At 27.2% G+C, this 144179-nt stretch overlaps 5 protein-coding genes and 1 long non-coding RNA gene across 10 annotated transcripts; 4 read left to right on the top strand and 2 right to left on the bottom strand.

Annotated features, from left to right (window-relative positions):
• Window positions 1-4473: 4473 nt before the first annotated feature.
• Window positions 4474-10438, bottom strand: LOC135929935 (replication protein A 32 kDa subunit-like). Its single transcript, XM_065466686.1, has 7 exons — window positions 10389-10438; window positions 10279-10346; window positions 10137-10241; window positions 9957-10073; window positions 9580-9906; window positions 9387-9481; window positions 4474-4627 (listed from the first exon to the last, which is right to left on the bottom strand). Exons 1-7 carry the CDS (start codon window positions 10402-10404, stop codon window positions 4543-4545), a joined length of 813 nt encoding a protein of 270 aa, XP_065322758.1. The 5' UTR covers window positions 10405-10438; the 3' UTR covers window positions 4474-4542.
• A 3481-nt stretch (window positions 10439-13919) lies between these two features.
• Window positions 13920-33303, top strand: LOC135930528 (folylpolyglutamate synthase, mitochondrial-like). Of its 2 annotated transcripts, XM_065467327.1 has the most exons (17): window positions 13921-14089; window positions 14147-14278; window positions 21784-21902; window positions 22659-22773; window positions 23167-23244; window positions 24784-24845; window positions 25880-25982; window positions 26442-26519; window positions 28227-28365; window positions 28743-28895; window positions 29201-29272; window positions 29595-29692; window positions 30117-30169; window positions 30333-30405; window positions 30477-30540; window positions 31100-31256; window positions 32656-33302. In XM_065467327.1, exons 1-17 carry the CDS (start codon window positions 14000-14002, stop codon window positions 32933-32935), a joined length of 1866 nt encoding a protein of 621 aa, XP_065323399.1. In that variant the 5' UTR covers window positions 13921-13999; the 3' UTR covers window positions 32936-33302. The 2 variants fall into 2 exon arrangements, with proteins under 2 accessions (XP_065323400.1, XP_065323399.1); XM_065467328.1 differs by lacking the exon at window positions 28743-28895 and having other exon boundaries at window positions 13920-14089; window positions 32656-33303.
• Window positions 33304-36654: 3351 nt separating this feature from the next.
• Window positions 36655-41674, bottom strand: LOC135929554 (putative uncharacterized protein DDB_G0282133). Of its 2 annotated transcripts, none has more exons than XM_065466191.1 (3): window positions 41484-41674; window positions 39448-41395; window positions 36655-37177 (listed from the first exon to the last, which is right to left on the bottom strand). In XM_065466191.1, the coding sequence occupies exons 1-3, from the start codon at window positions 41613-41615 to the stop codon at window positions 37140-37142; spliced, it is 2118 nt and encodes a 705-aa protein (XP_065322263.1). In that variant the 5' UTR covers window positions 41616-41674; the 3' UTR covers window positions 36655-37139. The 2 variants fall into 2 exon arrangements, with proteins under 2 accessions (XP_065322263.1, XP_065322264.1); XM_065466192.1 differs by having other exon boundaries at window positions 36681-37177; window positions 39460-41395.
• A 41831-nt stretch (window positions 41675-83505) lies between these two features.
• On the top strand, window positions 83506-84229 carry LOC135929972 (uncharacterized). The gene is made up of 3 exons (XR_010572684.1): window positions 83506-83730; window positions 83779-83985; window positions 84182-84229. It is a non-coding gene; the product is annotated as an uncharacterized LOC135929972 (long non-coding RNA).
• A 7924-nt stretch (window positions 84230-92153) lies between these two features.
• On the top strand, window positions 92154-118756 carry LOC135929309 (fanconi-associated nuclease 1-like). Of its 3 annotated transcripts, none has more exons than XM_065465835.1 (10): window positions 92154-92516; window positions 92558-92768; window positions 99645-99842; window positions 102681-103530; window positions 104341-104490; window positions 105690-105897; window positions 109184-109435; window positions 109484-109900; window positions 117648-117850; window positions 118548-118756. In XM_065465835.1, the coding sequence occupies exons 1-10, from the start codon at window positions 92204-92206 to the stop codon at window positions 118683-118685; spliced, it is 2940 nt and encodes a 979-aa protein (XP_065321907.1). In that variant the 5' UTR covers window positions 92154-92203; the 3' UTR covers window positions 118686-118756. The 3 variants fall into 3 exon arrangements, with proteins under 3 accessions (XP_065321907.1, XP_065321908.1, XP_065321909.1); XM_065465836.1 differs by having other exon boundaries at window positions 117648-117800; window positions 118548-118707; XM_065465837.1 differs by lacking the exon at window positions 99645-99842.
• A 9032-nt stretch (window positions 118757-127788) lies between these two features.
• LOC135929269 (gamma-tubulin complex component 2-like) lies at window positions 127789-143969 on the top strand. The gene is made up of 7 exons (XM_065465774.1): window positions 127789-128327; window positions 128917-129242; window positions 131312-131547; window positions 134215-134453; window positions 138072-138151; window positions 141620-141750; window positions 143454-143969. Exons 1-7 carry the CDS (start codon window positions 127891-127893, stop codon window positions 143718-143720), a joined length of 1716 nt encoding a protein of 571 aa, XP_065321846.1. The 5' UTR covers window positions 127789-127890; the 3' UTR covers window positions 143721-143969.
• Window positions 143970-144179: the final 210 nt, after the last annotated feature.

Raw genomic sequence — 144179 nt, 5'->3', positions numbered from 1 at the left:
GTTAATAAATTTAAAATAGGTATAATATATTAATATAAAAGCGGGCTGAAGGCCCGCAAATTGAAGGGCATGGGGGCCAAGCCTCCCATAAATAGTTGAGCCCCCTGAGATTGTAAAGGCTAGCGGCGCCCCTTAAATAATGAAAGTAAAACAATACAAGACATTTGTAAAGATAATATGCTTTAATACAAAATATTTATTCATTAATTATAATATTAAATATCTCGATTGCGGATATAAAAAAAAATTTTGTTTAAAGAAATACAAGTGATAAAAAAGGTTAACATCAATTGACAATGGTTTTAAAAACTACACAAGGCAATATAATTCTTAGCAACCTACATTGACAATAGGTTATTAAACTAATATAAATTTGTGTTAACATTTTAGACAATGTTTTATATAATTGACTAATAAAGAAAAATTTATAGGCCTAACCAATTTAATAATTCTTGAAGAAGAGAATATAAACGAATAATCCAAATCATAAAACTATATGGAGGTTAAACCTAGATAAGTAAGTGGGATATTAAATTTCTAAAAGATTAACTTCCATTTTTAATAATATATAAACGACTAGACAGTTATTGCTCATCTAAATTATGCAATCAAATGCTCTCAGCAGCACGAGAAATAACAGAGCCACACAAATAGTTAAAGCCATGACACTCACGATGTAAACTCATATCTGAATTTTTTGTTATATAAATTGATAAAACAAAAACGCTAAAAATCTTTAAAAGAAATAATTATGCAAATATATTGAAGCCTTTAGGTTACACGGTATGGATGCCATATTAGATATGAATCATTTTATAACTAAAAAATAGGGGACAGAGTGATATAATGAAAGCAATTAAGATCTTATTTAATATTGTCGCACCACATCTAGTTTATACATTATATCTTAAAATAATAGTAGTTTGGAATAATATCAAAAATATACTAGGATTAAAAATTTAACTATAAAGTGTTTTACAAAGAAGGAAAAAATAGCTTTCCTAAAAACTCATAAAAAAGAAGGAAATAAAGATATCTAATAAGATTACATCCATTGTGGAATGAATAATATGTTTAATTAACAATATTTTTTTAAATAAATAGATGCCGTTAAAGAATTGAAATGCAAATTGTTACTTATATTTCTTATCAAAAGCATTTAGTAAAGTTTATTGAAATATTAACTGTAATATATTATATAACTATCAACAGCGTCTACATGACAGGATTTTCACTGGATGCAAACCCCCTTCAAAAACCTTTGCTTTATCATTATTCTCACCTATTTATTTATTGATAATCTTTTCAAAGAATTTATAAAGGATAACTTAAATTAATCTATCTCTACTACCAACTATCGATATTTTGTGAATATAAAGAATTCTTTTTTAGATAATAAATTCAATTAAAACCTACATTATTTACAATGAATTAATTATTATGGCATTATGAGCTTGCTGAAATATTTAAACCTTTTAAATTACATTTAAAAGGATAGTTTTTTGGAAAACAATGTGTATGATTGTTTGCAATATATAGATTTTATCGATGAATTGTATTATACTATAATAAAAGTATTAATTTTTACAGCAATAAATTTTGTCCTATTATATCTCAAAATATAATAGATAACCCTCCCCCCCCCCCAAAAAAAATAGGAATATTAAATTTATTAATTTTCAATTAAAAAATGATTATATTTATTTAATTATAGGGTTATAAAATAGTTTAAAAAAATAAAAATCAATTAATGTTCATTTGTTAATTCTAAATTGATATTTAGATATTATGAGGGATATTGATATTCCATTTTTAACACAGAATTTGATTGCAAGCTGACATAGTGAAAATATAATTTATATGTATTAATTTAATCATTAAAATAGAACTCATTTATTAAAAAATTAGATGGTGTTATTATCTTTTAAATATTAAAATCAAATATATAAATAATACTTAATAGAATTATTAAAAAAAAATCGTTAAGGGGATTATCAAAAAAATTTATTTTTAGTACAGGATGATATTAGGGAGCCATTAAAAATAAAAAATTTTTCGCTTCATGGGTCTATTCAAATTTTTCAGGGGGCAGTCTCTGCGCCCCCCTACCTTGTGACGTTACTGTAAAATATAATATATAGCTAAAAAATAGTTTTACAAAAGTATATTATTTATATAATACATTATTTTATAACTACAGATATATATCAATTACCAGAGCATGCTCTATTTTGCTATGAGTATATTGAACACTGAAGAAGGAACATTAGGGGTTGTATTGGGAATTCAAATAATTTCAAATACTTGTTGTAGAAGATAATAAAAGCTTTAATCTCTAAGTATATTTCCGTATTTCATTTTACAAAATTTGATTATCTATTATATTAAGTCAAAAATCTATTTTCTCCAAAATGGATATATTTTTATTAATGATATTCAAATGTATATATTACAAACTTTTAGGTCAACACTTTACATTTTTTTAAATTAAAAATAATTTGTTTCTAATATGTAATGTTGAATAAAATCAAATAGCATTACATGAGCAATATAGAAAAATAATTAACGACCAAAATAATTTAAGAAAAACATAAATATATTCCTAAAGGAACTTAAATTTAAAAATATTTAATTGTATGTTCTGTATAAGTAATAAAAATTCATTAAATTTTTTAAAAAAAACTAAAGGTTATAGGAGCAAACTGTTAGTTGTAGGAGTTGCAATTGGCGAGAACCAGCGTCTACATGAGCGGGAGGGGTAGGAACAGTTTGCATCCTATTTTTTTGAGGGGGTAGGCTGCTTTAATGGGGGTAGGATAAAAAATTTTGGGTTTATCTATTAAATTTTGAGATGAAATAAGACAAAATTTATTGCTGTAAATACTTTTATTATAGAATTATTATAATAGAATTCATCGACCAAATCTATATATTGCAAACAATCATACGCATTGTTTTCCAAGGCGGGAATTTTTTAGAGGGGTAGGCAAAGGTTTTTGAAGGGGGTTTGCATCCAATGAAAATCCTGTCATATAGACGCTAGCGAGAACATAAAATGAGGTTTTTATAATTTTTGATTTTATTAGTCTCTGCTAGAGTAAGTAGGTTGCTATTTATATTAATAAGGAAGGGGTTTAACCCTGTTTAAAAAAAAAATTTAATGCACTACAGAAATTTCGAGAAATAAACAATTATAAAAATAACATAGGCATATAATATATTTTCCTCTAGGGTGAAAAGCATTTAAAACAAATTTAATTTTGACTAGTGTTGTTATAAAGCCCGATTCGAGTCGATTTAAATAAACGGCCCGATTAAGATTATAACCAAAATCATTATGTGAGCCTAAAGATTTTGCACATAGCTAGCAGAAATGTGGACATCTATTTCCCAAATCTCGACGCTTACATAATATTATTTTGGTGTAATTCTTATCGGGCCTTTTTGAAAAATCGACCCAAATCGGGCATTTTAACAACGCTTGTGAAGGCTTTGATGCTGATTTCTGTAAGTTAGTCTAATAATGTGAAAGGTAACCGGGCCACGCCACTCTAATTTAAAGACACAAAAGATGCTAATAGTAGCCTATGACCTCCTATTTTTATTTAAAAAGGGCTCGTATAAAAATTTTGCAGTCACGCATCAAAGATTACCTTTTTAATTGTTTACTCTTATCTCCCAATTCACCCTCTAAAGATACAGGCCTTTACCTTTGTATGATGATACAATTCACCCAAGAATTCAAAATCGTTACCTTAAAATGATAATAGCATTCAAATTTTATACCTAAAGTTCTCTTAATTTTATAATATAGTAGATTTCAAGAATAATCCCCGATTAAAGCCTGGGCATAAGTGGGCAATAGGCAAACAAAGGAATTAGAAATGCCCTAAGAGGCCCTTCCAATCGACCTTTGGGAATGTTTTGCAACATTTATATATTTTTTATGTATATATTTCAATCAATTTATATAAACAAAATGATTACAAAAAAATACACTATTATTTTTATGAACAAAAAAAACTTATAAAATTCCAAATCTTATAATTGATGCAAAATCAAGTGAAAAAAAATGTATCTCTTATTTCAATTTTGTTTGAACTTAATAAAGATAATTAACTAAGTTATCAGTTTTCCTAATATATTCTAATAAATAGTAATTTCCTTCTCATATTTGTATTCTATCTGATTTCATCTTCTTATAATTTTTGTTTTATAAATATTTCAATTTATCGCTGGAAACCACTATCAACAAAATCAACCCTAGTTAAAATATTTGAATAGTAGATTGTCTAGTTAATAACTTTTTTTTACAAATAATGCAAATATTAAATTTTTTTTTATTAAATTAATTTTTAAATGGAAAAATTTGTTAATAATAAATGTTGAATCACATAGGACATTTACAGATAGGCTTATTTGCAAAAGTTGAATATAATGTAACTATATTTTTCATACATTCATCCTAGAATAAATAAAATCTATAAACTGACTAAATTCATGATCAATATAAATGATATATAAAGTAATAGATTATATAAATTAGAAGCTGTCAGTAGATTTGTAATGATCATCATCGATTGTACAAAATATGTGCCCTTCGTTGCTTAAAAATTCAACTTCTCTTCTATAGATAACAATAAAATCAAACAATATAAACATTGTACACATATAAGAAAATAATTTTGCATAAATAAATAATATAAACTTTTAAAAAAGCCAATAATTTATATATTAGGGTTGGCATAATTTAATCAGTTTGGCCATGGCCATGGCATAATTTAATCAAATTTATTTAAAACAATGATTTTTTTAACTAAAATTCAGGATATAAATCAATTTTAAATGTTGCAATTTAAATTATTTATTATTAAATAAAAAAAATTATTGGATCTTTTCAGTATGCTAATTTAATTTATTAAAAAGAGATTTACCAATTTATCTCTTGGTCAATCTTCCAAAGAAATAAAGCAATTAATAACGCTATTACCAGACCAAGTCTACAAGCAGCCTTTACTAAAAAATATATTACCAAACACTGGACTAACTAGCTTTCCAAAAAGATTGAACACTCCTCTAATTGCATATTCCCTCAATTAACTCCTTTTAAACTGAAATTAGGGGAACTTACCAATATTCCTTTTATCAAAAATCATAACAGGTATAAAAGTTTGATGTTATCCCCTTAAAACCTAGATATATATCTCTCATCTGAAGAACTACGAATATCAAGGGCTCCATCTAAACTTTGCTATTCAACACACATGTGTTCTTAGCAACACAGCAGTTGATGGTAAAGGATATCATTCCTTATATTGCAAATATTCTAAGGGCATGATTAGCAGGGCACTATTATCAGCTCACATTCCCTTCACTTTAGAACCAGTTGGACTAATATTTTTCACAATAAAAGACCAGACAGTATTACTCATACTTCTTTGTCAAAAAATCTCTGGTATGGTATTATAATGTAGGCATTTGGAATGCACAATATGCATCAATTGTGGCTACCAAATCATCTTAACACAACAAATATCAGCAAAGAAAAAATATTTTTTTACTCTAAATTTAAACGACCTTAAAAAACTTTGGCAAAAAACATGAGGTAAAAAATTAACAATCACCAGAAACAAAGAAAATTAATATCTCAAAAGAAAATTAATATCTTAAATAAACAATATCTTTAGATATGCAGATTCCATGTTAGGCACCATTTTCTAATTTTATCTTTTAAATAAATATTATATAAAAACTAAAATCAAAATTATTAAAGTCCAAATTTAAAGAAAATCTCCATAATTAATTCAATTTACTCATAAATATTGATTCAATATTTTTATATAAAAATTTTGGGCCAATTTGGATTCTTAAACACTCTATGATCCTCCCCTTAGAAAGATTGGGATATTATCCTCAATAACGGTCCCATCGCTTATCTAAAATCAGCCTTCACGATGATGATATCACAGTTTTTCACCACTTGAACCAATGATACAGTTATGAGTTTCTGGAAACCATACACTTCAACAAAGCCTATTTACTGCTTTCTACAGATGAGCTAAGATTTGCTATTGGATTATGGCTCAACTGAGAAATTGTTGTACCTTACCATGTAAACATAGTAAAATAAGTGTAGGCATTGCCCCATTGCCGATTTTGTCAAGACCTTTTGCCATAAGGCCATCATGGCACACCAAGTGTAACTACATAATTTTGTGTGCACTTTCTGCAAGCATTCCCTCTAGACTTGAATCAACCAGCATATTTAAAAAAAAATGGAAGTAGTGATGGAAAGTTTATAATTCATTGGTCAGGGGGTCAGCTACTGGTTTGTGATTTTGCCTACATTGAGTCAATGCTCTTGCCCACAGAAACCCAGAAAATCGCTAAATACATCTCCATTGAACCTATTAACTCATCGACTACTCCATTTTTAAGCCTTTCTGCAACAAAGCTCAAATCATTTTAAAAGAATTGGGGAGATGAATTTGTGAAAAAACTGATCAGTCTAAGAAATCACTTCTTTTATGAGAAAGGTTTGTTCCTGTATATTATTTGTTATCTTTCATGCCTATTATACCTTCCTTCTTTTCTTCTCCAGTTTCTTTTACTATTTTTTTAGACATCCTTTTTTAAATTCCTTAACCTTATGTTCTCTTAAATAATAATTTTATATTTATTGCCTATATTAATTTTGCGTTAGAAATATATTATATTTATTTATCAGAGACCTGCAGGCCCGGCCCTAAGCCCAGCCCGGGTACCAGGGTTGAGCCGTATTTTAAATTTTTAAAATATACCTGGGCCGGGTCAGGTCTGAAAATTTTTTTTAAAAAAAACTTGAGCCAGGCTGGGCCTGAAAAATTTTTCTTTTAAAATTTATACAACTTGAATTATTATATTCATCAATTAGATATGGTTATAATGATTATATATGGTTATGATTATAACGTTGGGTGAAAGTTAACACTAGCTAACACTCATAGTATCTATTACATAATATAATTAAAGTTTTCCTGCCATGGAATAAATACGCAAAGGAATAAATACGCAAAGGATTAAATACATTATTATATAATATATGTTATATTTTTTATTAATTAAAATATCAGTTTTATTTTTTTTTAAATACAATCAATATAGTATATTCTCAAAATATTATTTACACAAATTTTTTATAGTATCAATTTGTAATAATCTGTTTAGAATTTAAAAAAAAAATATGGTAGTGTTCTTAAACAGCTCGTTTTGGGCCGATTTTTAAAAACGGCTAACTCAGTTTTTTACCCAGAAAAATATTACGCAAGCTGAAAATTTAGTTCTAGAAGGAGCAAAGGTCTAGACATATAGTATCGAAATTTCAATGCTTAGTCAATATTTTTCTGGCGAAAATATTGAGTTAACCGAAACGTGGGGCTTACAGTGAAGAGGGGGATATTTTTCACCAGATGTTAAAACAAAATAAAAGGATGTTATTTTATTTTTATTTTAATGATACTTAAACATTAATCTATGTTAAAAAAATATTAAACAACTTTTTCAAAAAATGCCATACTTGAAGTTAAAACATATTTTTTCACATATCATTTACATAATTTAATATTTTTGTATATTTAATTTAATATTAATTAATTTTTAAATCTTTAAATATATAATGTTTAATATAGACTACTTACTTTATAATTTTAATAACTCTCCTTTACTCCCAAATACTTCTGTAAATTATTCTTTGCCAATCTCAGATGGGAATGATATGGAAAATTATCAATCACATTCTAGCATTTCTGCAATAATAATTCTTTAGCAACTATTAATGAAAATATAAATCATTCGGATCATATAATGGTATATTATTTCGAAATTCGTTAATGGAGATTATTAGTATGTTACCACCAGATGCCATCTTAGTTATGGATATTGCTTCTATACATAAAAGTCATCTAATTGATGCCTTTAAAGAGAGAATAGAGTATCTCCCCCCATATTAACCACAATTGAAATTTTTTTCGGGGTCTTCAAAAACAAATATAGGTCATTAATTCCCAGACAAGCACAAGGGAGCACATAATAACAAATATTAATCAAATTATGCATCAATTTATTTATAATCATATGCAACAATATTTGGAGCTGGGCTATTGTGGACTACCTATTGACTAAAGTAATCTAATTATATAATAAATTACGATTAACATTTTTTAATATTTTAATTAAATAGGTACTACTAAGCAAGCAATTTATGACTATGAACTACCATTAAATATTTCATATTTTATATAATCAATATTCATGTATTAATGTAATTACGAATTTATTATATAATGTTTATATGTAATATACGAATTGAATAAAATATTAAATTAAAGTTATGTCTCAAATATGATAAAATAAAGTGAGAGAAAAAAACTATTTTCAGAAATAAAAGATTTTGACTAAGATCTAATAACTAAGATGAATAATTTATCATTATTTTTAAAATTATTCTACATAAAATATCGTTAACTAAGTAAAAGAAAATATGTGATGACAAAACTTTACATTTTTTTATAAAAAAATTTTTCAAGTGTGACATTTAAAAAAGTTGTTTAATATTTTTTTAACATAGATTAATGTTTAAGTATGATTAAGATAAAAATATAATAATATCCTTTTATTTTGTTTTAACATCTGGTGAAAAATATCCCCCTCTTCACTGTAACAACATTAGCTAATATGCTTGCTTATGAAATGATAATATTCGCCAAAAAATATGATAAAATACCAAATATAGGTAAATTTTTTGTATATACCAGGTCGAATATAATTTTAAAAAATTCCAAGCCGGGCCTAAAATTTTTTAACCCGGGCCAAACCGGGCTGTAAAAAAATTTTTTGGAAAAAAAACTGGGCTGGGCCATGCAAATGTTTTCATGTTATTTTATATAGTATTATGTTTAATATGTTATATAATATTCTATTATAATAATATAAATTATATATAATATATACTTTATCATAATTTTAATCCATCATGTTAAAATATTTGAAAAGTTTATATAAAAATAGAATATTAGTTAAATTAAAATAAACATTGTTAATAAATAAAGTTAAAAATTCTGGAAATGTTTATAATTATATTAAATTTGTAAAAGTATTTTTTAATCCTCCAACAATAATTAAATTCATTTTGACAAAAAAAAGATGTTTAATGTATTAAAATAAATGTATAATTAACGTTTTCTTGGTTTATTTTTTCAGGACATATATTATAAAAATATTTTTATTATTTTATCAATTATGATTTGTAAAAAAATAAACAATATTTTTATAAAATACTCATAACTTTAGCCAACCCTATATGAAATTATTGTATATAAGATATTAATGTTAATTATATATAATTTAACTTTATTTGATCTATTGAAATGTTAGGCAGAGCTTTTTTAATCATCATTACAGTAATTCCTTCTTCTGTGTTACACTGTGATATGGTCTTTAAGATCTATAAATAAAATTTTTAAAGAATAATATTGTTAATATAATTTTTATAAAATAAAATTTTAAATTAGATAAAACAAATCACATAAAAACATTGAATACTTGTTGCGCTAATGGATTTAGACCAGAGTTATATCCCTGAGTAAATGAAGTATTAATCATGGAATCTTCAACATTGCTTTGATCAATACTATTATTTGAATTCATATTTTTATGTAGATTATTTGATAAATCCACCAATTTCATATGAGAATAAGTAACTTCTAATATGTGCATCGTTAATTCATTCATGTCAGTAATTGGTAAAATTTTATGAGCTAATATGCTTTTTTTGCTATTAAAACTTCTTATGCTCCCAATAACAGTTATATAAGAATTTTCAGGATAAATTTTAGTTTTTCTACTATCCTCAAATCCATTTTCATCATCCTAATAAAATAAATAACCTAAAATGTATATTGCTTCATATTATATAATACTTTTGAAGGATATGGCCATTGTTTTATATCAATATATGGTCCAGTCATGTCATCTAATTCATAAGTAATATTAGTAGGAGTTTCTTTGACTGATCGAATTAAACCAACTAATGTAATCTACAGTAAAATTTTAATTAGTTATTGCCAAATGAGAAATGAAATAAATCAATAAAACAAAACCTGATCATATTCCATATCTCCAATTATAAGAGTATCTCTCGTTGGATCAAGTAATAAAATGGAGGCTATTGTACATGGAAGGCGATTTTTGTTTTTAATTGTTGTCTATATATTATATATTGTCAAGAATTATTTAATTTACTTTAACGGATGTAGAGTTCGATCCTGTCATAAATCCTCCTCCACTCAAACCTGAATCGTTCATGTTTGCTATAACTGAATTAAGGGAATAATTAATTAGTTAATATATACATTGTTGGTTCCACATATATTTTGTTTTTGCGGGATTTTTGAATGAATGTTTTTTTATTTGAATTAAATAAACATGCGCTAAATCCCAACCATTATGAAGATATACACTAATAGCTATATTCCCTATTGTAATAAATTAATAAATGATTATTTATGTATATTGTATATTAAAAATAGAATCGAACATTCAAAAAAACAATAAATAAAATTTGATATCAAAAATAAATTGAAATATAAATCAGTGGTCGTATTGTTTATAATTAGTAGTTGGTATTACTACAAATGGCGACGATAAATGGAGAAAATAATTCCTTAAATGGAGATAATAATTCCTTAAGTGGAGAAAATAATTCCTTAAATGGAGATTCAAAAAAAATAGCGGATTTATCTACGATTAAATTTGATAAATTCGAGTTGGATACTTCTATTCACAGATATTTTTCTCAATGGGAAGCCAGTTTTCGGTTAAAAAACGTAAGCCCATCTGAATGTCAATATAAAGATATATTTTTAACATTTTTTGGCAATAAGAATATTGAGTTGGTGGACCGTTTTTGTTATCCTGATTCGATCGAAACTTTATCTTTTAAGGAAATTAAGTCAATATGTTTTAAACTATTTAAACCGACGTCAACAGCTTTTGCTTCTAGATTTGATTTCGTTAGATTACGGAGAACAACTGAAACCATAACTGAATTTGCAAATAAAATTAGAACAATTGGAAAGCGTTGTCATTATCTTAATGATATTGACGAGCGTTTACGTGATCAGTTTATGGTTGGCATGGAAATACCGGGATTGGAAAGAGATCTTAGAGCTCTATATCCCGACGGTCTTGATAGAGATAATAATGTACTGACTTCTCAATTTATTCTTGATCTGGCATTAGCTTCTGAGCGAGCAGATAAAGAAATGGCAAATAAAAATATGCCAGTTGTTAATAAGATAAATGTTAATAACAAAAGAAATGATAATGATAGTAATTATAAACATCCAATAAAAACGACGACTACAATTGATAAAGGCTATAATAAAGTCAAGTATAATAATACATTTGATAAAGAGAATAATAACTACAAATATAATAATGATAAAGATTATAATAAACTTAAATGTTATAAATGTGGTTTTATTCATAACCGAGAAGTGAGATGTCCAGCTACAAATGCGGCATGTAATAAATGTAAAAAAATTGGTCATTTTGCAGTTTGCTGTAAATCAAAGAATTTAAATTATATAAGAGTGTCATCAAGTGATTCTATTCATAATATTTGGAAGATTCAACAAAATCGAGAGAATCGAGCAAAACTAACTGCAGAGATAAATGGGTTAGATGTTGAATTTGATTTTGACACTGGTGCACAAGCGTCATTGATAGGAATTGATATATGGACAAGTATTGGGCGACCAAAAATTAGGCCAACCAGTCCATTGACTGCATATGGTGATCATCCGTTAGACGTCAAGGGCGAGACCCAAGTCAATGTTAGGATTGGATCACAGACAAGGACTCTACCAGTGGTAATAATGAATACAACTGGGGTGCCTCTTATCGGATTACCATGGATTATAGCATTCAATTTAGAAATGCCTCGTCAGGTTATGATTAAACAAGTACGCAATTTGGTCAACAATATTGAAAAAGAAAAATGTTGCATAACACTAGATCCTAGAATTCGAGATTTGATTAATAAACACCAAGAAATTTCGGAAGAGAATCAAGATTCTAAACATGCTTTGGATATTCGAAGTATTAATTTAGATGATATGCAATTGTCAGAAAATATTCTACGAAAAGAGTCGAAGCAAGATTTAATATTAAAAAAAGTAGCAATACATATTCAGCAAAGTTGGCGAAACTTTGATCGTCATAAAGATAAAGAAATAGTTAATTTTTATAATCGACGGGAAGAGCTTTCTGTCAATCGTGATATTATAGAATGGAATGGGAGATTGGTTATTCCTAATAAATTAAGAAATGCAGTGTTAGGAATGATTCACTGGGGACATCCTGGGGAAAATGTAATGAAATCTATTTTTAGATTGTATTGTTGGTGGCCCAGATGTGATGTTGATATAGAAAATTTTATCAAAATATGTTCTGGATGCCAGAAAAATAGACCATGGTTAGAAGTTGATCTAATGCAGAATACCTCTGCTGATGCTATGATAAAACGACTAAATAAATGGTTTGCTAGGTTTGGAATACCCAAGTACAGTGTGTCAGACAAAGGACCACAATTCTTATCAGGGGAATTTCGTAGGTATTGTGATTTAAATAACATACGTCATATACGTTCAGCACCCTATCATCCAAAAACTAACGGATTAGCTGAACGTACAGTACGAACTTTGAAAGGTCGGTATTATGCAACGAGAGATTCAATTAGCGATCCCGAAGAAGCTATGACACAGGTTTTAACAACCTACCGATTGGGAGAGCATAGTTCCACAGGCAGATCTCCTGCTAAAATTATGTTTGGGAGGCAATTGAAAACAAGTTTGGATTGGATCCGACCAAATGCCGAACACGAAATAGTAAGAGCTAATGATAAACAAAGCCTTCATCATGATTTACATTCAAAGGAAAGAGAATTTGAAATCTCACAACCTATATGGTTAAATAATGAAAATACCAATGGTTGGAGAGAGGGAGTAATTAAAGAAAGAATAGAACTTTATTCTTATATTGTTGAATCTTCCGGGAAAACATTACGGAAGCATGCAGATCAGTTAAGAAATCGTTTAGTTATCCCAAATCATGAAAGTTCTTTGGAAGTTACAGAAATGGTTGTGCCAGTGAATGAAGCAAATACAAACACAAATACAAATACCACATTACGTTGCTCATCAAGAACCCGTAAACCTACAAAGAGGTTTATTGAAGAAATCTAACTTTAAATTGTTTGAAGGAAATGTAATAAATTAATAAATGATTATTTATGTATATTGTATATTAAAAATAGAATCGAACATTCGAAAAAACAATAAATAAAATTTGATATCAAAAATAAATTGAAATATAAATCAGTGGTCGTATTGTTTATAATTAGTAGTTGGTATTACTACACCTATATTCAAAGAACTGAAGCATAATATTCACAATAAAATATAAGCATGACTTATAGAGCAAAAAATACCATTATTATTGTGTCATTCTCCATATTTGTATCATATCTTAAGTAATAAATATAATTAAATGGACAAACAATTTATTTATTTCTACATAAGCTAGACGTTATTTTATGGTGATATTAAGATAGGATTCTTATAAATATATAATAAATATTTGCCGAAAGAAGTAATTGTTCTTGATAAATATGCTATTTATAATTAAAGTAAAAAAAGTAACGAAAATATTAAAATTAAATTATTATAAAGTATTGATAAAATTTTTAAATTAGTATTAGGCCACTATAACCATTACTTATAATAGACAAGTAATACATAATTTAAGGTTTAGGAATGAATTAAACATTGGAAATGTAATAATTAAAAATAATAATTTTAGTTGATTTGTAGCACGAAATTCAAAATAATAATAAGGCAAGGCAGATCAAACTTGATCATCTCATACTTGATTTATTTTGTTTACGTTATGTCATTATTTTATGCAAAAAAGATGTGTAATAAATCTGAAGAATAAAGTATTCAAATTCTACGCCAGAAGTATGCACCACGGTTATTCTGGAGATTATGAAGTAAGATCATTATATTTACTCAAAGATAGATATTAAGTTTCATATATTCTTGCTTAGGAAGCTGTCAAATGTTTAAATGAATTGCAGACGAATAAAGATGTATTAAAGGAAATTAGAAGAAATTCTGATGCTTATGCTCTTTTCAATATACCCAAAGTGAAGCATTTTATCAAGCTATTAAATATTCAGGTACAGCAATTAACGTTGTATTATTTAGTTCTGAAACTTATTTTTAAAAGCTTGATATTCTCATTTATTTATAACAGATTACTCAAAAATATAATAAGCTAGATCTAAAAATGAGAATATTATGGCTTATTTATATATTGACTTATTTTTGTGAAGATTAATATTTTATAATTATTTTTTTTATATTTTATTTACATAATAATTAGATATGTTGCAATAGTTTTTGTTTTTTTGCTAATATCATTTTTTGTTTTACTTAGAATTAAGCTTAATAATTTTTAAAAAATATATATGCTTGAATTTTAATATATAATTATCTAGTCATTTTTGATTACCCATGGACCTGGCAATCACCACTAGTTTAATTAGCATTTCCATGTCAATGTCTACTGCTTTATTCCAACTTATCTTTGGGATTAGTTTCCTCCACTTCTATCAGGCAACATCTAGCATCCAAATTTCTTTTGCTTTGGACACAATAGAAGGGTTCATTGAAGATAATTAAGCATTTTACAATTAGTTGCCCTTCCTAGCTTGAAAATTTTTTTATTTTAGACCTGAACCTGGCTTAAGATTTTTCATTAAAAAATATAAATTAAACACATCTTTATAACCAATTATTTCTAATTAGCATTATATTTTGAAAAACAAGAAGAAACTTCATTTTCTAAATGTTTTTTAAATATTTGTCAAACCTATTCCTTGATTGGTATATAATTTTTTTTAGGTCTTTGGGCAAAGTTGTAAGTTTCTATCTCATTTTATAATAACCACAAAGATTGAACAATATCACTGCTTTAACCATTTTTATGTATAAATACAAAATCAAGTAAATAGTAGGAAACAGTGTTGAGTAATGTGATGAGATTAATTGTTACATAAATCAGCTGTAATTTTGCTTATGTATACTTATTTCACTGTGAAATTTTCATTTCTGCTATAAATATATCTTAAACTCAGCACATTTTTGTTTTTTTGTATGGTTAATAAAAGTGACACATTTAGTAAAAATTCATAAAAAATATTTTTACCACCAGAAACATTATAATTTGTCAAAATTAAATTTTTTTATTTGGACTGAGCAGAACTTTAAGAACATAAATTCCCCAAATAGACCATGTTTATTATTATGCCATTTTTTCTAGTCTACTATTAAATGACTAGTATTGTTAAATGACTCAATTTATAAAAAAGGTTGCTAAATAATATTAGCTTGGAGATTTTTCTCATAGATGGCAGAAAGATTTAGACTAGAGTTCTGCAACGGTGGGTTTTACCCAACCAGCACACCTACTTGTTTTAAAAAATTTTAAATCACCCACCCATATTTTTTTATTTTATTTACCTGCCAGCTTAATGTTTATAATTTATTTTAACAGTTGGTTTTGTTATTATTTTTATTTTAATGTATTTTTTAATTAAACTTATAAAATATGTAATATTACGAAATAAAAAAATGATTTATATATAGTGACTCTTATTACAATTTAGGATGTGTCCAAAGTCATAGTTTTATTTTTATATTAATTAATTTAAATTTATGAAATCAAATTCTTTCTTTCATTTATTATTTTTTAAAAGGATTTTTGGCTTTGGATGAACCCTCCAAAGCAGAATAAACTAAAGCAAATGAATATTAAAATTTTTAAAAAAAATACCCAGAGCAAAAACTGCTCAAATTAAAAAATCTGCAAAAGAATGAAGATTTTTAACAAAATATTTTGAGAATGCTCAAGCAGTTTTGATCAATTTTCCTGGAAATTCTAAATGCTTTTTGTAAAAAATTTTTTGCAATTTCCTTTGTTCCATTTAAAATTATTCTTAATTTTTGACATGAATAAATATATTTTTTAAATTTAATATAATAGTTATTTAATATATTTACCTCTATATAATACTGTTTATTCAAAACTAATTGATATACTTTTTTTAAATAGGGGGAAAAATCATAAAATTATTTGAGGTTTTTTTAAACGCAAAATTAAGGTTTGGCAATTAGCAAAACATTTAAAATAGATTATTTAATTAAACGCAAAGTGAAAACAGTTCAATTTATAGGAATTAAATATAATTATTTTTATTAATAGATAGATATCCCAAACATTTGAATAAATTTATTAGGGCTGTGCCGATCCTCATATTTTCTCCGATCCAATATTGGTTCAAAACCGATCCGATATTTATTTTGATTTTTTACTAACCCCCTTTGAACCAAATGTAATTAAAAAATCAAGATTTTTTATGCAAAAAATCGAATTATGAATTTAATTTTTTTATTTCTACAATAATTTTAATTACGGATATTGGTAGTATTAAATGAATTCCCCGTGAAATTAAAATTCCGCAGATAACGTATTTTATTATCTTTGTCTTTTGTAAAATATTTCCTTAATTCAGATGCCATATTTAAAAAAATCCTATTATTTAAAGTATAAATAATAAAATCAGCCTTATTATTTAAAAAGATTTAAAATAAATAAAATTTAATGGGTGTTTTGTTGCATTTCCATTGTTTAAAAAAATTATTTAGAAAATATTATTAATGTAAAATAAATATACATAAAATAATAAAAAAAAGAAAAGTAAAAAGATCGGATCGGTAGTATGTATAGGCCCGATCTAATATTTTTGGAAAACGCTAAATATCGGTGGCGATCCGATATTTAATACCGGCACAGCCCTAAAATTTATAAATAACCTTGCACTTAAATAATTATGAATATTTTTTAAAACACCAAATTTAATAAAAAAATTAACTATCAGTTATATCAGGCCAAGCCTATTCGCCAATTGCATCTCGACCAAAAAATATTAATTTGGGTACCTCTTGCTTTTAATCATAACACATTTAAGGTCATGGAATTTAATATTTATATGGCATAATATGCCTATATACATTTTGTGTTTGTTTACTTTATTTTAATTTTATAATTTATCCTTGATAATTTTAGTTATTCAAAATTACATAAAAAATTTTTTATTTAAATATTTTAAATATATATATGTAGACCTAATTAACTATCGCATGATTCACTTGAATTACAAATGGGTGCTATTTTTTAATATAAAACCTTAATTTATTTATTCATGGTTTTGAGCTGTAATTACTAATTAGTATAAATAAATATGATCAGTTTTTTGCCAAATTTTATTGGATTTTAAAAATGTACAGGCTCATGAAATATTTCCTTAAAGGATTTCTTTTTTAGATTTCCATTTTTGCTAAAAAAAAATATTAATAAATTTGACAAGCAATTATTTGCAATTCATATTTTTCCCGATGTATCATTTTTTAATATCAGATTAGTTCAACCATATTTTTAAAATATATCGACTATCTGTCGACATCATTTAAATTGACTTATCCAACATACCAAAAAATAGTGGATAAAAAAATTACTTTATGATCATCGAAATTTTTTGTGTAAATTTTTTTAATTATTCTTTATAAATTTTTACATAATTCACCTTTTCAGTGTAAATGAAACGCTCTATTATAGGATTATTTAAGCTATATGTAATAGGCCTTCTTTCAAGAGGGCCTACTTTGTTACGACTTGTCCCTCTAGGGAATGACGGGCGAATTTACTACCTTTATTATGTATAATTCATTTTATTTGGTATTTTTGGTTTTAATTCAATTCTCTATAAAATATAGATATTTTCCCTATAATGCCTTATTATAAAATAAATGGATCTTTTTTTAAAAACTATATTTATTACTTAGAATCAGAGTTAAGGAGCGGCGCTACAGGAGCGCCTTTACATTTTTTCAAAAACACCTGGAGCGCCCTCCTTTTTAAAATTGAGGAGCGGGAGCTAGCTTCTTTTAGGGCTGGAATAAAGGAGCGCCGCTCCACCGCTCCTCTAAATTTAATGTATAAATTAAATTATTTTTTAAATATTAATAATAATTGTTAATTAAAATTCAATAAAAATGAAATTTTATTTTAATTTATCCATTATTAAATGTTTAGCCGAGTTTTATATTGGTTTTTCATCTAATCATTTTAAATATTAAACATCAAGTTTTTCCTTTGTATATTGAAAATTTTTTGGAAAATTTTATAAGTCATATTAATATTCATTTTATAGATATATAATAAAAAATAGTTTTAGATATTATGGATTTAGAGATCATAGATGAAGAAATCGGATTTCCATTTCCATCATACAAAAAATATTTTAAACTTCTAAAAGATGTTGATCCAAATAATCAAACAAATTTAAGGGCAAAATGCCTTTTGTGTTTAAATAAAACTATTTAATTTTCAAAAGTGAGCAACTTTAATAAAAAAACATCTAAAAGTAAAAAAAACTTTCTTTTAAATACAAAATGATTTGGAAGATTTTTTTGGATTCCATGAAATTGATCATCAGGAATAATATTGGAAAAATATTTTTTAAATAATATTACCAAAATTAGTGATCTGCATCGGGCCCTAATTTTTTCAAGCCCGGCCCGAAATTTTTTTTATAAAGTTTAGCCCGGCCCGAACCCGAAATTTTTTAAAAAATTTTGCGGCCTGGCCCCAATTTATTTAAATATAGAAATTAATTCTTATAATTACTCAAAATAAAGGATATATGTTATATGGCGTCTTCTTTCTATAAATAAAATAACATATTTTTATTTTACATAAAAAATTCAACATAAAATTGATAAATTTAGTTATATTTTAAAAAAAAAATTTAAGCGGCCCAGCACGAATTTTCTTAAAAAATATTAGGCCCGAAGCCCGTACGGGCCGGGCTTACTTTTGCAGATCTCTAACCAAAATTACTATTTTTGATAATTTCCCTGTATTTAGTATTGCAAAAGAGATCTTAGGTTAGAGGGGTGGATGTTTGTTAGATTCTAATTTAGAAAATTTATTACTTTTAAAAGCTAATAATAGTATATAAATATTTTGATAGATTATTTAATATAAAAAAAGCTTTTTGATAAAAATAAATATGATTTTGTTTCGTTTACCTTCTAAAAAATGATAATCAAAGGAATGGCTATGGAGTGTCAATCCATTACTTGGAGCGGGAGCTAGCTACTTTTAAAAAGGAGCGTTAACAACTCTGCTTAGTATATTTGTTGAATACACTTATTCAAACAATTCGGTATATGGTTTGAATTCGATTTTGGGTCTAAAGGGCAAAATCTTTATTCTTTTTACATTTAAAAAATACTATTTCCAAAATTAATTTTAAATATATGTTGTTATGTATTAAAATATTTAGTTCTTATAATGTTAACCAGATGGTTTTTTTAAAAAATGGCCCTCATATTAGATTGAAATCTCGTATATAATATATTTTTATTAGTAACGATATTATATCCATCTTATGACATATGTTTTTTGCCATTTTTGGAAAAGAAACCCACATTAAGCCTTCCCCCATATTTGCTATATATCCAGTTAGCTTGCATAAGAAATTAATGGAAAAAGAAGGAAAAAAAACACTTAACCGACATTCGAATCGGGTATAATGTTGCGTAATCGGTAATTTTAGCTCACTGATTTTTAAAAAGGGCGGAAGCAAAATTTTAATCAAAATATTATTACCTAAGCCTCGAAATATCGGCAATAGAAGTCCAAACCTTTCTGCCATATATAGGCAAATAAAATAAGTTTGAGTAATTTACTTTTAAACCTTAAAAATTGGCCAAATCCAGCCGTTTAACAACACCAACTGAATGTAACTCGTTAGATGTTTTAAAATCATTTTCTTGTTGCAGATAATATAATAAAAAATAGTGAATTTTTTTTTAAACATTACAGAAAATAAATTGGATTTTAGTTACACTCATTAATTTATTATTACGAAATTATTTTAAAATAAAAAAAAATTATATTTACAATCATAAAATAAGCCAAAACATTAAAAAAATATCGGCAGATATTTTTTGAAACCGCCAAATATAGGTGCCCATTCGATCCGATGCTTAATATCTGATTTTTATTTCTGAACGATTAGATAACAGCAATTTTTAATAAATAATCTAAAACAAACCTGGTTTGTCCTGGTTTGTTTATTTACACATTAATAATTTTAACTTATTAAACTATGAGCCTATTTTTATACCTTCTGAGCTCACAATAAAATGGTTTTATAAAGTAATTTACTAACTGTTTTAAAGGTCTAAGCTATTTAAGTATAGTTTTTCTCAAAAATGAACATAAATAATGATAAGTTTTTAGGTATAATCATGATAGGAGGATACTAAAAAAATACATTAATTGACGGCTGTTACCTATCAGATATCACTTAATTTGTCATATTTGTCAGGTCACATGTATTTGAGTAAAACTCCTAATAATTCACCTCTATAAAACCATAATACACACTAACTGGCGGCGTTTTTTCGCCATACTACTAACCTCGTCCAAGAAATTGTATTCAGACGACTTTTTTTAGCAACATTAGACAGTCCTGATTTTCTAAGCTCTATAAAAAAATTTAAAAACATTTCAAAATTGGAAAGATTTAAGCTTGAATATCTTTCTAAGTGTTGAAAACATCTATGCTATCGGTACTTTTTTATTCTGACATAACCCTGTTTATTGATGCTCGTACAATTCTCGATTCCAAACATTTTTGCCGATTCTGATTCACTCTTAAAACCCAACTACAATGCCATCTACTACTACCTAAGAATCCATTTCCATTGCGTCATACCCACCCCTCTTCTAAATGTTAAAAAATGGGTTCGTTGAAAATTATAATTGGCTAGCTTATTTTTAAGCTTTAACCTTATTTAAAATTTAACTTTCGCTAAAGATTTTTCTCTTAATAAACCCATATTTTATAAAAATGTTTGAATTTTATACCTAATATAAAGAAAAAATTTGTTTTTACCACAATACAAAGGTCTCTCCCCCTTATTGAAATTGCCTATAAAAAATTGTAAAAAAAAGATAATTAAATGTTTTTACTCGAATTCTAAATTTGATCGACTTTCACTAAGGTGGAGAAATAGAAAAGGGGAACATAATTTTTTTTTTCAAATATTCGGTTATAAGACAAAAATACGAACCATAGTTGCATGATATAGTTGGAATATAAATATTAAAAAAAAACATATCCATGTCAGCTGATATCATGTTTGTTAAATTATCATATTCTTTCATTTTTAAAGTAAAAATCCGTTACCTTTTTTGAAATGTAACGAGTAACGCCGTTACTTTATATGTATACTCTGTTATTTTAAGAAAATTTTGCTATGAATACAATTTATTTTTTTCATATATTTTTTATATAAATTATAAATGACTCACAAAATCTTCTGAAATTTATAGGGAGGGTATTCTAAATATGCAGAAATACATTAACTCATATTTCAAATTTTAAAAATACGCTCAAAAGAATGACTTAGTTGTAAAAATAATACATTTATCGCTAACATATAATAAAATTTATTTTTACTAGAAAATATTTAAGGTTGTTGCTCGTTACAGTGAAAAATTATTTACCCTTTTAAGAAAGTGGTTTATATTTATATTTAATAATAGATGGAGGATATCGATGCTTTGCCGATAATACATGTTAGTGGGACCAAAGGCAAAGGGACCACCTGTGCTTTTACCGAGAGAATCTTGAGGAACCATGGATTCAAAACGGGGCTTTTTACGTAATTATTCTTGTATTACTTAAATTTTTATTAATATAATTTAATTGCCATATATTTACCAATTGTTCATACTTTTTATGATATATTGAATATTTTTATTTATTGTAAAATTCATTTTTAATCTGTTTAATCGCCAAAAAATGACGAAAATTAATCGAAATATGCAATTTCCTGTGGAATATGATCGATATATATTTTCTGATCAAAATATACAATATTTAAGTCCCACCCCGTGCCTTCCCAAGAAAAACTATTTTAGTTTCAGCCCTGCCACAGAATAAATATTTTATCGTTGATGTTATAGGTTCTAACATTGTTACACAAATAATGAATGGTAGAATACCGATGAAAGCTTTTTGCAGGGCATAGTTTAATATTTTTTCTGTCAAAATAAAATTTTCAAAACATGTGGATTAGTTTGATATGTAAAAAATATGAATGATTTGCCAAACAAAAAAATTGCTTTAATACATGCCATGATTTTCCAAACACCTCAGCACAGCAACGAATGTAGGCCTTATTACGTTTTATTGAAAAGTTGAACTTTTTAGAACATTTTGCAGAATGGAACACTAAGCCCGGATAAAATGTTGGGGGTTTGGTTCAATTCAAAGAAATCGATATTTAAACGTAAATTTATTCGGTTTAAAAAAATCTCCACTGAGCTCAAATTAGAATGTGAGAGATGAAGTAAATAAGGAAGATTTTATCCTATAAATTTAAAATTATTATCTATATAATTTTGAATTATCTTAGGTCTCCTCACATGCTCACTGTCTCCGAACGCATTAAAATAAATGGGCAGCCACTGAGCGCCGACAAATTTTGCACTTACTTTTGGCCCATATACGAACGCCTGAGGAACAGCGAGGTTATATCACACTCCTACATTGATAATTTGCATATTTCATCAAAATTTCTCTAAACAATTGGGATTCAAAATTAGAGGAAAAAAGGGTTCTCATTCACCTGATTTATTCCTTAATTCTAATATTATTCTGGGTTTTAACTTATTTTTATTTGTTGATAAGGGGATTTTAGACTATTGTTGATTTAAGTTTTTTTTTCAAATTAAGATATAATATTTTATATATTTCGATATTTTTTATTTTCGGATAAATCCTTAATATTAAAAAAATAGGAGAGCAAAATTAGTATGGTACGATAATAAAATAATATCACAATTTTTTACAAATGTGTTTTTAATGTTAGCAACCTATAACCAAATAGTTTTAAATCCAAAATTCTAATTTTTTAATCTAAGAATATCAATAATGGATTGGTGCCTTCTTTCTTCCAGTTCTTGACGTGTATGGCCTTTTCCGTTTTCATGCAAGAGAAAGTAAAAATGTATTATATAATATATTACCCCCCCCCCCCTAAAATGAAGCGAACAAAAAAACTATTCATTAAGTTCCCTAGGGAAGGGCAAAAAAATTTTAACCTCGGCAAATTTTCTAAATAAATTTGGCGATATTTTCAACAATTCTTTTAGTGATATATTAATTAGACCTTTATTAGAGCTTTCTATGAAATAATTAGTCTAAAATATATAGTCTGTTCAGGCTCAGATAAAAATAGGAGTTCATAGTTGATGCTTAATATCGGTTTGGTGCTCGCTTTTAAAAAACGGTTTGAACTCTTATAAACTTTCATTAGAAGCTTTTTTTATTTCATCAATAAATATATATAACATTTATTTTATTATTGCATATTATAAATAATATCTAATTTATAAATTATAACAAATAAATATGAATTATTAACTTCAATATTCAACATTATTTACTTAAAAAAATAGTACTTCTCTATATAGGGAAAGTATAAATTTTGTTCTTGAAAAACATCTCTCTATGCTAACTTAAGTAGCCAGCACTGCTAATATAGTATCAGACAATTTAAATTTATAAAATTCGTGGTATCGAATACTCTGGTTTTGCCAATAATCTAAGATATTTTATTTATATGAGGTTCCTTAGTAAATATAACTAAAATATCTTTTATTCTCTGATCTTTTAGATTTATGATCATGTTTATTCTTTAAATGTTTCTTCAAAAGTGTCGGTTTGATGACATCCTTTTTTTAAATTTCTTTGGATTGTGTTGTTATTTTATTAATTTTAGAGGATGATTTGACTCTCAATATTTACACCATTATGCCCTTTCATAATTCGCAATCTGTAGCTTTACATAATTTATATATTGGATTTAATTTATCCCTAGGCATTAATCAATGGTATAATATAATATACTAGATCATTAAAACTATACATCCATAGGAGTTGGCTTATCTCCATTTAGGATTTGTGTGCCCACTTTGCATTATCTATCATTATATTAATGTCATTTAATCGATTTACAAACCATTAAATGTCGCTACAGGTGACTCTTATAAATGTACACCTATAAATACATTTAATTCATGAATAACCAATACAAGTGTTTAATCACATCATTGTTATTAATGAGCTTTTAAAAAATCTATATATATTAAAGGGAAATTATTTAAAATCTTATAAAATAACAATATCAAAAATTTATAAAAATTGTGGCTAATACTTATCAATCAATATTGAATGATAATAATTTTTAAAACAATTGGAATGATTTTCTCAATACTGATAACAAATTTCACATGATTCGAAGTTCAACCTGGTATACAAACATATTTAGAGATTCAGTTCAGGCTCAAATGGAAAATGATTTTACGGTTCAGATTCAATAATAAATAACGGTTAAGGGTTCGGGCTCGAATAGAAAATGATTTCATGGTTGAGGTTTAATAATAAATACCGGTTTAAAGGTTCAGGCTCTGTTTGGATCCCCGTCAATCATTTTAACTTTTATTTTATATTTATTATCTATATCTAACAAATTACAGGTTGATGTGGCAATATTCGAAGTTGGTATTGGCGGTCAATATGATTCCACCAATATTGTCAGGTTTTTTTTCACTTTCGAAGTTATATATCATATTAATCCGAATATTTCTTATTTAACCTTTTCCTCGCATTATCAAACTTGACAAAAATTATATCGTGACATTTATATTAAACAAAATGATATGGGTTGGTTTACAGTTACATTCTTTTATTATCAAGGCTTTAATCCATTTACGTGGTTATCGATAAATAATATTCCGTTTTTAAATCCTAATTCCTCACCTTTTGTAAAAGATGTATACACCTTTTGTAAAAGGTGTATATATATATATATATGATTGAATTTATAATAATTTTGAAATACGGCCCTGGACCAGTTTGGAACAATTATGAAAAATTATACATTCCCTTCTGTGCACTTTATTGACCTCAATAAAAAAAAAGATGGCATATACGCATGACTTGCCTCATCCAGATTAAAAAAGTTTAATATTTTTTCGTAAAAATATATTTAATTTTATAACAGCCATTATTTACATAATAAAATGCACTAAATCAAAAAAAAATAGGAAACCCCAAATTATTGGATGCTGGACTGACTATGCAAATAGCACTACACCTATTTTTTTTGGATTTGTGCAATACAAAATTTTAAATTCAGTCGTTACCTTTTACAAAGATCAAAGCTATTAGGATTGAAAATCTGAACTATTTTATTAACTATATAAATTAGTATTCCACGTCACAAATTTGATTTAAAAGTCTCAATAATACAATAAAATAAATTTATATAATATAAATATATTCTTCAGTTGGTCATAGGTAATATCATCATAACTATCAGCTATTTTCATACTATTACTAATGTTTTTATATCTATATTTTATTCTATCTGTAATAATATGTGATCCTTGTGTAAATAAATATATATACATTTCCTGAAATCTTTATAATTAATTGTAAGAAAGGCTGAATGTGGGTAGTGTAGAGCTATAATATATACATAGTGATATTTTTTTTAAAATATGAGCCATTAATTGATTAGTTCTCTTAAAATAGAATATTAAACTAATTACTTATTTGTATAAATTTTAGAAAGCCGATTGTTTGTGGAATAACTTCTATTGGTATAGATCACGTTATAGTTTTGGGAGATACCCATTCGAAGATAGCATGGCACAAGGCTGGAATTATTAAAGTTTTTACATTTCTTTATATTTTAAATTTTGTTTTCGAACACCAGTTTTTTATATAATATAGTAAATAACATTATTTTTACATAGTTCTCTTTATTTGTTTATCTCTAATATGTGGCCTAATATATATTTAAACCAGCAGTGGATATATTCATTTTAGTTATGTAAAATTATTTATTTTGTAAATTGGTTTTCTATATTCCCTTTGAAATAAATTTGGATTAGATAAATTTATTATCAAAAGATTTTAATTTTTTTACCAGAAATATATGAAAAGTAATATTTATATTGTTGCTTAAAAATCTATATTCTTAAAAAAAATTATATTAAAGTTAATCATTTAAAAAATATTTGTACTGTATTATAATCTATTAATTTCAAAGGCAAAATAAAAGAGTATGTTTTTTACAAGACTTTATACTATTAACTTGGGTATAAATCTTATTATATTAATATATTAGCCGAAAGTTCCAGTTTTCACGGTTATGCAGCCTCCCGATGCTATGAAAGTCTTGATGCGAAGAGCTCACGATAACAGGGTTAATATAATATTTTAAATTTATATCATATTCCACATCAAGTTAATCTAAATATTTTCAAATAACTAACTATGACTAAGATAGAAATTTTTTTTATATTTTAGCTCTTTTTCTTCACCTTTGTGAAAAGATTAAGATAAAAAGTTTAAAAATGACTTAAAGAGATTGCAAAAAGTTATAAATAAAATAAATATTAAAAATAAAAGATATTAAAAATTTAAGAAGAATTGAAAATTATTTTAAAAAAGATTTTTCTTTTTTGATTGGGGCTTTTTCGCCCTTACTTTTTTTCATATCTGTAATTTATTTATGAGAGTTAGTTATCATTTTTTAGTATCAGCCACTGGTATTAATTGAAAGGATCGATCTGTATTGTCTAGTCTTTTAAATATTTCTAAAAAAATCGAAACGTTCACGTTTAATGTTCCCTTCAAAAAAAGAAGGAAACTTTATGAATAGATATTTTAAAAATTTTATTTAATATAAATAAATACCATATTTTTTTTAAGTAAATATATTAGACATAGTTTTAAGTGAATAAAAATATTATTTTATTTATTAAAAAAGTATTTATTTATTTTTTAATATATAAAATCTTTTATATATCATATAAAATATTTAAATTTATTATACTTTGAATTGTGTTCAATTATTAAAATATAAAATTTTTGGTAAAAACTTAATAATAATTAGAAAATTTCAAATAAATTCTAGAAGATATTAACTATTTTATATGGATGTATATAATATTTAGTGATTTTTACTTTGTGTATCTATTATAAATAATTTAATATGCCTATGAAATATAACAATCTCAATTATAAATCAGATATAAAATATATCCATTTATAAAAAAGAAAAAAGGTGGAAAATTATTACAACTGAATTCAATATATATTCAAAATATATAAGACTATTTTTTTCTTTTATTTTATTCGCTCTTAAAAATTTTGAGTAACAAGTTTTTTAAAAAAATAATAAAGAAATCTAAAAATATAATAATAATGAAAAATTACATCATTCACACTTTATATTTTTGATTTTTTCAAATAAGTATTAATTTTTACAAGAATATTGTTTTTTACAATAATACCAAAAACAATAAACAACACTAATAATAATAATAAACACTACATCTACTAATAATATTGCTACAACAAAAACGCAAATATTTATAATGATATTCTATAATGCTAAATATAATTCTACTTTCTAACTTGTCCTATTAGGACAGGATTACTTATTGTTATATAATATAAAATAATAAATATTACAAGCAAGTATCTCTTTATATCTCACACCAATCTATAGAATATAAATAATATTCGAATTACTATAGAACAGAAATAGTGGCTGGTTAAAAAAATTCAAATGTAATAAAGGAAACAGCTGATTAAAAAATAACCCCATTTTCTTAAAAAATTTAGATTAATATTTTTTATGTTCGAATGAATAAAAATAAAAAGATTTTTAAAATTAAAAGAACGCATTCGAATTAATCACATTTTTTCAAAAAAAATAAACTTCGTTCACGAACGTGTTCAAATAACGTGTTCGTTTACAACATTAGTATTGGCATATTTCCGTTATATTTTATGGGCTATATTTTGTATAAAGAATACGACCTTTCTAAACAATGATAATTTTTTTTTATTGCATCAGATGTTATATAACAAAAAAACATAAACCCTATAATAAAATTCAAAGAGTGAACTCAAGATCTGCCCTCCCTTACACAACTACGACCAATTTCCCGCCTCCGAAAAGATAAAGTTGCGTCTTAAAGGCGCAGTATATAGGATTAACGCTTCCTTGGCCATTCAATTGGCTCATACATTCTTACAAAGTAAAATGTTAGAGATCGATTATCACATATTCATTTTTTGAATATTCTTTTTGTAATTTTTTTATATCTATGAAATATATTTCTACCTACTCCATGATGCACAAAATTTGTTACCTTTACGTGGAACCAGGAATCTGAACCTTAACGAATGTCAGTTTGTTTAAGTTCATGTAAAATAAGGTTCGTGGGAATGTTATTTGTTTGGGTGTAGCCCTTTCATAAAAATTGATTGATAATAAAATAACCTTTAACACACTGATTCACCGACATTGTTAGATGTTTCAGATGACAAAATTTTTAGTAGTTCGATTTGGGTTCTAATAACTGTTTTTCGAATTGAATGCTTGTGTGAAACCCTTTTCCTTTTTAAAATGAAGAAATCGATAAAAAGAATGGCCTGCATTTATCCAATGGTTACCACGTCAATGGACTTAGGATTAGTAATGTGTCAGAATTTAACCATAACGAATTTCCCAATTACGAGCAAGAGGAAGCCGAAGCTAAAGCTAATGGAACTTATCATTCTGAAGGTAGTCTGAGTTATCTTAATGTGATTTTAGCTGAGATCATTGCTGTGACAACATTTTTCCCAATTTTTTTTTATTAAGTTATCTAAAATGCTATAAATTCGTGAATGGAGAATATAAATAAGAAGCATTTTATAAACTGAGAATATGATAGAGAGATTTTTATCCCAAAAATGAATTTCGGTTATAAATTAAGCCAGAGTTCTGATATATGGTTGCTATTTTTTATGCTTAAAATATTTAAAATTAAATGATCTCAAGTTTTATATGTTCATTTTTTTTTAAATATTAAAAAAATGATATTGAAGATGATAAGGTAGATGTAGATGATATTCCTGTCCTGGGACCTATCTTCCCCTTAAGTGCTGAATATAAATCCGGTATTTTTAAAATTATAAAATTTTTTTATCTTAAATGTTCCCTTATTAATTATTCTACTTCCTATTTTGTCTTAATTTTTATTATTAGACATGTTTTTTTCATATAAATTTTGAAAGAAGATACTTTCATATTTTTAGCCTAAAAATCACATTTCTATTCGGGGAAATTTTTCGAATTTTTAAAAAGAAAAAGAGCTTATACATAGTCTATATTTTAAATTCTACTTTTTGCCTTTATTTTTTTAAAATATTTTTATAGTATTTTCATTAATTCTATACCATTTTTTTTCGTAAACATCTAATAACAATATTACTTAATCAGCCCTTGAGGACTGCTATCTGGATGGTAGGAGTCAAATAATCAAACGTGGCAACACGCGATTTTATTTAGACGGTGCCCATACGTTAAGCAGTATTAAAGTAATAAAAAAACGCATTTATTTTGCGGAAGTTTGGATTGAATCCCTTTCCTTTTCATTACTTTAAAAGCAGAGTTTTGAAAAAAAAATTAAAATTTATATGCATGAAAAATATGAAAGATTTACTTATGTCAGATTTTTGAAGCTTTAGGTTAAATTTTATCTAAAATCTCTGTTTTTTGAAACAAAAAAAATCTCCAATAATTTTGCTCAAAAATTTTTTGAAGGTTTTTTTCGAACTCTGTTTAAAAGTATATTTAAATTTGCCAGTTTTATAATATTACTTTGTCACCCTTTTTAATACTTGAAATTAAACCCTTAATTAATTTGTATCTTGTATTTTTTTATACTTTTTTATCCTTCCTTGATTATTATTGGGTTTTCCACTCAATGTTAAATGCTAATTTTTATATTTTATTTTAAAGTATTCGTTGAAATGGTTCCAGAAAATGTCATCCACATTTAGCAAACATGATCGGTAATTATAAAATTATTTTATATTAAAAATGATAGTGATATTATTCGGGTTATAATATCATTTGATTGTTCATAAGATACATTTAGATCTTAATATCATAAACTACATTCTTTATTCTTGACTATTTTCTATAATTTTATAAAAATATTTTTATTGTTTTAAGTGATCCTGCCTTCGTTTTAGTATTCAATTGCACGGAAGATCGGGATGCAGCTGTTTTATTGAAACCTTTATTGGTATTTAAAAATCTTTTAGCGTAAACTATAATTATTTTTAAAAAAATATTTATTTTTTTCTTCCTGATCAGAATTTTCCTTTTACCAGAGTCGTATTTAGTCCGAGTATCGAGGACAATTCCCTTACTAAAAAAGGTTGTTTTTTTAAATTTATTTTTCGCTTTTTTAAAAAAATTTAATTTTTTCAATATTTAATCTTGAATATTAATTTTTGATCACAATAATGTTTCTTGAATATATTAAAAAATGTATTCTTTCGCATCTCCCATCTAAACACGCAAAGTCAATGCTGATAACTAGGGTTGTTTTAGAATATTAAAAGCTAACTCGCCAGTATCAATTTATATATTTTTTTCCCATGATTACCTTCATTTATCTTATTGGACATACTACTATTTTTTTAAAGTCTTAACTTCTTTTCCAAACATACATCCTGACATTTTCACCATTCCATAGTTTCCATGATTGTTCTAATCATTTTTCCTCTGTTGGCACACCAATTTAAAATGTTTCTAATTCCATGACTATCAAAAAGAAATGTAACATTTTTTCAAGCGATTTACTACATCCTACCTCATTCGCCACCTAACTCCTCATATTCTTCTTCATTCTCCTGCTCACCTGCTAATTTATTTATATTTCAAAATTATTAATTTTTTAAAAAATATATCGTGTATCCAAATTTCGACCTTAGAAACTCTTAACAGCATGTCGAGCTTCCAGGATCAGTTGGATATATGCGCCAACAACAAACGATTGTGGGTAGCGTTAGAGACCTTAGATTTTGATCGAAACCATAAAAAAAACCATGATATTTTGATGAATGGGTTTGGCGGGAAGCATATCAAGAAGTAAGATTTTTTTTACTCATCGTTACGAATAGAGCCCTAAACATTCGGATTGGTAAAATAAATATTCTCCATAAAAGGAAAACGGAACCATCAAAAGGGATAAATATATATTCCATATTAAATCAACTAAAAATTTAACCCAACTTTCAGATTTTTTTCAAAATAAACGATAGTGTTATTTGTAAACTTAGGGTATACTGGAATACTGGAATCTTATCATTTAAGGACACTTTTTTTGATTTTTTTAAAACCTTAATTTTTTTCTAGTACTTTAGCATGTGTAGTATATTAATACCTACCTGCAAGATTTCAGACAAAATTGTCCGAATGCTGGAATATTATTCTGATAATCGCATCCATAAAAAATTTTTAAAAAATTTTGCGTGCCCTGAACTCCAGATTAAATTTTACTTCCTAACTCCGCTTACTTGAAGTCTATTTAAAAAATTTAGAATATTCATCATTTATTTTCATACAAGTTAATTAAACTCAAAATTATTATAGCTTAAATGAATTTTAATATCGATTTTTTAAGAAATCTTTATTTACTTACTTAAAACAGAAAATGACAACAATTTTTTTTGAAAAGTTACCAACTATACTGCCTTATATTTATCTGAGACCTGCAGGCTTGAAACTTGACACATAATGGGCCGAAGAAATAATATGACTTTAAACCTAGACCTATAGATTTTAAAAAATTAAAAATTCAGGCTGAGTCAATAAAAATTTTTTTTAGCTATATCAAATGAATCAGTTAGAAAATCATGTAATAATGCGTTTAATATTCTATCACTGCTCTTGTTTTTACTTTCCCCTTTCCCATGAAATAATTTTCAAAAAGCAGCCAAAATATCTAAATTTCTAATAAACTGGGTTGGGCCAAAAAATTTCGGGCTTGACTTAAACTAACATTTTTCAAATCTGGGTAGTGTTGTTGAACCGCTCGATTTTTAAAAGTGGCTAACCCATTTTAACCAAAAAATATTAATCAAGCCTCGAGATTTTGTTTGTCCAAACCATTCTACCATCTATAAGAAAAATCTCCAGGCTTGCGTAATATTTTTAGCTAAAATATTTTGTTATGCATTTTAAAAAATTGAGCTGTTTAACAACATGGACTGGACTTAAAATGTTGACCTGTGCAGTTTTGATATTTTTACAAAATTTTGGATTGGGCTGAGGAGTCATATTATCGAAACCTTAGCTATTTAGATAAATTTTGTGGATATTAATATAAGAATAAATTAATCATTTTAAAAATTTTATTATAGATATATGGGGGACCATTTCCCTATCTATCTCTAATACATTTTTGTAATCATGATTAAAATTAAATTAGATTTTATTATATAATTTGAAAATATATTTAATAAATATTATATTTTTCTTTTTTCAGGTCTGAATCAAATGGATACCTGGATGATTCATCCAATTTTTATTCTTCCACTGACGAGGAAATGTCGGAATTTGACGATCTGATGAATAAAAAAACTGTCTTTAATCCTATGGATAAAATATATTCCCATACCAATGCTACACCTATCATAGTTGATTGTGTCAAAAAGGCTATGGAATCTATCCAAAACCCTTCAAAAGAAACCCACGTTTATGTCACGGGCAGTCTTTATCTCGTGGCAACATTCTTAAAGATTTTAAAAGATGAAACGAAAATTTGACTAACGGTTTTTAATTTTTAAAAAATTAATAAAATATTAACTTTTTAATTATGCCTTTTTTGGATAAATATTTTTTTAAAGCAATTGATAGGTAGGTAAATTTATTTATTATCTCTTCTATATTGTTTATAATATTTCTAATCGATATCCAATTAATGTAATCAAGTTAGGCTTACGATTCCTTACAGTATTAAATATTGTTAATATTATTTAAGACCAAATATATTGTAATTTTTTTTTAAATCGAATTTTAGTAAACCTTCAATATTAATTTTTACATGATATTATGTGTATTTTTAAATTTTTTTTAATAAAACTTTATTATTATAGTTATTAACTTTAAGATTAGGAACAAATTCAATTTCATATTATTTTATTATATCGCATGTATATTTTTATCTTATTGCAAATTTATAATTAAATTATGAAGAAAATTTTATGGATGAATTTATTAATAAAATTATATTTATTGTAGAGTTGCAACTAAGCCATGAAAAAAATATACTAATTTCTTTTTATTTATTTAACAAGACAAATTATCAATTGTGGGAATTTTCAAAAAAGATCACAGGCAATTGAAATTAATCTCCTGAAAGATTTTTTGTACATTAAAATTTAAAAAATATTTGGCATTAGGTAAAATTTGATTAAAAAAATCTTCACTGAAGATATAATTGTTGGAATTATGGATATCATTCATGTTTATTAAGCAAAAAATCGACAAACTTCTAAATCATCAGCGTTGATGTAATATTTACTATAAATCCAGTCTAAAGTACACAGGTAAAATAAACCAAATATTTATCTACTTTAAAAGCTGTTCAAACAAAACTAAACAAGCAAACTGCATTTTTTTACTTGATTTGACTAATCGAAAATTGATTAATAAAATAAATTTTGATTTAAATATGAGTAATTGAAATTTTTCGTAAAGAATATGAATCACCAAAAATTTATTTTAAAGGCCACTTAAAAAAATTTTGGCAATAGCATAAAAAAATAATTCGTTTTTTATATAACCTTAATTTTAGACAAAAATTATAATAAATGATATTTTTGATTTTAGGCCAAAGTAATAAATAATTAATTTAGACTTAATCATATCTGATATTATAAAACATATTTTCTTGAATTTGTCAAAAAAAGGGAAACTGAACCATGGAACAGGACTTTTTGTGCTCTTGTTCTATTCTGGTTTTGAGAAAGTTCCTAAAATAAATATCGCTGATAGAATTTTTAGTCGATTACCAACACGATATTGGCCAATATTTAAATGGCAAGAAATTATTCAATTTATATTTATTTTTTTATAAAAAGATATAAATGCATCAATAGCCATTTTATTTATGATTTATAAAAAAATAGGAGTACATAATTTATAGTACCTTCTTTTTTAATTTGAAGATGAATTATTTTATGCTTAATTTTTGGGTGCATAATTAATTTATGGGGTATTAATGAAAACTAAAAGTATTAGTGAATATCGATGCATCTATGGTTATATTTCTAACTAACTTTTTGTCCATGGCAAAAAAAATTGAAATATTAAATAACGAAAATAGAACAATAAGTGGTGGTGAATCAAGGTTATGGTTAAAAATATCTTAACTTACTTTGTGGATTTATAAGGACTCATTAAAAATTTAGGTGGAAAGATATTATATTAATGAATATTATTAAACAATCATATACATTATATGCCCTAATCCTAATTAGTGTTGTTAAACGGCAACTCAATATTGCATCCAGGAAAAAATATTACTCAAGCCTGAAGATTTTGCTCATAAATATCAAAATCTCGAGGCTTAGGCAATATTTTTCTGGCTAAAATATTGAGTTAGTCATTTTGAAAAATCGGCCCAACATGAGTCGTTTAACACTATTCCTAATAAATAAATATTTTAAAAATCTGGAAAGAAAATTCAATACATCCAGAATTATATATCTTATCTAGAATCTTCATGGCTATACCGGCGACACAAGTACAATAATTTTATAAAGATAACTATCTATTTTAGGTAAGGGTAGAACCTAAATTTTCATCTTTAAAATATTTAAGGTGGAAATCTCAAGTATGATATTTTAGAAGATATTATGATTGTGCGAGAATAAAACATATAAAATATAAATTATTTCATTTTTAATTTGTAAATTATGAATATGTATATATTGAAGTATAATAATAAATGAATATAAAAAAAATCTTATTTTGAGTCATTATTTTTATGTTTCCTGAACCCGAACCTGGGTCCTTTCAAATTTTATTCCTGTATCCAAACCCGGGCCATCTAAATGTAAGAAAAACAACATAAGTTATAAATGATTGCAGGGGAATAAAAAATCGCATAAATTTAGGGTTAGCAAAAATCATGACTATTTTATAAAAATTGATTCTATCTATTTTTATAAAATTAGAGTTTATATCTGTGAATTAATTTTAATATCAATCAACAAATAGAATAAATATAAATAGGGCAGAAATAATAATATTCCCTTTAATTCTGTATTAAAACGATTTTTATAGTTTATTATACAAAAAAATAACTTCACCAGAGTTTTCATTTTGATATTACAAGACAAGATGATTGTGATAAAAAAAATTCGCACCAAATAATTACTTTATATTTTCTATATAAGGATTGTAATAGTTAAAAAATTATTTATTTTTTTTAAAAAAAAACTGGTTTTTTGTTCTCCTGCTCATCCCTACATACATTCAAATGGGATTCTAGAAAATCTATCTTTGATTTAATTATCTTTAAATATGTTTATCATAATATAATCTAAATATAAAAAACATGGATTTCTCTTCTAATTTAACATTCGTCTGGTATTCGCTCTGGATTAATCCTAGCCTGCACAACCTATAGCTTCAGTAATATCTAACATTATCCATCTAATATACTAACTGTAGTGTAGTGTATAACTAGTTTCGGTAATATACTAAACCTATCCTTATTTGACCTAAACTTTTGCTCGAGTCCACGTCAAAAACTTTAGGAGATGTCTTGATTCATCTTATTTCTAAACAGTCGTCGGTTTAGCAGCCACGTATTTGCTTTGTACCGAAAAAATAAATATAATTAATTCTTTTCAAATAGGGTGTCTTTAATTCAAAATCGTTATATGAAAAGGTTCACAACGGGTTTTAAAAGTTTAAACCAAACTGATTTTATTTTACACGAAGCGAACCTGAACCGTTATTTTTAATTGAACTTAAGTATGAACTGAAGTGTTAGATTAGGGTGACTGATATTTTTTAAAATTTTTACACCATCATATTAGGACATCCAAATGTAAGTCTAGTTCCGGGTTACACGGTTAATTCAAATATATCTAGGTCCTATAAATAATTTTTTCATAAATCATTGGTATCGTTATTAAAAAGTAACTGACTTTCAAACTTTATTTGAAGTTTCACGAGAATAATTTGTCCTTTGCGTATAGGATTTGAACTTATATTCCATTCCATAATTCTTATAAGGAGAGCAATTTTTAAAAAAAACCTAAGAATAAGATCATGATCTTAGATTAATTTGAACAAAGTTTAACTCCAAATTTTTAAAAAAAACTTGCTGGACTGAACAAATCACGATTAAGGTTAGATAAGATTCAAGTTAAAATCAGAATTAGCAAATAAAATCAGCAAACACACAAAGTTTTAAAATAGTTGAGTGATTTATTTTTAAGGTCATAATGAGGAAATCAACATTAATTTATTAATAATTACTTCTATAAATAATAAATAAATATAATAATTTTGGTAATTTTTATGATTCAATTAGATATTAATAAGTATAACTATAAAATTTGTAACATAGGCAATAAAAGGACTAGAAAAATGTAATGATCTTTTAAAAAAATATATCTAAATTCTATTAATTAAAAATAAACTGTCGTTTGTACGTTAATATTAATATTAAAAATATAATTTTTTTTAAATATTTTTTCTGCTGTCATATATTTTAATTAAATATAATTTATAATAATGATAAAATATCATGTGAAATAATATTTGTAATAAATTATCCACAGGGTTATATTATTGTACCAAGTGTCAAGAGCGCCAAATTTAAATTAAATTATGTTATATAAAAAGCAATCTTTTTGAGAAAGAGAGAGATAGGAAATATTATGTAAAAAAGGTGGTATGCCCAGTTCTTAAAATAAAAACATTTAGAGGTAGATTATTTGTTGATTCGCTTCAATTTTCGGCGGATTCCGGAGGCGTATCGTAGTTATCTATGTATAAAGAATGTAATATAAAGCAAAACTTTAAATTATAAAAATTTATAATAAAAAAAATCGGAACGAGTTTGTTTAATAAAAAAAACTTCAACTTGGTTCTTTATAATTTAATTATTTTATTTAGCATGAATCAGTTTCCAATTTTTTAAATATTTTAGGGCTAAGTCCAAAGGAATATCTTCGTAAGCAATCATGTAATTTGGTCATAAAATATGATAATTGCTTTATGACAAATATGAAAGATTTTGATGATGGTCAGAATGAAGATTCTTGCGAAGATGATCTTATAAGTGGTTTTGAAAATAAAGATCATTGTTTAAATATTTTTAATAAATTCTCCCAATTAAAATTTTTATTTATTAAATATAATTACAACTTTCCCATCCTCTGTCTGTTGAACGTGTTTAGTTCTGGAAAACCTGAGTTGAGATTGCTCTCGTACCTGATCAAAATTTTGAAAAGCATTTTCCAAAATAAACAAATTATTACAAAAAGAATTTGATCTGTCTTGATGTTCAAACATTTATAGATTCAATTCAAGCTTTAAAGTCTTTATTAAACCCCTGGTATTTATATTAAGGCTTCATATCCGATGACATCTCTTCAATAAACATCATTCCTGACATTATTAATAATCCTAATTCCTTTCTTAAAATTGTCGGCTCACCAATTCTATTGTCCTAATCCTTTGTTTCAAATATATCCATCTGAGAACTTATTCATCTTGGTTCTATTTGTGGTGGCACTGCAATTATGACCTATTTTAAAAAAAGTTCTAATTTAGTAGAAATACAATCAATTTTAATTGAATTATCAGCCTATCAGGTGTTCTCTCTAATTAAATTTTTTTTAAGATATCCAAGATCATATATGCCATGAGATCAGCTTCAATCTTTCATTACAATCTTGTTCAAACATGAGTAGCATATCCTCACAATACTTGAGGCTATCATAAATATAAAATCTTCAGATAAATCGTATGCAAAAATTGTGGGTTGGTCATTCCCATCTCTCCTCTCTCTTGCTACTTTTATCTCCTCAAGATTAAGAAGTCAAATTAACATCTACTAGTTATGATCTTGACCTAGAAAGGGCTATTCAGGCTTGGATGAGCAATTGTCCACCTGGTATTAGCAGACCCACATCAACCCTTTAGAAAGCTTGGGATATTCTCCTAGTGTCTCACTATATTGTTTTCCTCTTACCGAGTGATTCATAGAACAATGTGCCAGCCAAGCTATTATAAATTCTAAGTCAGGCTCCAAATGGCTGTCAGCTATTTCAAGTAAAAATCTCAGCCTTCTCACTTATGAGGAACTTTGTATAGCGATTTTGCTTTGTCTCAGTTGCAAGATTTCGCTTCCTTCCAAATGTATTAATTGTCTTCCAAAGAATACTGTCCTAATGTTCAAATGACTTCCTCTCATAGTATGCAAACATCAATAAATCAACCTCAAAAGCTTCTAAAAGGGGTGTATCCAAAAATACTCTAGAGTCCTATTGATCATAGATGCAGAAAGTTTAGACCTCTATTTTACCAAATCTTGAAACTTGAATAATGTTATTATGGCTAAGATTTTAATTAATCGTTTTTAAAAATTGACTCGAATTGGGCTTTTTATTAACACAATATCAACCTAATACCTTGGTTTTCTGGTATTCTAGAGCTTGATTATACATGCATCAATTTTTTGGCACAATCCAACAGAAAAGCCTCAGCCAATAGTTCAGAAGAAACCTTGTAAAAAAATTAAAATTCAGATATAAAGTAATTTTTATCCTACTTGTCACAAATTGGTATTTTTGGTGAGAAATTTCTTAAATTTATCCTTTATTAGAGAGGAAACTAAGTCAAATAATTGATCATATGAAGCCTTCTATTTTGAACAAGCCATTACGATGGTTATTCATCAAGGTAATTGCATTGCTATTCATGGTTCCATATAGCAATGCAAATAAGCCGGTCTCACATTTATTAATACCTAATTTATTATTTTTTGGTAATTTATTTTTCTATTTTAATATATTATTTTTGTATAATTTTGTTTTTAATATCTATGGGGAATAAAAATAAAAAGAAAATCTATATATTTTTAGTATTTTTTTAAGTAAAGAGTTTGAGTAGCAAACAAGTAACATTCCTTTTTTCACAAGGTAGCGAGTAATGTTAGAGCAATTTTTTCAAATGTAACAAGTAATGTGTGTTTCTTATTAGTGTCATACAGCACTAATGGTGTAAAACGATAAACTTAACTAATAATTACCTTTATTTTTACCTTTTTCAAAAGTGGTATGATCAGTGTTCCTTTGGCCACTGGAATTATTTTTGCCCTTACTGCCTTTACCATCTGATGAATCTTTATCAGTCACCTGTTTAATGTCTTCATTGTCAGCTTGCCATGAATCCCCATTGGAATCAGAAATTTTAGTAGTTTCATCAATGCTCTTACTAGAAGTTGAATGTACCTTGCCTGCATTAATCTTGGATTCCAATAAATTAACGCAATCATTGACCCTATGTACAGCCTCACGTCTTAGGTTCCTTATATGTGTATCACCAGCAGAATCTATAGCATCTAATTTCAGGAGGCAACGAGTTAAGGCATCATCAAGATAAAGAAACTCTTTGCTTGTACGGCCTGCTTTAGTGGGAAAAAATTTAACAGCAGGTAGAAGTTCCTCGTCAAGTCTACTATTGATACGAGCTACTATGTCCTCAGGCCCTTCAATTTTTTTGGCAGGAGTTAAATCATGGCCTTCTGTGATGTCTTCTTCATTGAATTCGGATGCAGGTTCTAATTCACTTTCATTTTTTGTAGAAATGTTGTTATTTTGATCAACTTCTTTGTTTTGATTAATCATTTTACCAGTGGCTTTGTTATCAGTATCCTTATTGATTTTATTAATATGAGTGGAATTCAATGTAGCATTTGGCTTAGGTTGAATGTTTGTTTCTTTGTAGGATGAGGGCTGATTTTTTTCAGGTGGGGTCCAAGTATGGGTGGGAGTTTGTTTAGGGTCAAAAAAATTATGTGGAGTTCCAGTTCGTTTGAAACCGTCATTTTTGGCATCATCTATTTTGATATCTCTATAAATTCCTGTTTTATGTTTTCTTTGATTATGTCCTAAGGGTTGAGGCTCATCTTTATTCGAAAAATCTAATTTACCAAAACTTTTTGCACCTTTGTCCATCTGATCATTCCAAGCATCATCATTGTAATAGTCTTTTTGAACATTACTATTATAGCCTTCAAGAGAATCACAAGCATTCTTGTGATGCTTGATTGTATTGGTAGTTATGATAGGGATTTCCCTTACTTGTGATAGAGAAGGCTGCTTAAAAAAATCATCATAACCTTTATTACCTTTAGAGTTGGCATCATTTAATTTTATTTCTTTTGATTGTGGAGATATAGATATGTTTGGTGTATCATTATCCTTCATGTTAGAATGAGTCATACGTGGCTGACTACCTGCTCTTTTATTTAATTCTTTATGAGGATCTGGCAGCTTTTTATGAGGAGATGGAGATTTACTCTGAAATCTTTTATCCTGCTTATTTTTACTTGAATATCTTTTACGACTTCTAGGCCTATTACTATGGTTGTCAGGATGAGTATCATAAGTATTTTGATTATCTTGAGAATTATATGTAGTTTGGGTATGAGCCATATCCTTGGGTGATGATTTAACATGATTAAAATGATTTGGACCACTGGAAGTATTTTTTATTTCATTTTGTACATAATAATTTGGTTGCTTAAATTCAGTCATTTTTTTAGAAGAGCTAGGTTTATTAATGTTGGAAGGTAAGCATACTTCAATCGGGATTTCTATGTTTCCAAAATTATTATTTAATCTATTATTCTGATCATGTATATGATTGTCAAATTCATTTTTTAAATCATAATAATCTGAATTATTCCTAAATTGACTATTATAATCTGGATGATTTGCATATTTTGCATTATTGTCACCCAATCTTATTATGGGTATTTCTCTTGCACTATTCCAGTGATTAGTGTTGCTATTTATTTTGAATGCAGATCTATTGTTAAAATCACTCATCATGTCATTTTCCTTTGTATCATCCCATATACCTTCTCTGCTAGGGGAAGATGAATAAGATGCTGGTGAAGAAAATGATGGTAAAGGATCATCATTAAGTAATATTCTTTGGGCATTAGTAAAATTGTTAGGTTGCCTATTGATCTAATTTATATTATAAAATCATATAAGTATACATGCACATTATACATATTAATATAAAAAATTAATTATTGTATTAAAAAAACTTTACATTATCAAACTCTTCATCAAAATTAAAAGGTTGTGGCCATCCAGTATTGCTATCATGCCTCATGTTCCATCCAGGAAGACCAGTTGGAATGAAACGGCGATTAGTATTAAAATTTCCTGGATTATATGACATAAATAAAAAAAAAAATTATGGAGAAATTTCCCGATGACAAATATAAAATTAATAATCAACTAGGAGAACACATTTATAATAATATTTAGGAGTATACTATTATTTAACTAGATTGCAAATTTTGATAAATAAAAAATAAAATAAAGTTATAGTAAGTCTATATTCCAAATATAAAGGTTAATTTATTTCAGCACTTTAAAATATTTTCAATATAAATATTTACAATCTAATAAATATTGATTGGATTATCTATAAAGTTTTCAATATTAGAAAAAAATAGTATATGTATATATATTTAATTTATGTTCTCAATATGCATATGACAAAAAATTTGAATCATTCCCAATAATTAAGAATATTCAAAGTTACGAGTTTAATTTTATTTAATTTATTTAAAAATTTTACATCTGTTTTAAAACTAAAAATGTGCTTGTATAGCATGTTACAAACAAAAAATCAATATACAATTACATATTAATATAATAATTATAAAAAAATCAATTTTCACAATTTATAAAAAAAATCAATTTATATAAACACAAAAAAAAACAATTTAAAATATCAACATTCCACCCTTTAAAAAATGATATCCACTCAGGTTTTTCTTGCATGTGAATCTTATCGTGCACTCAACGTTTCTTGATAGTTATATTGTCATCATTAGTATATTTCATTAAAATTTGCTATTGAAAGTTTATTTTTAAGAAAAATATTTTATAATATATATATATATTTTTAGTCTTTATTTCATTATAAAATTATCGAATTTTTTGGGCAAAATTATATTCCTACTTGGTCTTTGACTAACAAGACTCTGTTCTTGTACTCCTAAATTTTGATCATCATTTCTTCTTAAACTTACAATAAAAGGTATTGCATTTTCAGTATTTGTTTTCAAATGTGTCGTTTCATCAAGAGGTGTGCTACTTTTAGACCTTTTTTTAATTTGGTCTAAATGTCTTCTAATAATTTTGTCTCCCGTATCCACTTCAAATATTAAATTCCCATTTTTACGTTTTGCCGTGCCTTTGTCACATATATTATCCTTGAAGGGTTTATACCAAACTTTGTCACCATTCATGATATTTCTATTTGACGATAAATTGCGATTAAATTCATTAACTTTATCTTCTTGTTGTTTAATTAAATCCCATCTGGTTCTTATGGTTCTGTTGAACATCACTTCGCTTGGTATCTTGTTGGTTGTCGCGTTTGGTATGTTGCGATAATTGAATAAAAACTTTTCCAAAGCTTAAGTCTATTTTATTATTACTTTCCATATTCCTTTTCATACATATTTTCATTGATCTTATCATTCGCTCACACTGACCATTGGACTGTTGGTGTTGAGGTTACTTTTAATAATTCTTTAATAGTAGAAGTTATATCTCTCATTCTTATAATGATAGAAAACTTGCTAAGTGCGTCAACACATACCAAGAAATTGCTACCTTAAAACTGTGCAAAGTCGATGTGCACGCGTTCGAATCGAACACCTTTACAGCTGTTTCCCATGGATTTTGTACATTGTGAGGAATGTCCGTACATTTATTACATGTATCACAGTTTCTCACCTCCTGATCTATTTTAGCGTTTAGACCAGGCCACCACAAGTAATCTCTCGCCAACAATTTCGTTTTCCCAGCACTAAGATGCTCTTTGTGTGATTCCTGTAATATCTCTTTTCTCATATTTTTCGGTATAATGATCTTATTCTCTTTAAAAAGACGATCTTTAATTAAGCTCAGTTCCATTTCCATATTTTTATATATTTTATTCTTTATCTGTTCATGATTCTTTATATTGTTAATTACCTCCATTAATTCGATAACAATACTAGTTTCTTAAACTATTCTTTTAAAATTTATTGGTAAGTCCCAAAATTTGTCATCAATTTTTTCATCTTCTATCTCTTGTACCATTTCTTCTGTGTTCATTTGGGGTAATCTTTACAAACAATCCGGTATTACATTTCGTTTCCCGGGTCTATGAATTATCATAAAGTCATAAGCTCCCATAGCCAAAATCCATTTTTGAAGTCGCATTGATATGGATTAAATATCCTTGAGTTCCTTCGTAAATATATAAACGAGTGGCTTGTGATCTGTGATTATTGTAAATCTCGTACCAATTAAATATTCTTGAAACTTTTTTACCGCGTATATAACAGATAAAGTTTCCTTCTCTATATTAGGGTAATTAAACTCTGATCTTAATAAAGCTCTTGACGCGAAAGCAATGGGGTTTTCTTTGCCATCACCTTTAATATGAAATAAGACTGCGCCTAGACCTTTCTTTGAAGCATCAGTTGCAATGCCTATTGGTAGATCCGGATTATAGAAATTTAACGTAGGCGGAGTACTTATCAGTTTTTTTAGGTCGTCGAAGTTTTCTTGATGTGTACTATCCCATAACCATTTGTCTTTATTAACCATTTTATATAAGGGATCAGCTATGTCTGCAAAATTATATAAAAATTTCCCATAATAGCTAAAAAAAAGTTGCCAATTCATCTTTTGTCTTCGGTTCCGGCATGTTAGAAATAGCTTTTATCTTATCTGAATTTAGATCTATACCTTTGTCGTCTATATCGTGCCTCAAGAACCGTAGTTTTTTTTTAAAAAATATACTTTTTGCAAAGTTAAGTGTAAGCTCATATTTCATTTTATCAAACACCTATTTTATGTTGTTTAAATAAGTTTCATCATCGTCCCCGGTAATCAGTAGATCATCGATATAAAATATTGCATCTTTCATGTCTCCTAAAATGTTATCCATAGTTTGTTGGAATATTGCCGACGAAGTTTTTAAACCAAACGGCAGTCTCATAAACCTATAATAGCCCTTATGTGTTGATATTGTAAGAAAATCTCTGGATTCTTTGCGTATAGGTATTTGGAGAAACGCGTTTTTAAAATCTATCTTGGTAAATTTCTTACCTTTAAATAATTTTGCGAACAAATTATTAATGCGTGGTATAGGGTACTTGAAATCTTGTAAAGCAGGGTTGATAGTATTTTTGAAGTCGGCACAGAGCCTAAGTGAGCCATCGCTCTTATAAACGGGAGTGAGAGAACTAGCCCATCTAACGTCTTCAACAGGCTCAATAATTTTATCGTTTATCCACTTTTGAAGTTCTTTTGTTATCAAATCAATTCTAGAATATGGTATACGCCTTGGCGGTATGATTTTCGGTGTGGCATCGTTTTATGTAATTTGACAAAGCTGCGAAGCATTGGTTTTTTGTTAAGTTTAAAATTGCATTGCTTAATTTTCTTGTATAGTATTATCATAATCATCCTCGACCTTATTCACAAATTTATCTAGTATATTCCCAAAAACTGTTATCCAGGTTATTCCTAACAGTGCAATCTTATCACTCTGGACACATAAGCAGTTAAGATTTGACTTTTGTCCTCAAATTTTGCCTTGACTTTGGTAGTTCCTAATACATTTATTGTGTTTCCATCATATCCAGTTAATTTAATATCTGATTTATTTAAGATTTTTACTCCAATCTTTTTCGCGATATGAATCGGTAGGATACTATACCTTGAGCCGGTGTCAATCTGCATTAAAATAGTCATGTCGTTCAAATATACTGTAACCTTATATGTATCGTAGCTGTGTAATTATTATCGATATCCATATTGCTTATGTCTAAATTGTATAAAATACATTCTTTTCTTTCTAGTTTGTCATTATCATCTTCTTTTATCTCTTCTATATTTACAGTGTTTACTTTATTTGTATATCGTGATTGATTATTATCATTGTTATGATATTTAGAATTGCATACTTGATTTCTTCCTTGATTTCCAACATTATGATCATCGTTATGTCTTTGAATAAATCTTGAATCGTTATAATGTCTGTTATATCTGTAATTATAATCATTATTAAACCTATAATTATTATAGTTATTGTATAACTAGCTCTATTATCAAATCTCGAAGAATTATTGTACGATCCTGGATAGTTTACTCTAACGTTGTTGTAATAATTCGCGTTATAATTCTGATATCTAGGGTTGTAATTATTTCCTTGATATCTATGGTTGTAATTATTTCCTTGATAATTATTTCTTTGAAAGTCATGGCCTCTTGTTGTCTATCGTTGTCTGTTATCGTAATTAGATTGTAAATTTTGTCGTTCGTCATGGTCTCCATATCTCACCAACTGTTTATTTTCTTCTGTTTTCCTGCCTCTATGCCTTTCTACATGTTTCATGGGTATCATCTTCTATTTTTTCGTTTAAAGAAATATTTTTAACTTTAGCAATTATATTTTCTTTCAATTCTAACTCTTCAAAATTATCTCTTAAAAGAACTTCTGCTAATGTAATGTTTTCTTTTAACGTAATTTTCTGCCTAATATTTTTGCTGATTGATGAAATTTTTACTTTTTCAATAACTCTACTATCACTTAGCAAACCAATTGATGTAACTTTCGTTTTTACCTTGTACAGCTGCATTAAATAATAATAAGTTGGAACTTGTAGATTTCCTCGGGTGTAATAACCTAAATTTTTCAATCAATATCGATGGATTGATGAAGTCGGTAGGTGAACATATTGATTTGAGCTTGATATATACCTCAACTGGTAGTCTTCTTGTAAAGGAACCTGTTCGATGTCCGAGATCTGAGTGTCCTTGAAGATGTCTTCGAATCTTCAAAAAAAGATCGCCATTGCCTGAGTATATTGGAAATTCAATATTTATATTAACATTATTAGTGGGAATCTGTTTATATTTATTTATTTATTTACGATTTCCTCGAATATGTAGCGGAACTGCCACCATAAAGTTTTCTAAAGATGAATGTTACGAGTTTAATTTTATTTAATTTATTTAAAAAATTTACATCTGTTTTAAAACTAAAAATGTAATGCTTATATAGCATGTTACAAACAAAAAATCAATTTACATATTAATTTAATAATTTATATAAAAAAATCAATTTTCACAATTTTAAAAAAAAATCAATTTATATAAACACAAAAAAAATTAGTATTAATCGGTCATATCAACAGTTTAATATAGAAACTCTTAGTAATTTTTACATATAAAATATTTAAGTATTTAATATAAATTTTCTTAAATCTTATATAATCAAATGATAAATTTGTAGAGCGCTAGTGAGAAATAAATATTGATAGAAATGAGATTCAATTATCAGGGGCGTCATTAACCTTTATAATCTTAAAGGACTCAATCAAAAAAAAATTATGGGGAACTTCGCTTCCCTCCCCTCCCCCCCCCATACCTTTTTTTAAAATATATTATACTTTTTTGATTAAAATTTGCAAACTCTGAACAATTAATTCTTAGCAACTTACATTGACGAAAGGTCATGAGTTACCATTTTAGACAATGTTTTATAAAGTGAAATAATAAATAAAAATTTTATAGGCCTTACCAAATCAATAATTTTTGAAGAAGAGAGTATAAACGACTAGTCCAAATCATAAAATTTATCTCTTAGATGTTATGTTTTATAGTCAAAACAATAGATTCTTTATTTTAAAATTGTTTCCTATATATATATTTTATAATTATGTCATTTAACTTCTACTAATATACTATTACATTGACCTCCATAAGAAACGTCTTTTTTAAATATATAACGTAACATTTTGAATATATACGATATTCAAATATAACATCTTCTTTCCCACCAAGTTAAGATCGTATATCAATCTTTTTATTACCAAGTTCAAGTTCATCTATTAATCTTTTTGTTGGCTTTCGTTCCCTTGTTGGATATCGCGTTTGCCTTCCTTTTTGGCTTGGTTCAATTGTTTCTACTGTTTTAGCTTCTCCAAACTTTATATTGTTATTTGTTATTATTGATTTGGTTTCATCTGGTTCTTCCCTTATTCGTAGTTGATTTGGGAGTTTTCGTACTATTTTATCTTTTTCTTCTACATTATACGAGAATTTTGCTTGGTTTATTATTTTTCCTTCATGCCATCCTTTTTCAAGTAGATTTTTTATCCAAACTAATTTGTTTTCCCCAAAATATCTATGCTGGCCTTTGTTTAACTGGCCGTGTTTTACTACAGAGGTTTCTAATTTTTTAGTAATTGAAGGTTTCACCCAGTCTAATAAAGTATTTAGTCTTCTCATAAATAGTTTGGCAGGTATTCGGCCCGTTGAGGAGCGTTCGGAATTTCTATATGTAACTAATACTTCATTTAGGCATTTCTCCCCATCATTTGTTTGTTCTCTATTAGCAAAATACCAATTTTTGATAGTTTGTATGCATCTTTAAACTAATCCGTTACTTCTCGGATGGTATGGTGTAGTTTTTATATGTTGTATATTCTTATTTTTGCACCATTTGTAAAATTCATTTGAAATAAATTGTGGCCCATTATCTGTGACAATTTGACGTAGAACACCATATCGTGCAAGCCATCTTTCTAATCTATTTATTAAATTTTTACTTGTGGTATCTTTGATTCTATCGATCTCTATCCATTTTGAATATGCATCGATTCCTAGCAGCCAATAAAATCCGTCTTGGTCCGGCAAAATCTAAATGTACCCTTTCCCAGGGTTGTGCTAGCGGATATACGGAAACTTCTGGTATATCTCTGCGATGTTTTTGACACCCAATACAGCGGTTGACTAATTTTTCGACATCTTTATCTAATTTTTCCCATCATATATAATGTCTCGTAATGGATTTCATTGATGTAATACCGGGATGACCTGTATGTAATATCTGTAAAACTCGTTTTTGTAGTGAATATGGAATTATTAATCGACCATTCCAAAATAGGATACCGTCATCATTTTCTATTTCCTCTATTCTTGTTTAAGCTTGTAATTCTGGTGCTTGATTTTGTATACTTGTACCATTTAATAATATTTTTACTCTTCTTAAAATTGGATCTTTCGCAGTTTCATCTCTAAGTTCTTTTTAGAGTTAATGTGTCATAAGTAATATTTCGTATATATTTCACTGTTTTATTTTCGCTTGTTATATCATTTTTCTCTATTGGGTTTAAGCATCTGCAATTATATTATTAGCGCCATTCTTGTACATTATATCCATATGCCGATAATCAACGAAATAATCTTTGGTTTGTTAAGGAGTTTAAATCTCTGTTATCACCATATATTTTTATTAAAGGTTTGTGGTCCGTTCGTATTTTAAATTTTCGTCCATACAAATAGTTATGAAATTTTTCTACACCGTTTACTATGGCTTTGGTTTCTTTATCGATTGTCGAATAATTCTTTTCAGCATCTTGTAAAGTTCTCGAGGTGTAAGCTATTGGGTATTCGTTACCATTATCATATTTTTGCATGAGTTCAGCTCCAAATCCTTGGTTAGATGCATCTGTTTCTAGTATTAACTCAAGATCCGGTTTATATAATTGTATGGTATTTTGCTCTGTTACTATTCCTTTTGCTTTTTCAATAATGCATCATCTTTTTTAGTCCAATTCCATTAACATTTTTACTAGTTTTATTATGTAATTCGGCTATGATTCCATGTAAGTTTGGTATGAACCGTGTATAATAGTTTAATATACCTAAAAATGATTTTATGTCATGTCTATCTTTTGGAGTTGGATATTTTTGTATTGCTATTATTTTATTTTTATCTGAGTGTATTCCATTATGATCTATTATGTATCCTAAATATGATACTTTTTCTTTCATAAAATTTATTTTGCTTGTTTTGACTTTTAATCCCGCATTTTGTAATTTTTTTGAGGACTTGTTTTATATTCTCTATATGTTCAGTATCATTTTTCCTTGTGATTATAACATCATCTAAATAAACTCCTGTATCTTATCGTCCATATATCGTTGAAATATTATTGGTGCTGTAGCTATACCAAAAGGTAATTGTAAATAGCGGTAGTATCCTGGTGTTACTATGTTAATAAATCTTGCGATTCATAGTCAATGCTCATTTGTAGATATGCATCTTTGAGATCTAATCTTGTATATTTATTTCCATTAGCGATTTTTGCGATTAATTCTTTAAACGTTGGTAGAATGTGGTAGTCATTTAATAGAAATTTATTTAATGTTACTTTGAAATCTCTACATAATCGTAGTTCACCTGAAGTTTTACGTACCACTACCATTGGAGTACACAAGGTTACTCTTATTGTTGATGGATCTATTTTCTTTATTATATTATTTTCTTCCAAACGTTTCAGTTCTTTCAATTTCAAATTTTAAATGCAACGGTACTCTTCTAGCTGGCAGTGCAATTGGTTTTGTATTTTCTTCCAATTGTAGTTTTACTGGTTCGACATTTTTTATTAATCCTAATTTATTATCAAACACCGTAGCAAATTCTTTATATAGTTTGTCAATATTCACGTTACCATTATCATTTTATTTATATCTATTGTTGATCATATTGATTTTTACATTTGTTAGTAACGCTAAGTCAAATTCTACAATCCACGGAAATCCAAATAGGGCTGCATCATTTGTTTGTGTGACTAATAACGGAAGCCATTTTATTTTATCATTTATTTGTACTTTTACATCAGCTTCCCTCATAATTTTTATTCTATTATTTCCATATGTAGATGGTGCTTTAGCCCTTCTCAGTTTTGTCCTTCCGATTTTATTCCATATTATATCATTAATAATGGTTACTGCCGATTATCATATTCCATTTTAATTTTTTGGTTGTTTATTAATACCTCAATTGTTGGATGTTGTCCATTTTTGTATATTTTCTTATTGAGACATCCGAATCGTCGTCTTTATGATTGTAATTTGTACCGTAAATCTTTTCTTTAGTTTTACAACATACGGCGAAATGGTTTGGTTTCCTACATTTGCTGCCCAATTTTCCGTTGGTGGGGCAATTTCTAATAGCATGAAACCGATTACAGAAATAGCATGGTTTTCTCAAATTACTATTATTATTTGTGTGGTAGTTATTATACCCTGGCACTAGTTCTCTTTTTACATATGCTTTATTATCCTTTTGATAGTACCGTTTATCATTATCATTATTATTATACTGCCGATTGTTTTTTTGATTTATCCGATTATTATTATCATTATGTTTATTCGTCTCTTTGATTTTATATACCATTTTAGCAGTATTATTTATTTCTAAGTCAGCCCGTTCCAACGCTAAAGCCAATTCTACATCTATGCTTAAGCTCAACGGTTGGTATTCGTCTTTAGTATCTGGATATCTTAAACGTAGTTCTTTATCTAGTTGTGACATCTTTAGTCCGGCGATTAATTGATCACGAATTCTTAGTTCTACGTTATCTTCAAATTCTCATCTTCGGGCTAGTTCCTTTATATTTTTTAAATAGCTCATTAGGATTCAGTAGGCCCGCGACTTAATCTAATGAAATCAATTCTTGTTGCCAAGATAGTTCTTTCATCTTTATACAGTTGTTTAGCAATTTTGTATATGTCAATCCATCCTACCTCCTCTATATTCCTAGGATAGAGTAATTTTTTGATATCTGTTATAATGTTTATTTCTCCATAAGCTATAAATAATTTTTTTAAAGAGGCGTCAGTTTGAGGAATATTTTTCACATTCAGTATATATTTTATATAATCAATGTAGTCTTCGATGGAACAATCTTATTTTTTGAAGTCCTCTAAAATTTTTTATCCATAATTTCTAAAATATATTTATTTTTAACAGAAAAAAATTTATAATTCTATATACTATTAAATTTAACCGAAGACCGAAAACCGCGCGACTTATATTTTTTTTTTTATTTCTTCGCCATTTTTTATAGTCAAAACAATAGATTCTTTATTTTTAAATTGTTTCCTATATATATATATATTTTATAATTATGTCATTTAACTTCTACTAATATGCAATTACATTGACCTTCACAAGATAATATTAAATGTAAGAAAGTTATAATAATATAATACATAAATAACGTCCTTTTAAAATAAATAACGTCTTTTTAAAATATATAACGTAACATTTTGAATATAAACGATATTCAAATATAACATTATGGAAGCTAGAAAAGTAATTTGTAATCGAGAAAATTATTTTGAGATATTAAATTTCTAAAAGATTATCTTCCAATTTTAATTGATATAAACGACAGTGGCGTCACTGAGGGGGAAGGAGGCGAAGTGGCTCGAGCCCCCTGAAAAATTTGAATAGCCCCCCTAAAGCAAGAAATTTTTTTGTAATGGAGTCTTAACCCCATGAACTATACCTAAAACGAATTATTTGTTATTCAATATTTGATTTGATTCGATTCGTATTTTACGAATACGAATAACACAATTATTCGAATCGAATTCGAATAAGGAAAATATATTATTCGTCGAATAATTTTTTATCAATTATTTCGAATAATTTTTTATCAATTATTTCGAATAATTTTTTATCAATTATTCGATCGAATTATTCGAGATTATTCGATTAAAATAATAATATTGAAAAATAATCATATTTTATTAGTAGGAATTATTTGCAATTATTCCTATTTAATAAAATTTCCTAGTGGAATAATGAAGAAACATTTTATATTTCAATAATTGTTAACGGCTGTTTTTATTTGAATAACGTCATAATATAAAATTAACTTTCGAAAATTGTTTTAGATGGACGAAGAAAGTATTTATTTTTATATGCAATTTATAACACTAATACAATTATAATAAACTAGTAGCCATCCCGTCAAGAATGACGGGCGAACCAGATATTTCTCCGTTATTTGATGATGGAGAAATAATAAATTTTACTTTTTGCAAAAACTTTTTGTTTAAAAAATTTGTTGTTGGTATATTTGTCTTCTACATGATATGAATATTATATTGATTTTACTACATTATATATAAAAATACTATATATATATATATATGCTTCTATATTATCTTACTAATAAAATTTGTTTGTCTTTTATCCATAGTTAAATTTTACAAAATAAATTTATTATTCTATCTTTTTTAATTTATGGTTAAATTTTCGAATTCAATCGAATCGAATAATCATTTTATTATTCGTACGAATACGAATAATAATTCGATTTAAACAAATATGAATTATTCGATTTAAACGAATACGAATAATTCCATTATTCAATTCGTATTTTTGTAGGTATACCTTGAACTAAAAATAAATTTTTTTGATTGCCCCATGAACGATTTCTTTTATAATTAAGTAATATATAGATTTAATTTTATTATTTAAAAATAAATAAGACTGTCTTAATATTTATTAAATGAATACTATTTTAAATATTAGATTAGATTAATACATATAAATTATATTTTCACTATGTCAGCTTGCAATCAAATTTTGTGTTAAAAACAGAATATCAATATCACTCACTAAATATTAATTTAGCATTAACAGTTGAAGTTTAATTGACTATTATTATTTAAGTTATTATATAACCCTAATTTAATAAATATAATCATTTATTAATTGTTAACTAAAAAATTTAATTTTGTAATTAGCCGAGTTCAAACTGACTAATCAACTGTATATTTATTTTTAAATTTTATTATCATGCCTATTCCAAAAATATTTTAAAGCTCAAATAAGTATAAGAGATTTCTTTATTAAAAGTAAGTAATTAGACATATAGTTTATAATGCTCTATTATATACAGTTGTTTATAAAATATTAGATAAAATGTCACTTTTATAGACGTATTTGACAGTTATATAATATATTACAGTTAATATTATAATGAATTCTATATAAATGCTTTTGATAATAAATATAGTAACAATTTATATTTAAGTATTTAACGCCATATATTTAGTTATAAATAATTTTAAAAATTAAATATTTTATTATTTATCCTACACAGGGGCATCGCTAGCCTTTACAATTTCAGGGGGCTCAACTAAAAAAATTTTATGGGCTGCGGGTATACCTTTTAAAAATTTGCTAACTCTGAATAATTATTCTGAATTTCATATTTTGTCATTTATTATATTATGCATACAAAATAAACTAGCATATAAATAATTAAAATATTATAAGACATTTCTAAAAATATTATTTTTTAATACAAAATCTATTTATTACAGTATAAAATATTTTCGATTGCTGCTGATATAAAAAAAATTTACGTCTAAAGAATTACAAGTGATAAAAAAGATTAATTAATTCATACATATGCCTCAATTGATAATGGTTTTTAAAAACTACATATTATAAAATTAGCAACTTACATTCACAAAAGGTCAAGAAACTAACACTCTGTTACCATTTTTAGACAATGTTTTATGGAATGGACTAATAAGGAAAAATTTATAGGCCTAACTAAATCAACAATTCTTGAAGAAGAGAATATAAACGATCAATCCAAATCATGAAACTATATGGTATGAGCTTCCTCTTAAATGATATGATGGAATATAGATAAGTAATTGAGAAAAAAATTGTGAGCTATTAAATTTCTAAAAGATATCTTCCATTTTTAATGATATATAAACAACTACACAGTTGACCATTATTGCCTATAAAAAATGCAATCATATGCTCTCAGCAGCTATAATAATAATCTTAAATTACATAGCCATACAAATAATATATGCTGGTTAATTTGCAGTCATAGCTATGACACTCACTATATTAACTTATATCAGAATTTATTATGCAAGATAAATTGATAAAACAAAAACACTAAAATTCTTTAGAAGAAATTATGCAAATGTAATGAAGTCTTAAGTTATTTACAAGGCAGGGATGCCATATTACAAATGAAACATTTTGTAACTATAAAATAAGAACCAGAGTGATATGATATGATAAAATAAATTAATTAAGATTTTATATATTATTGTCGCACCACCTTTAGTTAGTATAAAAATAGTAGTAGTTTGAAATAATATCAAAAATATACTAGTATTAAAAATTTAACTCAAAACTGTTTTACAAATAAGAAAAAAATAGTTTTCCTAAAATCACGTAAAAAAGAGAAATAAGTTATCTAATTTATTACATACTTTATAGGATAAATAATTAAATGTTAAATTTTAAAAATATTCCAAATAATTAGATGGCGTTAAATATTTGAAAGCAAATTATTACTTATTTATTATCAAAAGCATTTATTAGTAAAATTTATTAAAATATCAATTGTAATATATTATATAACTGTCAAATACATCTGTAAAAGTGGTATTTAACCTAATATTTTATAACCAATTTATATCTAATAGAGGATTATAAACTATATGTTTACTTACTTTTTAAAAATAAATCTCTTATACTTATTTGGATTTGGACCTTGAAAATAATTTTAAGAAAAGGCAAGGCATGGTAATTAAATTTAAATATCAATATTATAGTTGATTAGTGATTTTGAATTCGGCTTATTACAATATTAAATTTGTTAATTTTCAATTAATATTTATTTAATTAGGGTTATAAATTTAAATAATAAAAGTCAATAAAGCTTTAACTGTTAAGCTAAATTAATATTTAGTGAGTGATAAATATAATAAGTATTAATCTAATCTAATAATTAAAATAGTATTCATTTAAGAATAATTTAGATAGACTTATTAATTTTTAAATTATAAAATTAAATCTATATATTACTCAATAGAATTATAAAAGAAATCATTCAGTGGGCAATCAAAAAAATTTATTTTGTTCAAAGGGGATATTAAGGTGCCATTAAAAAAAAATGTTTGCTTCAGGGGGCTATTCAAAATTTTCAGGGGGCTCGAGCCCCTGCCGCTCTACCCCCTAGCGACGCCACTGATCCCTACAATAGATGTAATAAATTTGATATCTTTTCTTCTCTTTTTTTACGTGTTTTTAGGAAAGCTATTTTTTTTTCGAAAAATAGCGTTGAGTTATATTTTTATATATTTTTGATATTATTACAAACTACTATTATTTTAAGATATAATATACCAACTAGATGTGGCGTGACAATATATAAAATCTTAATTGTTTCATCATATCATTCTGGTCCTTTAGTTAGGAAATAATTCATTTCTAATATGGCATCCTTGCCGTGTAAATAACTCCAGGCTTCAATATATTTGCATAATTATTTTTTCCAAAGATTTTTAGTGTTTCTTTATCAATTTAACTAACATATTAAATTCTGATATTTGTTAACATCGTGAGTATCATGGCTATTACTGCAAATTAACCAGCATCTATTATTTGTGTTGCTATGTAATTTATTGGTTATTACTACAGCTGCTGAGAGCATATGATAACATAATTTAGATAAACAATAATGGTCAATGTGTAGTCGTTTATATATCATTTAAAATGGAAGATAATCTTTTAGAAATTTAATATCTCACAATAATTTTCTTGATTACTTATCTAGCTTTCATCATGTCATCTAAAAGGAAGCTCTAACCCAAATAGTTTTATTATTTAGATTGGTCGTTTATACTCTCTTCTCCAAGAATTGGGTATTTTGTTTAGGCCTATAAATTTTTCCTTATTAGTCCATCCTATAAAACAGTGTCTAAAATGGTAAGAGATAGTTTCATGACCTTTTGTCAATGTAAGTTGCTAAGAATTATATTGCTTTATATCGTTTAAAAAACAATTATCAATTGAGGCATTTGTATGAATTAATTGACCTTTTTTATCACTTGTAATTCTTTAGACGCATAATTTTTTTATATTAGCAATCGAAAATATTTTATACTGTAATAAATAGATTTTGTACTAAAAAATATTATTTTTAGAAATGTCTTGTATTGTTTTAATTATTTATATGCCAGTTTATGTTGTATGCATAATATAATAAATGACAAAATATGAAATTCAGAGTAATTGCGGTAAGACTAAATACTGTCTTGCTAAACTGTCTTGCTAAAAAGCAATTAATCATAATCAATCATAATTTGATGATATAATATCTTTTAAAAAAATTTTTCAAAAACATTTTTTTTATTTTAATAATTTAAAATTCTATTTTTACTTAATTTATTGGGAAAAAAATATATTTACTAGCTTATTACAACTTAAATTTTATTTTTCAATTACAAAATTTAACAAATTTATATCCATAAGAGGGCGTTAAATACATAAAATGAAAATATATTCTTAGGAAACCAGAATAAATATTGGATAGCGCTTTTTTTGTATTTGGGTGTAAATACATGTGAAAAACCTAAAAAAAAATTAATGAGTAGGTTTAGAATCGAAAAATAGTAGAAAGTTTGTAAGGAACATATTGCTGGCATTATTGATCAAAATCTCTTCATTTTTGGTTTCGTGTATATTTAGGTGTTAAACATTATCCTAAAAAATATTTTAAAATTATTATGATTTGACCGAATGGCGAGCTTAAAACCGACCACTTACTAAATATTCGATCTACCAAATTTGGTAGTAATATTATTTGGAAAATGTTCATTTTTGGCTTAGATATCTATATATACATGTAAATCATTATCCCAAAAAATATTTTAAAAATATCGTGATTTGACAGAAAACTGATTTGAAACCGGCCCAATGACTAAATACTGTCTTGCTGGCGTTATACATGGAAAATTCTTTATTTTAGGTTTATATGTGAACAATAACGTGGTAAGCATTATCCTAATTAATTTTTTAAAAATATTAAGATTTGACCGAATGGCGAGCTTAAAACCGACAACTTACTAAATATTCGATCTACCAAATTTGGTAGTAATATTATTTGGAAAATGTTCATTTTTGGTTTAGATATCTATTTATACGTGTAAATCATTATCCCAAAAATTATTTTAAAAATATCGTCATTTGACAGAAAACCGATTTGAAACCGGCCCAATGACTAAATACTGTCCTGCTGGCGTTATACATGGAAAATCTTTATTTTTGGTTTATATGTGAACAATAACGTGGTAAGCATTATCTTAATTAATTTTTTGAAAATATTAAGATTTGACCGAATGGCGAGCTTAAAACCGACCACTTACTTAATATTCGATCTACCAAATTTGGTAGTAATATTATTTGGAAAATGTTCATTTTTGGTTAATTTATCTATAAATACGTGCAAATCATTATCCTAAAAAATATTTTAAAAATATCGTGATTTGACCGATAACCGATTTGAAACCGAAATACAGCCTTGCTGGCGTTATACATGGAAAATTCTTCATTTTTGGTTTATACGTGAACAATAACGTGTTAAGCATCATGCTAATTAATTTTTTGAAAATATTATGATTTAACCGAATGGCGAGCTCAAAACCGACCACTTACTAAATATTCGATCTATCAAATTTGGTAGTAATATTATTTGGAAAATGTTCATTTTTATATAATTTATCTGTAAATACGTGCAAATTCTTATCCCAAAAATATTTTAATAATATCATGATTTGACCGATAACCGATTTGAAACCGAAATACAGCCTTGCTGGCGTTATACATGGAAAATTCTTCATTTTTGGTTTATACGTGAACAATAACGTGTTAAGCATCATGCTAATTAATTTTTTGAAAATATTATGATTTAACCGAATGGCGAGCTCAAAACCGACCACTTACTAAATATTCGATCTATCAAATTTGGTAGTAATATTATTTGGAAAATGTTCATTTTTGGTTATTTTATCTATAAATACGTGCAAATCATTATCCCAAAAAATATTTTAAAAATATCGTGCTTGCTGGCGTTATACATGGAAAATTCTTCATTTTTGGTTTATACCTGAAAAATAACGTGTTAAGCATCATCCTAATTAATTTTTTGAAAATATTATGATATTTAACCGAATTGCGAGCTCAAAACCGACCACTTACTAAATATTCGATCTATCAAATTTGGTAGTAATATTATTTGGAAAATGTTCAATTTTGCTTAATTTATCTGTAAATACGTGCAAATCATTATCCCAAAAAATATTAAAAAAATATCGTGATTTGACTAACCGATTTGAAACCGAAATACTGCGTTGCTGGCGTTCTCCATGGAAAATTCTTCATTTTGAGTTTAATAGTGAACAATAAGGTGTTAAGCATTATCCTAAATAAAATTTTGAAAATATTAAGATTTGACCGAATGGCGAGCTCAAAACCGAATTTGATTTTATAGATGTAAATTCATGCGATTCGTTAATAGATTTATTATCATAATTACTGCTGATATCATTATTTGAGGAAGAGTTTATATAATGTAAATTTGATTTTATAGGTATAAATTTAGGCGATTCGTTAATAGATTTTATATCATAATCATTAATTGGGGAAAATTTTATATTATTTAAATTTGATTTTATAGAAGTAAATTCATGCGATTCATTAATAGATTGATTATCATAATTACCGCTGATATCATTAATTGGGGAAGAGTTTATATAATGTAAATTCGATTTTTTAACATTATCCGTAATAGTTATAAAATCATGGGATTCATTAATAGATATAGTATCAAATGAACTATCAATATTAACTATTTTATCATGTGGGTTCAAATTAAGCTTTTGTAAATAAATAAAATGATTTATAGAAATATTTAAAATATTATCGGGTATACTAATGTCCACATTATGTTAATTTTTATATCAGAACATCTGCTAACATCCCGACCATATATATCAAGGGTATAAGGACTTGGGCTTAATAAATTAAATAATAAAGGAGGACGAAAAGATTTAATAGGCGTATTTAAAGCACCACTTAAAACAAAAATAATAATCATGCCCGACCAATCCCCTATTTTAAGTATGTTATTTAAAGTATGATTATAAGAATAAAATAAAATACGTTCTCTCATGGAAACTGGTACAATATAATTAACATTTTGTAAATCATAAAAGTCTCTATTGAGTATGACCTCGATTGCGGCTATAATACGTAAATAAATGTGGTAAGTTTCTTCACCGAAAATTGCTAATGACACAGCACGATATAGGCAATTTCCATCACCAATCGTTTTCCTTGGTGAAAATATTAATAATATAGTTTGTTTTTAAAAAAATATTCATTATTTTTTAAACAATTAAAAATGATTCAAATAAAAGTTTAATATAGTTCATATTATCTAATCAATATTCATATAAAAGCAGATTTTCCTTTTAAACGGCCTAGCCGAATTTTTTAAAAAAAAATACCAACCCGGGTAGAATTTTTATTTAACAAAATTTTTTGGTACGGCCATTGTCTTTTTTATATTTTAAAAAATTAAAATATGGCCTGCTACATATACCCGGGGCCAAGGTTAAAAGTCTCTGATTGTTTTTGTAATATATATATATTTATATTTACTTTAATAATATTGTTGGTTGAATTCTCTCTAATATATGCCTAGTAATTACATCAACATACCCGACTAGTCCATTTGAAGAATGATACATCATAGGCACAATATCTTCATTTTTTATCTCTTTAAGAATTTCGAGAGCCACCTCAGGAGATGGCTTCTATATTAATTTAATATAAAAAAAATTTAATATTTATAATTCTATAAAACTTACCGATTCATATAGGGCAGGAAATCAGGCATTTTGTCACAAAAAGAATAATTATAATTATATAATAATAATAAATTTTAACGGAAAATATTTAAAATTATTTATTTATTTGTTTTTTATTTTTTTATGCACATTAATTTTTATTTTATGCCAAATTATTTTTTTTAAAAATTATAATTTTGAATAAATTTTTAATTTTAATGAAATAAAAAAATAACAGGAACCCGAGAATTTTCGATGGAGGTGAGGGGAGGGATGATTTTTTATGGAAATTATATTTTTTGGAGATTAAAAATTTATTATAAATAAGATTATTAATATTTTCAAAAAATAATTTAGGATAATGATTAACACCTTATTGTTAACTTATAAACCAAAAATGAAGAATTCTACATGTAGAGCGCCAGCAACGCAGTAATTCGGTTTCAAATTAACCAAAAATGAACATTTTCCAAATAATATTACTGCCAAATTTGGTAGATCGAATATTTAGTAAGTGGTCGGTTTTGAGCTCGCCATTCGGTCAAATCATAATATTTTCAAAAAATTAATTAGGATAATGCTTAACAGGTTACGTATAAACCAAAAATGAAGAATTTTCTATGTATAACGCCAGCAAGGCTGTATTTCGGTTTCAAATCGGTTATCGGTCAAATCACGATATTTAATATTTTTTGGGATAATGATTTGCACGTATTTACAGATAAATTAACCAAAAATGAACATTTGCCAAATAATATTACTACCAAATTTGGTAGATCGAATATTTAGTAAGTGGTCAGTTTTGAGCTCGCCATCCGGTCAAATCATAATATTTTAAAAAAATTAATTAGGATAATGCTTAACACGTTATTGTTCACGTATAAACAAAAAATGAATAATTTTCTATGTATAACGCCAGCAAGGCAGTATTTCGGTTTCAAATTGGTTATCGGTCAAATAACGATATTTTTTAAATATTTTTTGGGATAATGATTTGCACGTATTTACAGATAAATTAACCAAAAATGAACATTTTCTAAATAATATTACTACCAAATTTGGCAGATCGAATATTTAGTAAGTGGTCAGTTTTGAGCTCGCCATTCGGTCAAATCATAATATTTTCAATAAATTAATGATAATGCTTAACATGTTATTGTTCACATATAAACCAAAAATAAAGAATTTTCCATGTATAACGCCAGCAAGACAGTATTTAGTCATTTGGCTGGTTTCAAATCGGTTTTCTGTCAAATGACAATATTTTAATGATTTACACGTATATATAGATATCTAAACCAAAAATGAACATTTTCCAAATAATATTAATACCAAATATGGTAGATCGAATATTTAGTAAGTGGTCAGTTTTGAGCTCGCCATTCGGTCAAATCATAATATTTTCAAAAAATTAATTAGGATAATGCTTAACACGTTATTGTTCACGTATAAACCAAAAATGAATAATTTTCTATGTATAACGCCAGCAAGGCAGTATTTCGGTTTCAAATTGGTTATCGGTCAAATAACGATATTTTTTAAATATTTTTTGGGATAATGATTTGCACGTATTTACAGATAAATTAACCAAAAATGAACATTTTCCAAATAATATTACTACCAAATTTGGTAGATCGAATATTTAGTAAGTGGTCAGTTTTGAGCTCGCCATTCGGTCAAATCATAATATTTTCAAAAAATTAATTAGGAAAATGCTTAACACGTTATTGTTCGCATATAAACCAAAAATAAAGAATTTTCCATGTATAACGCCAGCAAGACAGTATTTAGTCATTGGGCCGGTTTCAAATCGGTTTTCTGTCAAATGACGATATTTTTAAAATATTTTTTGCGATAATGATTTACACGTATATATAGATATCTAAACCAAAAATGAACATTTTCCAAATAATATTACTACCAAATTTGGTAGATCGAATATTTAGTAAGTGGTCAGTTTTGAGCTCGCCATTCGGTCAAATCATAATATTTTCAAAAAATTAATTAGGATAATGCTTAACAGGTTATTGTTCGCATATAAACCAAAAATAAAGAATTTTCCATGTATAACGCCAGCAAGACAGTATTTAGTCATTGGGCCGGTTTCAAATCGGTTTTCTGTCAAATGACGATATTTTTAAAATATTTTTTGCGATAATGATTTACACGTATATATAGATATCTACACCAAAAATGAACATTTTCCAAATAATATTAGTACCAAATATGCTAGATCAAATATTTAGTAAGTGGTCGGTTTTGAGCTCGCCCTTCGGTCAAATCATAATATTTTGAAAAAATTAATTAGGATAATGCTTAACACGTTATTGTTCGCATATAAACCGAAAATAAAGAATTTTCCATGTATAACGCCAGCAAGACAGTATTTAGTCATTGGGCCGGTTTCAAATCGGTTTTCTGTCAAATGACAATATTTTTAAAATATTTTTTGCGATAATGATTTACACGTATATATAGATATCTAAACCAAAAATGAACATTTTCCAAATAATATTAGTACCAAATATGCTAGATCAAATATTTAGTAAGTGGTCGGTTTTGAGCTCGCCCTTCGGTCAAATGATAATATTTTCAAAAAATTAATTAGGATAATGCTTAACACGTTATTGTTCACGTATAAACCAAAAATGAATAATTTTCTATGTATAACGCCAGCAAGGCAGTATTTCGGTTTCAAATTGGTTATCGGTCAAATAACGATATTTCTTAAATATTTTTTGGGATAATGATTTGCACGTATTTACAGATAAATTAACCAAAAATGAACATTTTCCAAATAATATTACTACCAAATTTGGTAGATCGAATATTTAGTAAGTGGTCAGTTTTGAGCTAGCCATTCGGTCAAATCATAATATTTTCAAAATATTAATTAGGATAATGCTTAACACGTTATTGTTCGCATATAAACCGAAAATAAAGAATTTTCCATGTATAACGCCAGCAAGACAGTATTTAGTCATTGGGCCGGTTTCAAATCGGTTTTCTGTCAAATGACGATATTTTTAAAATATTTTTTGCGATAATGATTTACACGTATATATAGATATCTAAACCAAAAATGAACATTTTCCAAATAATATTAGTACCAAATATGCTAGATCAAATATTTAGTAAGTGGTCGGTTTTGAGCTCGCCCTTCGGTCAAATCATAATATTTTGAAAAAATTAATTAGGATAATGCTTAACACGTTATTGTTCACGTATAAACCAAAAATGAATAATTTTCTATGTATAACGCCAGCAAGGCAGTATTTCGGTTTCAAATTGGTTATCGGTCAAATAACGATATTTTTTAAATATTTTTTCGGATAATGATTTGCACGTATTTACAGATAAATTAACCAAAAATGAACATTTTCCAAATAATATTACTACCAAATTTGGTAGATCGAATATTTAGTAAGTGGTCAGTTTTGAGCTCGCCATTAGGTCAAATCATAATATTTTCAAAAAATTAATTAGGATAATGCTTAACACGTTATTGTTCGCATATAAACCAAAAATAAAGAATTTTCCATGTATAACGCCAGCAAGACAGTATTTAGTCATTGGGCCGGTTTCAAATCGGTTTTCTGTCAAATGACGATATTTTTAAAATATTTTTTGCGATAATGATTTACACGTATATATAGATATCTAAACCAAAAATGAACATTTTCCAAATAATATTAGTACCAAATATGCTAGATCAAATATTTAGTAAGTGGTCGGTTTTGAGCTCGCCCTTCGGTCAAATCATAATATTTTGAAAAAATTAATTAGGATAATGCTTAACACGTTATTGTTCACGTATAAACCAAAAATGAATAATTTTCTATGTATAACGCCAGCAAGGCAGTATTTCGGTTTCAAATTGGTTATCGGTCAAATAACGATATTTTTTAAATATTTTTTCGGATAATGATTTGCACGTATTTACAGATAAATTAACCAAAAATGAACATTTTCCAAATAATATTACTACCAAATTTGGTAGATCGAATATTTAGTAAGTGGTCAGTTTTGAGCTCACCATTAGGTCAAATCATAATATTTTCAAAAAGTTAATTAGGATAATGCTTAACACGTTATTGTTCGCATATAAACCAAAAATAAAGAATTTTCCATGTATAACGCCAGCAAGACAGTATTTAGTCATTGGGCCGGTTTCAAATCGGTTTTCTGTCAAATGACGATATTTTTAAAAAATTTTTTGCGATAATGATTTACACGTATATATAGATATCTAAACCAAAAATGAACATTTTCCAAATAATATTACTACCAAATTTGGTAGATCGAATATTTAGTAAGTGGTCAGTTTTGAGCTCGCCATTCGGTCAAATCATAATATTTTCAAAAAATTAATTAGGATAATGCTTAACACGTTATTGTTCGCATATAAACCAAAAATAAAGAATTTTCTATGTATAACGCCAGCAAGACAGTATTTAGTCATTGGGCCGGTTTCAAATCGGTTTTCTGTCAAATGACGATATTTTTAAAATATTTTTTGCGATAATGATTTACACGTATATATAGATATCTAAACCAAAAATGAACATTTTCCAAATAATATTAGTACCAAATATGCTAGATCAAATATTTAGTAAGTGGTCGGTTTTGAGCTCGCCCTTCGGTCAAATCATAATATTTTGAAAAAATTAATTAGGATAATGCTTAACACGTTATTGTTCACGTATAAACCAAAAATGAATAATTTTCTATGTATAACGCCAGCAAGGCAGTATTTCGGTTTCAAATTGGTTATCGGTCAAATAACAATATTTTTTAAATATTTTTTGGGATAATGATTTGCACGTATTTACAGATAAATTAACCAAAAATGAACATTTTCCAAATAATATTACTACCAAATTTGGTAGATCGAATATTTTGTAAGTGGTCAGTTTTGAGCTAGCCATTCGGTCAAATCATAATATTTTCAAAAAATTAATTAGGATAATGCTTAACACGTTATTGTTCGCATATAAACCGAAAATAAAGAATTTTCCATGTATAACGCCAGCAAGACAGTATTTAGTCATTGGGCCGGTTTCAAATCGGTTTTCTGTCAAATGACGATATTTTTAAAAAATTTTTTGCGATAATGATTTACACGTATATATAGATATCTAAACCAAAAATGAACATTTTCCAAATAATATTACTACCAAATATGCTAGATCAAATATTTAGTAAGTGGTCGGTTTTGAGCTCGCCCTTCGGTCAAATCATAATATTTTGAAAAAATTAATTAGGATAATGCTTAACACGTTATTGTTCACGTATAAACCAAAAATGAATAATTTTCTATGCATAACGCCAGCAAGGCAGTATTTCGGTTTCAAATTGGTTATCGGTCAAATAACGATATTTTTTAAATATTTTTTGGGATAATGATTTGCACGTATTTACAGATAAATTAACCAAAAATGAACATTTTCCAAATAATATTACTACCAAATTTGGTAGATCGAATATTTAGTAAGTGGTCAGTTTTGAGCTAGCCATTCGGTCAAATCATAATATTTTCAAAAAATTAATTAGGATAATGCTTAACACGTTATTGTTCGCATATAAACCGAAAATAAAGAATTTTCCATGTATAACGCCAGCAAGACAGTATTTAGTCATTGGGCCGGTTTCAAATCGGTTTTCTGTCAAATGACGATATTTTTAAAATATTTTTTGGGATAATGTTTTACACGTATATATAGATATCTAAACCAAAAATGAACATTTTCCAAATAATATTACTACCAAATTTGGTATATCGAATATTTAGTAAGTGGTCGGTTTTAAGCTCGGCATTCGGTCAAATCATAATATTTTCAAAATATTTTTTAGGATAATGTTTAACACCTAAATATACACGAATAACCAAAAATGAAGAGGTTTTGATCAATAACGCCAGCAATATGTTCCTTACAAACTTTCTACTATTTTTCTATTTTAAACCTACTCATTAATTAAATCTCAAAGAAACCTTTATTTTTTAAAAATTTTTAGGTTTTTCACATGTATTTACACCCAAATACAAAAAAAGCGCTATCCAATATTTATTCTGGTTTCCTAAGAATATATTTTCATATTTATGTATCTAACGCCCTCTTATGGATATAAATATGTTAAAATTTGTAATTGAAAAATAAAATTTAAGTTGTAATAAGCTAGTAAATATATTTTTTTCCCAATAATATTAAGTAAAAATAGAATTTTAAATTATTTGATATTTAATATCAATTTTTTAATAAATTAAAAATTTATTAATGTAAAATAAAAATAATGTTTTTGAAAAAATTTTTTTAAAAGATATTATATCATCAAATTATGATTGATTATGATCAATTGCTTTTTAGCTAGACAGTTTAGCAAGACAGTATTTAGTCATACCCCATTCCTTTTCTTAGCTTTTACTTCTTAGGTTCAATTTCAGAGTTTAAAACTTTATACCACCTAACATTTTTACTCTTGTTACTCGATTTTATTTGCGCAACGTATGTCTTTTGATAATTTATTTGAATATTATATTAATATTATGTTTTTGTATCCTTTTAGCCTAGTATATATTATCAATACAAATTAAAATAAAATTACTTTTTATTTTACCTCTCCTTTTATTTCCCATGGGCGTTTAAATCAGGGGCTCTGCCTCTTGCGCGCACAGATAACTGCGGCCTGCCCAAAAAACGTGGGTGGTCCTCTTAATTATTTAGTTAATCCCCATCTTTTTATCCCAGTTGGGCTTTCATGAGAGAACCAAGCGTTGCTCTTCTTGTATATATCTGATGTATATATGACGTTTTAACAGGGATGTGAACCCGAACCCGGACCCTTTTTAAAGTGGAGGGTCCAAGGGTTCTAGGTGTCATAAAAATTTTTAAAAATAAAAATATTTTTTAAAAAATAATATAAATTTTTTTAAATTTTATTAACTTTTTTTGTGAAATCATTTATTTTATCTTCGCGTTTTTTTTTCAATTTTCTACCTGGACTTCCATTTTACTTAGATATTGATATCATTAGTGTAGGTAATAATATTTTATTATGTAAATTTTTTAAAAAGTATTTTATAGAAATACGTTGATTGTTTTTAAAGTGAATTGTGAAATAATGTTTTAATTAAATTGATAATACACAACACGTTGGTCCTCAATTTGATAATGCTAGAACGATTATTAAGCTTGAAAGATTTCTGTAATTATTTCATTAAAGGAGCATATGAAGTCATTTTGTTAAAAGATGATTAGTGCCAAATAAAGGACCTTACTAATGTATTAGTTCCTTTAAAAAATAACAATATTAAGAATACAATCAGAACAATTATGTTTATTTGATTTTGAGGCATATGGATTAGATGCCGATTAGATTTAGAATTCTACAATCCTTTTTATACGAAATATTAGAAAACATGAAAATTCGAGAGAAACAATATTTGCAAAATAGTGTTGTATACGCTTCTATATATTTAGACCCTCGATATCGAGTTTTATTAAGTATTGAGCAAAATCAAATGGCTAATGATCATTTTAAGGATTTATGGCATAAGCAAAACTCCATTATTTACAATATATTGGAGGCTACATTGGTTGTAGTGATAATAATGATCATGATAACAACATTGATGATATTAAAATTTTACTTTTAGATAGAGAAAAAAAAATCAAATTATCATCAGATAGAAAGGAGGATCAAAAATTTTAGGTAAGGGTAGAACATGTCTTTCTTTCTTTCTTTCTTTCTTTCTTTCTTTCTTTCTTTCTTTCTTTCTTTCTTTCTTTCTTTCTTTCTTTCTTTCTTTCTTTCTTTCTTTCTTTCTTTCTTTCTTCCTTTCTTTCTTTCTTTCTTTCTTTCTTTCTTTCTTTCTTTCTTTCTTTCTTTCTTTCTTTCTTTCTTTCTTTCTTTCTTTCTTTCTTTCTTTCTTTCTTTCTTTCTTTCTTTCTTTCTTTCTTTCTTTCTTTCTTTCTTTCTTTCTTTCTTTCTTTCTTTCTTTCTTTCTTTCTTTCTTTCTTTCTTTCTTTCTTTCTTTCTTTCTTTCTTTCTTATTGTCTACTTTACGTGGAAATCTCAAGGATGATAATTTAGAAGATATTATGATTGTGCGATTGAATAAAACATTTTAAATATAAATTATTTCATTTTAAAATTTTTAATTTGTAAATTATGAATATGTGTATATTGAAGTATAATAATAAATGAATGAAAAAAAATCTTATTTTTGAGTCATTATTTTTATGTTCCCTGAACCCGAACCTTGGACCCGGATCCTTTTCAAATTTTATTCCTGCACCCGAACTCGGCCTGGACCCTTTTTTTTTGTCGAAAGGTTCACATCACTGCGTTTTAAGGATAGTGCGCTTAATATCACGTATCACGTAATTATGGACGATGAGAAAAGATAAATATAATTTAAATTATTTTGAGAGGGTTCTTATTGCCAAGATTTGAATTAGCTTTAAGTTGAACGCTAGATATGTTGGTGTGGTGTGATTCACCTAGGGGTGCTTTCGGATGCAATTTGGAGAATTGATCAATTTAGACAATCGCTTTTGTATGATGATCAGCATGGATATTTTGGAATGTAGCAATATATCTAAGTTAGAATAATTTTGCTAGGTTAGAAATTTGTGTGGTAAAAATAGTAGGGTTAAATTAGATAAGGAATTTATGTTTTGATGAATTAATTAAATATTTTAATTCTTTAATTGCAGCGATTCAAATTTTTTTTTATTAATTTTAGCAATAAAATATAAGTGACCATACATAACTTTTTTCTTTCTACACTGAATGAATCAAATTAATTTACAATTGAACACTATGATAAAATTTTCAATTAATCATAAATTTGCCCAAAATTTATTATTAATATTTTTTTCATTTAAGAATAGCTACTATAGTGGTTAGACACTAATAAAATATTGACAAATTTTAGAATTAGTATTTCCAATTGTTGAGCACTTTAACAAAGATAATATAAAGATAACTACCAAAAAATTAATATTATATAATATTTTTTAAGGACGCGGTTGAAAGCGGGGGAAAATGGGGTTTGGCAACGAAGCTCCTAAAAAATTTAACCCCCCCCCCCCCCCATAGATAAATTTTAGAAACGCCATGACCATGATTAAAGCTAATCCTCATAATATAAACACTGAATTAGCCGGCGCGCCAAACCCTACAACTACCCTAGTTCCTTCTTATCCTTTCTTTCAAAGACCCTTGTATCTCTAATTTAACACTTTCAAATTAAAATTTTTTGATACAATTATAGCCTTTATCTTTGTATCAATCAATACTGTTTTTATTTTATATATTCAATTTAATAGAATTACAAATTACTAATTAATTAGATAAGTAATAATCTTAAAACAGTTATCACACAAAACTATTTTTGACTAACAAGTTTATATATAATATTAATTATATTTTTTCTAATGATACTTGTTTTTAATTTAGGGAAAAAAATCATATAATTCCAATATTCTTATAAATCTGTTTTTTTTGTCTTTTTTAATCTTAAATTTAAAAATCTTACTATAAATTTTCATTTTATAAGTTAACTAACATTACATTAAATTATTTTTATACTTTTATTTTATTTATGTGTTTTATATTAAATGGTTACATTGATTTAAAAATAATAGCAAGTTTTACATCTTAGATGTTAAATTATGATTTATTTTTTTTAAAAATCAAATTTAAAAAAACCGGAACGAATCGAAAAGAACCGTTATAAATTCTAAACTGGAACGACCGATATAAATTTCTTCAAAAAAATCGGATTGGAACAAAACCTTTATAAAATTTCGAAATAAAAACCGAACGAACTAACCCGCTATAACGGTTCGAAACCCTGTGATTTACTGAATCATATTTTTATTTTTTTAAAAAATACTTGCAAATTAATATAATATTGAAAAAAACATTTATTTTATAGAAGAATCACTAATTTTGGGCGTGACTAAAATACACATCCCCGGAAATTACTCATCTCCTCTTAAAAAGGCTCTAATTTAAAATAATAAATATATAATCATGTTTATCGTGGATTCAGAAAATGTTAATATTCATTCATAAGAAAAATTTTAAAAGGTGAAAATTTTTTTTGACCATACTAGGCCTCCCCTATTATAGAAGTTCAAATTTAATGAAATTAATATAGAATCGTGATACTGAGATGATTTAGAAAATATTTTCTTTTTTTTAATTTAGTAAAATATATATTAAAAAAACTTTTTTTGATGACTAAAATGCGCATCCTACCCATCCTAGATAATTATGTTTCTTTTTGATAAATTAGTGCAAAATCATGTTTAGCTCTTTAAAAGGAAAAAATCTGTTAAATAGCGTGATATAGGAAAAACACTTCCTTTTTTTTGGCAAAACTGTAAATCTTAGCTAATAACAAGTAAACAAAAATTAAAAATGTAAGTCTAACATATTAAGGTGATTTGGCAAATATTAGGTTAAAAAAATATGTTAGTAAATTTTAAAAATAAACTAATTTTTACACAATCTTTTATTGGTATAAAATAACAATAAATTGAATTATCATTAACATGTTAAGATTATCCAGGAAATGCGAAATAAAAGTTTTAATACGCAGGAATATTTTCGAAGAATCAATTTTTTTTTGACTACTAGTAATCTATGAGAAATATCTCCAGATATATAATTATTTTTTAAATGGAATTAGTCCGAGGCTTTTTCAACTTTTTCAACCAGTTTTTAAGTTTCAAAGTCTTTCTAAAATTAATTTGATTACATATTACCTGTAGGCGTGAAAACGGAGGAAAGGAGCAGATTCCATATTGAAATACCGAAAATAAATTTCTTATCAATCTTTCCTATAAGAATCTATATGCCATAATTAGTTATACAACAATATAAATATTTTATATTATTTGCCATAATCCCGAGAAGACAGTGTTGATTAAAAATACATATTTTTAATACTCATCCCCGGATAAATCAATATTCTTATGTATGATCATTTTAGTTTTTCAGATTTCCGCGTTTAGATAGATAATTATGGCTCCTGAGCCACCCTTATTCAATATGCAAAACATAATTCTACTTAAAAATATAATTAATATCAAGCGATATTTCGTATAGAATACTGGTTTAGTCAAAAAAAACTGATGCATCTAAAATTTAGTTTGTATTTTTTGGATAATGTTAACATTTTAATGATAATTCCTGTATTATCTTGTTGAGCTCAATCCGTTTTGATGTTACAGTCAAAACCGTTTAATTGTGAAATTGGGACCAAAATATTTAAAAATTTCGCAATTATCCGATTTGGCAATTATACGATTAAAAATCAATATTTAAAATCAGTTAGTGTTTTAAATTATCATCTATATATATTTTAAGAATATAGACCATCACACTTAGCTATAAATACAATTTTTAATTAATGTAATAACTTTATATTTAAATTTGAATAAGTTTCTAAATTATTATGAGGAAATATATAGTTATAAATATTATAAAATTTATATAACGCGATTAAAATTTTATAAAATATATTCTAATCATCATGTGAGATGAGGCTGCCAATGAAGCTGATGTAATTAGCCCTGTGAATTGCTATTGCGAGTCTTTGTCTTAAGAAGAAGCCTTCACGAGGTTCATCTGTTAGTTTGCGTATTAGCGATCCAAGTTCCTTGAAGAAAGAAAGAGCACGATTCCCAAAGGTAGTCAAGGTAGTGGATATGATGGGAATGAATAAGTGATCTTGGGATATCTCTGAATATTTTGCAATTTTTAGAAGCTGTTCTCCAGAATGTTAAGGGATTGATTGGAAGGAGCCAATGGATCAATACAAGAATAATCCCAGACCAAGAATTGACCTCGCTTCCAGGGAATTTGAGAGATCCCGTCAGGGCGTTTACCATCAGATTTGGAAAGACCAGAGGGTTCGAGAATAGAAGGAATTTGAGCGGATCTCAGAGCTCTAAGAATTATAGAATTGCAAATGTTATGTCTAACGATGCGGCCTTTACATGAACGACAATGTAGACTATGCCTTCCATTACTCAAAACAGCAGAACTGCAGCCGGCACAGATGTGGGGTTGGGTTACTAAGCAATTTAAACGGATGCCTATAGCATGAGTTAGCTCATTTTGGGTCAATTGTAATTGTAAGTTCGCGGATGGAATGGCTTCGAGAAACTCATGTCCAGAACCATTAAGCAGAGAGGAGAATAAGGGACGGTCCAATGATTGCATACTGGAAAGGAGAGATTCAACGCAGCTTGCAATAATGGGCTTATCCCAGTCCTTCTGCTTGTTCGTTTCTGGAATTGGGTGGTCGGCAATGAATCGAGATTTCCATTCAATGATGGCACTATCAAAGGAAGGATCAGAATTTAAGGAATTAGGATTGAATAAATTTTTGGTTAAAAGACAGCTCGATATAAAGGCAGTTAAGGCAAGATCGGAAGGGGATCTGATGCCTAGTCCTCCTATCTTGGTAGGAAGGGTGGCTTGTGTCCACGCTAATTCATGGAATTTTTAAGGATACTTTCAATTAGGACTTTAATCCTATTTTCATAAATGCCTAAGGAAGTGGGAAATTTAAAAATAGGGGTAGAGCGGAGCGCGTAAAGAATTTTTGGGATATTGAAGAAATTTTTTAGGAGAAAAAAGGCTTTATGAGAGGGGAGAAGGGAAAATAGGTCAGCCAACTCATTAAGGGTTTCGATTGTAGATTGTAGGAAGGATGATATGGCTGTGTGTCCACCAACGGGAGCACCTAAGTGAGATAATTCCTCCAGAGTAATCTGTTTGAAATTATGAAAATTGTTTTCTGATGAATTAATTGGAATGAATTCTGATTTTTCATGGTTGATTGATAGACCAATGAATAGCCCTGCATCCTTGATTATCATTACAGCTTTATTGATTTCGTCATTTGTACCACAAAGGATTCCATCATCGATGTACCATGCATGCAATGATAGCCTCTTTAATAGATTTAACAATTTCATTGATCCCTAAACAGAAAAATAAAGAACCTAGAGGATCTCCCTGTTGTATGCCCTCAATCGAAGGAATTTTATAGGTATCAAATTGTAGAGTGGAAGGCTGTTGATAGCATGAATAAAAGAATTTAGTGTAACCAGGAAAGAGAATACTCTATGAGCTCAGAAAGGAATTCCGAGAAAGAGTGTTATAAGCATTGTTGAAGTCGATTTTGACTAAAGATTCGTTGGTTGGCTGGGTTTCTAAGTGTATTCTCGTTAGATGAACAACAGCTTCACAGCCGCCAGGTATACCAACACCAAGTTGGAAAGGACTTAATATATTTAAAGCTTCATGCTTTATTCGAGAGGAAATCATTTTAGCTACTAAACGACGAAAGGTCGAGCCAATTGCAATCGGTCTTAAATCATTATTGGGTTTTTGAAGGACTATTAGCCTGGCACCGAAAAGAATAGGGGAAACAAAGGTTGGCACATCACCTTTTAAGATTTTGTTGCAAAAGTTTGTAATTTTGGAAAGAATTGAAGTTTGAGAACATATTGAGGGGGAAGTAATGTCCTGGAGAAATATAGGACGGATTCCATCAAGGCCATATGCTGAATCTCGATGAAAGGAAAGGATAGCTTTCCTCACTTCATCAGTGGTAAATTGTGATGCGCATGTAGAGTGAGGCTGTAGAGATATAGGGGTTATAGTTGTAGAAGGGTGTTTTTTGCAGAGCTTCAAGTATGTGTCGTTTGAAGGTTCAGCGAGGGAGTCTTGAGTAGAAACCAATCTAAGTGCACCTTTGATGTTAAGATTGTCAATTTTTTTAGTGATTAAATTGGCCTTCAGCTCGATAGCAGAGGGTTTCATTTTATTTTTGACAACAGATGTCTTCCCGTGTTCGTATAGATGAGGGACAACTATTGAAGCAGAATCCTTGATTTGCTGGGTTAGGGATTTATGTGAAGTTTTGTCTGGCACCTTGAAAGCATTATAGCCATAGAAAAGAAATGTAAGCCATTCGTTTTCATTACTAAAGTTTAGCAATAGGGATGATAGACAGTCTGTAAAGGATTTGGCCACAGTCAATCTTGCACCATTGGGGATCCTAGAAATAATGTTAGGTTTTGGATGATCAAGAAAAAAATCTGAAAAGCTTGAATTCGAATTTTGAGGAGGAGGAACGATATTTGCGGAAATAAAAGTCGAATTGTTGATAATGGAATGTGGAGGAAGGCCGGAGTATTGACATCTAGCAGAAGGAGAGCCATGAATTTGTAAGCATCCGTCCTTTCTAAGATGTATCAGTTTTTGACATGAAGGACAGGTATGCGAAGAAGACATATGGTATTTAATATTAATTAAATATTTGATGGGGTATACAATAACTCTTTTTAAACAACCCTATCCCTTTTTCGAAATTTTTTTTTAAATATAATTATGTATATTTGTACTACAGAGTTCATATTTTTGAAAAAGAAAATTTTGTTTAAAAGTAAAAAATTAGGATCCATCAATGAATATTTCAATATTTAGTTGCATATCATCTTCAGCAAATAAAAATAACAATAATATCATCTTCAGCAAATAAAAATAACATACTATAAATTTTTAATTTAAAAAAAAGTCTACCCAAATTTTGAATTAAAAATATAAATTTTAAAAATTTGGCTACTATGTTTAAACATATGAATTTGATTTTTACCATGTGTAAAGCCAGCCTTATATTAATATATTTTTTTTTTATCTATTCCATATATTATGATACAATATATTCAATTTATATCTGTTGATTTTTTAAAAATATCTAGTGGCTAATTAGGAAAACATAAATATTAAAAAGCAGAAATGATTTGTTTTAATTTCCATAATATTTGATTTGAAATCGTTTTACTATATACATAATATTATTATAAAACAAGATAATTTTTTTGCTACTTATATTTTTGTGATAAGAGTTATCAAAGTCTTGATGGTTAATTATTTTTATCATATTCTCTAGCTTTCTTAGTGAACACTGTTACATTGGAATATCCTGTGCCTATTCAAAAATCCATAAATGAGCAAATAATTATTTTTCTACTATATTCTCTAGCTTTCTTAATGAATCTTGGTCCCTTATATGATCATGAGCATATTCAAAAAAATATAACCATTAAGAGCCGTAACTAAATTAGCAGATATCTATAAATTCCCTCATTATTGTTAGATCTCTGATAACTTTTTATAAAAAATAAGATTAATTAAATTTTTTAATTAAACCTTCAAATTCTAATCTTATTTGTTTATAAATGTCTGTCTTGATCATCCAATATACAATGACAGCTAGCAACATCAATGTAACACATATTCTATAAATATGGGATCAAATTCATCTTCTTCGTTTCATCTTCCAATTCTCAATCAAATACCATAGACTTATCAAAAAATTAGCAAGTATTTTATGATTGCTGTACTTGTCACCTCATCCCATGCAAATTTTATAAGATAGAGGCTATCATCGAGTGTAAATCTTTTATAAAAGAGGTGGTGTCATTTCTTTCCATCAATGTTACCATCTTTCTCATAATACCCTTGCACCTATGTCTAAAGATTAAATTAGGAATGTGGTATTTACTGGTAAAAAAATATTTTATTCTTTGTCATAAAACTATATAATTTTCTTCATTAATGAGGAATCCTATTAGGATATCTTCAAAAGTTGAAGTTGCCACCCAACTATTTTATTAGATTGGTATTTCATTACTAATTTTTTTATTTTTAAAGCTTCTAGATTTTTTAAATTTCCCTACACATATAAATATTTATCAGATCCATCCAGATTTATCATAAATAGAACGGGAATGACTAAAATACGCGTCCCCGAAAACTACGCGTCCCTACGCGTCCCAGGTCAAAACGACTTATTTTTATTAATATTAATAGGAAATCTTATTAAGCTTTATAAGATGAGTTAGAAAATGTTTTTTTTAATTTAAAAAAAATACGGTAACTATATAAAATTTATAAAAATTTATTTTTTTAATAAATAAACTACGCGTCCCTACGCGTCCATACGCGTTCCCGGTCAAAATACAGTTTTTTTTAAAAAATAAAAACGGATTTATATTTAGCTCATTAAAAGAATACAGAATATGTAAATATTATATTTTAAACTATTTTATAACTTAGTGATTTTTTCAAAAAACACTTTTTTTTTCAAAAACACTACGCGTCCCCGGTCAAAAAACCGTTTTTTTTAAAAAATAAAAGCAGATTCATGTTTAGCTTTTTAAGGAGATTCAGAAAATGGTATTAATAAAAAAAATTTTAAAAAAAAAATTTAAAAAAAAATTTTTTTTTTGGCTAAACTACGCGTCCCTACGCGTCCCAGGTCAAAATACAGTTTTTTTTAAAAAATCAAAACAGATTCATATTTAGCTCTTTAAAAGAATACAGAATATGTAAATATTATATTTTAAACCATTTTATAACTTAGTGATTTTTTCAAAAAACACTTTTTTTTCAAAAACACTACGCGTCCCCGGTCAAAAAACCGTAAAAAAATAAAAGCAGATTCATGTTTAGCTTTTTAAGGAGATTCAGAAAATGGTATTAATAAAAAAAAATTTAAAAAAAAATATTTTTTGGCTATACTACGCGTCCCTACGCGTCCCCGGTCAAAATACAGTTTTTTTTTAAAAATCAAAACAGATTCATATTTAGCTCTTTAAAAGAATACAGAATATGTAAATATTATATTTTAAACCATTTTATAACTTAGTGATTTTTTCAAAAAACACTTTTTTTTCAAAAACACTACGCGTCCCCGGTCAAAAAACCGTAAAAAAATAAAAGCAGATTCATGTTTAGCTTTTTAAGGAGATTCAGAAAATGGTATTAATAAAAAAAAATTTAAAAAAAAATATTTTTTGGCTATACTACGCGTCCCTACGCGTCCCCGGTCAAAATACAGTTTTTTTTTAAAAATCAAAACAGATCCATATTTAGCTCATTAAAAGAATACAGAATATGTAAATATTATATTTTAAACTATTTTATAACTTAGTGATTTTTTCAAAAAACACTTTTTTTTTCAAAAACACTACGCGTCCCCGGTCAAAAACCGTTTTTTTTAAAAAATAAAAGCAGATTCATGTTTAGCTTTTCAAGGAGATTCAGAAAATGGTATTAATAAAAAAAATTTTCAAAAAAAAATTTTCAAAAAATTTTTTTTTTGTCAAAACTCTAGAATTTTTATATTATTCAAACCCAGACTTTCCCCTGGTGTAACGTGTGAGAGTGATCTATAAGATTTCGAAATCTCACACCATCAAAATCCCACTAAGGGGTTGTGAGATTTTGATATAAATGGCCCCTATGTTTTTGAGACGGTAAATCTAAAAAAAAATATTCATAACATGAATTTAAATTTTTAATATTATAAATATAGAGGCAATAATAATATAAAACCTAACTGTTTAATTATAATTTATGTTTTAAGAATATTTCAATAATTCTTTTTAACCTAAAAACGACATAATTATATTTTAATAAAGAAATTGAAGATTATTAATAAAAGAAAAAGTTTGTAAAATAATTTATTATTAAATTCCTATAATTATAAAAACTAAAATAACTCCTTCAATTATATCATTCTCCTTGGTTCTGGACCGTTTAATTCCTTGACTAATTTAATCTTGAGTATCACTCCAACCACAAAATTATACAAACTTATACCTATTGCTACATATCAACAAAATATATTTTATCGTAGCATAAACATTATAAAACCGAATGGTTACAAGCCCTTTAAAGACGACCATAGCCTATCTTCAACCAAAGGGATAGTCAATTGATTAATTCTCCAAATTACTTGCGAAAACAAATCTAGATGAATCACACTACACTAATCTCTCAAAATAATTCAAATTATATTTATCTTTTCTCAATCGATATTCTTCAAGAGTCTCAAAAAAATGAGTTCCCTTCTCATATCGGATATTTCCGTGCCCTTTTTTTTTTGTTTCGCTGATAACATTACCTTCTTCCACGAAAAATTTTGCGTCATTTCAAGTATATTATTATCCACCATTTTTACTTACTAATGGCCCATTTACGTCAATGTTAATTGCTTATTGTTTATTTATTTAAATAACTCTTAACATCCATTTAATTAAAATAAAATAAATTTAACGATAATTTTCAACTATTTTATTTCGAGTTCTTTTTTTTCTTCTTATTTTTAAATTTTTTTTAAAAATATATCCATCTTATTCCCCCTCTAAGAAAAACAATAACACAAAAATTTCAATTCCCTTCACCTTGCCCCTCCCCCTATAAATATAAATCCTTCTACACATATCCCAATTAGAAAAAAATGTCCAAACTGTGGGCTACATACCTTAATCAACAAAAACGGAACCCTAAGGAAGCTCGGTAAAAGTGGTAACTAGTGTCATTTATCACATCAGTTACCTTTACCAATCCTATCCCCCCTCCATTTTCTCTATTGCATTTAACATTAACATCCCCTTCACATATCCCAGCTCTCACCACAATTAATAATTTATCTGTTAATGAGGACTCACCCTGTACTTCCAATGAGTAACCAATACCCTCCTTCTCCGATGAATTTACCTAAATCTCATATTATCTCAAGAATCCCACGGGAAGCCAGGCTTCTTGCGGCTAAATCATATATTAAAACTATTAATAACCTTCTAACCAATTTTAACTCCCCACAGCACTGGAAAGAGTTTCTCTTATTTGGCTTCCATGCCTTTCAGGTTCCAACTGACAAAAGCAAACTGTCCCTCACTCAACAAATTAAGAACAGGATAAATGATCTAGACAACATTTCAATGGACATAACTTCCACACCTAAGTTATCCATAAATCCTTTTAAGATAAAAGTAAATTTAATGAGAAAAAAAATCGATAATTTAGATATAAAAGGGGCACTCCGTCTGGCCTCTTCATCAGACACTTAAAAAAAAAATTTTTTTAAAAAATTTTTTTTTTGGCTAAACTACGCGTCCCCGGCCAAAATATAGTTTTTTTTAAAAAATCAAAACGGATTCATATTTAGCTCATTAAAAGAATACAGAATATGTAAATATTATATTTTAAACTATTTTATAACATAGTGATTTTTTTAAAAAACACTTTTTTCGAAAACACTACGCGTCCCCGGTCAAAAAACCGTTTTTTTTTAAAAATAAAAGCAGATTCATGTTTAGCTTTTTAAGGAGATTCAGAAAATGGTATTAATAAAAAAAATTTTAAAAAAAAAATTAAAAAAAAAATTTTTTTTTTGGCTAAACTACGCGTCCCTACGCGTCCCAGGTCAAAATACAGTTTTTTTTAAAAAATCAAAACAGATTCATATTTAGCTCTTTAAAAGAATACAGAATATGTAAATATTATATTTTAAACCATTTTATAACTTAGTGATTTTTTCAAAAAACACTTTTTTTTCAAAAACACTACGCGTCCCCGGTCAAAAAACCGTAAAAAAATAAAAGCAGATTCATGTTTAGCTTTTTAAGGAGATTCAGAAAATGGTATTAATAAAAAAAAATTTAAAAAAAAATATTTTTTGGCTATACTACGCGTCCCTACGCGTCCCCGGTCAAAATACAGTTTTTTTTTAAAAATCAAAACAGATCCATATTTAGCTCATTAAAAGAATACAGAATATGTAAATATTATATTTTAAACTATTTTATAACTTAGTGATTTTTTCAAAAAACACTTTTTTTTTCAAAAACACTACGCGTCCCCGGTCAAAAACCGTTTTTTTTAAAAAATAAAAGCAGATTCATGTTTAGCTTTTCAAGGAGATTCAGAAAATGGTATTAATAAAAAAAATTTTCAAAAAATTTTTTTTTTGGCTAAACTAAGCGTCCCCGGCCAAAATATAGTTTTTTTAAAAAAATCAAAACGGATTCATATTTAGCTCATTAAAAGAATACAGAATATGTAAATATTATATTTTAAACTATTTTATAACATAGTGATTTTTTCAAAAAACACTTTTTTCGAAAACACTACGCGTCCCCGGTCAAAAAACCGTTTTTTTTTAAAAAATAAAAGCAGATTCATGTTTAGCATTTTAAGGAGATTCAGAAAATGGTATTAATAAAAAAAATTTAAAAAAAAAAATTAAAAAAAAAATTTTTTTTTGGCTAAACTACGCGTCCCTACGCGTCCCAGGTCAAAATACAGTTTTTTTTAAAAAATCAAAACAGATTCATATTTAGCTCATTAAAAGAATACAGAATATGTAAATATTATATTTTAAACTATTTTATAACTTAGTGATTTTTTCAAAAAACACTTTTTTTTTCAAAAACACTACGCGTCCCCGGTCAAAAAACCGTTTTTTTAAAAAAATAAAAGCAGATTCATGTTTAGCTTTTTAAGGAGATTCAGAAAATGGTATTAATAAAAAAAATTTTAAAAAAAAATTTTTTTAAAAAATTTTTTTTTTGGCTAAACTACGCGTCCCCGGCCAAAATATAGTTTTTTTTAAAAAATCAAAACGGATTCATATTTAGCTCATTAAAAGAATACAGAATATGTAAATATTATATTTTAAACTATTTTATAACATAGTGATTTTTTCAAAAAACACTTTTTTTCGAAAACACTACGCGTCCCCGGTCAAAAAACCGTTTTTTTTAAAAAATAAAAGCAGATTCATGTTTAGCTTTTTAAGGAGATTCAGAAAATGGTAATAATAAAAAAAAATTAAAAAAAAAATTTTTTTGGCTATACTACGCGTCCCTAGGCGTCCCCGGTCAAAATACAGTTTTTTTTTAAAAATCAAAACAGATTCATATTTAGCTCATTAAAAGAATACAGAATATGTAAATATTATATTTTAAACTATTTTATAACTTAGTGATTTTTTCAAAAAACACTTTTTTTTTCAAAAACACTACGCGTCCCCGGTCAAAAAACCGTTTTTTTTAAAAAATAAAAGCAGATTCATGTTTAGCTTTTTAAAAAGATTCAGAAAATGGTATTAATAAAAAAAAATTTAAAAAAAATTTAAAAAAAAAATTTTTTTTTGGCTAAACTACGCGTCCCCGGTCAAAATACAGTTTTTTTTAAAAAATCAAAACAGATTCATATTTAGCTCATTAATAGAATACAGAATATGTAAATATTATATTTTAAACTATTTTATAACTTAGTGAATTTTTCAAAAAACACTTTTTTTCGAAAACACTACGCGTCCCCGGTCAAAAAACTGTTTTTTTTTTAAAATAAAAGCAGATTCATGTTTAGCTTTTTAAGGAGATTCAGAAAATGGTATTAATAAAAAAAAATTAAAAAAAAAATTTTTTCGAAAAAATTTTTTTTGGCTAAACTACGCATCCCTATGCGTCCCCGGTCAAAATACAGTTTTTTTAAAAAAATCAAAACGGATTCATATTTAGCTCATTAAAAGAATACAGAATATGTATATATTATATTTTAAACTATTTTATAACTTAGTGATTTTTTCATAAAACACTTTTTTTTTTCAAAAACACTACGCGTCCCCGGTCAAAAAACCGTTTTTTTTAAAATAAAAGCAGATTCATGTTTAGCTTTTCAAGGAGATTCAGAATAATTTTGGTAGTTGAGAATTCAAATAAAATATTTAAAAAAGCCAATGTCTAGCCCATATTTAAAATTAAAAAATTTTCAAGGATATCTATTTTTAATTTTACCCAAGTTGATTTCTATCATAAATGTAAATTATGATATTTCTAATACCCTTACATTGCAACATTTTTACCTCTTTTTCTCCTAAATATTAATATTTTTATGAAATATATTAATAAAGCATATTTAGTATCGTATACACCTAACTAATTAGTAATTACCCATCAACCTCGTCATTCTGATTAAATTAAATTAATTTTATAAAAAAATTTTTTTAATATATATATATACAAATATATCAAAATATAAAATTGACGGGGGGGGGGGGCTCAATGGTTAGAACGTATGCCTTCCGAACGATAAGTTGCTAGTTCGAATCCCGTTTTGCCATAAAAAATTTAAAAAAAAATTTTTAGCGAGATAATAATAGCTCTCGATTTATTTAACATTAAGATGATAGGAAAGTTGATAGAAAAAAAAATTTTAACATTAGGAGATAGGAAAGTGAAATTAACGTTAAGAAGATATCAAAGTTGATAGAAAAAAAATTAACATTACCAAGATACGAAAACGTTCACATTTATAGATAGATAGATATATATCATATTAAATCAATGTGTTAAAAAGCTAAAAAATCAAACAAAGTTGAGTGTTCTAAATCTGATTGATGAATTAGAAAATATTATAATTATAATTTATTTTTCATTTATGTTAGTAATAAGTTTTTTAAAATAACTTTCTAATCTTACATTAATAGTTAAAATTTATCATTTTATATGTTTTGTATATGGGAGACTGGGATTAGGACCCCGGGCTTGGCAAACCACTTAATCTCATTTCAAAATTAAATATCCTAATATAGTTTTTATTAGTTTACATCTATAGACAAAAAATCTTTTGAAATATTTAATTTATTAAAGATTTTATTTAAGAAATAAAATTTTGATGAAATTTTCAAAAAATTTTTACATGACAAAATTTTAATTTTTATTAAAATATATAATCATTTATATCTAAATTAAATTTTATAGTTAATTTTAAACACTCTTCTATAATTTGGAAAAGTTCAATGTGTATTTATTATATCTAGATAATATTTCAATCATAATTTGTCAATAATAAAATACCATTTATATTACATATTATTATATACAATCGTAATAGGTAAAAAACAGAGTTGTTAAAGTAGCGCGCGCTACTTAGCGCGCTATCTTTTTTGGTAGCTATAGCTAATAGCCGCTACTTTTTTTAAATTATTTAATTTTATAGCGAGCTACTTTTTTTAAAAGTAGCTAAGTAGCGCGCTACTTCGCTACTTTTAAAAAATATAATGAATGTAAGTATAAACATGAAAATTTAAATATAATATCATAATTAATTATAATTTTTATAATTTATTATTTAATTTTGAAATTTAAATATATTTTCAATTTTTAATTTATATTTTCAATCTGTGTTAATAATCTAAAATGGCATCGTCCATGGATATCCAAATCCTTGAAAGTGATTCAGATATGGAAGATTCAATGGAAGAAAATGTACTTAATAGCTCTAATAACGTTTTTCCATTCCCTAAATTTGAAAAATTTTTTAAAATAAATATTAAACAAAATCTGGATTCAAATTCATGTGCTTAAAATGTAAAAAAAATATATCATCAAATCAATCGAGTAGCTATAACCTGAAGAAACACCTAAAGGTAAATTGTTATTTTTACATTATAATATTATTTATTTTATTAGACTGTTCACGCCAATTGCTATAAGGAAATAGAGAAACATATAAAAAAATTTGGTATAGGAGAATCTTCATTCAAAAAGACATACTATCCAAACCAAATTAACTGATAATAAACATGCCAATATTTCACAAAAATTGGTTGATAAAGTTATTGTTGATTTTATTATTGACACAGTTCAGCCAGTGTCTTTGGTTGATAATCCATCATTTACTCTGATGATTAAAACTTTATCCCCTGGCACAACAGTTTTATGTCGCCAGACACTTATGAATAAAATAGCCGACAACTTCAAAGTGATGAAAGATGCTCTAATAGTAGAGTTATCATATATATCTTATGTATGTACCACGGCAGATAGTTGGACACATAACAGAAGGTAAAAACTTATTTATATTTATAAATTGATCTGATTAAATATTTTTAGAGCTTATTTGGGAATCACAGGCCATTGGTTAGACCCTAGGACTTTAAAAAGAAGATCTGTAGCCTTAGCCCTTAAAAGGATTATAGGATGCCAGACATATGACGTACTTGCAAATAAAATTATTGACATCCACAAGTCTTTTAGGATTCATAATAAAGTTTGCAAGATGGTTACTGATAATGGGTCTAACTACCTGAAGGCATTTAGGTTATATCACAAATTTATTTATAATATTTATTTTAAGTTATGATTTTTATCAGAATGGAATGGTTATTATTTAATCTATAAAATATTTAGTATTTTAATATTTCACATTATTTATAGAATTTTTATTAACTAAATACACACATATTTTAGTAATATTATGATTATCATAATTTATATCAAATTATAAATAAGATAGGCTAATGGCGAAGCTGAATAATCTTACTCCAACAAACAGAGATTGCCGAGTATCTACCACGAAGACATCCTCAAATAATTTTTTTGAAATTAAAGATGATTTAATAGAAAATCCAATTGATCTTTTTTTTCAATCAAAATATATTGAGATGAATATTTTTGATAATTTTTCATATATTAAAAATTTATATATGAAATTTAATACCCCCTTGCCCTCAAGTGCTAGTGTCGAGAGATTATTTAGTAAAGCAAAGCTTATACTTTCTGATCGTCGCTCTAGACTTGGGGATGATAATATTGAAATGATATTATTATTAAAATGCAACAAATTAAAATAAATATTTATTTATATTGCTTATTTTTTTATAATCTAAACTAACTATATTTTTATATTTATAAATGTTGATTTTTATATATTATTTATTATACATTTACATTATAAGCAAAAAAAAAATAAAAAAAATTTGTTTCATTTGTTTCTAAATTTTTTTTTATAAAAGTAGCTTAAAAGTAGCTAAAGCTACTTTTGAAAAAAAGTAGCTAATAGCGCGCTACTTTTTTTGACAAATAGCGAAAGCGGTAGCGCGCTACTTTTTTTGACAAATAGCTATTACGGTAGCGCGCTACTTTTAGAAATAGCGTTTAACAACTCTGGTAAAAAAATGTAAATATTCGTTTGTTGTAAAATAATGTGGGTGTTTCAATCACGGTAGTCTTTATAGAATGTTGTTTCCGACGTATCACGATTTAGTTTTCCAATTTCAATCATTGACCAAACTATAATATGATGTTGTTTTCATCTTCGATATCTATTTATAGTTTATATAATAATATAATATATTTATTTTTATATGCCTTTTTACTTTCAATAATTATAGTCAAAAATTTCAAATTATAGGACTTTAATAATTGGTAATATTTAAACTTAAAAATAACTATTTATATTGTTATTACAAAAAAATAATTGGATTTGAAATATTATCTAGATATAATAAATACACATTGAACTTTTCCAAATTATAGAAGAGTGTTTAAAATTAACTATAAAATTTAATTTAGATATAAATGATTATATATTTTAATAAAAATTAAAATTTTGTCATATAAAAATTTTTTAAAAATTTCATCAAAATTTTATTTCTTAAATAAAATCTTTAATAAATTAAATATTTCAAAAGATTTTTTGTCTATAGATGTAAACTAATAAAAACTATATTAGGATATTTAATTTTGAAATGAGATTAAGTGGTTTGCCAAGCCCGGGATCCTAACCCCAGTCTCCCATATACAAAACATATAAAATGATAAATTTTAACTATTAATGTAAGATTAGAAAGTTATTTTAAAAAACTTATTACTCATAAATGAAAAATAAATTATAATTATAATATTTTCTAATTCATCAATCAGATTTAGAACACTCAACTTTGTTTGATTTTTTAGCTTTTTAACACATTGATTTAATATGATATATATCTATCTATCTATAAATGTGAACATTTTCGTATCTTGGTAATGTTAATTTTTTTTCTATCAACTTTGATATCTTCTTAACGTTAATTTCACTTTCCTATCTCCTAATGTTAAATTTTTTTTTTTCTATCAACTTTCCTATCATCTTAATGTTAAATAAATCGAGAGCTGTTATTATCTCGCTAATGTTAAAAAATTTTTTTTTAAATTTTTTATGGCAAAACGGGATTCGAACTAGCAACTTATCGTTCGGAAGGCATACGTTCTAACCATTGAGCCCCCCCCCGTCAATTTTATATTTTGATATATTTGTATATATATATATATTAAAATTTTTTTTTATAAAATTAATTTAATTTAATCAGAATGACGAGGTTGATGGGTAATTACTAATTAGTTAGGTGTATACGATACTAAATATGCTTTATTAATATATTTCATAAAAATATTAATATTTAGGAGAAAAAGAGGTAAAAATGTTGCAATGTAAGGGTATTAGAAATATCATAATTTACATTTATGATAGAAATCAACTTGGGTAAAATTTAAAATAGATATCCTTGAAAATTTTTTAATTTTAAATATGGGCTAGACATTGGCTTTTTTAAATATTTTATTTGAATTCTCAACTACCAAAATTATTCTGAATCTCCTTGAAAAGCTAAACATGAATCTGCTTTATTTTTAAAAAAAACGGTTTTTTGACCGGGTACGCGTAGTGTTTTTGAAAAAAAAAGTGTTTTTTGAAAAAATCATAAGTTATAAAATAGTTTAAAATATAATATTTACATATTCTGTATTCTTTTAGTGAGCTAAATATGAATCCGTTTTGATTAAAATTTTTTTTTTAAATTTTTTTTATTAATACCATTTTCTGAATCTCCTTGAAAAGCTAAACATGAATCTGCTTTTATTTTTAAAAAAAACAGTTTTTTGACCGGGGACGCGTAGTGTTTTTGAAAAAAAAAGTGTTTTTTGAAAAAATCATAAGTTATAAAATAGTTTAAAATATAATATTTACATATTCTGTATTCTTTTAGTGAGCTAAATATGAATCCGTTTTGATTTTTTAAAAAAAACTGTATTTTGGCCGGGGACGCGTAGTTTAGCCAAAAAAAAATTTTTCGAAAATTTTTTTTTTAAATTTTTTTTATTAATACCATTTTCTGAATCTCCTTGAAAAGCTAAACATGAATCTGCTTTTATTTTTTAAAAAAAACAGTTTTTTGACCGGGGACGCGTAGTGTTTTTGAAAAAAAAAAGTGTTTTTTGAAAAAATCCCTAAGTTATAAAATAGTTTAAAATATAATATTTACATATTCTGTATTCTTTTAATGAGCTAAATATGAATCCGTTTTGATTTTTTAAAAAAAACTGTATTTTGGCCGGGGACGCGATTTTTTTTATTAATACCATTTTCTGAATCTCCTTGAAAAGCTAAACATGAATCTGCTTTTATTTTTTAAAAAAAACAGTTTTTTGACCGGGGACGCGTAGTGTTTTTGAAAAAAAAAGTGTTTTTTGAAAAAATCCCTAAGTTATAAAATAGTTTAAAATATAATATTTACATATTCTGTATTCTTTTAATGAGCTAAATATGAATCCGTTTTGATTTTTTAAAAAAAGCTGTATTTTGACCGGGGACGCGTAGGGACGCGTAGTTTATTTTTTAAAAAAATAAATTTTTATAAATTTTATATAGTTACCGTATTTTTTTTAAATTAAAAAAAACATTTTCTAACTCATCTTATAAAGCTTAATAAGATTTCCTATTAATATTAATAAAAATAAGTCGTTTTGACCTGGGACGCGTAGGGACGCGTAGTTTTCGGGGACGCGTATTTTAGTCATTCCCAATAGAACTGAACCTCTTACTTGTCTGGTTTGAAGCCAATTGATTGAGTCCCACTAAATTCCATTGTGTACTTTGTTAATGCTCTTCAGAATAGTCCTGCCTCATCACACTTATAAAGATTATAATCAGAGATGGGAATCTATTTTTGCTATATTCATTGCACTTTTTCATCTTCATAAAAATATAGCTTTTGCTAGAATCACTGTCCCATTTAGACTGCAATTTTTACTTTGCAATTGGTAACCCAAAACAATGAGGCTGATTCTGTCTTTGGGTAACAATCCATTCTAACACTTTTAGTTGCAAAGGGGATATATGCTTTATTAGCTTCCAATCTGTAAATTATGGAAATATTGTGTTTCTGAAGTAATGCTTAAATTTTCAATGATTTCCCCCTTTTGTTTGAGGGTTAACATTTGGAATGATGTTTTATTCAAAAAATAATTTTAACATGATTATAATGTATAATAAAATCCCTTTTTGTATTAAAAAAAGTTCATGTAAAAAAAATCACGAATAATTTTTTTCGATAAATTTTATATATTTTTTTAAATTTACGTTATTGTCATATAAACGGGGCCTGAAAAATTATGCATTTCTCTGATCACAATTAACCGATTTGCAATTTTAAATGCAATTTAACATTATGCCATAGCAATTTTCAGAGTTGTACAAAAGATCTTCTTTGAAGATTTTTGAGCGAGATCTAGCTCAAAAATTTGAGCAAGATCTTTGAAGATCGTAAAATTTGAAGATCTTTTATTTTTTAAAAATTTTGTGTAACGATCTTCAAAGATCTTCATGATATTTATTTTTTTACCCCATTATTAAAAGCCCAGAAATTTTTCAATTTTCATCAAGGCAGGAGGAGAGGTATAAAACATAAAAGAAATATTATATTAATAAAATTGTAAAACATCTGGGCTTTTAATAAAGGGGTAAAAAAATAAATATCATGAAGATCTTTGAAGATCGTTACACAAAATTTTTAAAAAATAAATTTGAAGATCTTTTTATTTTGAGCAAATGTACACCTCTGGCAATTTTTATCAAAATCGCGGAGTTTTTTTACATTTAAAAGTGTTTGCACTTAAAGCGAACGACATTAAAAGGTTTTGATTGTGCTCGCAAAATATTTTTGTCACACTCCGGCCAAACATTTTAGAATATCTTTTCTGTTCTCATGGGGTTGAAAACCTAAAAAGATATATATTAAAATATTAAACCATAAAATTTAATTTTTTTAAAATAAATTAAGTCAATTCTCAAGTTAGTCATTTTAGTATTTGTAATAAATTAATAAATGATTATTTATAGATATTGTATATTAAAATAGAATCGAACATTCGAAAAACAATTAATAAAAATTTGATGTCAAAAATAAATTGAAATATAAATTAATAATCGTATTGTTTATAATTAGTAGTAGGTATTACTACAAATGGCGACGATAAATGGAGAAAATAATTCCTTAAATGGAGATAATAATTCCTTAAAGGGAGAAAATAATTCCTTAAATGGAGATTCAAAAAAAATAGCGGATTTATCTACGATTAAATTTGATAAATTCGAGTTGGACACTTCTATCCACAGATATTTTTCTCAATGGGAAGCCAGTTTTCGGTTAAAAAACGTAAGCCCATCTGAATGTCAATATAAAGATATATTTTTAACATTTTTTGGCAATAAGAATATTGAGTTGGTGGACCGTTTTTGTTATCCTGATTCGATCGAAACTTTATCTTTTAAGGAAATTAAGTCAGTATGTTTTAAACTATTTAGACGTCAACAGCTTTTGCTTCTAGATTTGATTTCGTTAGATTACGGAGAACAACTGAAACCATAACTGAATTTGCAGATAAAATTAGAACAATTGGCAAGCGTTGTCATTATCTTAATGATATTGACGAGCGTTTACGTGATCAGTTTATGGCTGGCATGGAAATACCGGGATTGGAAAGAGATCTTAGAGCTCTATATCCCGACGGTCTTGATAGAGATAATAATGTACTGACTTTTCAATTTATTCTTGATCTGGCATTAGCTTCTGAGCGAGCAGATAAAGAAATGGCAAATAAAAATATGCCTGTTGTTAATAAGATAAATGATAATAACAAAAGAAATGATAATGATAATAATTATAAACATCCAATTAAAACGACGATTACATTTGATAAAGGCTATAATAAAGTCAAGTATAATAATACATTTGATAAAGAGAATAATAAATAATAATATAATAATGATAAAGATTATAATAAACTTAAATGTTATAAATGTGGTTTTATTCATAACTGAGAAGTGAGATGCCCAGCTACAAATGCGGCATGTAATAAATGTAAAAAAATTGGTCATTTTGCAGTTTGCTGTAAATCAAAGAATTTAAATTATATAAGAGTGTCATCAAGTTATTCTATTCATAATATTTGGAAGATTCAACAAAATCGAGAGAATCGAGCAAAACTAACTGCAGAGATAAATGGGTTAGATGTTGAATTTGATTTTGACACTGGTGCACAAGCGTCATTGATAGGAATTGATATAGGGAGAAGTATTGGTCGACCAAAAATTAGGCCAACCAGTCCATTGACTGCATATGGTGATCATCCGTTAGACGTCAAGGGCGAGACCCAAGTCAATGTTAGGATTGGATCACAGACAAGGACTCTACCAGTGGTAATAATGAATACAACTGGGGTGCCTCTTTTCGGATTACCATGGATTATAGCATTCAATTTAGAAATGCCTCGTCAGGTTATGATTAAACAAGTACGCAATTTGGTCAACAATATTGAAAAAGAAAAATGTTGCATAACACTAGATTCTAGAATTCGAGATTTGATTAATAAACACCAAGAAATTTCGGAAGAGAATCAAGATTCTAAACATGCTTTGGATATTCGAAGTATTAATTTGGATGATATGCAATTGTCAGAAAATATTCTGCGAAAAGAGTTGAAGCAAGATTTAATATTAAAAAAAGTAGCAATACATATTCAACAAAGTTGGCGAAACTTTGATCGTCATAAAGATAAAGAAATAGTTAATTTTTATAATCGACGGGAAGAGCTTTCTGTCAATCGTAATATTATAGAATGGAATGGGAGATTGGTTATTCCTAATAAATTAAGAAATGCAGTGTTAGGAATGATTCACTGGGAAAATCCTGGGGAAAATGTAATGAAATCTATTTTTAGATTGTATTGTTGGTGGCCCAGATGTGATGTTGATATAGAAAATTTTATCAAAATATGTTCTGGATGCCAGAAAAATAGACCTAGTATTCAAGAAGTACCTCTATATTCTTGGACTGTTGGAAAGGAATCTTGGGAGCGAATCCATATTGATTTTGCTGGACCAGTAGATTCGCGATACTGGCTAATAGGTGTCGATTCTTATTCCAAATGGTTAGAAGTTGATCTAATGCAAAATACCTCTTCTGATGCTATGATAAAACGACTAAAAAAATGGTTTGCTAGGTTTGGAATACCCAAGTACATTGTGTCAGACAATGGACCACATTTCTTATCAGGGGAATTCCCTAGGTATTGTGATTTAAATAACATACGTCATATACGTTCGGCACCCTATCATCCAAAAACTAATGGATTAGCTGAATGTACAGTACGAACTTTGAAAGGTCGGTATTATGCAACGAGAGATTCAATTAGCGATCCCGAAGAAGCTATGACACAGGTTTTAACAACCTACCGATTGGGAGAGCATAGTTCCACAGGGAGATCTCCTGCTAAAATTATGTTTGGGAGGCAATTGAAAACAAGTCTGGATTGGATCCGACCAAATGCCGAACACGAAATAGTAAGGGCCAATGATAAACAAAGCCTTCATCATGATTTACATTCAAAGGAAAGAGAATTTGAAATCTCACAACCTATATGGTTAAATAATGAAAATACCAATGGTTGGAGAGAGGGAGTAATTAAAGAAAGAATAGGACTTTATTCTTATATTGTTGAATCTTCCGGGAAAACATTACGGAAGCATGCAGATCAGTTAAGAAATCGTTTAGTTATCCCAAATCATGAAAGTTCTTTGGAAGTTACAGAAATGGTTGTGCCAGTAAATGAAGCAAATACAAACACAAATACAAATACCACATTACGTTGCTCATCAAGAAACCGTAAACCTACAAAGAGGTTTATTGAAGAAATCAATTTTAAATTGTTTGAAGGAAATGTAATAAATTAATAAATGATTATTTATAGATATTGTATATTAAAATAGAATCGAACATTCGAAAAACAATCAATAAAAATTTGATGTCAACAATAAATTGAAATATAAATTAATAATCGTATTGTTTATAATTAGTAGTAGGTATTACTACAGTATTAATTACGGTAATTTGTAGTTTAGTTATTATAATTGAACATTAATTATGGCAGTTCATAGTTCATTTTATTTTAACATTAATTACGGCAATTTGTAGTTTAGTAATCTAAATTTTCATACTTTTATCTTAATTTAACATTAATTTGCGCAATTCTTATTTTTAATTTTATATGTTTTAAATATTATGATAGAAATTTTAAATAAATAATTATGTAAATAAAAAAATTTTGAAATACCGATTCGTAGTTTAATAGTGCCCATCATAAGTGATGTTGACATCATTCAAGTTAAATAAATATAAAATCATGATGTAATTTATAATTTGATGAATTTAAAACATTTATGGAATCAAATAATAAATCTCATTTATCGGGTGATCAAGATAATGAGGGGCCTCATATTCCATATTTTTTAGAATTTTTTAAAGAAATAATTAATTACATTCTAAAACATGAATTTGATTCCAAATTATTAAATGAAGATGACAAATTATTAACAACAAACTTTAATAAACTATCCAAAGATTGTCAAATTTTGTATCTTAGAATTTTTTCAAGAAAGCGAAGATGGATTCTTATTAAAAAAATTAATTATAAAAATATTGATATATTGAATTGCTGCAAAATACTAGCTGATCATAATTTTTTTGATATTGGTAATTTATTTTATGTACTTTTTGTTTCATTAATATTTTAGCCTTTGAACAAGGAAAAGATTCTTTTATCGATCTAAAAACTTTGCTAGAGCTCTTGCAAGCACCAGAACTTCAAACTATTTATAGACAAACTTTTATTTTTAACAAAGGAACTTTAAACAAGACTAAAATGATAGATGATTTGATTAAGATTAGTTCTAAACCATCCATTTTTCCTTCTTCAACATCACTCAAATCTAGTTTGTTAAAAAAGTATGATTGTGCTTCTATATGTCATTTATAAATCTATGTATACCTCTTTATCATAATTTTTATTAATTTATCTTTATGAAAAATGCTGTCTTGGTGATTCAAATTAATGGCATTCTTTTATCAGACCCCTTTAGACTTTAGTAAAATTTGTTGGCCAAATAAAATGAATATAACCCTTAAACAAAAGTTTTCTGTTGGTAATTTTTTTTAGAGGATTAGAGATTCAAGTTGGAAAAAATGACATATTTTACAATTTAGCTAGATTAAATTGATTAAAGTGCATGATTGCAAATAAATTATTGAAAAGAAAATATAGTCTAGAGAGGGTCAATTCCATGGCATAGACTGAAATAATGTGATTTTTGGATGACCCTTTTTAGATGAATGAAACTAGACATATAGGTTATATAGTGTATATGTTATATAAATCTAAAAAAATTATCATGAGAAGATCTAATTTGAAATGTTGAAACTCATAAAATATGTTTATTACTAATATATATAAATATTTAGGTAAAAATATGAATTTAAATTTTATTTAGTTTTTATAACCTTGTTGTAGTAATACTACTAATTTATATTTCAATTTATTTCAAACATCTAATTTATATTAATTAATTTTAGAATATTCAATTCTATTTTTATATATAATATCTATAAATAATATTTTATTAATTTATTACATTTCCTTCAAACATTTTAAAGTTAGATTCGTAATGTGATATTTGTGTTTGTATTTGCTTCATTCACTGGCACAACCATTTCTGTAACTTCCAAAGAACTTTCATGATTTGGGATAACTAAACTATTTCTTAACTGATCTGCATGCTTCCGTAATTTTCCCGGTAGATTCAACAATATAAGAATCTATTCTTTCTTTAATTACTCCCTCTCTCCAACCATTGGTATTTTCATTATATAACCATATAGGTTAAGATTTTAAATTCTCTTTCCATTGAATGTAAATCATGATGAAGGCTTTGTCTATCATTGGCCCTTACTATTTCTTGTTCGGCATTTGGTCGGATCCAATCCAGACTTGTTTTCAATTGCCTCCCAAACATAATTTTAGGAGATCTCCCTGTGGAGCTATGCTCTCCCAATTGGTAGGTTGTTAAAACTTGTGTCATAGCTTCTTTGGGAACGCTAATTGAATCTCTCGTGTCGTCACATAATACCGACCTTGCAAAGTTCGTACTGTACGTTCAGCTAATCTATTAGTTTTTGGATGATAGGGTGCCGAACGTATATGATGTATGTTATTTAAATCACAATACCTACGGAATTGCCCAGATAAGAATCGTGGTCCTTTGTCTTACACAATGTACTTGGGTATTCCAAGCCTAGCAAACCATTTATTTAGTCGTTTTATCATAGCATCAGCAGAGGTATTTTGCATTAGATCAACTTCTAACCATGGTCTATTTTTCTGGCATCCAGAACATATTTTGATAAAATTTTCTATATCAACATCACATCTGGGCCACCAACAATACAATCTAAAAATAGATTTCATTACATTTTCCCCAGAATGTCCCCGGTGAATCATTCCTAACACATCATTTCTTAATTTATTAGGAATAACCAATCTCCCATTCCATTCTATAATATCACGATTGACAGAAAGCTCTTCCCGTCGATTATAAAAATTAACTATTTCTTTATCTTTATGACGATCAAAGTTTCGCCAACTTTGTTGAATATGTATTGCTACTTTTTTTAATATTAAATCTTGCTTCAACTCTTTTCGTAGAATATTTTCTGACAATTGCATATCATCCAAATTAATACTTCGAATATCCAAAGCATGTGTAGAATCTTGATTCTCTTCCGAAATTTCTTGGTGTTTATTAATCAAATCTTGAATTCTAGAATCTAGTGTTATGCAACATTTTCCTTTTTCAATATTGTTGACCAAATTGCGTACTTGTTTAATCATAACCTGACGAGGCATTTCTAAATTGAATGCTATAATCCATGGTAATCCGAAAAGAGGCACCTCAGTTGTATTCATTATTACCACTGATAGGGTCCTTGTCTGAGATCCAATCCTAACATTGACTTGGGTCTCGCCCTTGACGTCTAACGGATGATCACCATATGCAGTCAATAGACTTGTTGGCCTAATTTTTGGTCGCCCAATACTTGTCCATATATCAATTCCTATCAATGACGCTTGCACCAGTGTCAAAATCAAATTCAACATTTAACCCATTTATCTCTGCAGTTAGTTTTGCTCGATTCTCTCGATTTTGTTGAATCCTCCAAATATTATGAATAGAATCACTTGATGACACTCTTATATAATTTAAATTCTTTGATTTACAGCAAACTGCAAAATGACCAATTTTTTTACATTTATTACATGCCGCATTTGTAGCTGGGCATCTCACTTCTCGGTTATGAATAAAACCACATTTATAACATTTAAGTTTATTATAATCTTTATCATTATTATATTTGTATTTATTATTCTCTTTATTAAATGTATTATTTTACTTGACTTTATTATAGCCTTTATCAAATGTAGTCGTCATTTTAATTGGATGTTTATAATTATTATCATTATCATTTCTTCTATTATTATCATTTATTTTATTAACAACAGACATATTTTTATTTGCCATTTCTTTATCTGCTCGCTCAGAAGCTAATGCCAGATCAAGAATAAATTGAAAAGTCAGTACATTATTATCTCTACCAAGACCGTCGGGATATAGAGCTCTAAGATCTCTTTTCAATCCCGGTATTTCCATGCCAACCATAAACTGATCACGTAAACGCTCGTCAATATCTTTAAGATAATGACAACGCTTGCCAATTGTTCCAATTTTATCTGCAAATTCAGTTATGGTTTCAGTTGTTCTCCGTAATCTAACTAAATCAAATCTAGAAGCAAAAGCTGTTGACGTCTAAATAGTTTAAAACATACTGACTTAATTTCCTTAAAAGATAAAGTTTCGATCGAATCAGGATAACAAAAACGGTCCACCAACTCAATATTCTTATTGCCAAAAAATGTTAAAAATATATCTTTATATTGACATTCAGATGGGCTTACGTTTTTTAACCGAAAACTGGCTTCCCATTGAGAGGACTCCCCAGTACACAAGGTACTGGAGAGCCCTGAGGCCGCGCCGGGCCATCTAACTGTTTTTATTAATATTTGTATATAATATCAGAACAATAATGGCGAATAGTAATTATATAATAATATCGCGGATTGATATATAAAAGCGAATACAATGATAAAACAATGATTGACGTTTGGGGGGAAAATTTTTGGGGCACAACGATCAAGAAATAAAACAATTTATTTTGTAGAATTTAATCAAAAAACAATTGTTTATTTCCTTGACTACCTATTTATAGGTATAGGACTTTATTTCACTAGTCCTTTAGGGCTAGATTTGAGCCCCTTAAGAATTTTTTCCCCTAAGCGGTTATAATGATAATATTTTGGCTCGAAGGCCTAGGGAGGAGGGGTATTGCCTGTCCTTTTACCCGGCTCTGGTCCAGATAAACCCTAAGTTATTTTACTTTTTTATGGGAGTATTACTCCAAGACGGGGGCCGGGTTGTAGCTATTGAGCTAATAATGCAAATGGTTTTTCGATAATAATATAACATATTTATTTACATGGTTAATATATGCTATGTTAATTTCAATTGATAATATGATTAATATGAAGGTGGGTATAAAGGGCTAATGTTTCTCGGGACCATAAGCTCGCTGTTCCTCGTTGGCTAACAATACTGCCGAGGCTATAGTTTCGTCGGTGTCTGTTAGATTGAGGGTATCGTCGAATATGGCCGGGTCGAAGTCCTGTTCCAGGGCGTCGATGTTTGTTACCTCGGGGATAATGATGTTTTGCCCATCTATTTCCTCGTCTAGTCTGAGGGGCGTAGAGGCTCTCATGAATGGGAAGGCTTGATCAATAGGGGGTAAGCCCTCCACATTGATATCGTGCAAGATGTTGTGTGCCTCCTCATTGCCCGTCCAGGCTCTGCTGGGTTGGTCTGCCAAGTTTGCTTCCGTAGCTATCCAGGTAAGGTTCCGAGCCAGGTGGACGAAGTTTAGGAAGCCGATTGCTAACATGATTTTAGTAACCAAGAACTCGCATGCTGGGGATCTGGATCCTCCCTTCTTGATTATGGTGTAAGCCACCTGGCTGTCAGTGACCAACGCCGGTTACCGTACCGTATTTATTCATTGCATATTTACAACCCACCCAGATGGCTAATAGCTCCTTCTGATTTATGTGGTGGGTTGATTGGCCCGGTATTTCGAGGGCATGCTTGGCTTCCTCGAACGTGAAGGAGAAGCGGTCGATTCCATCTGCGATACCGATATGAGTCGATGAAGCGTCCACGTGAATGATGAGTCCTTTAGGGCTAGATTTGAGCCCCTTAAGAATTTTTCCCCCCAAGCGGTTATAATGATAACATTTTGGCTCGAAGGCGTAGGGAGGAGGGGTATTGCCTGTCCTCTTACCCGGCTCTGGTCCAGATAAACCCTAAGTTATTTTACTTTTTTAGGGGAGTATTACTCCAAGACGGGGGCTGGGTTGTAGCTATTGAGCTAATAATGCAAATGGTTTTTCGATAATAATATGACATATTTATTTAGGTTAATATATGCTATGCTAATTTCAATTGATTATGTGAGAATACCAAGAACTTCGAGGGCTATATCCCGTTCGAGATTGAAGTGTCCAACTCGAATTTATCAAATTTAATCGTAGATAAATCCGCTATTTTTTTTTTGAATCTTCATTTAAGGAATTATTTTCTCCATTTATCGTCGCCATTTGTAGTAATACAACTACTAATTTATAAACAATACGACTACTAATTTATATTTCAATTTATTTCAAACATCAAATTTATATTAATTAATTTTCTATTCTATTTTTATATATAATATCTATAAATAATATTTTATTAATTTATTACACTTGTGAATAAAAAAAATTTCATGATGACTTCAACATTTTAAATACCCTTTATAATTGATTTTTTATATTTCTAACATAAAATTAAATGAAATTTAAATAAATATATGTACACATATACAGGGTTGCCAGGTCAAAATTTTCAAATTGCGGGAGAAATTTGGTATTATGCGAGAGAAATATAAAAATTGCGGTAGAAATATAAAAATTGCTAAAAAAATTTTTTGCGGCCGGGGATTTTGAATTGACTTAATTATCCGCCTATTATTTTTTATTTAGTTTATATAAATACAAAGTTAATAACTATTTTACAAAATAAAATAACATCTTGATATATTAAAATATATTAATTTATAAAAAAAAACCAACGATCTTTTTTATATATAAAAGAATGTAAACAAGATAAAATTTTATATAAAAAAAACGATTTTAATTTTACAATTAAAAATATATTTATGTGAATGTCCCGCAAAACGACCGCAATTGGAAATCTACAGTGTGTGTATAACATTATAGGGATAGTCGCTTAATTATCACGTATCACGTTTAAATACATAATAAGGTACTCCAAAAATAAAAATAATACAGATGAAACTACAGTTGCGGCAATTGTAATCACTCACAGAGATACTTATGATCACAATGTTGGTTGAATCTTTTTCTTATAATATTTAACTAACTAATATAAATGAAAACTATACTTGTTGTAAAACAAAAATGAGCAAGGCTATCATCAATTTTTTAGGACCTAAATCCAGAAGGTCAATTTTTGATGATTTGAAAAATGGGCATACATATGCAATTCTAATAGATGCATCTAATAAGGGAAATATTAAAATATTTCCCTTGATCCTCCGCTATTTCATCAAAATTAAGGTCTTTTCAATAAAACTATTAAATTTTTTCCCCTCGAATAGCGAAAAATCCAAAGACATAGCTAACCATATAATAATAAATATAGCAGATTCGAGATTATCAATAAATTGCATGTCAGTTTTCTGATCTGATAACGCCTCAGTGAATTTGGTAAAAACAGAGTGTATTTACAGAATTAAGTTAGCACAATGTTGGTTGCGATATGTTCCTAATACCCGCCATCGATAGAATTTTAAAATTTTATAAACCTTTAAAAAAATATTTCTTAAATAAAGATTATAAAAGCTGTCCTTATCAGCACAGAAAGCTGACATGCAAATCATGATAACCCTGAATCAGCTATATTTACCATTATGTGGCTAGCTACATCGTTGGATTTTTCTTTATCCGAGGAAAAATTTTTAACAGTTTTATTGAAATGTTCTTATTCTTGTTAAAATAGCGAAGGATCGAGGGAAATGTTTTAATATTTCTCTTATTAGTTGCATCTGTTATAATTGCATATGGATGCCCATCTTTCAAATCGTCTAGAATTGACCTTTAGGATTCAGGTACTAAAACACTTGTGATAGCCTTGCTCATTTTTGTTCTGTCACAAGTAAGGTTTGCACTTATATTGGAGTCGTTTAATATCATGAGAAAAAGATTCGACCCACATTGTGATGATATAACTCTGTGAATGTTGAACTACATGATAGATGTATACGATTTCCGCAAATGTAATTGCATCTGTATTATTTATTATTTGAGAATATTTTTGTATTGCAATCGATGTTGATATACTCCCCTATACTGACTAAGCGGGAGAAATTAAAAAATTGCGGTAGATTTTTGCAAAAGATTTTTAATTGCGGTAATTTTGCGGGAGAGAGATGTCTGCGTGTAAACTAAAAAATAGCGGGAGTCTCCCGCTGATGGGGAGAGATATGACAACCCTGCACATATATGATATTTAATGATAGATATTGCCAAGTCAATGTATAGCAATTTTCAAATACCAACCTAATTTGCTAATTACCGACCAATATTTATTAAAATTTAATAAGACCTTTATTATTTAACACATATTATAACGGAATCACGTGGTCGAGTCGGGCCTCCTATATATCATCGCCCCAAGGACGGAAATACCAAGTTGGATTAGAAAGAACCATGTTGCTGGGATTCGAACCCAGAACCATCGGATTGGTAAACGACGCTCTTGCCAGATGTCTCACTCGTCTCCTCTTTCACTTCTTGACGCGGTTATTTTCTTTAATAAATACAATAATATCTGGGTTCGCCTCCCTAAATACTTCTCTATCGTAGATTGTTCTCCTTTAATATGCCACTGCTATCCAAATTTCCCCTCCTCCATACTTTGATTTTCGTAACCACTTTTTGACACCCGACACCATCCTCTCCGCCTGACCATTCGAACTCCGGTGATACGGCGCCAAAATGTGTCTCGCCCCGTTTTTAGTACAAAATAACTTGAACTGTTCACTTATGAAGGCTGGACATCCATCAGATACTATCGCTCGAGCTACTCCGAACCTTGCCCAAAGATTTTTTAACGTCTTTAACACCACCTGAACTGTCAATCCCCTTATTTTTTTGTACTTTACCTTGTAAAAATTACACACCCCATTACATTTATTTTTTCATGAGAACACACTTTACATGTGTCTCCTTTAATTTCCTCGTCTGGAACCTTGTATTTTCTTCGCTATCATACCCATATTCTTTCGCTACATGTCCCCTTTTTCGGCATCTAAAGCACTCTACATTTTGCTCTTCGGTTTCTTCTACATTAGGTAAAATGACCCTTTCACTTTTCTCACTCTCAATAGTCCGCACATTTGAAGTATTTTGACCCATTCCTATATGGAAAACCCGCTGTTGTCATAATTTCCAGTATTACATTTCTCTTTATTGTGACCAAATCTTCCGCAACTCGCACACGCAATTTTTCTCGGTTACCCTGACAATACGGCTATATGTCCATATTTTCCACATTCGAAACATTTAGTTTCCCGACAATCCCGGACCATGCCTTGTTTTCCACAATTATTACAATTTAAATTCTCATTTCCCTTTTCCGCGAGAATCTAAATCCTGTCTCCATTCTTCTTCCCTGTGAATTCTCTCTTGGTCCTCTTTGAATTTCTAAAATTTTACCATTGTAGGACTCGCTTTATGGACTAATTCATTTACATCACTCTCCGTCCATCCTTGATTTAATTCTTGAACTGGTAATCACTTTACCTTTCCCATCTTCCTCCTCATTATGTCCTTCAATTGTCAAAGTTTGTCCGTTTATTTTAACATTGCGACTTCTCATCCTTCTTCCCCATATTAAACTACACATCCATATTAATACCAATGTCCAAAAATATTATACTGTATCACCCACCACCTAACAAATTTTTAGCTTTTCATACAGGCGTTATGAAATATTTATGATTAACTTCAAAAAAAATATTTTGGTTATTTGTAATGTCAACAGAAAGATAATATCAATGGCATAGTCCAATAATGCACATATACTATACATCCACCACTTTTTAGACACTCATTTCCGATAAGATTAAATTTAAGTCTTTATTATAATTCAAGTATACGACGGTTTCTTCAATTATTTCTCTTTGAGGGAAAAAACAACATTTTCATACGATAAGTCTATTTATGAAAAAATTTGGGCAGCACTTCCGTGTACAGGTCTATATGACAAAAAATATATATATATAACAATAAAAATAAATAAAATTTAAATATTTAAGTAAAAATATTGGTAAAAATATTGATGGAGAAAATTAGAATTTAAATTTTATTGATTTTTATGTTACATAAAAAAAAATCAATTATAAAGGGCGTTTAAAATGTTGAAGCTCATCTTGTATGTGTACATATATTTTTATTTGAAAATTTTTTTTATTCATATAGAAACTAAATAAAATTTAAATTATTATTTTCTTCATCAAAATTTCTACTTAAATTTTTAAATATTTTAATAATTTGGTGAGTTTCATTATTAAACAAGCCCCCTCTCAAAATATGTTTTTTTCTTTACCAGAAATACAATTAAATTGAAAATATTTTTAATTTATTTTAAGGAATATAATATGATAATAATTTGTGACATTGGACTATATTTATCTTATAATTTGAGATTTTAAACCCTTTTGAAAAAATTTTGATTTTTTATAAAATATACAATTAATTTAACATTCATGCTAAGTTTCATCCATTTTAAAATGGTCATCTGAAACGCTGGGTGATTTGTCATGAAATTACCCGCAAAGGTATAGACATTGAGTGCCAATTTAATAACTAAAGCGCCAAAAGACCAAATTTAATAGATATTGGTCAAATTTGATATATCAAGAACACAAAATTCATTTATCTATCATTATTTAAATATATTTATTCTATGAAAAAAATTATAAATGATAAAATAAATTGAATTATTTATGATTGGTAAAATTGATTAAAATCTCTAGTTGATGAATATTGCACTTAGACGGTGAAATTATATCAAATAGATTTTAAAAAATTGAAGAAAAAAAATTAAAACTATATATTATATTCTATGAAGTATGCAAATACATATTGGTTAACCATTACTTCAAAAGTAACATTATAATAGCTACTAGTTTTAAAAGGTAGTATTTGCAACTTTATAAAAAAATATAATATTTAAATATTTATATTTGGAATTCAAAAATTAAAGGAAATATATAAACTAGGAGAAATTTATTTATGCTACTTTATCACTACAAATATATGAATTCACAAGTAAAATATAGTCTTTTTAATTTTTTCTTATAGAGTTTGATAACATGAGATTCCAAAAAAATTTAAAGAAGATTAAAAATTTTATATAAATTTTTTTAAAAAATTTGTTTTCAAATCCTTAACAGTAAATTAAATCTTAGGAATTAAGGGTCTGAAATTTTTCCTAAGAGTCTTAAGTGTATTGAAACTGTGCATATCAAATCTTACCAAAATAGTTTAATTCTATATCTGGCTCTAGTCTCAACAATCTCAAATTCTTTTATCACCTTTATTTTATATCATTATATTTATTTTAATATTAAAAGATGCCTAAGAATGTTAGGACAAAGTATCAGGCTATCTGAAACACCGATGCAGATATTTTTAAAATTGCTTACACTATACTCTTTGCCCTCGAGTCTCTACGAAAAAATGGAAGAAAAAAAAAATATATTTTATCAAATGCTATTGTCTAAGACTGGTAAACTAACCTTTCCATCTTACCAAATAAACCATAACCTAAACACTGTCATATTTGAATCCAGAGAATCTTTTCACCATTTTCAATCACTCTTAAACATGTATTCCGAAAGTATGGAACATTTTGAGAAGAAACGTTATGAATCATGTGTTAAAATTTACCAAAATTCTATTGTAATATTACTTCAACATTATGAATGTCCGGAAGCTTCCAGCTTGACACGACAAGTCCAACTCTACTTTAAACTGCATTTTCCTGCCAAATCGCCCGCAATCCATAAAAAACCCACACGCAAAATTCTGATCAAAAAAGAAACAATCAGGGAAAGTGATGATGACCCGAACGAAGTATCGATCGTGGAAGAAGTCAAGGTCCACCAAACTGAAGCGGAAATTGGATTAAAAAACAAATTTTTATCGATTATGAATGGATTGGAGGACAGTGAAAATCTAAGGCAGGAATTGGATCGAATATCTGCCATGCCCGAGTACCTCAGAAAATATTCGGCATACTCGGTCTTTCTAAGGCTGGAATCATTAGCCTCCGAATCTCTCCAAAAGCTCAAAAAATACGAGAAGGCCACAAAATTGCTTAGGCATTTATTACGTCATAGCCATTTAGCAACTAAACGTAGAGGTCATTGGTGGAATAGATTGGCGCTTATCACCGAAAAGCATCTCAGAAATCCGAAAGAAGTAATATAATTAAATTTTATATCGTCTTTTAGTAATTTTCTCGAAGTTGAGTTTCAGGGGATTTAATATAATTTTAATTATTTATATTTTAAAACTATGTCTATTGGTAGGCTTTGCACAAACAATCCAAAATATCCACTTTTTTGCGTTTTTTTAAAAAGGGAAATTTTGTTTGTAACTATTTCTTTGATTATATTTATATAATTTTAAATTGGCAATTTTTGTTGATTTGTTTTTGGCGGTTTTTTTGTCACAAAACATATTTCGATTTTAGGTTATATTCTTTTCACCTGTAAGAAAGAAGAAAAGAAAGAAAGGAAAAAAATGCTTCATTCTGTTTAATCGTTCGGAATCTAAACTGAAAGGATAAGTATAAAAATATCTTACCCCTAGAAAAAAATGTGACTTAATAATAAACCAAATTGCTAAAAAGAAAAAAGAATAATATTATAAAATGTTCCAACCCTAAACACTTTGTTGATAAGATTAAGAAATTATTATTTTTTTATTAAGGCAATAAAATGGCCAGACCTATTAATGGTTTTTAATAAAAAAATATATTCTTGATAATCTGTAAATATGTTTTATAGAATATTTGAAATTATTAATATAAAGGATATCGATATCTCCAATTATGATTAACTATTATATTCATGGCCACCATATTTGAATGATTTATAAATTACAAATCTAAAACTATAGTTAGTAATGACTAATGAGTATACTAAATTGTCTTTTGGTGAATATTAACTGATATTTTTTTTATCTTACATACACATTTATCTCTATTCTGAAAAAAAAATAATTAAGGCCATTAAGATCGTCAAATCTGGGCTCGAAGATCCACAAGCTAGAACTGGTCATAGGTTATCTTTATACGATAGATATAAAAAATTGTGCCCAAAATGCAACGAAGAATACGTCATTATGCCAGATCTCGAAACCAACGCGATCCAGAAAGTTTTAAATGATTATTTTGTTTTATTATTTTTGGTGAATATTTGTTATTATAAAGTGTATATAATATTATGTTACAAGATTATATTTAACAATGAACAATCAAACGGTAGCTGACTAACTTTGTTTCTCAATTTTTTTTGGTCAAAGAAAGTTTTTAATATATTTTGATTTTCAAGTCAAAACAGGGTAGATAGGACCACTAGAATCATGAGAAGTACTGAAATTTAAAATTTTATGATTTATAAAATAAAAATTAAATATTAAAAAATATATTGTACAAAATGTTACAATTTGATTGATATGGATGGTCCTATGTGCCTCGGGCTAACGTGCCCTAATCTACTCGCGAACGCGACAAAGGATGATTAAAACGAATAGGTTATTCTTTAATTTGATATATGTAAAGTGTTGATGAAAACCTCAACTTAGACGCTTGCTAAATCAAGATTTTAGCCAAAAATAATCTAAGCCTCGAGATTTTGCTGTCTTTTGGAAAACGAGGTTTAGTTTATATTTTTTGGCGAAAATTTTTATTTAGTATTTTTTTAAAAAGCGCCTTAAAGTGAGGTTTTCTAAACACTATTCGTAGGATTAAGTTTTAGACTCCTTTAATATTTTGACTATGATTTAAATTTAATATGAAATTTAGTTATTTTTTGTTTATAACTATTTACTGTCTTTTATAAAGATCAATATTTAATTTTCAACCCTTATTATTGTAAATGTTAAATTTAAAAAAAAATCAAGTGCCGTGCTATAAAAAATGTGTACACGTAAAAAATAATAATATATAAAACAAATAATAATCAAAACATGAAATACAATTATTTGACAAGTCCCCTTTTATTCGGAGTACCCTTCTTAATAATAATTTTTTTTACAGTATATAATATATATTAGGGATATATATAATTTTTTAAACCAAAAAAAATATGGAAGATTATAATTAAAAGGAAATAAAACTTACATACAAACTAATGTTGCTGCTGATCGTTTATTAACATTTCCTCTAACTGCTCTTGAATCTCATACTCGTGACCTTGCGAATAGTTGCTCTCATTCGTTCCCATATGATGAAAAGTTGCAATATAATCTTCCTTATTTTTTTTAGTTTCAAAAATTTATATATTCTTAAATAATTTTTTCGTGAATGGCCCTTCCTGTCAAATATCGCATTATATTATCGCATATTTCTCAAGATAACAATATGTGGCAAAGTTTTTCCAAAACCTTCCGCACAAGGAAAAACGATATTCTTTACTACCTCTCAAATCCCGTCACAGCAGAAAAGTGGTTTAGTCCATAAAAATTATGAACAAGAGGAGAAAGAAGAAGATAATCCCACGTCGCTATGTAATGTCGAAAATCTAGCCCTGAATCATTACCTTGAACACGGATTTACTCATGGTATGTATACAGTACGGCATCACATATAATATTTACCAAGACTGATGATTCTTACATTAAAAACATTTTAAGCGTCGCTGAATACAAATCAGTTGGCGATACGCCATTTTAATTTAGTATGAAATTTTTTTATACATAAATGAAACTTTGAAAAATTAAGTTTTTATAAAGTTTTAAATGTAAATTTTTTCTATGGGGAATTAAAATGTGTCACTAGCTGATTTGTATCTATACCCGATCAAATGATTGAAGTCTAGATAGTCATTGCTCTTTCCTAGATCAACCAGTATCGTTTTATTTTCGTTTTTTTAAAGAAATTGTTTAGATTTTTGGACAAAGACTATCTATTTACCATAATTATTTGATTTGATAATTATATTGTTTTGAATTTTTATAAATAGTAAAAATCTTATACGTAGTCTAAAGCGTCATCCCAAAATCGAACTTAGATATATTTTCAATATTTGGACTGAGCTGGACGTGTTTTTTCTCGTAAATTACTCTTGTATTTTCTTCTCGTGAAAATATCGCCCTTTAAATTTCTGAATTTTCTTGTAATTTGAATTTGATATAATGAGAATCGGTGACGTCACTAGTTTCAACTTGGTCTGGATTGGAGGAAATAGTTTTAAAAAAAAGAAATTCAGGGATATGAAACAGAATTAGGGAAAATTATGGAACTTGAAAGAAACGGGAACATTCCCCGACACTTTTATAACGTTCCTAAAAATAATATTAAAAATGTATTTTATTACATAATTATATTATAATCGTTCATTCATAAATATATATATTTTTTAAATAAATTATTTATTTTAAGCTATTTCACTTTAAAATTAAATACAAATATAAACTACATCAAAATAAAATATATTTAAAAAAATAAATAAGAACATATAAAAAAAATTATGTATAAATTTTATATAAAAAACATTATAAAGAACTTAAAAAAGGCACATATCACTCTAGAGAAGAGTGAATGCTTAGGAAATTGGATCGGTAGAATTCGAGAGACGAAGGTAGAATCCTTCGCTGGGGTCGCGACTCCTTTTTTTGCCTATGGTTTTACTAAAATTAAGAGTCTCATTTTCAACTTGCCTAAGGTTTTGGTAACGATTGGTATGAACACTAATGCTTATCTGCAAAATCGACACAAGTGTAGTTCCAGATCAACGGGAGACCATTCCTCCAGGTGATAAGGGATATCATTTGAAAGGCCCACTGGTTGAAGAGTGGGTGGGATATTAACTTTTTGAGGGCAGTTGTTAATGGATTTATGGCGGGGTTGCTGTCCGCGAGAGAACTTGCAGTGCAAGGGATTGCGGATTCAATATTATTGAAATTTTAAATGTAATTATAATTATTTTTATATAATTATATTAAAGAAAACTATTATTTATTATGGATAAAAGGAAATACAACTATTATTGTATATTCCTTTATTATTGAACATATCTAATAATTTAATTTTTATAAGTTATTTATATCATAAGAAAATGAATCTCATTCCAATTAATAAGGAATATATCAACAATTTTTAACTAAGAATTTGCAGTTTACCTAGGCATTTGTAGCTTAGTCAAACCGTTTTTAATGCATACATGCTCATCTCTCATACTTTTTATTAATATAATATCTATAATTTAAATCATTTATTAATTATATTATCAGTTATAGATTATATTCATCTAAAAGTATATAAAATATTTCTATTGATAAATCACTTATTTATATAATAAAATTAATCTATTTGCATAATAAGTAATAAACTAATATATTATTGAAATAAATATTTTAATTGATAATTAAAATGGATTTTGATCTTTTTTATAAAATTTTTATAATATACAATTATTTGTACATTAAGACGCCATTTTATCAGATCAGAAAATTTTATAATATAAGCCGATAACCGATATTTAAAAAAGATGAAATATTGGCACGATCCGATAAAAAATATCGGATACATCCTTAAATATGTAACCAATATTTGAGAGGTGTTTTTCGGCACTCAAATTTATATAACACCACCTAACAAATATAAATGGTAATCTTTTAGAAAATATTTTAATACTGCATAATGTAAAAATTGGTATATATGGAGAAATAAAATTGGATATTTTTAGGAACGCATTCCGAAACGGAACAAAAATGGCCGTTATTCATAGTCCCTGAGTAAATTATATTTATATTTAGCTACATACAAAAAATCCATATCCCCCAAAAAATAATATAAAAATGGTGGCCAGAACTTTTTTCCCTGCCCCACCTAGCGATGCTACCGATGTATGAATGAAAGCTATAAGTGCCGTCAAGCGTAGATATATTTCTCATCATCATTTTTTTTATCTAATTATACGCAAATTAAGAAATAAAATTGAATCAATGTTAAGGATTCAGGGATAGTGTTCAAATTGAACTGATACCCTTTTGTTTTGGCAATAAATCTGTCAAAATTCCATAAAATTTTACAGATTGAGAGAGGGATAAATTATCTATGTTTTCTAAAAATTTCATCAAATTCTATCAAAGTCCAAATTTATGCACATTAAAAGTTGGACAAACAAAATTCAAACTTTCCCACATGTAAAAATTTAATTTTTTATTGAACTTTACATAAATGGTTTTCATTAAAGATGACTTGAATAAATTTTTTAAACAAGAAAAACATTATGGAGGCGTAAGGCTTTTGAAGGAAATTGCCTTGAATCGATTGATTGCAAACATTGGTGCTACCGGATCAGCAGAAAGTGCCAGTTTCTCGGGATTTGACGAATTGTTTTATGGGTGTCAGGTCGGTCTTCTTGGCTGAATGCGAGTGTTTCAACAGAATCAGCATTTTCCATAATACGAGCTGCGTTTGGTTTACCACCATCACACCGGTTTTCTGCTGATCCGGTAACATAGTTCTCGAATTATTTATAGATGACAAATTTATTGTCAAAACAAAGGGGATATCAGTTCAATTAGAGGCACTCCTTATATACTTTCCTTTTATCAAAATTATAATAACTTTCTGATTTAATTTTTTCTTAATTTTCGCATTTTATTTTGTACTTATTCATGATAGTTTTTTGTTTAATTTAGGTGAATAAAAATGATCGGGTATATTTAGGTCAGACATAGACAAAAAAAATCGGGAATATTATCCGACTGGATTAAACTTACAAATACAGTTCTGTTGCAGGGTTTAATTTCGATTTAAGAATATATACTATTTTTTCGTATCTTCTTAAATTTGTTATATTTGGCTCCTTTTTTTAAATGTATGATTTTAATATTTTAGGTGTGCATGCGGAAGGATCCGTTTTTTCTACCTTGACATTTCTTTATTTTTGGGATGAGATTTTCTCTCCAAATATCCCAGATACTTTTAGGAATATGTTTCAGACGTGCCCGTTGGATTGGGAATACGATTCTTTTTATAGGCGAAGGAAACGGCAGATAGATCTTAAATTGGCACTTTTGAGAGAGGAACATGATTTAAATGATACAAATCTTTATATAATACGCCAAAATGACGACAGTTTTTGTAAAAGTAACTGTGTTATTCGTAATAGTTTTAATTTTAATAATCTCGCTACAGGTCAAAAATATAATAATAACGGTGAAAGTTGTGATGGTGATGATATTATAGACGACTTAAAACCAAATCAAAAGAATTCAAAAAATGTTGACCTGCGTGATTACAATAATTGTGACATTAACCAAGAAAATAACGCGAATCATGTTGTTAAAATCGATTCGAATGATGATGATAATATCAATGCTATTTCTAATAAAAATAGTCAACTTTATTTCGGTATCAAAACCGATGTTATCACTGAATCCTTTATTGATGGCCAAAAAGATATTATAGGAAAAGGGGAGAAATCAAAAGTTGGAACAGGTAGGTTGGGCTATTTAATCGATGTTGTGTCATCTCGATGGGATTTACTTCGTGGTACATTCGATAATGATTCGAACGATGCACGGAAAGGACATGATCAAGAGATCAGATTAGGTAAATTATCGGTGAACTTATGATTGATTATTAACCCATAAACGGTTAACATGCTACATCATTGATTTTGAACTAGAATTTTAACCATTTTCGATTTTATCAACCCCCTTCCCCTCTTCCCTCAAACATAATTGTTAACCAAAAATTTTTTTTCAGATTAATAACTCCATTCCCCTATTCTTCATATTTCTAAAAAGGATAAATATCTCCTACCTTGTATGTTAGAATATAATTGGGGTAAATAATGAATTTTAAATAAATTTTTAATTATTTTGAAAAAATATTTTTATGTACCTTTTACGGTATGCAAATCATATGGAAGTACAATTAACTTTTATATTTTTTGGATAAAATTTGCTTTTGAAAGGTTATTAATTATTTTTGTTGTTGTTTCATTCTATATAATGATATATTTTATAAAATTTTTAACTTAAACATGCATAATAAGTTTTGCAGATTGTTTTTTCGAACCAGATGAATTCTTATATTTACATCGCAATGAAATTCTATTTGCAACAAAGATGATATAGAAAAACGATTTAGTAGATTATAATGTTTCTTATATTATTGTTTTTAAACGGCTAGATTTGAGCCGATTTTTAAAAACGGCTAACTCAATATTTTAGCCAGGAAAATTTTGTCAAAGCCTCTAAATTTCGTTAATAGATGTTCCAAACCTTTGTGTCGTCCATGAGTTGCATAATATTTTTCTGAATAAAACATTGAGTTAGCCGTTTTTAAAAATAGGCTCAAATCGAGTCGTTTAACAGCACTACCTGATATAGCAGAAAAAACTGAGATACATTGTGATTAGAATAATGTTATTAGTAATAAGTAAGGCTGTGTTGATCCACATGTATTCACCGATGATCATATGTTTTCCTATCTTCATTTAACACCGATCCGATATTTGTATTAGTTATTTTTTACAATTCATCTTTGAATCAAATGTAATAAAAAAATTATATATTCTATGCAAAAAATCGTATTATATATTATTTTAATATTACTATTTCTACAATTAGGATAGTTTAAAAGAAACAAATTGTTATTATTATAATATATATGTCGTATTGGGATATGTAATCATGTGGGATTCGGAATCCCAACGTGGGGATTCAAGATCTTGAATCCCTACGTTTTATTCGGGATCTTTTGTTTTAAATATATTTTTTTTAAATATTTAAAAAATATTCCGAATCCCCATGAAAAAAAAATAAAATAATTTAATTACTTTTTCTTGCGGCTGGCACCATATAATTAAAAGGCCAAAATAAGGGATTTAAAAAGAGAATTTAAAAAAAAGTAAATAGTATAAAATTAAGGCATATAATGAATGAAAAGAGATGAAGTTGAGACTTTTTTGTTTTAAAAGATATTAATAAATATATTTATAAAAAATCCGATTTATTGCAACAATTTTCGTTGAACATTTAAGCAAGGACGGTTACGGTTTAGTATGTAAAAAATTATAATGGTTACGTTTTGGTTACGGTTCTTGAAAAGAAATTTATTAAGGTTCGGTTCAACTAATTATAAAGGTTTAGTTCATTACGGTTAGAAATTTTTTTTTTATTGAAACCATCTTCTAATTTATTTATATTATAAGCATCTATGAATTATATATAAAAAAAATATATAAGATTCAAAATAACTCATTTTTAAATATATTATTTGAACTTAGCCCTTTCTACAGAAACTTGTGTTGCGGGAACCGCCAGTACTATAAGAGAACGTTTATATAATTCTGGATATTCAAATTATTTCTCTAAAATATAAAAAATGAACCGGTTTAACCGTTTTTTCTAAAGGTTCTTTTTACTCCTTCAAAAAATAATTATATTCGGTTACGGAAAAATAAATTTTTTTAAAAAAAATATTTAACCCTTCAATACTCCGGTGAAAAAAATGACGTTAGTAGTGGGGTTTAATAGACCCCAATTTTAAATGTATATATGTCCAGTTATATTCATTATTTTGATTTAATATTTGAATATAAGATAGAACTAACCTTAAACTTGATAAAATATTTATTTATTTTTATTTCTTAAGTTTAGATTAAAGATGGTGAGGTTAATTATAATTTGTGCCAAAATTTTATAAAAAAAAGCTTACTTTTTTTAAATTGGAAATTAAAAATTAAAAAAATAATTTATCCATCATATAATCCTGATAATTCATAACATGGATCTTTATTCTTCAATATTAAAAAAAATTACACTGATAAATTCAAATATAAAAAAAATATTGAACATTGAAATATGTTAAATTTGACAATCAAAACATTTGTTACATAAAATATTAATGTGTTCTAAACATAAATTTATTTTGCATATTTGACAAAATATCAACAAAATCTTGAAAAATATTTCTAATGTGTGTTGCTTTGTCTACCACCTTTCTCTCTTCTCTTGTTAGTATGTCATCAAATCTCATTGCATGAATTAGAAATCTGAATCTTTTAAGAGGCATTGTTACTCTAAATATATCAATTCCAAACCCATCAGATTTCCATAAATCAGACATATTTTGATGGTTAGATTTAAAAATTCCAGCTAAATAAAGAATTCCCAATAATGCTTTGAATTCAGTTATATCAACTTCTTTTGTAGAACTTTCATATTGATTATAATTTTGACTTACAATTTTAATTTTTTGGTTGGTATGATAAATTATCTCTTCAATCATTTTTGGTGTTATGAACAAGTCAAAACTTTTTCTGGAGTGTCAGCTAATTTCCTATATTCTTTTACTCCTGGCTGATCAATAACTATATTTTGCTGACGAGTTCTTATTCTCTGATTGGGAAAATCCTTTTTCCATTGAGTAACCTTATTTTTAGCTAATTTTAAAGAGAAATATGATAAACGATTTTATATTTACCTAAATAATACTTAAACTTATTATCTGTTTTAGCTAATATATCTTCTTCTTCATCTAATTCAGATTGTGTATCATGATCACTATCATACATAAAATCTTCATCCTCACTATTAATTATATTATCTAAATCACCTCAAAAAAAAATATTACATTTATATATTTTATATTTACTTTCAGAATCTGCAAAAATCATAGTAGATGATAGAAAGAGTTTGTTGGAGAAAACATAAAATAACTCCACCAGAAAAAATATTTGTGTTTTCAATTTTATATATCTCATTCAAAATATGTTATATTCGAATTTCGTTTTAATAAATTTTATAATATAGTGGTATATATTTATAATTATAAAAGTTTTAAAAAAAAAATTTAAAAAAAAATTACAAATTTACTCCGGTGGGGTCTCACAAACCCCAAGCAGTCACAAAATGCTTATATGTTAAAAACTACTCAACCAAAATATGTGAAATTTGGAATATAGATTCTAATATTTGATGAAGCTACTGAAGAATCCAGATCATGATAATTAACCGTTTTTATGCAATATCATTTCCAGCATGCCTGGGGTTTCCTACACCCCACCGGAGTATTGAAGGGTTAAGGGGATTCGAAATCTTTTTTTTAAAAAACAATTAAATTATATTTTTATGCCGCCTGGCTGGCACCAAAAAATTTTATTTTTAGAGATATTTAATATGTATTACTTTTATGCTTTAAAAATATTTTTTGTTTTCAAAAATTTTTTCTTTTTTTAAAAAGAGCTAAATTAAATTAGAAAATATATATTTAAATTATAAAATTGCAAATTTATATTTATAAAAAAAAATTGTTCACGTTCGATCACGCCCAGGAAAAATTTTGGAAAGGCCCGTCACGCCTAATAATTTAAAATTTATTCACACTCACTCAGTGACCCACCGTTACACGATGGGTCACGTGTAATTTCACGGCCCGCGACTACCTCTAAACATTATTATTTAATTGTTTAGATAAAATTTTTTTTCATTGATAAAATGGTTAAATTATTAAGAAATGGATCTTTCATGGTATTAAGAAGTCTTGGCAGTATATGAGGTAGTAAGAATTTATCATCTCTTATATTATGCCATGTGCAATTATTAAATAAGCATTTGTATTATTTAGGTTAATATTTTTAGACATATTTTGAAATAGGTAAAATAATTTTATGACAAAAAATCAACCTAATTTGCTAAACATGGACCAAAATTTATTAAAATGTCATAAGATCTCCCATTTATTATTAAATTTAATATGTATACGGAATCACGAGGTCGAGTCCTATATCATAAACCAGAAATCACTTGGTTATGGAAGTAAAAAAATAAAAGAATTAAATAATAAAAAAAAATTTTTTTAAAGTACTCCCATTCAAATTTTTAGAAGCAGTTGCTTCGGACCCTCACCGTTGTAGTAAATGTTTCAAACAAAAAATCGCGCTTTCAAATTGTTCATAATATTACTAATAGCACATGTTCAAAAAATGTTGGCCATAAAATTATATGGAAAAATAGTTGTGCTACCAATAATATTGGGAAAAGTATTTCTAATATTTTAAAAAGTCCCCTTCTTTTATTTCCTATTTAAATGATCGTGGGCGTCAAATCATTATTTATTCTCAAATAATAGGACAAAATAACTTTATATTAGGTGATCACGTATTATTACCTATCCATAGGACAGATAGAACTAATATTTGTCATAAAAATTAGAAGGAAAAGTAATAAAAATTGAAAAAATAAAATATGGGTAGGAACGTGTCCTGGAAAAATTTCAACACCCTTTATTGCTTCTGGTTTATATGAAACTATAAAATTGAATGATTTTGAAATTCCCAATAAAGATATATCAATCATAGGTAATTTAAGCTATTTTTATAGTAATAATATATACTCCTAATAAAATATATTAACTTTTTATTTCAAGTGCTAAAATAATTTAGGAGCTTCACGATACGTTACTATGGAAAAACTTCGTTATGCAATTGCAAAATGGGTTGCATGAACAAACGTTGAGAAAGTTTCAAGAACAAACTTAAATGTTCAACCAAATGCCATAATGCATTGCATAACTGTTGCAATAAATAAATTTTTTATTTTATAAATATATATTCATGTAAAGATTTTATATAAATTTATAAAAATAAAAGTGTCTTCTTAACCTTATCCCTTTTCATTCATTAGAGGAGACCTGTGTCTTGTCGAGCCTTAAAAAGCAAACCTTATTAAAATTAAAAGTACTTTGTCATTTTTAATAGCAAATATCTCATTCTAGTCAGCTCTATTAGTTTTATAGTAGTTTTAAATTTCAAAAAAATATATCTAATATTTTTTTCAAAATGTTATTTTTTCGGGAATTTTTTTTGGGAACGAGTGAATCCTACCCGGGGACCAGTGGATTTTTTTTATTTAATTCTTTTATTGTTTTACTTCCATAACCAAGTGATTTCTGGTTTATGATATAGGACTCGACCTCGTGATTCCGTATACATATTAAATTTAATAATAAATGGGGGTCTTATTACATTTTAATAAATTTTGGTCCATGTTTAGCAAATTAGGTGATTTCTTGTCATAAAATTATTTTACCTATTTCAAAATATGCCTAAAAATATTAACCAAAATAATACAAATGCTTATTTAATAATTGCTCATGGCATAATATAAGAGATGATAAATTCTTACTACCTCCTATACTGCCAAGACTTCTTAATACCATGATCCATTTCTTAATAATTTAACCATTTTATCAATGAAAAAAAAATTTATCTAAACAATTAAATAATAATGAATAGAGGTAGGCGCGGGCCGTGAAATTACACGTGACCCATCGTGTAACGGTGGGTCACGGCGTGAGTGTGAATAAATTTTAAATTATTAGGCGTGACGGGCCTTCCCAAAATTTTTCCTGGGCGTGATCGAACGTAAACAAATTTTTTTTATAAATATAAATTTGCAATTTTATAACTAAAATACATATTTTCTAATTTAATTTAGCTCTTTTTAAAAAAAGAAAAATTTTTTGAAAACAAAAAATATTTTTAAAGCATAAAAGTAATACATATTACGTGATATTAAGCGCACTAGCCCCTAAACGTCGTACATATAGCAAAAGTTATATATACAACAGAGCAACGCTTGGTTCTCTTATGAAAAAACCCATCAAACTGGGATAAAAAATGGGAAAATAATTAAGAGGACCATTCACGATTTTTGGGCAGGCCGCAGTTACCTGTGCGCGCCCATGGGAAGTAAAAGGGACAGAAAAAAGCCCATGCCCGATTAAGTAAGTTTTGATTATGGAAGGGTCATATTGGCAATGTTACAATTTACAATTTAAGTCTTAGGAGTAACTATAATGTTCATATAATCATTCTCTAAAAATAAAATTTTATGGTGCCAGCCAGGCGGCAAAAAAATATAATTTAATTGTTTTTTAAAAAAAAAGATTCCAAATTTCCTTAAATATTTTTTTTAAAAAAATTTATTTTTCCGTAACCGAATATAATTATTTTTTGAAGGAGTAGAACCTTTAGAAAAAACGGTTAAACCGGTTCAGTTTTTATATTATAGAGAAATAATTTGAATATCCAGATTATATAAACGTTCTCTTATAATACTGGCAGTTCCCGCAACACAAGTTTCTGTAGAAATGGCTAAGTTCAAATAATATATTTAAAAATGAGTTATTTTGAATCTTATATATTTTTTTTATATATAATTCATAGATGCTTATAATATAAATAAATTAGAAGATGATTTCAATAAAAAAAAAATTTCTAACCGTAATGAACTAAACCTTTATAATTAGTTGAACCGAACCTTTATAAATTTCTTTTCAAGAACCGTAACCAAAACGTAACCATTATAATTTTTTACATACTAAACCATAACCGTCCCTGCTTAAATGTTCAACGAAAATTGTTGCAATAAATCGGATTTTTTATAAATGTATTTATTAATATTTTTTAAAACAAAAAAGTCTTAACCTCATCTCTTTTCATTCATTATATGCCTTAATTTTATATTATTTACTTTTTTTTAAATTCTCTTTTTAAATCCCTTATTTTGGCCTTTTAATTATATGGTGCCAGCCGCAAAAAAGAGAAGAAAAAGTAATTAAATTTTTTTTTTCATTGGGATTCGGAATATTTTTTTTAAATATTTTGATCCCGAATAAAACGTAGGGATTCAAGATTTTGAATTCCCACGTTGGGATTCCGAATCCCACATGATTCCATATCATATATCAAAAAATATTTGTAATTATTTGGGTTAACTCCGTCATTATGTTAATTTTTAAACTTTAAATAATTTTTTGAGCTCTATTTTTTTGAGATGCAATAAAAAATAAATTATGTAATTTTTAAAATTTTAGTCATATTTTTTATTTGTGGAAATAGAGATGAAAAAAAATATTAAAAAATTCTAAATTAGCTAATAGCGTGCTACCTTTTTGAAAAAACGATAGCTTGCTACTTTTAAAAGTAGCTTTTAACAAACTGTCACATTTTAATCTTAATTGCAGAAATAAAAAGTTTATAAATTGCATAATTCGATTTTTTTAAAAATAAAATGGAAATATCAATATCGGTACGGTGAAAAAATTTGAACCCACATTGGCCTAGTAATTACTTAGAATTTTCATCGAAAATTTATTAATTGAGTTTTTGTGACTTATTAAAAATATCTTATGTTGATTAAAATTAGTACTTAATAAACCTTTTCAAATAGCGTCTATTAGTAGCAACCTCGTTATATTTTTTTATTCAAATGACAAATCAGATAAACACTGGTGACTAACGAAATAATCAGAGATTTTTTTAAAATATATTATATATTTATAGCGCCAGTTCAATTCCCGGGTCTCAATTGGGACGTATTCGGTAACGATCCGATTATCTCTAAAAATTCGGCTTTAACCATTTTAAAATGCTTAGGTTGCCACAAATTTTCGCTCATTGCCGAAGTTTTGATCAAAGATCACAGGAATCATAGAAGTGGGTTCCCTGATTTAATCCTATGGAACGAGAACACTTTCAATATTAAAGTGATCGTTTTATATATAATAAATGAATTAAAATGAGAATATATTTTGGTCAATTAGCTTTCGATCCTTTTCTATATACTTTCTGTTACATATGTGAATCATAGACCTTCATAAGGGCCCAGACCCGTAGTAAAAATGTCTTATAGGCCGCAGCCCGGCCTATATTTAATATTTAAAATATTCTCAAGCCCATAATAAGTTTAATAAATTTTGCCCAAACCGATATCCAAAAATTTAATTTATTGTTTTAATGAAAATAAACATTAAGTATAATTTAATCAATCATTTTGTTTGCAATACTTAAAATTATTATTAGAAGAAAAAATTGCAATATTTTTTTAAGCTAGCAACTGTTTTAATAACCTAAATTTAAATGAAAAAATTTTAGGCCTAAGCTCGGCTCAAACTCATTAAAATTGGGTCTGGTTTTAATACCGAGAAAATGCAAATACCCTTAAAAAATTTAAAAATTTATTTTTTTTTTTCAAAATTTGTTTGACGTTTTAGAACTAGGACCGAACCTATTTTTTGGGCAACTGTTCTGAATCAAACTGGGTTCTTCACAATTTGGATCTAGTTTTGATGCTTTTTATTGACAATATGATAATATGTCTTGATTTAAGGAGTTGTTAATTAAAATTATGAAAGGTTTTATTTATTTTTTTAAATCAAAAATAAAAAACATATCTATATTTAGATTGCAGAAGTCAAAGGATTTGGTGACAAATTATCCACCAAACAAATATTATGGCTTGATTACTTAGCGTCAATAGGTGTCGATTGCGAGGTTTGTAACGTCAATCCTACCAATTCTAAGAGAAAACGCTTATCTTGAACAATTTATATATATTTTATTTACAAACAAATAATTTTTTTCTTTCTAAAAATTATACCAAATTTTTGATATACCTCCTTAGTAAATTATACAATTATAATTCTAATAATAATATATCTTTTTTAAAAAATACAAAATCGAATAATTTGTTTAATAAACACATTCTCGAGGAATTGGCACAATTTCCAAAATTAACTTCAAATAGAATTTGTCTCCTAACCCCCCCCCCCCTCCTCACTTGCAAGCTCACTTTAACTCGGCTTGTTCTGAATCCCACCATGGTAGATTCCTAAAATACGACTTTAAATTGAGCGGCTCAATAAGAAATTTGACGAGACTTCAGAGTGGGATTAAGACTCAAAACTTGCTAGCATATGGGAGAGCTCGATTCATATAATAGTAAGATGCCTTCGATGCCACCCTCAAGTGCCTCAGAAAGGTTTGGTCAGCCTTTGGGAGTAAGTCCATTCTAAAACTAGTAATATAATTGATATCAAAACATTTAAAGGACTACTGTTCGGGATATCAGCAAAAGAGTTCGGATTGCAATCCGTTAAGATGTTGATGCTATTTCACTTGCATCATTATAAATTTTGCTTTTTTTTTGATAATGAAGTCATTCAATAAAAAAAATGCTTAGTTTATTTTTTCCTAATTTTCCCTTTAAAGTTATTCAATAAAAAAATATTGAAAGGTTTTATAAGTAATACTGTGGCTATTATTTAATTTCCCTAAATTTTCCCGGGGAAATTTCCTCTGAGCCAATTTTCCCGATCTCTAATCTAAGTAATAATTAAATCACTCTAAAAGATTATTATTTATGTTTGGGCGTTGGTATTATTATAAATTTGAGCGTTAAGAATTTCCCACACTAACTTGGTCATTACAAATGAAGCCCTTTATTTTATTTTATATTATGATACTTTATAGAGTTTATTAAAAATTTTATTTGTCATTCGTGGTCCTAGATAAGCTCATGGTGATTTATAAATATAGTAGATTTCTTTCATTAAAAAAAAAATTTTAAGTGTATTTGTAATTCTTAATCCTTGACCTACCGTCTTCTGTCTATTTAAAGTGTTTATTATTGCAGTTAGAATAGTTTACGCTTTTTGAAAATTTCAGATTAAAAAATAAAAATTAATACAAATGAATTTATGTAAGAGTTCTAATTTTATTCTTAACTTTATATTAAATAATTTATAATGTTAATATCATCTGGGTATCGTTAAAACGTTTATTAAGACATTTTTAGGCAAATTCACAGACAAAACTAGCATTGAACCTTGATTCCATGTAGAAAAAAATCGAAATTGCATCCCCCGCAAAAATTCTCAATGCAAATAGCGGATGGTTGAGCCGGACAAACTTTATTGAGACAAGGAGATACAAAACAAGCTACTATCTGTACACCCTTTGGGCAGCAAACCATATTGTTCTTTATGGTATTATATGATTGTGAATCTAGAAATAAATTATCAATTTTTAGAGAATTTTTAGACATATAATTTTTTTTAAATTTTACTTCTCAAAAAAATACTGAAAATCGAAATGAATATTATTGATAGGAAGCGCATAATTGTTGGGTAAATTTTATTATAAAATAATGTTAAAATTGCCTAAACTAATCTTTAATATATTATTTTTTATCCGAATTTTATATTTTATCCGTATTTTATTTCATTTATAACGATTATGAGAAGGTTAATTTTGATAATGGAATTAAATTTGAATAAAGCGGCAAAGTTACGTAAATTTATATAATTTAATAAGGTCACTCTCGTGCTCTATTCAAAATCAATTGTGCACTTCAGGCTCATAATATTATATAACTTACACCATTTTATATCTTCAAAAATATATAATATGCAATGATTCATATTTTTATTTTGAATACATATTTTATTAGTGAAAATAAACTTTATAAAATCTTGAAGAATAAAGGAAGGACTTCTACTTAAATTATTTGCATTTTGAAATATAAAAAAAAATATTTGATTTGTAAAATATAGATATATAAGAGATTTGCATTTTAAAAAAATCTAAAAATCGATTTATGTTCAATTTAATAATGTAAAACTATATTTAAAATTCGGGTCGGGCCACTAATAATTTTTATTTAATGTTTTGGGAGAAAATTACAGGTTTGAAAAATTAGGCCCGATACAGAACACTTATATAAAGTATATTACAGAAAAACCTATTCTCTAATTAATGTATAAGAGTTATGTTTTGGGAGAAAATTACAGGTTTGAAAAATTAGGCCCGATACAGAACACTTATATAAAGTATATTACAGAAAAACCTATTCTCAAATTAATGTATAAGAGTTATGTTTTGGGAGAAAATTACAGGTTTGAAAAATTAGGCCCGATACAGAACACTTATATAAAGTATATTACAGAAAAACCTATTCTCAAATTAATGTATAAGAGTTGTTCAAAAGTTTTAAAATCAAAATTGTTTGAATTTAAATCAATATTTTATTCATAGCTCTCTTAAAATTAAGTTTAATAAAATACATCTGAATACATTTATTTCAAAAATGTTAGAACATTTTAGTCCTTATGTTTTAAATAAGAAAACTAGTATTTTACTTGATAACAAAAATCGTGATTATGATTCCCGCAATAATTGTCAACACAGGTAGCTGATGGTCTAGTCAGACAAACTTTATTGAGGTAAGATGATATTAAGCGATTTACTATGTCCATCTTTTGGGCATTAATGTTAAATGATTGTGAATTTAGAAATAAAAACAAAAATAATTTTATAAATGATTATAATTTTTTACTTAATACGAAAACGCCATAATGAATTTGAATAAAACAAGTTATATCAATTATTATAATGAAATTATTTTCTCGTGCCCAAAACTAAAATAATTTTGGGGTATATTTATTGAAAATATTTATTATTCATTACGATTATAATTTTTAAGTGTATTTATTGAAAATATTATTCATTACGATTATAATTTTTGGATGTATTTATTGAAAATAATTATTATTCATTACGATTATAATTTTTGGGTGTATTGAAAATATTTATTATTCATTACGATTATAATTTCTAGTAGTATAATTTGAATGATTCAAATTTTATCAAGAGAAACTAAATAAATCTTGAAGAATAATTGGAGTAGTATGGCTTATGTAAATTATATTATTATTGGTTTGGTTATCGTGCAATTAAATTTGGTAGAAATTATGTTAGCACATTAATAGTTTTTTTATGTCTTTTACTAAAATATTAGATAGCATCGTCTTTATAAACAAAAGATATCGTCAGTTTTAAGAACAATTTCTGGCCTAATCCATAATTTGGGATATCACCGCATAGATTCGGATCAAGGAAGGATCGGATTTGTTGAAGCAACTAGATAGTTGTCTAGTAAGATGCATGGTATGATATATAGTAGATCGGAAGCAAGAACATGATTCCGTTAATATATAATAAAATTAAAAGTAGTTTGTATTTTAATAAAATTTGCTCGTTAATTAGCAAATCGCTATTTGATAACCAACGTCATATAAAATTACTAGTTAAATTGATGATGAAACTATGATAAGTCACGCAAAATAACGGAGAGGGCCCCCCCCCCCCATCCAAAAAATATCTGATGCTGATAAAATATTTTTCAAAAATATTGCTGTTTTATAATTAGTAATATAAATTTAATAACTATTCCTACCTCTTATGGCATATATATTTTAATTTACATATATTTATCACATTCATGGTAGAAATAAATATGCTTATAATTTTTTCTATGAATTAATATATTATATCAAATTCGTTTTTACGCTTAACCAAATAAAAATATGGTATAATCCTCTATTTTCTTTATTTCTTAAATAACTATAGGGTTTGTTAATATTTAGTGCCTTACTTATTATTCTTTTATCAATTTCGCCACCCACAAAAAAGGTAACCGAATTGCGAACCAAATACAAACTAGTATAGCACGCCTTAAGCTGAAAGTAATACAAAAATATGAAAGTATCTCTAAGATTTATTTTAATAATTAGTGCGTATTTCATACTTTTTAAGGCTTACCTGTTTGGTAGATAGTTTGAAATAAAAACTACGGCATGCCTTATTCTGAATTATTAAATTTATAAATGACAATTTGTTTAACCATATAATCTATATCATTAAAAAAATTTAAAAAAAACTTAGGGGATTATGTAATTTCGATCCCAAACTGCCCCATGTCAATGTAACTGTCTATTGTGCTGCTCATCAACCTTGGTAATTTCATTTATGTTATCTACCATTGATATAAATTACTTATGTATAATTTTATTTATATTAAAAATATTCATTTATATTAGGCAAATGTCTAGCATCTTGAGTTAGATATCTCAATAGAACAAATAATAACAGAATTATGCCCGAAATGCCTTGTGCAACACAAGGAGAAAAAATACAAAAATGTTAGCCAACAAAATGAAGCCTTCGCCACCAAGCTATAAGGATTTTACGCGAATAATCTTTCTAATCTAATTAGATTTAATTTAACTCACAATATTTTTTTATCAAGATTGATTTAACTCATAGCAATAATTCCATTAAAAATTACGCGAAAAAATAAATCTTTTTTAATAAAATTACAAATAATTTTTAAATAAAATAAATAATTATCTTATAATAAAAAATTTTATGATTTGTAATGTCAAAAAATAGTTACTTAACCAGCAAAATCAAAACCGAAATTACACAACAGCACATACCACAACTACTGCTCAATTTGCATACTACAGCCGTATAACTATTTAATTACTAAGCTCAATATCGGGGGGGGGGGGGGTTAACCTTTACAATCTCAGGTGGCTCATTTAAAATTTTTAAAATTATTTTCAAAATTAATATAAAATTATTTTTTTTAGCTAACATTATCCAAAAATACCTTCTTTAACTACATTAACCAAAATTATTTTTTTTTTAGTAGTATAAAAAAATTCGATTTTAAGGTCTTCAAATTGTTCAGGGGCTCAAGCCCCTGCGCTTTCCCCCATTGATCCCACTGCCCCGTGAATACTACCACGTACAACTGCTTCACTATTTTCACTGCTACCGCCGTCAACTACTTCACTAGTTTACTACTAGTACCGTAAAACTACTGCACTATTTTATTACTACAACTACCAATGTGCAACTACTAATTTTCCCCCTTTTATTCCTAAAAAATAAATTAATATAATATTTCTTAATAATTTCGGTCACAGCACTAAATATAGCGAGTTGAACTTCTAGCAAATATCTACGATACCGAGAGGTTAGTATAGGGTGATCATTTTTTATCCTAAAATATCTAAGTTTCCAATTTTTCCTTTTTTTTTAGAAAATAGACCAAATGACTTCTTTTGTTTTTGTATGATTTTTATTTAAGGAAATAAAAAAATTTATAAAGTATAATTTTTATCATCTTTTATATGTAAAAATAATTAAAATCAAAAATAATTTTAATAATACCAGCTATATAAAATAATAGAAATAACGAATCTCAATCATGACCACTCGCTTACATGTTATAAATTATCATTTATTCCACCCTACCCTTTGTTAAACTACGCGGTTCATAATGTTTGATTGATGCAGAAAAACCTTTACTAGACCATATTCAAACCTGTATCAAAGTGGCTACTGCCCCTATATCCTAAGTAATATAGTGGTTAAATAAAATCCTCATATACAATGACTAACTCTAGCCCCACTTCATATCTCAGTCTGAACCGTGTAGTTTTATAAAATTAAATAGTATGGCTTAATAAGGTAAATATTAAATATTATTCGAATAATCATCATTACTTAGCATTGGTGTAACATCCAACTTTCTTCTGTATTTACAGATTTATTAAAATACAGATTGATAATTATTTTTGAAATATAAATATATAAATAATTAATACGAAACACAAATCATAATTAAAATAAGGGATTATAAATATAAATTAGTATAATATTAATTTAATTGAAAATAATATTAATAATTTAAGTAAGCCAAAACTTTTATCGCTTGAGATCCAAGTTCCTTTTTAGCGCTAACGTTATAATTGTGAGCAAAATAGACTAAGCCTATTCTATGCACAGGATGTTCAATCAGGGAGTTTCGGGCATTGAAAGTATAAAGCTGAAATAATTGCACTTTATTATGTTTAGGGCCAACCTATGCCTTAGGTAGTATTTCTCGTTTGGATCCTCTGTCCTAACAGAGATCTGGTGCCCTAGCTCTAAGATCAAGGCATGAGAGCCGAACGATGTTAAAATCGTGACGATTAAAGGTAGGATTGTATAGTTGGCAGGTAGCGATGGCGAATATTTAGGATGTTTATTCATCTTGGTGTCCAGTAGAGCATCCCTATTTATATCGGAAGGGGCAAGAGGATTGATGCATGAGAAATCAGGCTAGGAATTCCCCCCTCTTCCAAGGGTTCATGATAGAGCCATCAGGCTTTTTACAATTCTAATTGTGGAGGCCAGTGGGCTCGAAGGTTAACGGGATGCCAGCAGATTTCAAGGCCCTGGAAATAGTATCGTTCCATTTTGAATGTATAATGAATCTGCCAACTGCAGTGCAAAGAGTGATGGCCTTTGGAATTGATCTATGTTTGACAGGGCATAGAGTAAATAGGGTATCACCATATTACAACTCAGTCTAAGATCAATGGCGTGACACGCTTAAGAGTTGGCCAAGATTTCGCGATTAGAAAGCCTCGAAAAATTCGAATAGAAGAGTAGAGAATGGCCCTCGGGATGGTTCCTCGATATAAGGTATGCAATGAAGTTGCCAACTAGAGGCTTATATCAATCCTTCTGTAGTGCTGATGAAATAGAATCGACAAATGAGAGAGATTTCCAGAGATTAATTGCCCGCAGAAGCTAACGGTCAGGGTGTTTTGTAAGTGTGTGTATGATGCTCGCAAGACAGGAGATAGGATATAAACGCACTAATGGAAAATAGCGAGAGCGAGTTTATGCCGATGCCACCAGATTTGGTTGGTAAGGTAGCCTATATCTTCTGTGAGGCGTTTAATCTCAAGCTAGGGAGAAGAGAGGATGACATTATATTGGAAGATTCGCGACGATAGGAGTGTATATAAAATTCATTGGGTCGTTTTTAAAAATGACCCGAATTGAGCTTTTTAACAACTCTATCTATAGGGCTGATTTGTCAACCAGTTTCTCTAAATGTGATAAAATGGGGCAAACTTTAATATGGCTTTAAATAAAAACGAGCATCTTTTTTACCGCTCTCTAAAAATTATATCTGAATAATTAGTATAGTCAGCGGCATATAATAAAGTTAATGAATGAAAGATAATTCTATTTGAGAAAAAATCAAACAAAACTATTCATTTTATAACAAGAGCAGAGCAATAATATAATTCTCAAAATGCGACAAAGTCGAATATATTTTAAAACATAACATATATTTAAGTAAAAAATATGATTTGTAGTAAAACATTTCCATATATATTTGTAACAAAGATTGTTTAACTTGCTGTAATTACTTTTATTTAGAATGTTACCAATATATTATTTTTATAATAATTAGAGTATGTCAAACAATTTTATAAGAAAGTTAATACAAAGATATGGACATCTTTTACAACCATCTTTTACAACAAATCACATATACACTGTATATCTAAAAAGCATAAATTGCATATATTTAGTATATGTTCTATCGCGATTCAAAAGATTAACTTTGTTGGTTGATTTAAACCTGGCTTATAGAAAATATTTTTGAATTTACAATCAGAAATTAAAAATTTTTTATATTTAATTATTCAAGTTAAAGTAGCGCATTACTAAATTTATGTATCTAATGGTATTCGCAATATTTTTGAAATTTCAATGTCTCGTAGGTTTGTCTAGATATTATATATATCGATATAACTATTAGCCAGGGATATTGAAAATGACTATAATCTTTTTATATTAATCTTTTTATATGAACTTCTAATATAAAAAACTATATATGGAAATTATATTTGAGTTTTTCTAAAATTATTTATTATTAAAATTCATAATATTATTCATGAAATTATTGTCTAAATCAAAAATAAGTGGTATATCATTTTAGAACATCTCTCATAAATTATTTATATCAATCATTTATGACATTCGATCGCGCGTTATATAATTTAAAGTTATTTTAATTTTTTCAATGAATGATAACGATTCCGAGAAAGTTCACCATGCTAAAAAATTAATAGATCTATTTAACATCAATCCAAATCAGATTCAAATAGTTAGTTATTTAGAATTATTGAAAAATTATTCAGAATATCAAAAATATACTTTATCCTTAGCAGATATATGTGAACATATTAAATATAAAAAGGAGTTCATTGAACACTATAAATATATTCATAAAAATAGTTCTATTGAATATACCGGATCAATATTGTATTTGATTGGAAAAATTTTAAAAGATAAAGAGGTAAAACAATTCATTATTGAAAATTCCACAAACAAATCTCATTATTCACAAATGGATTCTTATCAAAACATGAATGAAAGATCACAATCAATTTCTTCATCTTTTAAATCAGACAAAATTATATTATCACAGCATATTGCAGAATTTAACAGAAGAAAATATATAACATTAAATTTTGCTGACACAGATAATTTATTAAATATATCTAATAATTTTAATACTCAGTATGAGAAACATGTCATTTATGATATGATTAAATGTTTTCAAGGTTTCCAAGGTATTATACTAAAAATTAACTTAAATGATGATAATTTTAAATATATTAAAGTTAAAGATGAATCTCTAAAACTGTTATGCTCAAAATTTTTTCATATCATCATTTGTTTTTCATATATAGCAAATAATATTGACAAAAACCTTTATAATTACTCTAAAGGAATAGTTACCAACATTCTTAATATAAAACTTAAAATTATAATGGATCATTTTTTGATATTTACTACGCAACTTGAGAATTGTTTAAATTCATTGGATATTAATAAATTATGGTTACTTGTTCAAGCATTCATTGATGCCTTTGATATAATTTTAAACATATTAAAAAGGATTGATAAAACCAAAAAAAGATCATGTGACATATTAAATGTTTTGTATACTTCCCAAAACTTATACCCTTCACTCAAAGATTCAATATTTTGCAAACAATTATTTTATGATATTTCAATTCCATATTTTCGAATATTAAATTACTGGATGTTCGAGGGTACAATTCTTGATCCTTATAAAGAATTTTTCATAAAAGAGAACAAAAAATCGTTTTTGCCCTTTGATTCAACTACTATAACTCCATATGATAAAAATTTTACCCTAATTCAGGCCAAAATTCCTTCTTTCTTGCAAAAATATTCTGATCAAATCCATAAAACAGGCAAATATATTAATATATTACGAGATTGTTCCAACCCAAGATATATTGAGATTATCTCAGAAGAAACATGTGAAGATATATATACCTGCACCAAATTTGATTGGACTTCCTATGAAGAGACTGACAAGTTAACATCTAATGACATAGAAAATGATACTCTGCCTTCCAAAATAGAACACCGATTTTTGACAACTGGAAAATGTTTATTAGATTTGCTCTTGCAAGGAGGACCACTTATAAATGCAGTTTTATTACCCACAAGGTAAATATTGGGGAGGGATAATAATAAAAAAATATTTGATTTTTTAACAAGTAAGCTCATTTGGTGGTAAATTAAACTTTAAGCCCAGACCTAGTCCAAATTAGGAAATATATCTCAAATTCCAAATCTTTATTTTATTCTTATCCATTTTTTATGCATTAAGTTTTGATATTTAGCAATAACTGATAATTCTAAATGTTTGTTTCTATTCTACTTATTACAAAATATTAGATGAGTGTTAAACATTTGATAAATTGATTTAAGCCCATTTTTGAGCATGGAAAAATAATAAATAGTTATCAGACATTTTTATTTTATAATAAAGCTGTTTAAATATTAAAAATCATTCAAATATTTTTTTATTATTTACTCTGGCCAAATTTGTGAAATGATTACATTAATCACACTACAAAAATGGTGAGCCATTAAAATTCAATTTGAATCATTTTATTGAAATCAATATTTAAAAAAAAACTACTAAATAATCATTGTAATTTTTTTTAAAACCAGGATACACACCAGAGTCAACTGAAATCAATTTTTTTAAAGCATCTTTATGATCATTCTGAGTTTTATGATTTTAACACAGATCTCCCCTTAGCATGCCATTATTATCAAACCCGTTCAATCTTATTTCCCTTCTGCATTCCATCAAAAATTACTTTTTTGTGGAGCGAGGCGATTATCTGATTCATTTTATGGATACTGCCATGCCAGAACTCCGCAAATCGGCTGACCAAGTTCTTCCCTTTAGGTTGGAATCGCTGCTGGAAATATCGCTCAGAACTAGCTCGGCTAATTTAGACCCCCTCAAAGAAAATCTACGCTTGACCTTGTGTCCCGACGGTCTTTTGTCTCAAGTGAGGTGCCTCATGTCAGCTCCTCAGCAACAAGATTATTTGCCTGCAATTTTGGGTTTCAAATTATTTGCTGCATATATTTCAATTAAAAAAATTTGTGAATCACAAAAACATCATGACTATTGACCTGGTTAACCTTATGAGGTTTTAAAACTATACCATGTTGTTTTTAATGTGCATAAATCTGGGACATAAGCCAAACAGTCTGGGAATGGAACTTAGTAAAAATTATAGAATGATAATTCTGGGAATATTACCTGACCAGTTCCGGAACATTTTAAAAACAATCATTGTGTAATTATAAAATTTATAATGGTTATAGGGATATCAATTAAAGTTTGCAAAGCCTGAATTATGATAAAGTTGTCTGGTCCAGCCCAAAAATTTGCAAGACCTAGTCCATAAAAGTTTTTTTTAAATTTGTTCAACTCACCTTAATTAATACATATATCTGATAATTGTCCTATATAGGGGTGTACCGATACCACTTTTTGGAGGCCGATTCGATCTGATATTAAATTGATATCGGCCGATTACCGATCCGATATCATTTTAATTTTGTATTCTGTAAAGATACCAATGGTTTTAATTTTTAATATATACTTTTTATTAGTATAACATCTATAATTTAACTATACCATAACTTATGTCATTTATATATATTATAATGATCAGTCATAATTTATATTCAATTCAATTGCAATTCTAAAATTATATAAAATTTTTATATTGTTAAATCACTTTTATATAATAAGTAATACATTATACATATATATGAATTTGAAATAAATATTTGAAATAATATTTAACATAATATATTGAAGATTTCTTTATAGAAATACCAAAATTTCCAATTTATCAGAGGTCAGTCTGCGGCGATGGTAACTGTCAATATCACCAGCTTCACTAAAAACTGATTATGAAGAGATTATCGCACACTTTTATAAACCGAATGCGCAAAAAAAATAACAATATGGCAGAATATTTAATTATTATTATTAAAAAAATATACATAAAAATGGATTTAGATTTTATTTATAAATAAATGATTTTAGATATAACTTTTTTAAAAATTTTATAATTTTATTTTTGTTAAAGACGCCATTTTATATCGGATCGGATAGGAAAATTTTATAATATTGGCCGATAACCGATATTTAAACTGGGTGATATATCAGTCCGATCCAATAAAATACCGGTAAATCTTTAGTCCTATATAAGTAGAGATGTACCGATATTTTTATCGGATCTGGCCGATATTTCACCCATTTTTAATAAAATTTTCCGATTTGATCTGATAAAAAATGGCTTTTTTAACAAAAATAAAATATTATAAATTTAAAAAAAAAATTATATCCAAAAAACCATAAAATCTAAATTCATTTATATGTTTAATTTTTTAATAATAATAATTAATTAATAAATATTCTGCCATATTATTATTTTTTTTTTGCCCATTCTGTTTATAAAAGTGTGCGATAATCTCTTCAGAATCTGTTTTTAGTGAAATTGACAGTCCCCATCGTCGCAGACTGATCTCTGATAAATTGGAAATTTTGGTATTTCTAAAAAGAAATCTTCGATATAATAATTTTAAATATTTATTTCAAATTTCATAATATATTTGTCTATTACTTATTACTTATTATATAAATAAGTGATTTATCAATAAAAATATTTTATATCCAGAATTGCAATTGAAATGATTATAAACTATAACTGATTATTATAATATAATTAAATGACATATGTTATGGTATAGTTAAATTATAGATGTTATACTAATAAAAAGTATATTAAAAATTAAAACCATTGGTATCTTTACAGGATACAAAATTAAAATGATATCGGATCAGTAATCGGCCGATATCAATTTAATATCAGATCGGATCGGCCTCCAGAAAGTGGTATCGGTACACCTACACCCCTAATTATAAGGAAAAAAATTTAATGGATAAAAATTGTATAGTAATAAAATTAGATTATCGTTCCGAAACTTGAAACAGAACAACGACACAAAAATACCTTTATTCCTGAGCCCTGGTATAAATAGAAGAGGAAAAAATTTAACCCTTAATATGATAATTACACTTATATAATAAGTTATCTTTTTTTAAATAAAAGATAAGAAAAATGAAGATAAAGTTACAGAGGAATATAACCAATTAACTGGTGCTGAAGTAGTCAATCTTGATTTCATAGTGGAATGGCCCCTTAGCTTGGTAGTAGATCGAGCCTCTTTGCGCAGGTATCAACTCATATTCCGCCACCTACTGCACGCTCATTACGTCGAGAACGAATTAGCTCAGGCCTGGCTTGACGCTAGATCTCGATTCGCTTCTCTTGTTAATACCTCAAAGGTAATATATATATAATGTTTCTCATTTAATATGATGTGATGCGCTCACTAATTTTTTTAACATGTCTCCACCACCAGATGGTTTATATTGATTCCCTAATTGTAATAAAAAAAATTTATTTATTAAAAATTGAATAACTAATTATCGGATCGGCCTCTTCCAATATTTAGCTGTAAATCTATTTAAAAAATATATAATATGCTCATATCATTTTTGATATTTCTCTAATAGTATTATCAGAAATAACATTTTTTTATGATATGCTCACTTAGTGTTGTTTCGTAAAATTTGCGACCTAATTTTGTTCTTAGGCCTGCTCTGTACACTAACCCTGAGCACAGACTCGGGGTTCAGACCCGGCACAAAAACCCATTTATTTTTTAGTTGTTTTTTGTTGAACTTAGGAAAGTATATAAGATTTATTCATTAGGAGAACAAGCATTCCCTCTCGATAGGGCTTGGGGGGTCTAATAAGGAAAATATATTATTCGTCGAATAATTTTTTATCTATTATTCGATCGAATTATTCAAGATTATTCCATTAAAATAATTTATATTTATAAATATCGAAAAATAATCATATATTATTAATAGGAATTATTTGCAATTATTCCTATTTAATAAAATTTCTTAGTGGAATAATGAAGAAACATTTTATATTTCTAAATGTTGTTAACGGCTGTTTTTATTCGATAATTAATATTACAAAATAATTTCCGAAAATTATGATGGACTAAGAAAGTATTTATTTATTTGTAATTTATAATACATATACAATTATAAATAACTAGTAGCTATCCCGTCAAGAATGACATGCGAACCAGATATTTCTCCTTTGTTTGATCATGAAGAAATCATAAATTTGACTTTTTGCAAAAACTTTGTGTTTAAAAAATTTGTTTTTGATATATTTGTCTTCTACATGATATGAATATTATATTGATTTTTCTACATTATATATAAATATACTATATATGTATCTATTAGGGGTGTACCGATACCACTTTTTGGAGGCCGATCCGATCCGATCCGATATTTCAGATATTAAATTGATATCGGCCGATAACCGATCCGATATCATATCTAATTTTGTATTCTGCAAAGATACCGGTTTTAATTTTTAATATACTTTTTATTAGTACAACATCTATAATTTTACTAAACCATAACATATGTCATTTAAATATATTATAATTGTCAGTTATAGTTTATATTCAATTCAATTGCTATTATTTATATAATAAGTAATAACATTATACATAATTAGTAATAAAAAAATATATTATGAAATTTGAAATTAATATTTAAAATTAATATATCGAAGATTTCTTTTTATATCAGAGATATGTCGGCGGTGATGGGGACTGTTAATATCACTAGCATCACTAAAAACAGATACTGAAGAGATTAATAAACACTTTTTTAAACAGAATGCGAAAAAAAATAACTATATTGCAGAATGTTTATTAACTAATTATTTCTATTAAAAAAATTAAACATAAAAATGTATTTCGATTTTATTTATAAAAATAAATGATTTTTTAGATATAACTTTTTTTAAATTTTGTTAAAAGCGCCATTTTATATCGGATCGGAAAATTTTATAATATTTGCCGATAACCGATATTTTAAAATGAGCCAAATATCGGCCCGATCCGATCCGATATAAAATATCGGTACATCCCTAGTATCAATATTATCTTACTAATAAAATTTGTTTGTATTTTATCCATAGTTAAATTTTATAAATGCTATCTTTTTTAATTTACGGTTAAATAAAATTTTAGAATTGAATCGAATATTTGACGAATCGAATACGAATAATACAATTATTCGATTCGATTCGTATTTTTTATAACTATAAATAAAAATATTAAAACTTATTTTTTTAGGTTATTTTTTTTCTATTTTCTTCTTTTATTATATGTGTTATGAAACTTTTAGATATTTCATGTCGTGATGAATAGTGGCGAAATTCAAATTATATTTTTCAATAACTACTAGTTAGTCAATTAACATCACTACCCATATTAATAAATTGTGATGATAAAAATATTTCAGCCCCCAAAGACCTAGACCCGTCCACTTGGAATAATAATTTAGTTTAAGATATAATAAAATTACCTTTTATTTGACACCCATATCAATATTTTGAGTTGATAAAAATATTCCTGACCCTCAAAACGATCCGCCCACAGAATAATAATTATGATTATATTCAAAATATAATTAAATTAACTTTTATTTGATGGCCGTATCAATATTTTGCGTTGTTAAAAATATTCCTGACCCCTCAAGACCTAGAACCGCCCACTTCGAATAATAATTATGATCAGTCAAGATATAATTAAAACACCTTTTATTTGTTACCCATATTATTATTCTGTTGTGATAAAAATATTTCTGGCCCCCCAAGCCTTAGATTAGCCCATCAAGAGGAAACGCTTGTCCTCCTAATAAATAGATCTCTTGATTAGCTCTCGATTGATATATATATTAATCATATATACTTTCCTAAGTTCAATAAAAAACAACGTTTTTGTTCCTGGTCTGTGCTCGGGGTTCGTGCTCAGAGCTGGTTTAGCCGATTTTTAGACCCAAGCCCTGGATTTGGGTTTTACACAACCAACTAATTAACAACACTACCTTACTGTTCTCTTTTACTAGCGTTCATCTAATCGCACTCATAACAATAAATCTGATGGTTTATCTACAAACCTCTTAAACGGCGATATAGTCAGATCCCGATTGTCTCGCACCTTGTACAGAGGTATATGCCCTGCCTTGCACAGGATGCTAGTATTCGCCAAGGGTTTGCTCTTTCATCTCAAATACGACGTCATAGAATCGCGTTGGATTCGATTTCGCCACCGCCTTCCCACATCTGAGTCTACTCATGCCGACAAGTATAGAACATATTTTGTTTGCGAAAAGATAGTGTATAGTCTTGATTTTTATGAATAATCTCAATTATAGAACATTATTAAGTAGGATATATATGTATATAGAAATATACGATATATTATATTAGTAATCTGCATCGGGCCTAATTTTTCAAGCCCGTCCTGAAATTTTTTAAAAAAGTTTTACCGACCCGGCCCGAACCCTATATCTTTTTAAAAAATTCAACGACCCGGCCCGGCCAGAATTTATTTAAATATAGAAATTAATTTTTATAATTACTCAAAATAAAAGACATATGTTATATGTCGTTTAGTCAATAAAAAAATCAAATATTTTTTTACATAGAAAATTCAATATAAAAATGATAAATTTAGATATATTTAAAAAAATTTCCAAGGTCCGACCCCACCCGGCCCGATTTTTTTTTAAATATTAGGACCGGCCCGAACACGATTGTTAACTTTGCAGATCTCTAAATTATATACAATAAGTTCTGCATTATTTTTGCATCAGCCTGCCCGCCTATTGCTTATAAAAAATGTCAACCCGTCCGTTCATGGATTTGCTATGCCTCCATTAATTTAAAACTATTTTAATTTTACTCATTAATATTTTGAGTTTGATCGACTTTCAAATACTAGGAAATGGCGTAATTGTTAATGCATTTGACTTAAAAAGCATATTGGCCATAAGGTTCTTTCCCTCGCGGGATGGCATATTTTTTTTCAATTTATATATTTTGAAGAAGATAAAAAAGACCATACCAGAGCTGTCTAGTGCATAAAATTAAAAGATAGCAAATCAAAAATCGAGAGTTACAAAATATCATATCGAAAAATTTGGAAATTTCGAGCTTTTAACATTAATAATTTATATCATCTACTTGTATTAATTCCTCGAATAATTCCCAGGTTTTTAAATTAATAGATATAACAATATATAAAACTATCCTGTATTATGGAGTAATGATATATACGACGTTATTCCACTTGCTAAACCAAGACCAGAATTTGTTAAAATGCATTAGGATCCATTAATTTTTTGAATATATATTAACGGAATCACATAGTGGAGTCGGATATATATCAAAAGGACGAAGCCACCTAGTTGACTTTAGAATAAAACTCGAACCCAGATCCGATTGTGATGCACGCACTGAACCTACTAGGCCACAGACGTTACTCGTAAACATCAAATTAAATAGAAGGATAAAATTACAACTCTATCTATTATTTTAGTAAAACAACACATAAAAAATCAATAACATTCAACACTATACCATGTATTATGACTATATTTCTAGTTTTAATTTTTTTTTTAAATGACTGCCAAACGCTCAATTCCCCCAACTCTCAAACGCTAGAAAGTTTTTGGTATTGTCTTAGCTATAGAAATTAATTATAAAAAAATAATCATATCGATTGTTTATATTTTAATAAATGCATTTATATTTTAAAGCATCTTTAGCTTATTAAAGTTCATTGCATTTTTCATATATATATTTGTTGGTTTTCATAAGAAATTAATATTTTACAATTTTAAATAAAAATAGGACAGATCTTGGTCGACCAGACTTAATTTTTTATTTTTGGGTTTGACTAGGCGGAAACTTAAAAAAATTGGGTGACGTATGACTAAGACCTTGTAAGAATTTTTGGGGATCGGGCCCCTAAGAAAACAGGTTCGGTGCAGGGCTCTGATTCACAATAACGAGACTCTACTGTAACTAGTAGTTAACCCGGAAAAATTGACGGGCCAAACAGAGATTTCCCTTTTGTTTGATGATGAATCTGATATTTGACTTTTTGAATATTTTTACCTCCATATTTGTAAAAAATTGTTTGATGATGGTTTTGTACCTTTTTTAAGAGTGCATAGCTTGATGACGATTTATTATATTATTGTTCTACACAATTATTTGTTCATATTGAAGGTACTCATACTTTATTAACCTTTTTTTTAAATAATAGGAAATTTAGGAACCACCTATCATCAAAATAAAGTTAAGTTTTTGCATACCTTGGACAAACTTCTAATTCATCCATCATCAATAAAGGGTATATTATCAGAGCCTTGCAATTTTTATTTACATAAGGCTGCCCTGCTCCCCCCCCCCTCCGTTTACATGGGCCTGGATCTGATTAATCCACCATTAAAATTAATAAAAACAAATATGGAGGCAAGAGATATTTTAATAAAATGAAAATTAAACAGATGTTATTAAGCAAGATTATTATATAAAAAAAGGATTTAATAAAAATTCATTCGGTAAAAAATAATCCAATAATACTGGAGAAAAGTAAGCCAATAAAAAAAATCCATTTGTTTCATATATAAAAAATATATTCCGATCATATTTTTTAATATGCATGGGACTGTATAGACATAACCTTTGCCTCCATAGCGAGGAGGTGCGAGTTCGAATATGAATGATGCAGAAAAAATATTTTTTTTTCTGGGATCAAATTTCACCCTAAATCGGAATTTGGACGCGAGTTGGTCGCCGGACAATTTAACATTAGGGGAGACCCTACGCTCTGCTGATAAAAAAATTCAAACCCAGGTCCAGCCCACCCCTAATTTTAAAAATATTCGGATGTTTCATTATTATATTAGTATATTCGGGTTGTTTCTTATTAAATTAGTTGGTATTATACGAGTTATTAATTTTAAAATAAATTGTAATCGGCGCCATATCTGCATCTTTTATTTATTTTTTTTATTGTAAGTGATTTTCCTAATATAAAAGATAGGATAAAAATGCATTTTTATTCATTATTGGTTTTTTTTCTCTTCTTAAAAATTCTTTCCCTGTTGAGTTATAAATTTTGGATTGAATTCTTAAATAAAATGACATATATATTTATTTTAATGTATTTATTGGATATTAAAGTTACGGTTGACACAGCTTTCATGATTTTGTTTTAAAAATAGTGCATATTTATCGATAGCGCGTAGTTTAGTCAAAAAAAAAATTATTTTAGATAATTAAATTTAAAAAAAATTAATACTATCATTTTCTGAATCTCCTCAAAGAGCTAACTTTTAAAATTAGAACCTTTTTAATAGGGGCCGTGTACGGATACTTAGTTTGGTTTTAAAAAAAGTCTTTTTTCAAAAGCCCACTAATAAACAATTTTAAAATTTAATGTAAACATTTTCTGAGTCCTTGTAATGAGCTAAATATGATTCTGCGTTTGTTTTTTAATTTAAAAATAGCTCGTATTTTAGCCATGTAAGTATTCCTTTCTAAAATTTCATCATGTTACCAGTTTTTTTTTAAATTTAAAGAAGTATTTTCTAACATCTTGATAAGCTAAACACGATTCTATATTAATATTATTAAATTAACGCTATTTTGATAAGGAGCAGTTTCCGAAAGCGCGTACTTAAGTCTTACCATTTTTAAAATTCATTTTACAATTGTGATATTTAAATCAGGCCAAAAAAAGAAGAATAGGAAGAAAATATAACATCAGGTCTTTAATAGGTGAAATATTTTTTATTTATTTTCTTTAAGCTTTTAAAATTGATACTACAATTTGTTTACCGAAAATTTTGACAAAACGTTTTATGAATATCATAGAATAGAATATTTTATTTATATATTATTATATTAGTCATGCCAACGTTACTGAATCCCGAAACCCATTGTTGGACGTGGACGGGGTTCACAGAGCCCACTTGGAAGCCTTGAACTGTAATTTTATTTTTTTTAAAAATATATTTGTCATGATTTTAGAATTTTTGATGTTGTACTAGATAGGAACCGGGTATGAATTGATACATAGTATAATTAATAACTTAAGAAATTGTTATCAGTAGTTTGCCCGATTTTGAAATCAATATTTGACACAATCGCGAAGATAATTTCTAAAAAAAAAAGCAAGAAAGACAGTTATTTTTATAAAAAACTGTAATTTTATTTTTTTTAAAAAATATATTTGTCATGATTTTAGAATTGTTAATGTTGTACTAGATAGGAACCGGGTATGAATTGATACATAGTATAATTAATAACTTAAGAAATTATTATCAGTAGTTTGCCCGATTTTGAAATCAATATTTTACACAATCGCGAAGATATTTTCTAAAAAAAAGCAAGAAAGACAGCTATTTTTTAAAAATTTGTATATACCAGGGTTGGCAAGTCGGTCAATTGAACGAAGGAGTATTTGACCTTGTCAAATATGGTCAAATACTCTAAAATGTTATTGATGAATAAATATATTGAATAAATTAACTAATATACATTTAAGGCATGTTTATCAATCTAATAAGGTTACAATTTATTTAAAAATATTGTATTATCAAGGCATAGATTCGATCTAAAATTAGTATTGTTAGCGCTCCGGATATAATATAAAATTTTTATAATTATAATTAAAATTATAATTTTATTTTTGAAATAAAAAAATTAAAGGATTTTTCCCATTATTAATTTGATTGGATCTCAATATATAAATAAATATATTAATTTTGCTAATGCATGGTTGATAATTACTAATTGCCTATTTATATTAAATTATGTACAATTATACAAACAAGATGGGCATCTTCAATAAAATGTAAGGAGCAAATAAGAAAACTCTGAAAGCAGCTGTTGAAGAAGTTGGATATTTGTTCAAAAGAAATTACCAATAATATATTAAATGAAGAAATGTTTCGGATGAAAAATTTAAAATTATATTCATTAACATTTAGCTGTCTTATTTTTTTATGAAAAGGGATAAATATATGGCCCACGTAAAAAACATGCTTAATTTGGAGAACACATAATTCAATCATGCTTTTATAATTTTCCCACCTGAAGATACAAAAATTAAAGATACGTTTATATAGGAAAAACAATCCAAATACATGAGCTCACACAGCTGATTATTTATTGGATCCCCAATATAAGGAAAGCATCTTACTGTTAGTGCGTTTGATGAAGCATGTGATATATTACAAGAATTAATCATTTTACAAGGTGATGATTATCTAATTTTAGTGATATCATAAATTTCAAAAGCAAAAGAAGTGTATATTTAATAGTGGAAAGCAGTAACTTTCATAAAAAACAATCCGATTTCAGGTTCAAGTTGTTGATTGAACATTATGAGAAGTGTCAAATTAATATCTTTCCAAGTTATACTTCTTTTTCAGAAAGAAATTGGTCTGTTTGGGGTGATATTAGGAAAGAAATCGATTGAAGATCTTATAACCAGAAAATGGTAAGAGTATATCATAAAAATATTAAAGAAAATGATAATGAATATAAATTGGAACAAGACTCTGTCATGGAGAGCGAAACATAAATTATAGAATTTCGAAAAATATAATTTAATATTGCATAAATTCATTTTTTACTATTATATACAAAATAAAGTTAATATTGTCTTAAAACAGACTGATTCCTATTTGACCGGTCATATGCATAACCCTGATTTATACTAGTTTACGGCGACTTCTTTGAATCCTCTACATCGCATCTAGGAATAAATTTATATCAGAGTTTGTAACCTGGGTCCAAGAAAGTTTTCTATTGGTTTTTTCTTTGGACATGGAGGATCTGATTCCAGTTAATTAATTTAGCGCAGTTATATTAAATGCAAATTTTATAAATAAATATAATTTCGAAAATTTAATAAATTAGTTGCACTTTTGCTAGAATCGGTTTAGGTAAATAGGTTCCCGTTTCTATAAATTTCAAGAGAGGGATTTTCGGTTCCTACATTTGTTTTGCTTCCAAATATTTATGGATATATTACTCCTGCAAATAATATTACAAAGTTAAATAGTATAAAGTGCCTTTTTTAGAAAATAATACTAATACACAGGGTTTGCCGTTGTTTTTGAACAGGAACTCTTATTATGAGAGCACAAAGTACATAAATATTTTTTATTTTTCTTCTCATTCATTTTGAACATCATGTAAAGATATATTTAAAAAATGTTAATCTATTTTTACCGTTCTTTCGAACAAATTCTCATTTAAAACGAGCATTTTATTCAAAAAAAAAATTATTTACAATAATCTTTAATTTCTATAAACTTATTTTGAATAAAAAGAAAAATGTGATTTTTTTATACAAAAGGAAAACTCAGATATCCTTATTTTTTACGAGGATTATTTTGTCTTATAAGATTCGTAAAGTATAATATAGAAAAAAATCTTTTAGTGAACGAGGTTAAAAAGAATGAGTAATTTTATTTTATAAATAGACCATCAAATTCATTGATATGAAAAATATTAATTAAAAATGTAAATCGCATGTGCATAATTATTTGAAACTTTGAAGGAACATATTTTATTGAGGAATACTTACTTTTTATAGTATTTTTTAAAATAAATGATGAAAAAAAGAACAATAACTATTAAATTGAAGGAATATATACATCCTTGCTTAATGACGTCCATTAATTATTAAAACAACCATAAAAAAATTCATATGTATTAAATGTTAATTAATTTTTTAAAACTATTTCGATTAATTTATTATATACTTTTATGCAATATCATTTGATGCACAATTTTAAGCAAATAAATTAATTTAATATTCCGCTGACTTTTAATTATTAAATGATAAGTTTAATGTATTATTATAAAATGCTCATTTTAAATGAGAATTTATTCAAAAGAACGGTTCAAAAAATGGGTGATTGGCATTTTTTAATTATTTTTTATATAATGTTCGAATTGAATGGGAACAGAATATAAAAAATGTTGTTTACATATTTTATGCTCTCATAATAAGAGCATCTGTTCGAAAACAACGGCTAACCCTGTAGCCAGAGTTTAGAACCGGAACGAGAATCTGGAACCTTCGGAACGGGCACAAATCTAAGAACAAGGCTAGAACCCATTTTTAAGAAATTTATAGGAAGCAGAACTCATTTAAAATCGGTAGCCGGTGCCAGAACCTGGTTTAACTCAAGTAATTTATAATTGTAATGTGCGATTCATTTTATAGAGTAGGGTTTATTTATTATTTGCATAATTTTTGATTGCTTATACAGACCTTGGAATCAAACCCGGAACCCCGTCAAATTTAAGAATCGAAATCAAAAATATTCAGAATACCTTTCCAGAATCTAAACGCTGATTACAGCTATGGGGGTTTCTTTGTTTTTTATAAGCAATTATAGCATTTTTAAATATTAAAATATTGAAAACTCGTGTTAGGTATGATCCATTCGGCTACCCTAGATGAACCCGCCCTTTTTGAACTTACTCATAGAGCTTTGAAGTTGTGTAACACCTTTTGTCGCTTCTTATCCACCGCTGGCAGTTACCCCCTCAATTTCTCCGATACGGTTTTTTTTTAAAATTAATCCTGGATATAATATATCCTTCCCCATTTTTTTGACATTTTAAATAAATGACTTTGACAATACTTGTTTTTTAAAAAAAAAATTAATCCTGGATATAATATATCCTCCCCAATTTTTTTGGCATTTTAATTAAATGACTTTGACAATACTAGTTTTTTTAAAAAAAAATTTTTGTCATATATATTTTTTATGTCTATATAATTTCCGGAGTAGTAGGAATAACGATAAATTTACATAGGGGTGAAACAGGGATATGGTATTTCGGAACTTTTAGAATTAGTGTCTAAGGAATGCTTAAATAAAATTAATATAACCTTATTCTGACCTCCTTAGGCTCGTACGCACTAACGGGTGGTGGCAGAAGAATCCACCCAAGCCAAATAATTCAGATGCTGGCTAAAATATTTTTCAAAAATATTGCTATTTTGTTTTATGATTATTAATTTATATTTTATAATCATTTCTACCTTCCACATATATATTTTAATATACATTATTTTCGCATTCACAGCTCATAAATAAATGCGCTACTAATTTATTCTATGAATTAATATCAAATTCAAATTTCTCTGGCATTATATTTATCTGCTATTTTAAAATTTCCCACCAAATTATTTGAAACTATTTTTTTTGCCAGCATTGGTGAGAATCAGATTTCTAGTCATCTTGACAAGGGTATCATAAAGCCCATGCAATGAGTGAGAATTTCCGGGCTTCAGCCTTTTTAAAAAGGAAATGTCTAACGACTGCTATATGTGCACTGTGTTGTTCGTTTAATTTGGCAATTTCTGACTCATGTTCTTTACCATTGATATCAAATTGTAGGTATAATTTTATTTATTTTGATTAAAAGTTTTCATTGAAAAATATCTATGATATTTAGATATTTCAAGAAACAGAATAAAATAAACAGGATTATATTTTAAACTCCTTGCTCAGAACGGAGAAAAAAATTACAAAAAGCTTGTTCAACAAGATGAAGCTACTTTCATAGAGTGAGCCTATTAGAAATGATCTGAAAAAGACATTTCTTCAGAAGTAGACAGATTATTGGACACAATGCTAAAATCAAATTTTTATTTTTATATTATAATGTATTACAAATTATTTAGTTACTCAAGTATTTTTTGCAATGTATTTGAAAAAAATCGCATCGATTTGATTGAGACTATAAATAATATATTGGAGCTTAAGTAAATTAGGGCAAATATAGATGACTTAGAAAATTAAATGTCATTGTTGAGTCAAAAGCAGAGCTATTTGTCTACTTCGACTTGCATCAAAGCAAGACCATCGTTAAGTGCTATAAAATAAAATCATTTTTATCCTCCTCTTGGATACTTTTATTGCTCAAATGAATGAAAGATTCTTGATTCATTAAGCATTACAAATCTGCAAATATTATTACCGCAAAATCTACAAATTATATATTTGGCGGATTTTTATTGTCATATTTTTTTTTATGAAATTTTATTAATTTAAATTATAAGATTGATGAGATAGGAAAACAAAACTGAAAGAGCGGGAAAACCTTAAAATATAGGAATTTATTACTTTTTTTATTACCTTTCCAAAGTTGATATACTTTTCAAAAGCAATAATGTATACAGATACAACTTCTCCAAATTAATTTTTAAAATATCATTCATCGAAAATGTAAAACGTATAACTTTTATTTTACACAGTCACAACAAACTACCTCTTCTACCCTCTCCGATCGCTTGCATCATTTGATTCAATTTCGACGAACCGTGGGTCAGTCTTACATAGCTCCATTCGAATCAGTTGTAAGCTCTCTTTATTCGGCTTACGCCGGAAACGTATCCAATATCTCTTCCACCCTTAATAATATTCGCGGGCCAGATTACGATTGCGTTCGATACACTTACGAATTGTGCTCGCTGGTCAAAACATTTCCCAGATCTCATGTTAAAAAATGGTACGCCAGATAGAGACAGAAAAGCGAATTCCTCGGAAATTTAAAATAGAAGAAAAATATCGTTTCTAAAGATTGCGTGTTGGTTCAAAGAAAAAAATAGAAATAAATATTGTTTGAATGTATTTTCATTCATTTAAAATTTTCTTGATGGTTTTATTTTTAAAATTTACTTCTTAATTTCAGATTGTAGGAAATTAACCTGGAAATTTTTATAATAAATAAATATTGTAAGCGAAAATTTAACTATTTTCTTTTTATTTATTTTTTATATATCGGCTCTCCAGAAAGATTTGACAAATGAAACTTTTAGACATTCAAATCTTGTTGTTTTTTTAATATGAAATTCCCAAATAATAATAAGAAAATTGATGTAGTGTTATCTGAACCAAAAAAAATCCCTATTTATATTGTGACAATCATTTAAGAACCAATAAAGATATCAATTTTAAATTATTTTTGGTAAGACCAATTA

This window comes from Gordionus sp. m RMFG-2023, chromosome 5, assembly GCF_954871325.1.
Source record: "Gordionus sp. m RMFG-2023 chromosome 5, tfGorSpeb1-WG-v2, whole genome shotgun sequence".
Classification (NCBI taxonomy): Eukaryota; Metazoa; Nematomorpha; class Gordioida; order Chordodea; family Parachordodidae; genus Gordionus; species Gordionus sp. m RMFG-2023.
This window is presented reverse-complemented; position numbering and strand designations above follow the sequence as displayed.

Excerpts from the sequence above, each read along its gene's own strand:
- LOC135929935 (XM_065466686.1), bottom strand. Across the intron at positions 10,242-10,278 it reads CGAACTCTACATCCGTTAAA|ACAACAATTAAAAACAAAAA; the intron begins GTAAATTAAATA and ends TATAATATATAG. Across the intron at positions 9,907-9,956 it reads AATGGCCATATCCTTCAAAA|GATGATGAAAATGGATTTGA; the intron begins GTATTATATAAT and ends TTATTTTATTAG.
- LOC135930528 (XM_065467327.1), top strand. The coding sequence starts at position 14,000 with ATGCAAAAAAGATGTGTAATAAATCTGAAGAATAAAGTATTCAAATTC. Across the intron at positions 14,279-21,783 it reads TCAAGCTATTAAATATTCAG|ATGGAGGATATCGATGCTTT; the intron begins GTACAGCAATTA and ends ATTTAATAATAG. Across the intron at positions 24,846-25,879 it reads GATTCCACCAATATTGTCAG|AAAGCCGATTGTTTGTGGAA; the intron begins GTTTTTTTTCAC and ends TATAAATTTTAG.
- LOC135929554 (XM_065466191.1), bottom strand. The coding sequence starts at position 41,615 with ATGTCATATAATCCAGGAAATTTTAATACTAATCGCCGTTTCATTCCA. Across the intron at positions 41,396-41,483 it reads TTGATGAAGAGTTTGATAAT|ATCAATAGGCAACCTAACAA; the intron begins GTAAAGTTTTTT and ends AATATAAATTAG. Across the intron at positions 37,178-39,447 it reads TGAAAAAGGTAAAAATAAAG|ATAACTACGATACGCCTCCG; the intron begins GTAATTATTAGT and ends CTTTATACATAG.
- LOC135929309 (XM_065465835.1), top strand. The coding sequence starts at position 92,204 with ATGGAATCAAATAATAAATCTCATTTATCGGGTGATCAAGATAATGAG. Across the intron at positions 109,436-109,483 it reads TGACGACAGTTTTTGTAAAA|GTCAAAAATATAATAATAAC; the intron begins GTAACTGTGTTA and ends ATCTCGCTACAG. Across the intron at positions 109,901-117,647 it reads TGATCAAGAGATCAGATTAG|CGCCAGTTCAATTCCCGGGT; the intron begins GTAAATTATCGG and ends ATATATTTATAG.
- LOC135929269 (XM_065465774.1), top strand. The coding sequence starts at position 127,891 with ATGTTCGAGGGTACAATTCTTGATCCTTATAAAGAATTTTTCATAAAA. Across the intron at positions 134,454-138,071 it reads GAGTCTACTCATGCCGACAA|TCATGCCAACGTTACTGAAT; the intron begins GTATAGAACATA and ends TTATTATATTAG. Across the intron at positions 141,751-143,453 it reads CCCTCAATTTCTCCGATACG|TCACAACAAACTACCTCTTC; the intron begins GTTTTTTTTTAA and ends TATTTTACACAG.